This window comes from Jaculus jaculus, chromosome 1 (assembly GCF_020740685.1).
Source record: "Jaculus jaculus isolate mJacJac1 chromosome 1, mJacJac1.mat.Y.cur, whole genome shotgun sequence".
NCBI lineage: Eukaryota > Metazoa > Chordata > Mammalia > Rodentia > Dipodidae > Jaculus > Jaculus jaculus.
This window is the reverse complement of record NC_059102.1, coordinates 310,605,143-310,749,321: the sequence shown is the minus strand read 5'-3', so window position 1 is coordinate 310,749,321 and position 144,179 is coordinate 310,605,143. Positions and strand designations below refer to the sequence as shown.

The following is a 144,179-nucleotide window of genomic DNA, read 5'->3' as shown; positions in this document are numbered from 1 at the left end:
TTGGGTAGAAAAGCACTGATTTCAAGCCATAGCTCCCCCGCCCCTCGGCCGATGAACTTCAGGGCTTGGTCTCAGTTTCCTCCGATGAGCCAGTTGGACTAGATTGTCTCCAAGATCACTTCTAAAAGTACCTTCTAAGCCTCCTATGGATAATATCCAAGAGTACACAGAGGCTGCTGAAAACCAAAAGGAAAATTCCGAATCCTCACAGAAATATTGGCTAAAAAAATGAACAGGCAATTTATAGAAGAAATCCTCCAAAAGTGACAGTCATATGAAGAGATACTAACTCTCATTAGAAACCAAGGAAATGAGGCTAGAGAAATAGCTCAAAGAAATGGTTCAGTAGTAAAAGATGCCTGCTTGCAAGACCTGATGCCCTGAGTTTGATTCTCCAGTACCCACAAAAAGCCACCTGCACAAAGTGTTGCATGCATCTGGAGATTGTTTGCAGTGGCAAAAGGTCCTGGTGTGTCATGCCCCTCTCTTTCTCTGCTTAAAAATACATAAATAAAAAAGATTTTTAAAGAAAAAAAACAGGCTGTAAGAATGGCTTAGCAGTTAAAGAGCTTGCCTGCAAAGCCTAACAACCCTGGGTCAATTCCCCAATGCCCATGTGAAGCCAGATGCACAAAGTAGTGCCTGCATCTGAAGTTTGTTTGCAGTGGCTAGAGGCCCTTGTGTGCTCATTCAGTATGTGTGTGAGTGTTTGTGTCTGCTTGCAAATAAATAAATAATAAAAATGTAGTTTAAAAATGCACATCAAAATGAGAAGTATCGACAGTCCTACTAAATCCACACACAAAAAAAAAATTGATACCTGGGGCTGGTAAGCACTTGCCTGTGAAGCCTAAGGACCCTGGTTCGAGGCTCCATTCCCCAGGACCCACGTAAGCCAGATGCACCAGGTGGTGCATACATCTGGAGTTCATTTGCAGCAGCTGAAGGCCCTGGTGCATCCATATTCTCGCTCTCTCTCTCTCTCTCTCTTTTTCTCTCTCTCTCTCCCTCTCTCTCTCTCCCTCTTTCCCTCTCTATTGCTGTCAAATAAATAAAAATATACAAAAAAAATCTAAAAAAAAAATGATGCCTGGATAATGTCAGGTGTTGACAGGAATGCTAGTTTACAGGAAACTTCACACCAAATGCAATGTGACATCGTGGAATGAGGCTGGGGCATGGATAAAGGAGAAGGGCAGAGTTACTACTGTTCTCACTAGATGGATAAGAAAATTTAGGCTTACAAAAATTTGTAGCTGCCTTGTTCCACTTGACTAGGACCTGGCAGAACTGAGATGTTTGGTGACCCAGATCTTCCTGATACCACGTTTCATATGTTCTCTACTGACTTACTCTCCCTCTCTGTACTGAGATTTCTTCTCAACAAAATTGGTAAAATGTTTTCCCAAATTTTATTTCACAAGATCCTACTCTTGGCAATTTCTTGTTCCTAACTGCTGTCCTTCTCTAAGGTTCAAGTTTAGAACCTGTGAATTTTATAGTGTCTAAAGCTAATGTTCGAAAATGAAGCCAGACAAATTGTCTATTACTAAGACTTTAAAGGGATTACAAGTTCTTTGCAAGAAGCCAGATGGTGGGGATCATGTACTGTTCATCGGCACTGGTAATGCAGTTCTGATATCACTGAGGGCACCAAGGAACCGCTGAGAACATGGGGGAAATGCAGGGCAACGCTAAGTGTTTGACAAGAGTCCAGTGATGGTTCTTTAAGCACACCAATTATTTAGGCCAAGAGGTTAACAATTAAGAATCAATTTAGGGTCTAATTGCATGCCACTCATTTTAGTGAGGCTGGACTCATTCCCAATCAGCAGTCATTAAAACTAGGCCTGTCCCTTTGATCTGGCCTCTCTCAGAAACTGTTGCTGGCTTATAACTCTTTATTTGCTCCTACAGAAATGGGTGAAGGGTGGAACATGGCAGGAGATCCTTACCACACTTTCTAAAGTATGCTGCACTGAGAGCCAGCCTGCAAATCTCCACACTGAAGACCGAACCCCAAGAGTCTCTATTAAGAAGCTTCTTGGAGATTACCACCAGCTCAGTGAAAATCTCCTTACACTAATCTAGTCTTAACCCCTCGTCCCAGCCCAACAGAACAGAAGAAGAAATTCACCACAGAATTCAGTGCTATTGATCTAGACATTTGCTCGAGGGCTGTGTGGGCCTTGAACACATTGTAATCTCTGTCATGTTCATTTTCTTTCAATTAAAAATGTGGGTTGAACTCCGTTCATAATTTTTTAAATTGAAAGAGTCATTGTATAAAGAAGCAATATAATTACTATAATCCTTGGTACAAAGTAGGTCCTCAAAACTGGTGGCTGTGAGGAGATAATGGACCTCCTTAGCAGCCCCCATCCAAGGACCCTCCTTTCGGATGGGCCTCAGGAGTCAGGCTTGCTTTGAACCACCCGCTTGGGAGATTCAAGCCAGCGCACCATTTCATGCCTCGAACTAAACGTTCAGACCAGAGCTGTCACGTCCCCCTGCTTCCCAGCTTCGTGCCTGTGAATACGGTGTTCAGTGAAAAGAACACTTCAAGTGGAGAATTCTGACTTCTCCAAGTCCCAACAGGTATTCTGTACCATTTTAGTCAAAAATAAAAGAATATTTTAACATTGTTTGGGGTTTGAAGTGATAAATATGCTAATTATCCTAATCTGGTCATTGAACATTATATATGCATTGAAATACCACACTGTATCCCATGAATTTATACATTGTTATATGTTAATTGAAGACTTTTAACATATGAACATGCTGTAATTTGGACATATTCCCATCTCATTATCCCCTTTTGTCCCCTCTCCCCCAGCCCCATTCCTCTGAGGACCCTCCTCTTTCAAGGTAGCCCTTCCTGGTTTGTTGTCTCATTTCTTTGATCCTCTTCCATCCTCCATGTCAAAATGCTGATGGGCTCAGAACAGTGTAGGTCTTGTGGGGGTAGCAACAACCTCTGTGAGAACGTGATTATGCCAGTAGTTCATGTTGGGAAGCCGGTGCCCCGCGGTATGTCTTCCCGCCCTGTGGCTCTTACGTCCTCCTCCCCGGTCTTCTGCAATGTTCCATGAGCAACGGACAACGTGATAGAAATCTGCTCTCGTGTTGATCTCTTGACAGACAGCCTCCGGTTTCCTGCTTTGATGACTGTCCCATCTCCTCAGTGTCTACCATCGTCTCCATAGAGAATGGTCCCCGGCCAGCAGTGGGAGCAGCCCTCATACTCAACCTTTATGTCCTTGGCCATGTTCCCTAGGCCCTGGCAGTGTCGTACAGATGACCAGTCCAGTGCTAGGCACAAGGCTTTCTCCTCCTCTTGTCATTTTGATGAATCTTGGGTCTCCCTGGTATTCCTCTCCGTCTATAAAAAGAAGGCTCTTTAGCCAACAGTGAAAATATCATCAATCAATGGGCATAAACATCCAATTGGATTGTAATAGTTCCAGCTAAGGTTTATGACCTTCCAAGCCATGGGCTTTTGACTCTGTTCTCAGTAGCAGGCATGAATTCTCTCCCCCTGAGCAGGCCTCATATTCCATTACAGAGCAGTTGATTACTCCAAAACTTACGTGTCACTGTGGCACCAGTAGGTATATCTTGCATGGCTGGTTGATTTTATAGTTTTAAGGATCCACTGCTTGTTCACACTGTTGATGACTTTTATTCCCCAACAGCTCACAAAGCGCTTCCCCGCACCGTGGCAACTAGCCAGCAGGCAGATGGCTTCCATCTTCCAACTGGATGTCTCAGTGTCCTGCAACCACAGCCTGTGGTGTCCTCAGCAATCGACTAGCTCTGGTAGGTAGCAAATAAATTAACAAATAAACTTAAAAGAATTTAAAAAAAAAAAAAAGAATGGTAGCTCTTATTACTTCTGTGACTTTAAAAAAAATATCTCTCTTAAATGGGAAAGTGTGGGGGTGGGGAGGGAGGGAATTACCATGGGATATATTTTATAATCATGGAAAATGTTAATAAAAATTTTAAAAAAAAAAGAACAAACAAACAGAAAAAAAAATCTCTCTCTTAGTTACTAATGAGGAAATAGGTTTCTGTAGTGCTTATTCATACTGTCTTTGGTTTGTCTATTTCTCTCCCCTCCCCCTCTGTCTTTCACCTGTTCCCCTTAAACCTTTCCAGCCCTGTGGTCTGTCTTTCCATTTGCCTATCTACCATCCTCTCCCCTAATCCCTCCCCACGCCCCCTCTCTCCAAGCCTCATACTAGCTTTCTCACTGGGAATGATGCTTACTACAACTTACACACAATCTAATTCCGAGAGAGGATCTGCCTGTAAGAGGAAACATGTAAGCATTTGTCTTTCTGAGCCTGGGTACCTCACTTACTATAAAAACTGTTGCGGGGCCTAGAGAGATGGCTTAGCAGTTAAGGCACTTGCCTGTGGAGCCAAAGGACCCCAGTTCGATTCCCCAAGACCCACATAAGCCAGATACACAAGGTAGCCCATGCGTCTGCAGTTTCTTTGCAGTGGGGGAAAGCCCTGGTGTCCCCATTCTCTCTGTCTGTCTGCCTGCCTGCCTCTTTTGCTCTCTCAAATAAATAAATACATATATTTTTAAAAATAATTTACTTTTTTTTTTTAATTTTTCAATGGCACCTTATAGCCCATGTGGAGAGTCATGTAAAGTCATGTATAGCATTATAAGATACATTCTATACTGTACCTAAGAATACTGATAAGATTTTTAAACTACTAGTAGAAAAAAAGAACTTTCAGCTGGGCGTGGTGGCGCACACCTTTAATCCCAGCACTCGGGAGGCAGAGGTAGGAGGATCGCCATGAGTTCGAGGCCACCCTGAGACTACATGGTGAATCCAGATCAGCCTGGGCTAGAGTGAAACCCTACCTCAAAAAACCAAAAAAAAAAAAAAAAAAAGAAAAGAAAAGAACTTTCAGCTTGGATTAGCAGGAAAGGACTTCACCACAAAGGAGACATCTGAGCTATACTTCCAAGGCTGGAGGTCAGGGTAAGAACTTTCCAAACACAGACAAGCACGTGTAAAGTTCCAAGGCAGGGGAGGGGGTAGTACACTCAAGGGCTTGGAATTAGACAGCATTTTAACACAGGCAAAAACAACAGTGCTGCAAGCCGGGCGTGGTGGTGCATGCCTTTAATCCTAGCACCCAGGAGGCAGAGATAGGTGGATCGCTGAGTTCGAGGCCATCCTGAGACTTCATAGTGAATTTCAGGTCAGCCTGTGCTACAGTGAGACCCTAACCTTGGAAAAAAAAAAAAATAGTGGTGGAAAATAAAATGGAGAGACAGAAAATGAGCAGATCATTTAGGGCCTATAGATTTGGGTCTCTATCCTCAATGTTATAGAAAGTTATTGAAGAGCTTTAAACCAAGGTGTTATATGTGGCCAAGTATGAATTATTTTCGGCACCCTAACTGTACCTGCATTTCAGGAAACAAAATGGAAGAAGAAGATGTATGGAGACCATTGAGGGATCTTTCAAGAACACAGCTGAAGGGGTTGTGGTTTGGAGGGAGCAGTGAGGAAAGAGAGAAGTGGCAGATCAGAGAGGCTCTGAGGAGATAAAGAAAAGGAAGCGTGTAGGATGAGAGAGTGAGAGAGGAGGAAGGAACTAAAATATAGGTGTTCTATGTGGTCTGTTCCTAGAGGAAACAGAGTGACCAGAATTGGTTGTAGTTTTTTGTTATTTTGATTTTTGGGTGTCTGCGTGTGGCATGGATGCCATGGCCCCAGTGTGGAGGTCAAAGGACAACTCTGAGGTGTCTGTGCTCTGCCTTTGAGAGGAGTAGGGTCTCCTGCTACTGCAAATGAGCTGCAAGACTGCAAAGGAATGCCAGAGTAGCTGGCTCAGTAGCTTCAGATTCTCTGGGTTCTGCTGCCCACCGTTTTCGTTGCTCTGGAACCACAGCTGCATGGGCCCCTTTGTATCAGGCTTCACCCGGATGCTGGGGAATTGAACCCTGGGCCAGCAGGCTTTGCAGGTAAGTGCCTTTAACCACTGAGCCATGTTTCAGGTAGCCAGAATTGGGTTTTATTATAGACTTACAGGGACATGAGCTAGGGAAGCGGCTGTGTGCTCTGGAGCTGATAACTTTGACATACGCATAAGTCATTGCTCCATGCCACATAACCTGCAGAAAAGAGAAGGAGAAAAATAGGCCCAGGACAGCCTGGAGAACGCCACATTTAGGTGAGTTAAGGAGGATACACACGTGACTAAGAATAAGGAGGAAGGAAAACAGGAAATCTTTTTTCTATACATTGACAGGTTATCTGTCATCAGCTTGGCTTTAAATAAGAAAGGCTGAAATCAGACAAACTGCAATAGACAAAGGGAGAGATAAAGACAAGACTAAAATATTCCATGTACACAATTATTAACCCTTGTATTACCAAGTACTGCCTTTATTAAAAACTATATTTAGAGTTAGGAGATGGCTCAGCGGTTAAAGACACTTGATTTCAAAGCCTGATGGTCTGGGTTTAATTCCGTAGTACCCATGCAAAAGCAAATGTACAAAATGGTACATGCATTTGGAGTTGGTTTGCAATGGCAAGAAGCCCTGGTGCACCTATTCTCTTTCTCTCTCTCTCTCTCTCTCTCTCTCTCTCTCTTCACAAAAAATAAATAAAAATATTTTAAACTATATTTGCTTGTCAAAATAGGTTGTCTTATTCATTGGCAAAATTCCTGCCATGCCATTCTCCCCTTTACACAAACTATGTCTCTGCCGATTGACTTTGTGCTTCACTTTATGACAATGGGTGTGCACAGGTGCGATATACATCACGGTCAAGCAGAAAGCTTAACTACAACCATACCGATGGACTTCATTTCTCTGGATGCCTTCCCTTCACCATGAGAATGGCAAATGTCTTCAAATGCAGTTCTAGAATGAGAAGGCACAATGGCAGAACCGCAAAGCCACTGCCAACACAGCCCCTAGGTGAACAAGAAATAATTACGTGTGAGTTTTAACCACTGAACTTTGGTAACGGTTTGTTACAACGGCAAAAGTTGAAATACGCGCCCACAGTGATGTTTCCTTAAAACTAAAGCCAGATATTTAAGCCTCCAGTAGAAAGACAAAGTGCTCTTGACAGAGACCAGTTGTGCATTTGTCACTGATAATTTTTAGACATCATCTCATTTTAATGCTTACGGCAGCTATTTTCACCATTTTAGATGCACCAACTGAGGCTCGTGTGCAGTGAAAACTGTCTTCCAAAATGCTGCAAATCATGGAGATGGAACAAAACCTTAACCAATTCCAAAGCCCACGTGCTCTTTGATATTGAAAAGATTAAGGTTTTTAGAAACCAGTCCTAGGTCTTCCATGTAGGAAGAGAAGAGCAGAGCCGGTGAGGACAGAGCTCCTCCCAGGGCAGCGCCGACCCTGGGCAGTGTGGCTCAGTGGGGCGGATTGTTTGTGCCTCTGGGTCTGAAATCGCATGTGGCCCTGAGGTCCACCTTCAACAAACTACGGCTGCTGAGAAAATGGAGGTGACACTTTGAAACCCGGTGCTTGTCACAGGAAAGATTGAAAGCCAAAGTCTCATTTGGCTTCAATCTCTGTAGCCTGCCCCCAGGTGACTTTTGTCATCTGCTCACTATTATCATCACTTGGATTTCTTATCTAAACCTTGGAGGCGGGAGACACAACTGCCTTCTGAAGGGAAGTTTCAACTTTGTACATGGTTAAGTAACGAGGGTACAAGGCAGAATAACACTTAGCATGTCCAACTGCCCATTGAGCATTAATTAAGTGCTTTGCTCAGAATTTCTTGTTGTAGAACCCCTCTTTAAAATTAGGTAAGCGGAGCCGGGCATGGTGGCGCATGCCTCTAATCCCAGTACTCGGGAGGCAGAGGTAGGAGGATCGCCATGAGTTCAGGGCCACCCTGAGATGACAGAGCTAATTCCAGGTCAGCCTGGACCAAAGTGAGACCCTACCTCGAAAAACCAAAACCTAAAAAATAAAATTAGGTAAGTGGGTCCCACCCTCTCCATCCAGGTGGCAGAGGCTCAGCACCCTCACGGCGACCCTCGGATCCCCTTCAAGCAACAAGCAGGCCATGGCCCGCTGCCCACCCAGGGCTCCGGCTCCAGCTGCAGCTGCGTAAATTCACATCGAAACACAGACAAGAACAGAAAATGTTATTGGAACAGTGGGAATCAGCAATTTTGCACAGAAGCTTTGAGAGACGTCTTTACTGCAATCTGCCTGAAGTTGGGACAAAATTGGAACAGCAAGATGGGTTTGGAGCTTTGAAAGTGTCAACGCTGCCAGTGAACTCTCCTCTCCTCTGACCTTAGAGGTGACTGAAGCCCAAGAAGCCCTTGCAGAAAATCCAGGGCACGTCAACAAATGTTGTGAAGATGGCTGGCTGAGCAAGATGACACAGCAATCCTTCTGAACCCAGTGAACTAATGAGTGAAAAGGTCTAAGGAGGAGTGAGCACGGCTCAATGCACCACACCACCCAGATCCCAACAGTAAATTCTGAGCTGTCTTAAGTTAGTTTGTTCTTAAGTTACAGAAGACTTAAGATAACTGGTAGACTACCACGGAAAAGGAATGATTCTCAACAGAGCTACTGGAAAGAGATCCCTGCCAGCTTCCTAATGGTTACAGATGAACACAGTAACACCTTGGACAAGGTATTTAGACTAGGCATGTTTAGCTTTGGTATTCGGAATTCATGAATTATCTATGGTAAGCAGTGGTTATAAGAATTGTAAATTTTGGGCTGGAGAGATGGTTTAGTGGTTAAGCGCTTGCCTGTGAAGCCTAAGGACCTCGGTTCAAGGCTTGATTCCCCAGGACCCACATAAGCCAGATGCACAAGGTAGTGCATGCATCTGGAGTTTGTTTGCAGTGGCTGGAGACCTTAATGCACCCATTGTCTCTCTGTCTATCTGCCTCTTTCTCTGTCTGCCTGCCACTCTCAATTAAATAAATAAACAATCAAGAAAATGTTTTTTAAAAAAAGAATTGTAGGGCTGGAGAGATGGCTTAGCAGTTAAGCGCTTGCCTGTGAAGCCTAAGGACTCCGATTCAAGGCTTGATTCCCCAGGTCCCACGTTAGCCAGAAGGGGGCGCATGCGTATGGAGTTCGTTTGCAGAGGCTGGAAGCCCTGGCATGCCCATTCTCTCTCTCCCTCTATCTGTCTTTCTCTCTGTGTCTGTCACTCTCAAATAAATAAATAAATAATTTTTAAAAAAAGAATTGTAAATTTCAGGGCTGGAGAAATGGCTTAGCGGTTAAGGCACTTGTCTGCAAAGCCAAGTGACCCAGGTTCAATTCCCCAGGACCTACGTAAGCCAGATGTACAAGGCAGCACACACATCTGGAGTTCATTTGCAGTGGCTGGAGGCCCTGGCATGCCCATTCTCTCTCTCTCTCTCCTCTCCCAATATATATAAAATAAGGAGAAATAAACTATTTTAAAAAATTGTAAATTTCAGTATAACATTATGATCATAAGCCTTACATGTAACATGCTATGTCCACTCAAATTCAGTCAAAAGACCGAATGTTCTTCTGTGGAGGTGACCTGGAGTGGAGGCGAGTGTCTCTGCACACTGCCCCGTGAAGGGCAGTGCTTCCTTACGTTTACAATGTACTGCACTGCCTGCCGCTATTTTTATAGAGAGAAGCAACCACTATGCAGCAAAGTGGGAAACAAAGAAAACATGCGATCTCTTGAAAAAAAAGAATGGTAAGTCTAGGTTTAAATTCTGCTCTGCCTTTTACCAACTCTGTGACCTTGGGAACTTGAATCCTTCTGTCTGAAAACGAGCTCCCTTGTCATGAAATGTGAACAGCAGCCTCAGTGAGTTGTTGGGGCCAAATGAGTGGGACTTCTTGCTCCCCCATTGTGGATGGTGAGCTGCAAAGGGACCCCAGAGCCAGGATGAGAGCCCTGAGAGCAGCATCCGCCCTCACGGCCTGCACCCCCTTTCACGTCTCACATAATGTTAGACAGTCATCATCGACACCAGCTGTACCAGCGTAGAAGGTGAATGCCCACTCGCTGTCCCTTCTATGCACTCACTACCTCTAATGCCACAACCTTGGAGCTGAATGCACTTGCTTTAGGGATCAGCAAACTGAGAGGGCAAGTGGCTGGCCGCAGACCAGAGCAGGGTCTCGGACCCCAGGCCGCTGCCTTCCCCGCTCGCCACACTCCTTCTGCTCTCAGCTGCCAAGCCATGAAGCCCTCTCGGCTGCCTTCAGTGAGACTCTGGGGGGAAAACACTCTCTGATAGGGCTGCACAAACTCTCACAAAGGTGCTGATTGTAAAACAGACCACAGCTATGAGTCACTGCCTTGGGAAGGAAAGAAGGTCTGGATTAGTGAAGACACTGTCCACATTCATTCACTGAAAAGCTCAATTTTGTTGCCATGGGAATTGTTTCCCCAAGTTGACTATAAGTTGGAACAACACACGCATATATGAAAAAAAAGAAGCAGGCAATTTTACAGGAACCAGAATGCTGATATTAAGATTTACAGGGCTGGAGAGATGGCTTAGCGGTTAAGCGCTTGCCTGTGAAGCCTAAGGACCCTGGTTCGAGGCTCGGTTCCCCAGGTCCCACGTTAGCCAGATGCACAAGGGGGCACACGCGTCTGGAGTTCGTTTGCAGAGGCTGGAAGCCCTGACGCGCCCATTCTCTCTCTCTCCCTCTATCTGTCTTTCTCTCTGTGTCTGTCGCTCTCAAATAAATAAATTAATTAATTTTAAAAAAGATTTACATAAAATGTGAAAGACCCAGAATAACTCAAATGCTTTTGAAAAAAGTACAGTTGGAGAACATATCTAATTGAAGATTTATCATAAAACTATAGTGGTGAAGTGCAATACTCACCTGACCATAAAGAGAAATGTTTATATTGATGAAACAAAAGCAAAATTACAAAAATAACCCGTATGTATATAGACAATTGATTTTTAAAAGTACCAAACAATTCAAAACAAAAGCAAATATATGCTTTTCAAAAAATATTATACTAGAATTATGCATGTCCACATGCATAAAAACTAACAGAGGGGCTGGGGAAATGGCTTGGCAGTTAAGATGCACCTGCTGGTAAAACCTGTCAGCCTGAGTTCAGTTCCCCAGCCACCTACATAAAGTCTGATGCAAAAAATGGCACAAATATGCATCTGGAGTTCATTCACAGTGGCTATAGGCCCTGGCATGCCCACTGTCTCTCTGTCTGTCTCTCTTCTCTCCCTCTCCCCCCCCCCTCTCTCTCTCTCTGTCACTCTCAAATAAATAAATAAAATTAAACAAAAAAAATTTAGTTATTGAAAGAAAATTCTGGCTCCTGAGCTCACAGGTATAACCATAGATTTATTTTCTTTTTATTTCTCACAATTCCCCCAAATTCTATTTCTCAGTTCCCTGTGCCCTTCCCCCAATTCCTTAGAGTCTCCTGACCACCTCCATTTTAACTCTCCCTAGCCTCAAAACCTCAGAGTTCCCAGAAGCCACCAAGGTGCTGAGAAGAAGTGACAGAGGAGTGCTCAGCACTGAAACATCTCTATCACATCTTCCAAGGCTCAGAGTCCATTGCAGAAGAAGTGGCAGAAAGAATGTAAGAGCCAAAGGAAGGGTGGGACTCCTTACAATGTGCTCCCCCAGACACAAAATGGCCTGGATATCCATGACCTCACAGTGCCTGACACTACCTACACAAGACCCTCATAATAGGAGGAAAAGATCATGACATCAAAATAAAAGAGAGACTGATTGAGAGAGGGAGAATGGAGATTCAAAGGGGAAAGTGGGGGTAGGGAGGGTATTACCATGGGATATTTTTTACAATTATGGAAGTTGTCAATAAAATAAATCAATTATAACAAAAATAAAACCTCAGAGTTCCCTCTGAGCCCACCTAAGAAAAAAAGAAATGGCACAAATGTCTGGCATTTGTTTACAGCAGTAGGAATTTCTGATGCATACACACACACACACACACATATACACACACATTCAAATAAATAAATATTATTTAAAACTAGTAGAGGGGCTGGAGAGAAGGCTTAGTAGTTAAAGGTGCTTACTTACAAAGCCTGAAAGCCTGCCAGCCTGGGTTCAATTTGCCAGTACCCACGTAAAGCCAGATGGACAAAGTGGTGCATGTATCTGGAGTTCTTTTGCAGTGGTAAGAAACCCTGGCATGCTTATATTCATTCTCTCTTTTTCTCTTTCTACCCCTGGATTCAAATAAGTAACATTTGAAAACTAATAGAGAGGACTGGAGAGATGGCTTAGCAGTAAGGCACTTGCCAGCAAAGCCAAAAGACCAAGGTTCGTTTCTCCAGTATCCATGTAAATCCAGGTGCACAAGGTGGCACATACATCTGGAGTTCATTTGCAATGGCTAGAGGCCCTAGCATGCCCATTCTCTCTCTCTCACTCTCTACCTCTTTCTCACTCTCTCTAAAATAAATAAGTAAAATATTTTTAAACTAATAAGGAATGCTATTTACATTATATAGAAAAGTTAACTCAAAATTAATGACATTCCTAAATATAAAAGCTAAAAGTATAAAAGCTTTTGAAAAATATAAAATGCAGGAGATGATTCCTTGTAATTTTCAGTGGGCAAAACGTTTATTTACATAAAACATTTAAAGCATGGTTCAAGGGCTGGAGAGATGGCTTTGTGGTTAAGGCACTTGCATGTAAAGCCTAAGGACCCAGGTTCAATTCCCCAGTACCCAGATGCACAATGTGGTGCATGTGTCTGTAGTTCATTTGCAGTGGCTAGAGGTCCTGGTACACCCATTCTCTCTCACTTGCTCCCATTCTCTCTCTCTCTCTCTCAAATAAATAAATGAAAACCAAAAAAAAAAATTTTTTAAGTCAGGCATAGTAGCACATGCCCTTAATCTCAGCACTCAGGAGGCAGAGGTAGGAGGATTGCAGTGAGTGTTCAAGGCTAGCCTGGGACTACATAGTGAATTCCAAGTCAGCCTGGGCTAGAGTAAGACCCTACCTCAAAAAAAAAAAAAAAAAAAAAAAAAAATATATATATATATATATATATATATATATATATATATATATATATATATATAACATGGTTCAAAAAAAGGAAAAACTCATATAGTAGACTTTCATCAAAACTAAACACTTGAGGGCTCAAGAAATTGCTCAGTGGTTAAGGTGCTTGCCTGCAAAGCCTAATGGCTCTGGTTCAATTCCCCAGTATACCCACAAAACGTCAGATGCACAAAGTGGCACATATGTCTCTCTCCCCTTGCAAATAAATGAACAAATAAAAATATTTTTAAAAAATATTTTTAAAGTATTTTAAACACTTGAGCTTCAAAAGATACTAGTAGTAAAGTTAAAAGATGGTCACAGGGAAAATAATATATATTATTTGCAGACCACATGTCTAAGAAGAGACATATTAAGAAAATATTAAGAACTACAACTTGGGCTGGAGAGATGGCTTAGCGGTTAAGCACTTGCCTGTGAAGCTTAGGACCCCAGTTCAAAGCTCAATTCCCCAGGACCCACATTAGCCAGATACACAAGGGGACGCACGTGTCTGGAGCTCTTTTGCAGTGGCTGGAAGCCCTGGTGCACCCATTCTGTCTCTGTGTCTTTCTCTCTGCCTCTTTCACTCTCTGTCTGTCGCTCTTAAATAAATAAATAAATAAAAATTTAAAAAAAAGAACTGCAACTAAAAAGACAGATAAACTTGAAAAGATGCACTTAAAAATATTTAAAGAAGTTGGGTACAGTGGCACATGCCTTTTGTCCCGGCACTCAGGAGGCAGAGGTAGGAGGATTGCAATGAGTTCAAGGGCAGCCTGAGACGACATAGTGAATTCCAGGTCAGCCTGGCCTAGAGCGAGACCCTACCTTGAAAAAAAGAAGGAAGAGGAGGAGGAGACTTGAAGAGCCAAGAAGATCCGTGAATGACAACTGGTACACGAAAGCATTAGCAAGTGCAAACACAGAGCATGGTAGGATACCGACCGCCCACACCTCCTGGCATCGAAACAACAGGCGATCGTGAGGGTTGGTGAGGAGGTCTGAAACTGGAAGCTTCGTGAATGACTGGTAGGAATATAAAACAATGCAGCCATGTTAGGAAATAATTAGATCGTTTCTTTAAAGGCTACAAGTACATTTGCCATACAACTCAGCACACCTATGCCTAGTTACTCACTCAAGAGAAATTAAAGCCTATGTTCATGCAAAAAAAAAAAAAAAGGATATGCACAATGTTCGTACCAGCATTACTCATGGTAGCCAGAGTGGAAACCATCTCAATGCGAGTTAACAGACATAAAAAGAACAAAGTGCTGACAACATGCTTCATGGAAGAAACTCAGAATATTATAAGTAAAAGAAGGCAGGCACGAAAGATTGCATATTGTATGATCCATTTATATAAAATACCCAGAAAGGGCAGAACGATAGGAAGAGAATGCAGATCCCAGCTTCTGTGCATCTGACTCTGAGGTACACCCAGGCTGGCACAGGGATCTTTTGGGGGTGATGGAAATATTCTAAAGCTGGAATTTGGTGACTGTGCAGCTTTGTAAATTTACCAAACTCATTGAGTCACATACCTGGGACATGGAGTCTATGGTTTGGAAATGACAGCTCAACAAATCTGTTTTTAAATAGTCTGAACTGAGTCCTCTACGAAATGTCACAAGCTAAGAGGAGGAGGAAGCTCTAGGAAGCTTCTTTTGCCAGCCTTCTTGCTTTCAGTTCTGTGCCAACGGCCAAGTTCCTTTTTCAGCCTGTAAGGCAGCTTGTGCCCAACTCCTAGTGACTCTTAGTAGCAACCAGCTCAGTCCTCCCACAGCAAAGCTCACCTTGCAGAAACACTGTAAGTGTTATAAATACTTTAGGACCTTGGGGAGCTCTGTCCATTCGCTGTGAGGTCACTAGTGACCTAGACAAGGAAACTTCTCTTCCTAAGTGCTGAGTGCCAGTGAGCAAGTGGGCTTGAGTGGGTGGCAGGCATTCTGGCATAATAAACTGTCTCTCTCATGGTATGGTTTGTATCTTAAGACATCTATGCTCTCAAAAAGGCTAATTCTTAGACTGTATTACAGCCCTGGTGCAGTAATTCAAACTTCAGCCCCTCCACCAGGTGGTAGGCTAGGAAACCTCACCAGGGTAGCGGCAAATGCTCAAACTTGGCTGAACAATACAACCCACTGGTGATCTTTTTTAAAAATCCTATACCTGGGCACCACCCACCCACAGAGATGTGGATGTAACAGACTCAGAATGCGGCCTGGGCCAATGTGTATCTTGTTGCTCCTGTCCTTGTTTTTACACACTCTCCTGGTGATTCTACTATGAATTCAGGGCCAAGACTCACCAGAGAAACAGTCAAAGCCAGGTCACACACTAGTGACTCTCCCAAAGCCTGAAGACAATCTCTTCCTCACAGGGCAAGAGTAGCAAGAGACAAGAAGAAGCCAGAACTGGCTGTCTTGTCCTTCGCAGTATGGTTGCCACCAGACATCTCAGTGCCGCCGAATGAGTTTACACAGAGTCTGATCTATACTTCCTTAATCATTAACACACTGGGTGGAAGAGTTAGGAAAAAGTTTGTAGTCGGTATCCTAGGGTGTTTTTTGTTTTTTGTTTTTCATATCAGGGAACCAGTTAGCAGTAGAACAATAGTGATGATGCAATGGTAAAGATTAAGGGAAATAATCAAGCAGGGATCTCAGACATTGGGGATCTTGACGATTTAGGGCAAAGCTCCCTGCTGGTTTCCATGGACAAGAAAATGTTTGTGGGTAATTTTCTGAGCCTTGTGGGATGGATAAAGCTTGAATTGGGAAACTTAGCTGAATATAAACCAGGCACTCTCTTATTTCAGGAATTCTTTGTTTTGGGTTTTTTTGGTTTTTTTTTTTTTTGAGAAAATAAAAACTTCATTTAAGTTGAGTGTGCTGGTGCATGCCTCTGATTCCAGCACTCAGGAGGCAAAGGTAGGAGTATCACCATGAGACAGAGGCCACCCTGAGACTACATAGTGAATTCCAGGTCATCCTGGGATAGAGGGTGACCCTTCCTCAAAAAAAAAAAAAAAAAACTTAATTTATTTTAAAATTAGATAAAATAAAAACACAAATATAGACTTCATAAAATTCATATAAGTGAACAACAAATTTAGTGGAATATATATATATATATATATGTGTGTGTGTACACATACATAAAGGTAATTATTTAAATTACTACTAAAATATATAGTCCTCTATGAAGCCTGAGTGAACATAAAGACAAACACTAAGAAATACCAAAAGAATTGAAAAAAAATCATAAGCAATTTTGGTAGCAATTAAATTGCAGGAATTTTAAATTTTATACTGATGGATGTTTTTCTAATAAAATGCAAGTTCTCAAACTCAACACAAATGAAAGTAGAAATCTCTTTTCCCAACTCCTGAAGAAGAGAAAGAAGACTAGAGGACAACATTGCCAATGGCACTGGGGCCACAGGGCTCCACAGCTGGTCCTCTAACCATTAGTCAAATAAGGTCAGTTGTGGGGCTAGAGAGATGGCTTAGCAGTTAAGGCATTTGCCTACAAAGCCAAAGGATCCTGGTTCAATTCTCCAGGACGCACATAAGCCAGATGCACAAGGGGCCACTTGCGTCTAGAGTTCGTTTGCAGTGGCTGAAGTTCCCTGGCATGCCCACTCCTTCTCTCTCTCTCTCTCTCAATCTCAATCTCTCTCTCTCCCCCTCTTTCTTTCTCTCAAATAAATAAATAAAATTAAAGGGCTGGAGAGATGGCTTAGCGGTTAAGCGCTTGCCTGTGAAGCCTAAGGACCCCGGTTCGAGGCTCGGTTCCCCAGGTCCCACGTTAGCCAGATGCACAAGGGGGCGCACGCATCTGGAGTTCATTTGCAGAGGCTGGAGGCCCTGGCGCACCCATTCTCTCTCTCTCTATCTATTTGTCTTTCTCTCTGTGTCTGTCGCTCTCTAATAAATATTTTTAAAAAAAATTTAAAAAAAAAAAAAAGCCAGGCATGGTGGTGCACGCCTTTAATGCCAGCTCTCAGGAGGCAGAGGTAGGAGGATTGCCATGAATTTGAGGCCACCCTGAGACTACATAGTGAATTATAGCTCAGCCTGGGCTAGAGTGAGACCATAGCTCAAAAAACCAAAATAAATAAATAAATAAATAAATAAATAAATAAATAAATAAATAAAAGAGGATTTCTTTTCTTTAGAAAAGAGTATTAAATAGGTGAGCATGAGGAGGGAAGCACAGATGGGGATTCCTGGAGGAAAGGCTTTGCCAGAGGCCGTGAGGAAGGCTGAGTGCGGACCGCAGGAGGACCTGGCAGTGAGTCTATGCTCTGCTCATCAGGGCCCGGCCCTGGGATGCTGTGGTGAGCTAGAAAGGCAAAGACTGGAAGACGCTCACACGAAGTTCACAGACACAACAAAACTAAGAAGGTAAGTGGTCAAGTCTGCCTGCTTTGACTGGATCACAGGTTTCAAAATGCCTGGTTGGGGGTGCAGAGGTGGCTTAGCAGTTATGGCACTTGCCTGCTGTGGTGATTTGATCCAGGTGTCCCCCATAAACTTACGTGTTCTGACTGCTAGGTTCCCAGCTGATGGAGATTGGGTATTAACACCTCCAGGAGGCAGTGTATTGTTGGGGAGAGGGTTATGGGTGTTATAGCCAGCTGCCTCTTGCCAATGTCTGGCACACTCTCCTGTTGCTGTTGTCCACTTGACATTGGTGAGGAAGTGATGTCCACTCTCTGCTCATGCCATCATTTTCCTCTGCCATCATGGAGCTTCCCTGTCTGTAAGCCAAAATAAACCCTTCTTTCCCAAAGCTGCTCTTGGTTGGGTGTTTTCTGCTAGCAATGCGAACCTGACTGCAACGCCTGTGAAGCCTAAGATCTCATGGTTGAATCTCCAGGTACCACGTGACCAGACGCACAGGGACACAAGCACACAATGTTGCACATGTGCACCAAAGGGTTCACACATCTGGAGTTTGTTTGCAGCAGCTGAAAGCCCTGTGGCACCAGAGTGGGTTTTAACTCCAGGAAGTAGAGCATGAGAGTGGAGCGCACGCAGAAGACAAGCTCCCTGCTGCCAGAAATGGGAGCTGCTGCTGGAGCGATGAGCAACACACAGGAAAACAGAGGAACTGGAACGTGTGACTCCCTCAAACTTTGAAACCCAATGAATCAATTCCTCAATAATTTGGGCTTTTTGCAACACTATGATAAATCTCCACAAAGATTTTTAGAAAACAAAAGGAAGGAAGAAAATAAAGAAAGGTGGAGGGGTAGAGGGAGCAGAAAGAAGGAAGAAGAAATAAAAGGAGAGAGAGCTACAGTCATATAAGAATGTCATGCAGGGTGACTCAGTCCAAATGTGAACACAACCTATCACATCAAAGTCACCCTGGATGCTTCCTAACAAGGTCAGTGCTCTGAGTGGAACCTGGGACTCTGTACTGTCCTGAGTCCCTCAGAGGACCCTTAGGCACTCTGGATTGGAGAACCATGGTGCAGGCACCACCTATCTTGTCTGTGTGCTCAGAACCCTGCCCCTGTGACTATGCCCTGGCTTCTACAGCAAACAAGATAGCAGCGTGCTCAGATGGGTCCTGAGGAGAAGTGAAGACATAGGTCATTGGAGAGAGAGAAAATGACATGCTCAGTGACATGTGTTCAGAAGTGTGGCAGATGCCGCTCCAAAGGCCCATTCAGGTTCTCTGTAGCATCTAGGAAAATTAAGTCCACAGAGCAGTCAGGTGCCTCATCAGTGAAACCCTCAAAGGTTGCTGGAAGGACAATTGGACAGGAACTATATATATTCCCCAGCTGTCTTTTATTTGCTGATTTTTAAAACTGGACATCAGGCTGGAGAGATGGCGTAGTATTTAAGGTAGTATTTAAGGTCCTTGCCTGCAGAGCTCAAGGACCCAGGTTCAGTTCCCCAGTTCCCATGTAAGCCTGCTGCACAAGGTGGTGCATGTGTCTGGAGTTCGTTTGCAGTGGCTAGAGGCCTTGGCATGCCCATTCTCTCTCTCTCTCTCTCTCAAAATAAAATAAATAAATTTAAAACCAGATAATTTAGGAGTCCTCAAATATTAACCTAATTAGATATTAGAAATTGAATGTCTCTCCCAGCCTCAATGAGCAGTGACTTAAAGTACCTCATCTTCCTTATTCCACAGGACATCCTTGGCCTACACAACTTTGCACATGTACTTGTTTCTGAAATATATGCACATACACACACACACACCACCTTCTTTATTCTTGTAAATTTATATACATCCTTCAATTTCCTGCTTAAATGTCACCTCTACTTTAAAATGTCCTCAGACCCCACCAACATGGCCCCACCTCACCTCTCTGCCCACAATAGCCTATGGAACCTGAACAAACTTCACAATCCAATCTTTGCATTGTGACATCTGAATTTACCATGAGTTCCCCACAGAGAAGTAATTATTAATCTTTGTAACTCCAGCACTTAACATCTTGCCTAGGACCCAGCAAGAACTACATAATTTGTTAATACATCCCATACATAAAACATACAAGTATGAAATTGATATTTAAAGTGTTAGAACTCTTCTCTTAAAATCAAGTGTAAGCTGGGTGTGGTGGCACATGCCTTTAATCCCAGCACTTGGGAAGCAGAAGTAGGAGGATCACAGACAGCTTAAGATAAGTCTGAGACTACAGAGTGAGTGAGAGCCAGGTTAGCCTAGGCTAGAGTGAGAGTCTACCCTAAAAATATCCCCAGAAAAGTAAGTTTAAATCATAGAAAAACAATTACACTAGATTAGTTTTCTCTTCTAATATAAATCAGAATTACTCAACCTGAACTCCCACCTCACTCATTAACTTGACTCTCATTGTCAGAATTCACCTCACAAAAGGAATGTTTGTCAAGGGCATTAACAAGACTATCTCTGACTTTAGAGCAATTTGAGTCAGTGCAACATATGCTAATGTAAGTAATATGCTTCTCCAAAAAGAATGCTCTGTAGAACACAGTATCTCTGATGGAACAGAGCTCTCCTCCCAAGCAAATAGCCACCAGACCATCGCTTGGTGTTTATATTTTTATCATGGTCTCACACAAGGAACAAGACATATTTTATGTCATAGTACAGCCCAAGCTTAACATGTTGCCCCAAATTTCCCACTTCATGGGCTGGAGAGATGGCTTAGCGGTTAAGCGCTTGCCTGTGAAGCCTAAGGACCCCGGTTCGAGGCTCGGTTCCCCAGGTCCCAGGTTAGCCAGATGCACAAGGGGGCACACGCGTCTGGAGTTCGTTTGCAGAGGCTGGAAGCCCTGGCGCGCCCATTCTCTCTCTCTCCCTCTATCTGTCTTTCTCTCTGTGTCTGTCGCTCTCAAATAAATAAATAAATAAAATTTTTTTTTAAATTTCCCACTTCATGAAGTACTGCACACCCCTTTTTCTTGCCATCTCCTATGCCCCAAATCATCTTCTCATTCAAACCATTAATGGTCACTTTTCAAATTCCTACATAACTAATAGCTATTGTTTGTTGAGTGGCTCTATGTGTCAGAGAGGCTATGAGAGGTTTTATGTATATCCTGATATCCTAAATTCTAATCTATGATCAAATACTATAAACATTCTCATACACAAGTAACTTAATAAGTGATAGAATCAGGTCTGATTCCAAGGTCCATGTTCTTAACCTCAGAGTAACATGCCTTTTATTAGCTCATTAAATATTCATCTAATGGCTATGGGTTGGAAATTTTTATTTCACTTTACAGATGAGGACATCAAAGCCTGGAAAAAAATCACAAGACATCTCATACTGATCCCATATGATTTAAGCCTCTGCAGTAATGTGTGTTTCTGTGGCCCTGTACTGACCCAACCAACACAGGACAAATGCAAAGCTGAGAGGTGGAGAACAATGGCTTCAAGACAGTCAAGCTGGCCTCAAACTCACTCTGCCTCCCCAATGCTAAGATGACATCCAATGTCTGGGCCATGACTTTTTAAACAACTCACATGCCAAAAGTTTTTCATCCAAATTTTGAGGGCAGCCATCTTAGGGTAAGTGAAGTTGCAAATACCAAAGGAGAGAGATACTCTGAAAAGATGTCCCCATATTACAGACTCAAGCATTAACTAGCACTTTAGTTAATGTGCACATTTTCTTTCATGTTTGTGATTGCTTGTTTGGTGTGGGTGTGGGTGTGCTCTCACGTGTGAGTGCAGCACAAGTGAAGATCAGAGGACAACTTTCAAATCTATCCTCTCGCCCCACCTCATTTGAGGCAGGGTCTCTTCTTGTTCTCCACAGCTTCTTTTGAAAGCTACAGGAAAATTCTCGCATCTCTGCCTCTTTTTACCACAGGTACACTGGGATTACAGAAAGTCACTGCAGCTTCCTGGGTTTTTACAAGGGGTCTGTGGGTCACTGAGCCATCTCCCCAACACTGTGAAGCATAATCACTTCATATTGTCATAGGAAGTGACTTGCAGAATAGGAAAGGATTTGCTTCTCCTCTTACTCAAAGGACAGACTCTCGCTTTGTTTATTAGCACAAGAGAAATCCATTCTGGATGTTGGTCTGTAATTAATAAATCATCAGCTCTTGCCCTTGGACTAACACAGCAGCCTGCAGACAAAGTATCACTTCTCAGCAAAGTTGGGCCTAAAATTCCCAAGACATCCTGACAAGTTACATGCCTTTGACCTTGGGCCTCTCCTATTCCAACCCCATGATCAGTAAGGTCTTAGTGGCTTCTCTCCTGGGACAAGGTCAGTGGCTCAGCTAAGACAGCACATTTCCATCCCTGATGGCCCATGGACTTTTAAAGTTGGGGTGAATACAGTACATTTTATATCATGGATGGTCATGAGTTTATGGGGCCGGGGGGTGCGGGAGGAATGTGGTGGCTGGAGTTAGATGTCTACCAGACACTCATGAGTTATGAATGCTAAGTTCTCAGCTGATGGAAATTTGGGAAATAGAGCCTCTGAAAAGAGGCAGGTTGTTGGGGGTGGGCTTATGTGTATTATAACCAGCTTTCCTTTGCCAGTGTTTGGCACACTCTTTTGTTACTGTTGTCCAACTGATGTTGGCCAGGATGTGATGTCCACCCTCTGCTCTTGCCATAATTTTCCCTGCCATCGTGGAGCTTCCCTTGAGTCTATAAGCCAAAATAAGCCCTTTCCTCCAACAAGCTGATTTTTGGTTGGTGCTTTATGTCAGCAACAAGGACATAACTACAATAAGGAATTGTTTTTGAATGTGCATATAATTCTTTTTTCTACTTTGTCACATTTGCTCACCAAAATATAGACTTAAATATATAGAAGGAGCCTGAAATCTACAGTCAGGTGAACTGGGTTGTCTTGGTTACTGTGTGTGGCTTTGGAAAAATGAACGTACATTTTCTGGCCTCTTTCCTTTCATCCACACAGCACATTAACAGCAATGTCTTCTTCACAAGGATGTGGTGATGATTAAGTGGAGAAACATGTATTTGTCACATGAATTAACAAACTATAAAGTACTTCAGGAACATGATTTCCAAGTCTGCTCACTCTCACTCTCTACACTGACCAGGACCTTCTCAACCCATCATCCAATAACACTATAGAAAGTTTAATCATTGATTTAGAGATATAATTTCTTTTCTGGGGGAGCCACTCCTCAAAATCTTGGCTAGAATCTTCAGAGTTGATCATTTTTCCTTGCATATTGAGTCATCTGATATTATATGATGACTTGTTTTGGGGGTACACCATGAGTTGGAATTCCCAAGTCTGTGGACCTTCAATTCTAAATCTGAATTCTAATTCTCAGCCCCAGATTCCATATAAAATTTCTGAACCTCAACTGATTATAGTACAAAGGTATTTCTGACCTGAGTGCTCCTTACTTTTTGCATTACTGGGAACTAAACCCGAGCCTTCATACATGCTAGGTAAGTGCTAGGCCACCAATCTATACCTCTCATAAACTGTCCTTTGAAAAAGATTTGCATCTTATTTTCTATTCAAGAAATCAAGATCCATCTCCACCTCCAGGAATGCAGTAGGTAAAGCCATCAGATACAGGTTAAAAGAGGACAGGAAATAAAGAGGAACATACTAGGAAGGAAAAATGTGTAGAAGTGAGGACTAAAAGAACAGAGAATTAAGGAAAGTCACTAGAGTACACACAGAAAAAAAATTAAAAAAAAACATTCTTTCTAAAATAGCAGGTGAAAATTTCGTGAAAACATATGGATCCACTCATTTGCAGGGAAAATCATTCTGAATTACTCCCCTAAGTGTAGTGTAGGGAGGTGTCAGTGTAAATACGTCAGAAACTGAGTAAAAAGGGATTAAAGGGAGGGTATGCGAAAAATTAATGGCAAGTTATCAGAAGGGTGTTATCCATAGCTGAGACCATCTAATCTTTGAGCTTTGCATTGTGAACATGGGCACCCACTGCCCAGGCAGGGAAGAAACCAGCCCCTTGTAGCACCCACTCAAACATACAGCAAGGGTGAGCTTCTCTCTCTACCCCACCCTTCCCCAAGGCTGGAGGGGCCTTGCATTTAATGAAGAGGTGGCATTCACCTGGGTTCACAGCTGTCGCTGGATAGAGGGAGGAGCATGGCTATGAAAGATGAGGAGAAGCAGCTGGAAAAGATAGGCTATCTTCAGCAGAGAAAACCAAGGGAAGTTAAATTTATTGCTGACTATCTGCCTCGTGTAGGATTTGACAAAGAAACCAATTAGTTTCTCCCTTTTTTATGCCAAAAGAGCAAGTTCACTCTGCTCAAACTGGTAAGAAACTAAGAATTCTAACTCGCTTTAACACGTGCTCAAATTGTAAGGCTTGATATTGAAATACAAATAAAGATAGCCCACAAAGCATTTTCCATTGATCCTTCTCATTGAGCTCTGCTGCATCTTGCCTAACAAGCAAACCCTCCACATGTGGCCAGAGAGGAAAATACTCTCAGAGGCCAGCAGAGGCCAATGAGGCCCAAGCAGGATAGAAGCCAGAGAAACTCCACACTACAGATTGAATTGCACAAGCTGGACAGACAGGCACCACCGAACTAGGTCCCGCATCCTGGCTTGTTTCCTAATGTGGCTCTATCTGTGAGTTAAGGGAAAACCTGGAAATGTTACAATCACCAAACATGAAGACATTCCCAGGGGATCCAGGATTCCAGTCCCAAGACTTTCCCTTTTCTCTTGCCACCCACACCTTATGGACACATTCTGACCATTGCCTCAGTGGAAAGTAACTTTATTCAATGCCTCAAGAATAACCATAGATGCTCCCAGAGAGCTGCAGGTTGCTCTCTAGAGCATGTGTGGGGAGCTGAGGATTGGCCTCAGACTCTGCCACAAGCACTGACACTTCTCAAAACTAACTTTTCTCCAAATCTAGCTATTGGTCTTGCTCAAAGAGACAAAGGTGCTTGGGAGGCTTGGCCTGAAGACCAAGAAGAAAACACTCAGGGACCTCATAGGTATTGACAGTTGTCAATCTACTGCTTTTGTAAAGTAGCATCTACTACAACGCCTAAGCAGAATACCATGTGACAAGGAAAATAAATATAAAAATAGTTGACACAGATTGGAGTCAGGAATGTAGCTCAGTGGTCAAACACATGCATAGCGTGCACACGGCCCTGAATTACATGCCCAGCACTACCAAAAAGGGAAAACTAGAAAACACAGACCTTGACTTCTAAAACTAAGGCCAGATAGATGGCATTCATTTCCCTAGGAGATGCATATGAAGTGTCATACTCACGAAAGCAGAGAAGTTTGGAATCATGCCTGGTTGAAGGGATCAAGAAAAACTGCCCAGAGGAAACACCATCTGGAATGGCCTTTGAAACACAGGTAGAATTTGGACATGAAAAACCCAAAGCAAGGGCAGGAGGGATGGCTTAGCAGTTAAGGCATTTGCCTACAAAGCCAAAAGACCTTGGTTCGATTCCCTAGGACCCATGTTAGCCAGGTGCACAACGGGGCACATGCGTCTGGAGTTCGTTTGCAGTGGCTGGAGGCCCTGGTGTGCCCATCCCCTCCTCCCCCTCTCTCTCTCTGTCAAATAAATAAATAAAGTTAAAAGCAAAAACAAAAGCAAATGTGTTGAGGTAGAAGGCCTGGCCTAAGCAATGAAGCTGAAGGTAACACAGGAAGCAAGAATTTGCTCAGTCTGCCTACAAAACACACGTGTGTGCTGGGGAGGGAATGTGAAAGGAGCCTCTTTTGGCTTTCAGTAAAAACTAGAATTTATAAGGCATCAATGAAGGGCACTTGAGGGCTTCTGAGCTGGGGTTGGTATGGAGAGGGCTCAGGACTACGCGGGCAAGGGTGACTAGAAGAGAATGCGACCAGAGCAAGACCAATCAGAACGGAACTATAACTAGATAGGGAAAAGGAATTGCCATGGTTTATTGTCTGTAATTATGAAAGTTGTCAATAAAAATTAATTAATTAAAGATATATATGTATATATAACTAGATAAATAAAAATAAAGAACTGGGGTGTCAGGGAGGCATGAAAAGAGAGGGGTGGACAAGATCCCAGCCCTGGGGGTGCAGAGTCAAGCAGAGCCCTGGCGCTCACTTGCCAGCCAGCCTACGGTCTTGGTGAGCTCCAGTCCAATTGGTGACCCTGTCTCAAAACAGGACGACACTACCTGGGACAATTACACCCAAAATTATCTTGTGGCTACCACAGATAAATGCACATGTAAGCTCACCCGCACTTACATATGCACCGCACACACGAACGTGTACACACTCATACATACACATTTTTTTTTAATTTTTATTTATTTATTTGAGAGTGACAGACACAGAGAGAAAGACAGATAGAGGGAGAGAGAGAGAATGAGCGCGCCAGGGCTTCCAGCCTCTGCAAACGAACTCCAGACGCGTGCGCCCCCTTGTGTATCTGGCTAACGTGGGACCTGGGGAACCGAGCCTCAAACCGGGGTCCTTAGGCTTCACAGGCAAGCGCTTAACCGCTAAGCCATCTCTCCAGCCCATACACATGTTTTTAAAGGCAGGCTCTGGAGTCAGTCTGAATTCATAGCTCTGCTCCTTGCTAGACACGTGACTTTGGACAAGCTGTGCTGCAGTTACCTTCATGTTGCTGAAATAAAGAACCCAGCCAAAGGTCTAGAGAGATGGCTTAGTGGTTAAGGAGCTTGCTTGCAAAGTCAAAGGACTCAGGTTCAATTCCCCAGTACCCATGTAAAGCCAGATGCACTAGGTGCACATCTAGAGTGCTTTTGCAATGGCTAGAGGCCCTGGCATGCCTATTTTCTCTCTCTTTCTATATATGTATACATAGCTATATCTGCCTTTTATCTCACTCAGATAGATAAATATATATACTTTTTTAAAAAGAATCCAACCAAAAGAAGCTGATGGGAGAAAGGTTTTTTTATTTATTTTAAAATTTTTAATTTTTATTTGTTTATTTGAGAGGGGGGGAGAGAGGCAGAGAAAAAGAGAGAGAATGGGCACACCAGGGCCTCCAATTCCAAACGCATGTGCCTCCTTCAGCATCTGGCTTATGTGGGTCCTGGAGAATCAAACCTGGGTCCTTTGGCTTTTCAGGCAAGTGCCTTAACCACTGAGCCATCTCTCCAGCCCAGGATAGTTTTCTATTTTGGCATACAGACTCAAGGGGAAGTTCTATGATGGCAGGAGAAAGCATGACATGAGCAAAGGCTGGCATCATCCCCAGCGGCTGGAAAACAGAAGCAGGGGAGTGAGGCGCGCTGGCAAGAGGAAGCCGCTACAGCACCAGTTAGCCCGCCCCCAACAACGCAGCTCCTCCAGCAAGCTCCACCTCCCAAGTCGCCATCAGCTGGGAACCAATCATTCAGAGCACATGAGTTCATGGGGACATCCGATTCAAACCCCCAAAAGCTATGTTCCTCAAGCTTTGTCTCTATACAACGTGGTTGCTACGTTGTTGAGAGGTTTTACCATGAGGATGAATCCAGAATTTGACACGTAGAACGTCCTCTTCCTGCACTAGCATCCACACTTCCTAATGTCCATGAGCACCCAAGTCTGTAGGACACAAGTCTGAACTTCTTTTTTTCTTTGTTCTTATTTTTGGGGGTGGGGGATTCAAGGTAGAGTTCCACTCTAGCCCAGGCTGACCTGGAATTCACTACAGTCTCAAGGTGGCCTCGAACTCGAATGGCAATCCTCCTACCTCTGCCTCCCAAGGGCTGGGATTAAAGGTGAGCGCCACCACGCTTCTTGACATAGCATAGAAGGTCCCTCATTACCTCCCTCCTGTCCTCTTCTCTGTCCTCCACTCCCCACTCCTCGACCCTCAATGTGCTCATACTGTCCAGCTGCCTTCCAAAGTGCTGGTCTGTCCTCACAAGCTTTGAACAAGCCAGCACCAATGCCTTTGTACATTTCTTTTCTCTGCATAGAATACTCTCCCCCCCCCCACAATACACACTCAAAGGAGTAATTCCTATTTGCTTTCAAAGCCTTAGCTTGTGTCGCCTCCCTGTGATGCCTTTCTTGGCTGGAGAGTCAGGTGACTTTCTCCCCTACAACAAGACACACTTCCCTGATTAGTCCTTCCCACATCAGAACAACGGATTTGCTTCTCTTTCATCTCTCTCCAGGAAGCTTTCACAGGCAAGAACTGTGTCCTGGGCTGGAGAGATGGCTCAACAGTTAAGGTACTTGCCTGCAATGTCCAACAACTTGAGATCGATTACTCAGTACCCACGTAAAGCCAGAGGCAGTGGCTAGAAGCCCTGGTGCACCCATTCTCTCTCTTTTGCTCTCGCTCTCTCCTTACAAATAAAATATTTTTAAGAATCCTGTGTCTGATTCATTACTCCCTTCCATTCATCCATTAGCATAAAACATAGCATATACCATGGGTACTTACAGTTTTAATACATAAATGGCCACTTCTACATTTTCTAATTTATATTATTTATTTGAGAAAGAAAGAAAGCGAGTATAGGCATACCAGGTCATGAATGTTTGCCACTGCAAACTCTAGATGCATGTACCATTTTGCATTTCTGGCTTTATGGGAATTGAGCCTGGCAGGCTTTGCAAGCAAGGCCTTTAATCACTGAGCCACCTCCCCACCCCACCCCCACCACTTCCTAATAGGCTCTTTGATTGTGGGCCTGAGTAGTCTTCCCCTCTAGCAGGGAGCTAACTGTCTTCAGGGTTTATTCGAGCATATTGGCAGCTGAGCTTGAAGTTAAGACTTTTGGATGAAAAGCTCTCCTCCAAAAATGACGGAAAGTAACTGGAAATAGAGCAGCAACCCAGAGATCTGTGACTTAGTGAATGCTGCCACCTATGGGTCAAAAGTGAAAGTGTCTCTGGTCTACGCCCCAAATTCAGAGCGACTTAGTGCATTTCCCAAGGACTTGGCATGGCTAGCAGAATTGTTAACTGGACTGTTATTGCCGTTATTACTAATGCTTCAACAATGAGGATTTTTTTTTCTATTCATGACACAATTATACAGACCTGTAGCTTAGGTTGCTGCGGAAATGGAGGTTCAGGGAGTGTAGAATAGGAAATCAGCTCTGGCAGAAAGAATAGAGGGAGAGAAAAGAGGTGGATAGGCCACCCTGACAGGGGAAATGGGCGGAGAAAGGAAGATAACACCAACAGCCTGGGCGCCTCCCACACACTAAACCCTGTAAGAATAGGATTTTTGTTTTGCTTTGTTTTGAGAGAGAGAGAAAATTGACACACCAGGGCCTCAGCCCCTGCAACCAAACTCCAGACACTTGCACCACCTAGTGTGCACATGTGACCTTGAGCTTGTGTCTGTCATCTTTGTGCGTCTGGCTTTTGTGGGATCTGGAGTGAGATCAAACATGGGTCCTTAGACTTCACAGGCAAGTGCCTTAACCACTATGCCACCTCTCCAGCCTCAGAATAGCATTTTTGTTTCCATGATTTTGATGCGAAGAAAGAGCCAGGCTGGTTTGAACTCAGATCTTTCTGTCCTGTGTCTTATCCATTCCCACTCTACCAGCCTAAAACTACCTGTTCTGTTCTCACTTCTCAAATTAAGATGGAATCTGAGTCCATAAGTGTGTTTTGATCACAGTTTCCTGCTGGGTTTTAGGTAAAGCTTGAACCCAATGCCTTTGGTTTAAATTGTAAGTAGAGAACAGGATGGCTGCTCTGGAAAACTCAGTGCCACAGGTTTCCTTTATCCACTGGGATTCCTTCATCATTTACCACTCCCCTCTAAAGCCCTACGCCTAGCCATAGGCTCAGGGACAGTTTCAAACTGTACTGCCCACCCAACAAGCCACTGCCACTTGTGGTCATGAACTCTTGAAACGTGGCCATCCAAACCGATGTGTACCATGCATGTCAAACAACACACTCATGCCTCGGGCTTCATACATAAATACAAACATAAACTCTTTCCTTAATGATTTTTATATTGGCAACCCATTGATGTGACACTAATTTTGGATATATCAGGTTAAGTAAAGTAAAATGTTAACATTAATTTCATCTGTTTCTCCTTTTACTTTTTTTTAAATGTTTTATTTATTTATTTATTTGAGAGCAACAGACACAGAGAGAAAGACAGATAGAGGGAGAGAGAGAGAATGGGCACGCCAGGGCTTCCAGCCTCTGCAAATGAACTCCAGACGCGTGCACCCCCTTGTGCATCTGGCTAACGTGGGACCTGGGGAACCGAGCCTCAAACCGGGGTCCTTAGGCTTCACAGGCAAGCGCTTAACCGCTAAGCCATCTCTCCAGCCCCTCCTTTTACTTTTAATGAGAAAGTTTTCAATTATGCACATGGAGAGCACAAGTGCTCTGATTTGAAGTCCTGCACACATGCTTGTGTACGTGAAGGCGCTTCATAGAGTAATTAGCACAGGATCTCGGGCATGAAATAGAAATCTATTTCCTCCGCAGCTGATAGGCAGAAAATGCCACCTGAGGCTCAATTAAGACAACTATAATTATTAACTAGGAGTTTCATGTCGTGAAAAAACTAATGAAGCTTGATTTTTCTCTGGCTATGTCTCTTGTGGGTGAGTGACTTGTTTGTTAATTATCTCAAAGTTTTCATCCTGCAGATCCCATTAACCAGAGTGTAATTTATATACTAGAAGTATTTGGCCTACCAGGCTCAATAAAGAACATCACATTTCCTACAATAAAGAAAATGGAGCTGTTACTCCTCCCTCAGAAATGTGTGCCAAAGAAAGGTTTCTCAGTGGTTAAAGCACTTTCCTGCAAAGCCTAATGACCCGGGTTTGAGTCCCCAGTACCCATGAAAAGCCAGATGCACAAAGTGGTACGTGCATCTGGAGTTTGTTTGCAGGGACTGGAGGACCTGGGTGTGCCCATTGTCTCTGTCTCTGTCCTCTTCTTTTCCCTTCTCTTTTCTTTTCTCTCTCCCTGAAAATAAATAAATATTTTTTTAAAAAAAAAAAAAAAGAAAGGTTGTGGAATCTTCTCACCCTTACCTAGTTAGATGTCTTTCAATGAAGTGAAAAATACCATTATGAGTCAAAAACTGGTCACATCCTAGGATTAAACCACTGCAGACGCAAGGATTTTCCAGACTAACTAGAGATATTTTTTTGGCTCATCATAAGCAACCTTGGGAAAGTGCTGTCTGAAGGGATCTACAGGCCAACAGATTCTTAAACACAAGATAAATTCAAAGTTCCTAAGTAGGGTTTAAGAGGACAGGTTTGTTCAGTGGTTCCCAGAGCCGATAGCCCATGAGTCAGACAGCATGGAGTCACTTCTTCTGGACACCCTCGGGACAATGATGACCTGAACTAGAATACATTTGGCAAGGACCGATGCTGAAGGAATAGTCCCTGCCTGCCCAAGAATTTCAAATGGAGCTCTACTGCCCCTCTTGGAGTCTTTTAACATAAGAATACACTCCACACTTTTTATATTTCCAAGTACTATAAATGAAATGAAACTGTTATGTCACGTCCCCAATGTTGACATTACAGACAGGAGAAAGATAAACTCACTAATTTGTGAAGCTCACCTTCAGAACCCCCACTCTCTGCAGAAGGACACACACCAAACTATTGTAACTAAAGTGAAAAAACAACTTTGGTCTGACGTCCCCCAGGAACCCATTTGAACAGTGCACAATGCAAACTCAACAGTTATCTCCTGCCAGCTCTTTTCAATTTTCTTAGCTATGTGTGATATTTTCCATGGATGGGACCAGAGATGTTTTGTTGCAAATGACTGTCAGATGTTTAAACAATTTTGTTGCTGAAACATGATAATTTCCAGAAGCCCCCTTTCTGTACGTGGTATCTTTTGGTAAGACCCACCACAAAGAAAATGAGTTGTACAAGAAGAATGGCAGAAGATCTGGAAATTAACCAGAAAAACTTGACCATGACATACCTCAAACAAAACAACATGAAAAATCATTAATAGGAAACAGGCCAGTTTTCAAGGGTCATGGAGAGAATACACACTGGATTCCCAGCAACTGGCTAAGTTTCAAAGTCAGTAACCTCCAACTTGTCAGGGAGGATTTCAGCTAATGCTGCGAAAGACATGTGCTGAAAGCTTTCTAGGTGCCCTTAAATTCCTGGATTTCTAGTCATGATATCTTACCACACATGTGCAACATGGAAAAGTCTGGTAAAGTTTAAATAGGTCCTGCTGTAAGTAAACCCAACAATAAAATCTCCACTTATAAAATCAATACACTAGGAGTCAATTATTTGTATTTTAAAAATGATTGACTTTTAAATATTTTATTAAAATTTCCCTCATTGACATATTAAGTTAAGTTAGATGAAAATACCAATATTTGACTGTTTAACATCCTTCACAAAAAACAAATTTGGAAATTACATTTGGTTCACTAATATATATGCTAGAAAAAATTATTTTTACTTTATTTTATTTTATTTTTATTTATTTGCAAGCGGGGAGACAGAGAGAGAGAGAGAGCGCCAGGGCCTCCAGCAGCTGCAAATGAACTCCAGATCATGCACCATCTTTTGCATCTGGCTTATGTGGGTTCTGAACAATCAAACCATGGTCCGTAGTCTTTGCAGGCAAGCATCCTAACCACAAAGCCATCTCTCCAACCCCTCACTTTTACATATGTACATTTCAAAGCAGCTTTGAATTTTAAAATTAAACCATGTTGCCAAATCTTTTGCAAAAATAAGAGCACAAGGAAGGAAGGAAAAGAAAGGTGGGCTAATTTTAATAGTCAGAATCATCACATCCATTTCAGCACTTCAGAAGTAAAAGTTGGAGGACCATAAGTTCAAGGCCAGCTTGAACTACAGAATGAGATACTATCTCAAAACACTCCTCTCTATGTTCCTCACCACCCCTATCCCACTGGGACTGACTGAGGCCTTCATGACCCCACAATGAATACCATAACCCCACTGAGGATGGTCCCCAGGGTAACAGGAGCAGGGGCAAGGGGATAAAAAAATATGGCCTATTATTTTATATTGATTTATTTTATATAAAAATAAATTTAAAGTGTGGGGGGAGGGAGGGAATTACTATGGGATTTTTTTTATAATCATGGAAAATGCTAATAAAAATTTAAAAATAAATAAATAAATTTAATTATATATATATATAATTAAATGTAAAACTTTTAAGGGCTGGATAGATGGTTCAGCAGTTAAGGTATTGCCTGCAAAGCCTAATGACTCTGGTTCAATTCCCCAGTGCCTACATGAATCCAGGCACACAAAGTGGCACACACATCTGGAATGTATTTGCTATGGCTAGGAGGCCCTGATGTGCCCATTCTCTCTCTCTCTCCCTCCCTCTCTCTTCTGTCTGTCTTTGCTTGCAAATAAATAAAACTAGTGCTGGAGAGATTGCTCAATGGTTAAGGTGCTTGCCTGCAAAGCCTAACAACCCAAGTTTGATTCCACAAGACCCTCATAATAGGTGGAAAAGATGATGACATCAAAATACAAAAGAGACTAATGGAGAGAGGTAGGGGTATGATGGAGTATAGATTTGTGAAGAGGAAAGTAGGGAAGAGGAGGGAATTATGGTTTATTGTCTGCAACTATGCAAGCTGTCAATAAAAAGGAAAATAAATAAATAAATAAAAATATTTGAAAAAGGCCAGGCATGGTGGCACATGCCATTAATCCCAGCACTAAAGAGACAGAGGTAGGTGGATCACTATGAGTTCTAGGCCACCCTGAAACTACATAATGAATTCCAGGTCAGCCTGGGCTAGAGCCAGACCCAACCCCCAAAAAACTTGAAAAAAGCAATTTAACCCCTTCCCCCAAAAGAAAATTTATAAATTCAAATAAAGACTGCTTGTGGAAGAAGTCCCCCTAGAAAGCTACATATCTAATTCCACATGTAACTTCCACATTGATCAGAATCAGTGTTGTTCATACTTTAAACCATCTTCAGAGGCAAATAAGAAAGTCAGTACATTTCTGAATTTTATTTTATTTTTATTTATTTGACAGAGAGAGAGAGAGAGAGAGGGAGAGAAAGAATAGGTGTACCTGGGCTTCCTGCCTCTGCAAATCAACTCCTGATGCATGTGCCACTTTGTACTTCTAGCTACATGTGGGTACTGGAGTGTCAAACTTGGGCCTACGGGCTTTGCAAGCAAGTGCCTTCAACTGCGGAGCACATCTCTCCAGCTCCCCAATACATTTCTTAATAGTCATTTTTATTTTTTATTTTATTTTTTGTGATCCTTTTTAATTTTTTTTATTATTGACAAATTCCATACTTATATACAATAAACCATGATAATTTTCTCCCCTTCCCAGTTTTCCCTTCACAACTTAACTCTCCATCATACCCCTTCCCTATCTCAATCAGTCTCCTTTTTATTTTGATGTCATCATCTTTTCCTCCTATTATACTGGTCTTGTGTAGGTAGTGCCAGGCACTGCGAGATCATGGATAACCTTTGGCTCTGATATTCTTTCTGCTACAACTTCCACAATAGACCCTGAGCCTCAGAAGGTGTGATAGAGATGTTTCAGTGCTGAGCACTCCTCTGTCACTTCTTCTCAGCACCATGGTGCCTTTGAGTCATCCCAGAAGTCACTGCCATCTGAGAAGAGAAGCTTCTTTAACTAAAAATGAGAGTAGCATTAATATATGGGTATGAACATTAAGAAAAGTGCTTACTGGGCAGTTTGGTGAGCATAATATATGCATTTGGCCAGACACCAGCAGGCATTACACCCCTAGGGATCATGACTTCCCCAGTCATAGGTTTTCAGTATCAAGTATTCCCTTCCATGGAGAAGGCTTCCAGTCCAAATTAGAGAGCAGTTGGTTTCCCCCATAACAGACATGCCACTATTGCACCTGTTGACTCATTTGGCCTGGCTGGCCAAACTTAAGGCTTGCAGTGTCCACTTTTGTTTATCTCTACTGAAGACTTTTCTCTCTTCCACTGAACTGCACGCAGCATAGCTTTTTCCAGCTTTCTGTCAGCTAGGCTGCAGGGACAAAGTTTGAAGCTCAGCTCCAGCTTGATTTCTCAGTGACCTTGAAGCCCACCATGTGGAGTATTCAGAAATAGGGTCTTACTATCTATTCCTGGTGGGAAACTAGGAGCTTTGGCGATTGCTTGTAATATTCCATCCCTGAAATTTTTCTAGTGACAACCTATGGCTTCTGAATGAACCATTATCCAAAGAAGTAGGTTTCCACAGGACTTATTCATACCCTCTTTGATTGTTATTAACCCCTCCCACACACACACACTCTCTCTCTATCTTTACTCAGACTCTTCCCCTGACTCACTTAGGCCTTTCCATCCCTAGTAATTTATTTTTCTACTTATGGATATACAATGCCATCCCCTTTATTTTAAATTCAAAAATAGTATCAGCCAGCTTATTAATTTACTTATTTCCCAAAGTCAATTCCAAATGCTTTTTATTTGCTAAAATACATATAGACATATATAAATGAGAAACTTGAGGAAAGGAACTCTGTCTACACTGAGGATATCCAAGAATGCTAGAATAGTTATTCTCACATTTGCCCCTTTTGTCTACTTCTTAGCCACCTCCTCCCTCAGTGCCTTCCACCTGACCACTCAGGAATGAGGTACTGAGAATGTCCCTCACAGCGGCCAACCCCAGTCTCATTGAGAACAACTGCAGCACCTTTTAACATGCCCAAAACAGAAAGTAGGTAAACTGCACCTACTTTTCAGAATATGACATCATCTCTATATGACTAAAAACACACTGTGTGCACACAAGTAACAAACTATAAATGTCTGACAATTTTTAAAGCAGAGAAGGTGTTTTCTCATGCAAAAGGTCAAAGGCAGTGACTAAGAAAAGAAGGTTTCAGAGTTTAGTAACTCAAAAAGAAGATAGCTGGGTGTGGTGGTGCACGCCTTTAATCCCAGCACTTGCGAGACAGAGGTAGGAGGATCGCCGTGAGTTCAAGGCCACCCTGAGACTACATAGTGAATTCCAGGTGAGCCTGGGCTAGAGTGAGACCTTACCTTGAAAAACCAAAAGAAAAAAAAAAGAGGAGGAGGAGATGAAGAAAGAAGACAGGCCTGAGAGATAGCTTTGTGATTAAGGCACTTGCCTACAAAGCCTAACAACAACCTGGGTTCAATTCCCCAGTGCCCATGCAAAGGCAGAAGATGCACAAGGTGGCGCATGTGTCTGGAGTTCATTTGCAGTGGCTAGAAGCCCTGGTGCATCCATTCTGTCTCTCTTCTCTCTTCTGTCTCTCCCTCTCTGCTTGCAAGTAAATAACTTAATAAAATATTTTTAAAAGAGAAATAAAGAAAATGCAGGGGCTGGAGAGATTGCTTAGTGGTTAGAGGTGCTTGCTGGTAAACCCTGATGGTCCTGGTTCAATTCCCCAACACCTGTGTATAGTCAGATGCACAAAGAGAGTCATGACATTTGGAGTTCGTCTGCAGTGGCAGGAGGCCCTGACATGTCCATACCAACTCTCTCTGTGTCTGCCTTTTCTGTATCTCTCTCTCAAATAATAAATAAATAAATTTGCTAAAGAGATGGCTTAGCGGTTAAGGCACTTGCTTGCAAAACGTAAGGGCCGTGGCATGCACATTCTCTCTCAATTAAATAAATAAAGTATTTAATAAATAAATAAAAATATTAAAATATATTTTAAAAATAAAAGTAGGGCTGGAGAAATGGCTTAGTGGTTAAGGCACTTGCCTGCACAGCCAAAGGACCCAGATTTGTCCCCAGGACCCACATAAGCCAGATGCACAAGGTGGTGCATGCGTCTGGACTTCATTTGCAGTGGCTGGAGGACCTGGCATGCCCCATTCTCTCAATTTCTCTCTCTCTCTCTCTCTCTCTCTGTGTGTGTGTGTGTGTGTGTGTGTGTGTGTGTGTGTGTGTCAAATAAATAAATAGAAATATTTTTAAAAAAGAAAACTGGGTTTTTACTTTAAGCATGACAAAGGTACGTGAGGGTAAGGAGGGGAAGTGAGATTCCCCTTGCTGACAGGACCAGGCCATGGGGTTAGGCCATCTCTACTCCTGGGTTAGGAAAGGGTTCCTGAAGGAGCCGGGCTTTGTATCTGCGGTTGCCACAGCAACGGGCCACCACCTCTTACTCCACAGTATGCCCTGAGATTTTGTCTCCAACCCACCCCAGTTGGAGAGCGGGCTTGGGGAGCCCATTCCTCTCCAACGTGTTCTTCGTGACTCACCAATCAGGCACTGCTGGAGCTGAGCGATCACGTGTCCAGGGAGGGTGAGGTTGGAGGGGCAGCGACCAATGGAAGTGGGGTCTCTTTCCCGCACACTAGGCCATGGGCGTTGATGACTAACTAGTCAGAAGACCTGGGACTGGGAAGCAAGGCAGCTTCAGGGGATCCCTAGGATATGAGAGTCCCCAGTCCTGCACTGGGATGTGGAAGTGCTCATGGAGCTGCTTCTGGGTTCCTACAGGTTAGCCTGGGCTTCTGAAAATTACCTGCCAACATCTGGTCAACGTGCTCTGGAAGGTGACAACTCCTGGCTTTGGTCCTTGCGATGGAAAAAAAAAAAAAAATCAAAAGCCACATCATGTGAGAGCAATTGTGTGGGTTCGGAACACTTGAATGCATGCATGAAGTAAGGTTTGGAATGGAGAAGAAACTACCTTCAGGGAAAGGTAAAGAAAGAAAAAGGAACGTGGGCTGGGAGATGACTCAGCAGTTACAAGCCTTGCGGCACAAGCCGGAGCTCAGTTAAGCACCCAGATAAAATAAATACAGAGAGATGGACTGTGTCTCAAACAAGGCGGGGGGCGAGGATGGACTTCCTGAGGCTGTCCTCTAGCACACACACGCACACACACGCGCGCGTGCAAACACGAAAGTGCACACAGTGAGGTGCTGTTCTGCCAGCCCCGCTCTGCAGGTTGAGTGGCAACAGAATCAGAGTTTCAGGAAGAGCGAACAAAAGGAATGAAAGAGGATGTGAGGGCCAGCTGGCTGCGACATCCGTCACCAGTCACCCCTCTGATCGCCAGGGTTGATTGGCTGCTCTGGCTGGCTGGGCGGGTGTCCCCTTCCTCCCGCCACGTGCGTCCCTCCCCAAACTGCGCTCTGGGGTCGAAGAGGACGGCCTTCCCGGAGGACCGGTCTTGAGTCAAGGGTATACGGAGTAGCTGCACTCCCCTGCTGGCACCTCCAAACAAGCTCTCGGAAGGAATGAAAGAGGGCTGGAGAGATGGCTGAGCGGTTAAGCGCTTGCCTGTGAATCCTAAGGACCCCAGTTCCAGGCTCGATTCCCCAGGAACCCACGTTAGCCAGATGCACAAGGGGGCGCACGCGGCTGGAGTTCGTTTGCAGTGGCTGGAGGCCCTGGCGCGCCCATTCTCTCTCTGTGTCTCTCTCTTCCCCCCACACCCCCCCTCTGTCGGTCACTCTCATTTGAATAAATAAAAGTAAAAAATTTTTAAAGGAAAAGGGTGAAGTGAGAAACATTTGCAATGTTTGAAAGAAGCTGGGTTGATGAAGATGTTAGAATGACTTGCCTTTTCTGGCTCACTATCAGGGAAAGCCGGGGCTGACTTAAATTAGCCCTCGCCCTGGAAATACCCGATGGATGCAGTCAGCCTGACAGCCCTGTGGCTGAATCCACTCATAGGGTCAGAAGCCTGTGGGGTGAGCAAAGATACAAGGATTCCTGAGTGAGCAGGAAGGAATTCACTCCGCCCAGCGCATGAGCTTCTTTCCACAGAAAGTTTCAGATGAAGTTACAGAAATTGGTCAGTTCCCTGTCAGAATTATCTTTAAAGTTGCTTGTTTCTTTCTTCTTTCACCAAATGCAGACAGACATGAAATTGTACGTCTAAACTGTGAAGATGTTGTTCTTTTTCTAAAAGGACTGACAGTGGTTTTTTTTTTTTTTCTAGGCCTATAATGAATGACATCTTTGCATTTTTCAACTACTGAGGCCCATCCCCTCTCCTCTGATATGTGCCCCAGTGAGTCTCCTTCTCATGATGGCTCTGCCCTATTTGCCCAAAGTTCTCTGCCACAGCCGCATCATTGTGCTTCTTTTATTTCATTTTCCATACCTGGAGTCCTTTCTTAGAACCTCATTGATAAAAGGAAAGGACTTCCTCTCCTATTATTGACATGTACCGACAGTTTTACTAAATCACTTCCCTGAGCAGCTCTGCCCGGTCACTTCCCAATGCATCCCTCAGGAGCTTCTCTTGTTTCATCTTTGGGATCTTCACAGCTGGGATCTGTCTTCATTACAAGCCTGGCATCTTGTCCTCAGAAAAACTCGGAGATGGTGTGGTGGAGACGGGGCAATGGGGGCAGAAAAGAGCTCTCAAATTTTCTCACGCTTTAATGTGGCCATTACTTGGCTTTGGCTGTTTCTTGACTCCTCTTTCCACATACCTGCCCCCAACTTACCGATTCTGAAGGTGGCGTATCTGCTAGGCCTTCAAGCCCTTGAAGGGGGCCAGCAAGATCATGTTCAGACCTCAGATCCACTGGCCATAAGATGTCAGAACCAGGCCCACGACATTCACAGCTTGATGTGTGTTGATCCTGATGCGATTTTCTATCTGTCTAATTGATTGTCTGCAGGCGAACACTTAGGGACAAAGAATCACCCCTTGCCCAACTTCTACTCTTCCACTGAGTTTGTTTAAAGGCTACATTCGCTCCTGACACTCTCCTTTATTCCTGACTCATGGCAGTCTGTATTTGGAAAACAGGCACTGGGCAGAGAACAAAAAGTGTGAGAAGGTACTCAAAAGTACTGGTCAGGGACTGGAGAGATGGCTTACTGGTTAAGGCACTTGCCTGCAAAGCCAAAGGACCCAGGTTCAATTCCCCAGGGCCCACGTTATGCCAGATGCACAAGGTGGAACGTGCATCTAGAGTTCATTTGCAGCGGCTAGAGGCCCTAGCATACCCATTCTCTCTCTATCTGCCCCCCCTCTCAAATGAATAAGTAAATAAAAATTATAATGTTTTTTAAAAAGCAGTAGTCAGAGGAATGAGTCTGCAGGGCAGATTGCTCTAGAAATAGTAGGATACACAGATGAAGACCCAGGGTTCACACACAGATATAAACTAGGCACTGTAAGTAGAAAACATATCTGAGGCAGACAGACCACGCTCATGGTCACAGACAAAACTGTCAGCTTAAATTCCTAGTTCTGAGCCTGGTGTGATAGCACACGCCTTTAATCCCAGCACTCAGGAAGCCACCCTGAGACTACATAGTGAATTCCAGGCAGGTCAGCCTGAGCCTGGACCAGAATGAGACCCTACCTCAAAAAAGAAAAAAAAAAAGATCCCAGCTCTGACACTTGCGTTCAGGTGATCCTACTCAACTCAGCTTCCCTGTGCAGAAAAGGGGCATAATAATGCTACTGAATTCATAGAATTACTACAAGAATTCAATGAGTTAATAGTATAAACTGCTTAGACTAGAATCTGGCTCTTAAAGGTGCTAAATAGATACTGACAACTGTTATTCTATAGTCATCAGTCCAAACCCACCACGGGGGGGGGGGGGCACCTTGTAAGTGGTGCTCCTTCTCTGGCTGTGGGGAATGGAGCAACCCTTTTTCATTCTAAGTTGAATCTTTCTTACTATAGACTAAAGTTAATGTTCAAGATAGGAATCAGGCAAACAAGCTTTTACTCAAAATTTAGTAAGAGCCTCAGAATCCTGTTTTATTTCTAATGCAAATGAGGTGAGTGTAAAACATCCCCTGATGACAGTGGAGCGTCTCCACTACAGCACTCGTTTGAGTGGAACTGAATGCCCTGTGGAGGAAAAGCTATGTGAAGTCCTCCTCTGCCCACACCGTGCCCCCATGTCTCCTCCTAACTCCCAGTCTCCTACAATAAACTGCTTCGGTGCCACTAAAGAGGGCAAAGAAATCAGTGACCAGCTTGAGATCCACCATGAAGTTAAGCAGGGCTGTGGGCACAAGTCAAATGAGACTGACTTTCAAAGATGCTGAAATAGGGCTGGGAGAGATGGCTTAGCGGTTAAGCGCTTGCCTGTGAAGCCTAAGGACCCTGGTTCGAGGCTCAGTTCCCCAGGACCCACCATAGCCAGATGCACAAGGGGGTGCACGCGTCTGGAGCTTGTTTGCTGCAGTGGCTGGAGGCCCTGGCGCGCCCACTCTGCTCACGCTCGCTCTCTCTCTCTCTCTCCCTCTTTCTCTCTGTTGCTCTCAAATAAATAAATAAAAATTTTAAAAAGATGTTGAAATAATAAATACATAGGGAAGCAAGAGAAGGTAGGGCGTTGGTGGAGAGTGATGAAGTGGCCACCAGGTGGCACAGGATGGCGACACAGAAGACTGGCTTTCTCCCCGTCTTCCCGGGACTGTTTCTGCTGTCCTCACTCGCCATCTTAATGCCAAAAAAAAAAAGCTGTCCTGCATGATAGAAGGGAAAAACTGATGTCATCAAAACAGAAGAAAGACTAGTTGGGGGGGGGAGAGGAATTCAGTGGAAGGTCAAGGAAGGGAACTGTGATCATGGCATATTGTCTATATGTATGGGGGATGGAATAAAAAGTTTAAAACAGAAGATAAAAATAAAGCTGTTGAGAGACTTCCGGTCAATATGGCGGCCTTCTAACCACGCTTCAGCTGCTGGGAAGACAGTGAGACCTGAGCAGGTAAACCACCCCGAGCGCTCAGCCAAGGCCCAGCTGAAACCCCAGAGGAACTGGGGACGCAGGTAAGAGTGCTGCTTCCACGGTGAGCCTGTCAGGCAGCACCAAGGTGACGGAGACAGACGCTGAGGACACTCGACACCTACCAAAGCCGAGATCCAGAGGCTCCTGAGAGCTCAACACTGAAGCCGACTTAAAACATACCCAGGGCTGGAGAGATGGCTTAGCGGTTAAGCGCTTGCCTGTGAAGCCTAAGGACCCTGGCTCGAGGCTCAATTCCCCAGGACCCACATTAGCCAGATGCACAGGGGGTGCACGCATCTGGAGTTCGTTTGCAGTGGCTGGAAGCCCTGGCGTGCCCATTCATTCTCTCTCCCTCCCTCCCTCTTTCTCTGTCTGTTGCTCTCAAATAAATAAATAAACATAGCAAAAAAAATTTTAAAAACCACCCACCACTGCTCAGGGAAATTTAAGGAAGAGGTGGGGAGAAAGATTGCAAGAGCCACAGGGAGAGAGGGTATGCCCAGGCTTTGCCCCCCACCCACGATGACTGCTGCTTTCACAACGCATAACCCACAGCCCCATGGGGAACACCAGCAACCCCACTGAGGTGGGTCCTCACCGGAATGGGGGCAGGGAGGAGGGGAATGATGGTACCAACACAGGATGTGTCCATACAAAGTATATTCCTAATAAATATATATATACTGTTTTTGCAACGTGTGCCCTTTCTTCTGCCACAGCCCACAATCTGTGGTCCTTTCTCTTTCCCCGGCCCATCTTTCAAGTCTTCCTATTTCTTCCTGTAATAACTGTGGATCCCCTTCTCTACCTCATTGCTGCTCCTGTATTCCACACTCCCCCTTCTGAAAATGGACCCCTCCTGTGGATCTCTAAGCCACAGGCTGAATGGGATTGGAGTGAGGATCATGACAGGGTTCCAGTGGTTTGGGCATTTCACCAAGTTGAGGTCCAAAAGGGTTGAGTAAAAGAAGGCTATTCTATTATTTATGTAACCTTCACATTAGTCTTGAGCAGTGCCAGGAAAGTTTTTATACTGTATGATCTTCTACAGAAGAAACAGATTGAGTCACTAAAGTTGGGAGAACCATGCCTCACTGGATTTGCCTAGAGAGGAATGACCCACAACAAGTGACCTAAGAATCAAGAGACCTGGGTTCCAGTCCCTGGCACCTCTGTATCTTTGAAATATGGATAATATCCACCTTGTGAGGTTGACAAGATATGTAAAATATCTAACTTAATAACTGTTAGTTTTCCCTTTTTCCTCATATGTAAAATGAAGGGAAATAGACTAGATCTTTGTGCCTCTGCCACTGTCAGTACTCTAGGCTCTGTGTCTTACTATCATGATCATTCTGCTCCATTACCATACAAATATGGTGAATAATGAAGTTTCTCTTACTTTGAATATGGAACAATAGCCATCAAAAAGTACAAGTAGATTGTGTTATAATTCTGGGAGCATTCTCCACTTCTCCTTCTCCAAAGCTTTCAAAGAAACAGAATAGGTTCCTGTCCTCTGCAAAAGGACACAGATGAGCAGGAAGTGGCCTCAGTCTTGGGCATGAGGACTTCAGAGTGGAAAGGCTTAGTGACCTCCCAAACCAGAGTTCCAGCAGAGACTCATAATGTGATGTTTTCTTCTCCCATGAGTAACTTCCTGTCAGTGCCCTACTATCTCCTCTCAGGACCCCTTAGATACTGAACATATCTTTGTCCAGAATGTTCTAGGTAGAAACTAATGACTATATGAGTTAGCTTTTCTTTTCTTTTTTTTTTTTTTTGGTTTTCAAGGTAAGGTCTCACTGTAGCCCAGGCTGACCTGGAATTCACTATGGAGTCTCAGGGTGGCCTCGAACTCACGGTGATCCTCCTACCTCTGCCTCCCGAGTGCTGGGATTAAAGGCGTGCACTACCACGCCCGGCTGAGTTAGCTTTTCTTACAAACTTTCTTTCCTGATTCCAAAGCTCCAAACTTAGAAGAGATGTTGCATACTGGCTCTGGTAACTGATTGAAGTTGTATGCAAAAAAAAAAAAATATATATATATAGTGAGAATCCATTTTCCTTTTTTTTTTCTTTTTTCAAAAAATATTTATTTATTTATTTATTTAAGAGAGAAACAGACAGATAGAGAATGAGTGTTCCAGGGCCTCTACACACTGGAAACAAACTCCAAACACAAGTACCACCTTGTGCATCTGGCTTATGTGGATCCTAGGAATTGAACCTGGGACCTTAGGCTGTGCAGGCAAGCACCTTTACCACTAAGCCATCTCTCCAGCCCCATTTTCAATATATATAAATATCTCACATAGACTTGAGTTTGCAGGCTTAACAAACAAGAGGCACTGAAATAAATGCAATCAATATATACTAATAATTAGATGAATACATATCCACACCAAAAATGAAAATACCTATGAAACTGGTAGACATTGTAAAGACGATGACCACCGACATTGACAACATGCAGAACTCTTGCACGATTGTGGGGATAGTGTCTGATGGAGTCTTAGGGAGGAAAATTTGGCAGTGGCCATCAATAATCACTGTTCTTTTGACTCAGCATTACCACCAATCTAAGGAGACATACTTTGGATATATTATGAAAGCTTGCCAAGATAACCTAGGGGAACTAATAAAAAACTAAACACTGTAAAATCAACAAAATGAAAAGAATGTATCTATATTTTTCAATAGTACCTCTGAATATTAATGGTCTCAATTGCCCAATTAAAGACATAGAATAGCAGAACAGATGAGAAAGCAGGACAGTCCCCACTGCGCCCAGTGTACGAGCCAGTGAACTACCACATTCGGCAGAGTTCACAGGATGAGGGCACCATAATGGTGGCAAACAAGCCTAATATTTTAAAGTACATTTTATTGATCATTTATTTGCGAACACAGACAGAGAGAGAATGGGAGTGCCAGGACCACTAGCCACTACAAGTGAACTCCAGATACATGCACCAGTCTGAACTCACCTCTGGAGGAAGGAAATCATTGTATGAGAGAGTGCTATAGACTCAGTTTTCAAAATAATTTTCAAAACAGAGATGGAGCCAACCAATTCAGGCTTGTTTCAAAACTAGAAAGGCATGGCACAGATAGAACCACAGTGGGGGCTGGAAACACTGCTCAGTGGTCTGCGAAGTCTAATGACCTGGATTTGATTTCCCCGTACCCACGTCAAGCCAGATGCACAAAGCGGCACATGCATCTGGAGTTGGTTTACAGTGGCTAGAGGCCCCGGAGTGTCCAGTCTCATTCTCTCTTCCTCTCTCGTTCTCTCTCTCCTTAAAAACAAATATTTTTAAAACCATAATGAATATATAAAGTGCATAGTATAAATGAATGTATAAGCACTCACGGATGAGAAGCGAGGTAAGGATGAAGGGTTGTAATCTTTTTTTAAGCTTAGAGATCATTTTAAACATATAGAAAATTTACAAAAATATAGAAAATTCCTATATATCCTCTATGAACATACATATGTACACATCTACACCAGTTATCAGTATGGGGAATCATAGATTCCTATTTTCTTTAGTAGATGCAGGGGTTGAACTCACAGACCTATTAAGCTACTTCATTAGCCTTACTATTTACATATGGCATCATATTCTTAGCATATCTTTTCCCCCATTTTTTTAGAAATGTGTGTGTGCACGCACATGCCACCATGTACATGCAGAGGTCAGAAGACAGCCTCGGTGTGAGTCCTCAATGCTAATCTTGCTGGAGGCTGGGTCTCCTTGCTTTGTGGCTGCTGTGAACACCATGGGGTTCTCTTGTGTCTGCCTCCCATCTCACGGAAGGAGCATGCGGCATCAGAGGTGCTCACTTCAATGACTGGCTTCCCATGGGTTACGAGTGTCTAAACTCAGCCAAGCGCTTTACTCACTGACTCATCCTCCCAGCCCAACATTTTTTCTTTTAGGAGACAAGATACCACTATGCAGCCCACACTAACTTTGAACTCATAATCTTCCTGCCAGCCTCTCAAGCGCTAGGATTTCAGGCATGCACCACTATGCCTAGCTTTACTTCTTTTTTAAAAAAATTATTTATTGATTTTGAGTGACAGAATGAGAGAGAGAGAAACAGGTAGAGAGAAGGAGACTGGGCGCACCAGAGCCTCCAGGCACCGCAAACGAACTCCAGACACATGCACCACCTTGTGCATCTGGCTTATGTGGGTCCTGGGGAATTGAATCTGGGTCCTTTGGCTTTTGCAGACAAGCACCTTGACCACTAAGCCATCTCTCCAGCCATTTACTTCTTTTAATTTTATTTTTGTTTTTATTATTTTTTTCTTTTCACAATTTTTTTAAATTATTTTTGTTCATTTTTTTATTTATTAAGAGTGACACAGAGAAAGAAAGAGGCAGAGAGAGAGAGAGAGAGAGAGAGAGAGAGAGAGAGAGAGAGAGAGAGAGAGAGAATGGGCAGGCCAGGGCCTCCAGCCACTGCAAATGAGCTCCAGATGCATGCACCCCCTTGTGCATCTGGCTAATGTGGGTCCTGGGGAATCGAGCCTCGAACCGGGGTCCTTAGGCTTCTCAGGCAAGTGCTTAACCGCTAAGCCATCTCTCCAGCCATCTTTTCACAATTTTTATTAACATTTTCCATGATTATAAAAAATATCCATGGTTCATGGAAAATGTTAATAAAAATTTAAAAATTAAAAAAATGTATCCCATGGTAATACCCTCCCCCCCCGTACTTTCCCCTTTGAAATTCTATTCTCCATCATATTACCGCCCCATCTCAATCATTGTCCATTTACTTCTTAATAAATGAATTTCCATGGTTTCTCTGTATATTAGCATTTCCCCCAAGAAATTCGGATCCCTTTGAGTGTGGAAGAGTGTCTAAACACCAAGACCTGGGTCCTCCTAAGTGTGTCGCTTTACTTTACCTCAATTCCCAGGCAGTCCTACAGGGAAGGCTGTCCTCATTCTTGGCAAAGGGGGGAGGGGAGAGGCACGTCTGTCAATATGACTGATGAGTGAACGACGAATGTGTATTCCTCGTGGACAGCTTTGGCCCAGGAGTAAGAAGAGTAAAGCTAAGTCAGTCATTGTTGCAGTCAGGTTTGCACTGCAGGCACCAAAGACCCGACCAAAAGCAGCTTTGGGGACAAAAGGGTTTATTTTGGCTTACAGACTCAAGGGGAAGCTCCATGATGGCAAGGGAAAACGATGACATGAGCAGAAAGTGGACATCACCTCTTGGCCAACATCATAGGGACAACAGGAGAGTGTGCCAAACACTGGCAAGAGAAAGCTGGCTATAAAACCCATAACCCTGCCAACAATATACTGCCTTCAGGAGGCTTTAATTCCCAAATTGCCATGAGCTGGGGACCTAGCATTCAGAACACCTAAGTTTATGGAGGACACCTGGATCAAACCAACACAGTCACGCTCAGGTGGATTTCCCTCCAGGTTCATTAGTCAAAAGTTTTCCCACCTCCCGGAGCTGCTAAGGAAGAAGCAGTGATCCTCCACGAAACAGTCCCTTTGTTTCTCCTCTCACCTCTTCTCTTGGAAGCCTGAGGATCTTCTTCCAGTAGTAATAGCAATTCTTACATCACTAAACTCTCTTTTTATTAAATTACTTAGGCCGCTCATCATCTTCCTGTTATTTTATTTATTTACAATCAGAGAGAAAGAACAAAATGAGCACACCAGGGCCTCCTGCCGCTGCAAACAAGCTCCAGATGTATGTGCCACTTTGTGCATCTGGCCCTACATGGGTACTGGAGAATTGAACCCAGACTATCAGGCTTTGCAAGCACCTTTAACTGCTGAACCATCTGGCTCTAATTTTATTGTCTCTGTGTGTGTGTGTGTGTGTGTGTGTGTGTGTGTAGTGTATGCACGTATATTTGTTCAGATGTGTGCCCCATGCACACGCAAACGGAGGCCAGGAGAGAACCGTGGGGTCTTCCTCCATCATATCATTTTTCTGCCTTATATCCATGGAACAGGCTCTCACTGAACCTGGACCTGCCCATTCTCAGCAGGCTGGATGAGCAGCAAGCCCCAGGGAGTCTTCTATCTCTACTTCCCTCGGCCCTGGGGTTACAGGTATGGTGGCCAGGCCTGGCTTTTTATGTGGGTGCTGGGAATCACACCCAGGTCCTCATGCTTGCACAGCCAGTGTTCTTACCCTTGAGCCACCTCCCTAGCCCCTGGCTTGTTTTTATCGCCCTTTTCTAAGCCAGACATCCCCAGAGTCACGCTCGCATGCTTATCTCCAGTCCCTCATCTTCATTTCTTTCCTCACGCCATCAGTCCATTACCTTCCCCTCACTCCTGAAACTACTCATTAGTGTCATTTTTTTTTCCTAATCTTATTTCACTTTCCACAGCACTTACCGATTGATTCTCCTTCCTCCTCGAGGGCTCTCACGACACCACCCCAATGTCTCCATGTCGCCTGGGCTTCACTGGAAACCCCTCCTTGTTCTCTTTCAAATGCTCAAAAGCCCAACGACACAGACCTCTCTCTTGACGTCGTTTTGTCCTCACTGTATATCGCTTCAAATACCATCTATGGTTTTTCTTTCCAAATGTGTATCTCAAGCTCAGATCGAACAGGCAAGCTGCTGTATCTCACCAGGAAGTCTCTCATCAACATCTTCAAATGAGACCGAATGTCACAATCCGGCTAGTCACTTACCAAACCCTTTTCACCTTGGGAACCCAGTGAAGCGTTCCTGGGCTTCCTGTGCGTGTAGATGCGCCTCTCCTCTCCAGCTAGGTGGGAGCGTAACATAGCGCTTGGACTCAAGAAAATGCATACAGCAGCCCCGACTGGATACCCCATGGATAGTTTTATAAACGGAAAAATGAAAGGCTGTATTTGGCTGTATATATTTTGAGGTTATTTATTCAACAGCGATCAGTGCGTACAGACTTCTGTAGGTGTCCAAATTGGAACTTGACTCTTCTATTCAAATTCCCTCCCCAAACTGGGTGCACATCTTTAATCCCAGCATTCGGGAGGCAGAGGTAGGAGGATCTCTGTGAGTTTGAGGCCAACCTGAGACTACATAGTGAATTTCCAGGTCAGACTGGGCTAGGGCAAGACCCTACTTTGAAAAAAAAAAAATCTTGGTCTGGAGAGATGGCTTAGCGGTTAAATGCTTGCCTGTGAAGCCTAAGGACCCCGGTTCGAGGCTCGGTTCCCCAGGTCCCACGTTAGCCAGATGCACAAGGGGGCACACGTGTCTGGAGTTCGTTTGCAGTGGCTGGAAGCCCTGGAGCGCCCATTCTCTCTCTCTCCCTCTATCTGTCTCTCTCTCTATGTCTGTCGCTCTCAAATAAATAAATAAAAAATGAACAAAAAAAATTTAAAAAAATCTTTCCCCACACTATTTTTTTCTATTTTAGTATCTGATTCCTTTCTCCATTCTGTGATACAAAGGTTGCCATTCTCACCAGGCATGGGGGTGCATGCCTTTAATCCCAAGCACTTGGGAGGCAGAGGTAGGAGGATTACTGTGAGTTTGAGGCCAGCCTGGGCTACAGTGAAACCATACCTCAAAAACAACAACTACTACAAAAATGTCTTCATTCTCTTCTTTGCTTCACCCCACACAGCAAGTCCATACAAAAGGATTTTTGGTTCTACCTCTATATCATTCTGGTTTTTCTAAAATAATGAGCAAACTCAACTCTAATTAAGTTGCAATAAACATTTATGCCAGACACATGAGCCTTGCGGCTGGCGGTGACAAAACTCGGCTAGGCAGACCTTGGCTGCATTTGGCCAATCTTGACTCTACACTGCTCATTAGGCTTTGGATCCCAAGCCCTGCATCTTATTCGAGACTCGTGCTGAAAGAACAATGGTTTTCTGAAACATGCTCCTCTTACGGGGGATGACAGAGCGTAAGAGATGACAGGAATGTCACAGGCTTCAGCCACAGGTTAACATCCCAGTTACTGCTATGATTTTAATGTGTGTCCCAAGATTCATGCATTGGAAACGCAATCCTAAATGTGACTTGACTGTGATGGGGGAGGCAAGGCCTAATGAGAAGGGTTTAAGTCAGACTTGCCCCAGTAAAAAAAGAGTGCACATGAATGGGCCCACTTACTTTTTCCTGCCCTCTGTCTTCTGCCATGTGATGTCAGCAAGGACTTGCTTTATGCCAGGCATCTTGATCTTTGACTTTCCAGCCTCTAGATCTATGAGAATTACATTTCTATTTGTTATAAGTTACCCGGTCTTAGATATTATCATAGCTGCACAAAATAGACTAAAACATTAATAACTTATAATTAGCTTATTGTTTTTATTGACAACTTCCCCTATTAAAATATAAGGTCTAAAGCCGGGTGTAGTGGCACACGCCTTTAATCCCAGCACTCAGGATGCTGCGGTAGGAGGAGCTCTGTGAGTTTGAGGCCACCCTGAGACTACATAGTGAATTCCAGGTCAGCTAGAGTGAAACCCTACCTCAAAAAAAAAAAAAAAAATGTGTGTGTGTGTGTGTGTAAGTTCTGGGGCTGAAGAGATGGCTTAGTAGTTAAGGCACTTGCCTGTGAGGCCTAAGGACCCAAGTTCAGTTCCCCAGGACCCACATAAACTAGATGCACAAGGTGCCGCATGTGTCTGGAGTTTGTTTGCTGTGGCTAGAGGCCCTAGCACACCCATTCTCTCTATATATGTCTCTTTCTCTCCCTCTCCCTCTCTCAAATGAAATCAATAAAATAAAATAAAAAATTAAAATAAAATATAAGTTCTGAGCACCAATTGGGCATTTAACAAATGTTAAGTATGGTAAGAGAGAGGATTCTGAAAAGGTAGTTCACAACGAGGCAAACATGAAGTGCCAGTTTTGAGAGTTTGAACTTCATCCTATGGACACTGGTTACAAGTCATTAAAGAAGAGCTCTTTGCAAGATAACTGGGGGAGCCCTGACGGTGATTTTTGAAGGGCCATTTCTGCAGTGTCCAAAGCAGAGGCAGCATAAAGTCCAGTCTACAGCAAAGGGCCCTAGGAAGGGACCTACTTTAAAATGTCATCAATATAAGTTGGTAATAAGAGCCACTACTTATTAACTGCCTCCAATAGGCCCAAACACATTATCTTGACGACAGCCAAGCAAGACAAGTGATGATATTTTAATTTGAGGCTGGAAATGTAGCTCAGCCGATATAGGACTTGCCTCTCATGCACAAATCCAATGCAAAGCACAACATAAACCGGGCATGGTGACAAACTCCTATATCTGCCCTATGACCAGAGTTCAAGGTTGTTTTTGGCTACATAGAGAGTTCAAAGCCAGACTGAGAGCCTGTTTTTAAAAAAAAAAAAAAAATTCCACCCCGTAGGCCTGTCCTCTCCTCCCTCCCTCATGGCCCCTTTTTAGCTTCCTGGCCTCTACTATGCTGATGCTGCCTACATAAGTCCTGCATAATAGGAGGAAAAAAGTATGACATTGAAATAGAAGAGAAACTACTTAGAAAGAAGGAGGGAATCAATGGAGGAGGATTTAGGAAGAGAGAGGGTAAGAGGAGATTGTGATCATGGTATATTTTCTGTGTGTGCATACGTTGTCAATTAAAAGTCGTTAAGGGCTGGAGAGATGTCTTAGGGGTTAAGGCATTTGCCTGCAAAGAAAGCCTAATGACTCATGTTCAATTCTTCAGGTCCTACAAAAGCCACAAGCACAAGGTGACACAAGCCCAACGTCACACGTGCACATAAGGGAGCACCTGAATCTGCAGCTTGATTGCAGTGGCTGGAGGCCCTTGTGTTCCAATTCTCACCCCACACCTTCTCTCCCATTAAAAAAAAAAAAAAAAAAAGACAATCTGTTGGGCTTGCTTTAAAAAAAACTTCTTTTTAAGTTTTTAAAAGTCCATTCTGGGGGCTAGAGAGATAGTTCAGTGGTTAAAGGTGTTTGCTTGCAAAGCCTAAAGGGCCAGGTTTGATTTCCCAGTACATATGTAAAGCCAGATGCACAAAGTAGTGCATGTGCCTAGAGTTCATTTGCAGTGGCAGAAAGCCCTGGTGTACCCATACTCACTGTCTATCTACCTCTCTGTCTCTCTCTCTCTCAAATAAATAAATAAAAGTATTGTTAAAGGCTACATCCCCAACTTAAAAAGGTCCAATTTTGCATAAAAATGCAAAACAAAGTTTAGAGAACATGTGCAATTTCCCCTAAAGTCACAGCTAAATAAACGGCTCTGTGGGAAGTCCATGGCAGGACCGTCTGATTCCCAAGTCCAAGGAGTGAAGGACATGGAATGATGCCCAGTTTCTCGCTGAATAATTTCTTAGATGATGCCCTTTGCAGAAAAACATAAAGGTTTGATTGAAAAGGTGATGGATCTGACTGCAGGCCACCTGTGGGTGAAGCCTATAATAAGGCAAATGTTTCTGTGTAAACAAAGGAATGCAGCCAGCCTTGGCACTTCACACCTTACATCCCAGCACTTGGGAGACTGAGGGCGGTGGAGTTCTATGAGTTTGGGGCCAAGCTGAGCTACAGAGTGAGTCCATGTCAGCCTGAGCTAGAGTGAGGCCCTGCCCACAAAGAAAAAAGCAGAAAAGGGAAAGAAAGAGAGACTCTGGTTAACTTGATTAACAGAATGCCTAAAGGAAGGCTTAGAATCCATCAGGGCTTAGAATTGGTTGTGAACTGGAGGCTTTCTAAAAATCTAGTAAATTCCAAGGATAGGCACGAAGTTCAGTGGTAAAGTGCTCACATAGCATGCACAGGGCCCTGTGTTGGATGCCCAACATGGCAAAACAAATAATAAACACAAGACACTACAGCTCAGACTGTCTGTGGGGCAACACTGGACTCCCGCCAGCCATCTCTAGGGAAGCTGAGGCAAGAGGACTATCATCGGCTGGAGGCCTGTCAGGGATACAAGAGTGGATTTCAGAGTGAGACTCCATCTTAAAAGAACACACACACCATCAAGCTAATTCCAGAAGGCTGATATCTGTACTTCCAGCATGCTGACTTTGATGGGAAAATGAGAAGGGTGAATAGAAGACTTTCCTGGGAGTTAACATTAAGCACAGCAAGGAAGAGCAGACCAAAAATCCAGAGATAAACCTTGCCTCAAATGAGGTGGAAGAGTAGAAAACTGACTGGAAAGTTGTCCTCGAATCCTGACCTCCACATGTGTACCATGGCAAGCACACACACAAATAACTTTAAAAAAAATAGTAATTTCCTACTCTATGCCAGGCATTTAAAAGGACTGGGAGCACAGTAATAAATATATAGAATGTATCTCCACTAACATATTTGGATAGAATTGTATAACAAACAAATATAGCAATTAAATTCAAAAATATATGGTAGACTCAGCAAGGTGGCATAGCTTAGAACAGCACTTGGGAGTAGAGGCAGGAGGATCAGGAGTTCAAGGCCAGCCTGAGCTACGTAATGAGTCTGAGCTACATAATGAGCCTGAGGCCAACCTGACCTAGTGAGACCCTATCTCCAAAAAAAAAAAAATATAAAATAGTAAAAAATAAAATAAGGAGCCGGGTGTGGTGGCACACGCCTTTTATCTCAGCACTCAGGAGACAGAGGTAGGAGGATCGCCATGAGTTCAAGGCCACCCTGAGACTACAGAGTTAATTCCAGGTCAGACTGGACCAGAGCGAGACCCTACCTCAAAAAACCAAAAAAAGAGAAAAAAAGAATAAATAAAAATTTAAAAATAAGGAAGAGATAAAGAACAGTCAGGGCTAGAGAGATGGCTTAGTGATTCAGGTGTTTGCCTGCAAAGCCAAAGGACCGAGGTTCAATTCCCCAGGACCCATATAAGCCAGATGCACAAGGTAGTACACACATCTGGAGCTCATTTACAATGTCTGAAGGCCCTGGTGCACCCATTCTCATCCTCCCTCTCAAATACATCAAATAAAAAATAAATTTAAAAAAAAACATTTTTAAAAACTACTCAGAAAACACTCAGAGAAATCTGGTTCCTTGCATGAGACCTCCAGCCATTTCCATTGCGCTGTTCTTTTTTGTTGTTGTTGTTTGAGGGCCAGAGTCCTAGAAGCAGGCATCTTATTGTCAAAGTCAAACGTGCCCCTTAACTATGAAGCTCAAGGAGAAGGAAAACTACCCTTGGAGAAGAATCTAATATATCTCAGGCTGTGATTACAGGTGTGTATCACCAAGACTCGGTTTTAGTCAGTGCTGAGATCAAATCCAGGGCTTAGGGCAAGCTAGGCAAACACTCTACCAACTGAGCCACATCCCTAGTCCTGGCTCTTTAACCTCAGTACTATAATAGGTTCTACCTCCAAAGAGCATAATGAGAACAAGGGATTTTCCTCAAAGAGAAGGGAAGTTGGACTCTAGACAACTAAAATAGTCAGAGGAGTAAATGAGTCATGAAGGGAGAGTCAGTGAAGTGACTCACAGAAGAGAGGAATGCAAAGAAAAGGCAGAAAATAGTGCTTGAGAGAGTCTTGAAGCTATTTTAATAGGCAGGGGGAGAAAGGGGAGCCAGCAAAAGAGAGCACAAAGAGGAGACTCAGGAGAGAGCCAGGCTTGAGACGCCAAGGAAAGAGTATGCAAGGCAAATGGTGACCTTCAAGAGAGCAGCTGGAGAGGAGGGTTAGGAGCAGAAGCCAGGTTGTAAATGGAGAAGGAATTAGCGTGAGGAAAGCAGGGCCTCCGTGACTTCCCAGCCAAGCGCAGCACATCGTAAGTCATGTTACCTACTGTAATGAAGCCTACAAAATCTCTCAATGTGAGACAAAATGGGTGCAAGACACCGCATCACTTCATCTTCACCTCATTTGATCTTCACAACAGTCTTGTAGTAAAAGCCTTATTATATTTGGAAATGGTGGAAATTATATCCAATAGCTAGAGTTAGAGAAAATCATCTCTTGTCCAAGAACACATATTATTAATAGAAATCAAGAGATTTAAAGAAGTGTATATCCTGTAACCCAGAAATTCCTCTTTAAAGGAGTTTCGCCAAATCATCATAAATCTGCACGTGGATTTACCTACAAGGCTGTAATCGGTCATGAGAAAGAACTGAGCACAAGCTAACTCCAAGAGATTTGTATACAGTTATGTGCAACCACTGCCAAATAATGTCACACAACGAACTGGCCAAGAAGTGAGGGGAAGCAGTTTACAACTTTAGAAGTGGACAGAGCAGACAAAATAGTATAGATAGTAACACTCCATCCTGTGTGTACGCATGTACATATGTCATTTCTTGTTTGTTTTTTCTCCTGTATTTCCCAAAGTTTCAATAGGAAAATCTTGCTTTCGTAAGGAGATTTTGAAAAGAAGATCCTGGGGCTGGAGAGATTGCACAGCGGTTAAAGACATTTGCTTGCAAAGCCTGACAGTCAGAGTTCATTAGCAGTGGCAAGATGCCCTGGAGCACCCATTCCTCTCCCACTCTTCCTCTCTCACTGCTTGCCACTAAACAAATAAAAATATTTGTAAAAGAGAAAATGGGGAGTTGGAGAGATTGCTGAGCAGTTAAGGCGCTTGCCTGAGAAGTCTAAGAACGCTGGTTCGAATCTCCAGGTCCCAGGCATAGCCAGATGCAAAAGTGACTGAAGCATGCAATGTTGCACATGCGCACAAGGTGGCGCACGCGTCTGGAGTTCATTCACAGCTGCTTGAAAGGCCCTGGCAGGCCCATTCTCTGTCTCTGCCTCTTTCTCCCTAACTCTCTCTCTCCCTCTCAATAGTAGTAGTAGTAGTAATAATAATAATAATAATAATGAGAAGGAGGAGGAGGAAGAGGAGGAAGAAGAAGAGGAAGAGGAGGAGGAGGAAGAAGAGGAAGAAGAAGGGTCCCACTTTAGCCCAGGCTGATCTGGCGCACAGTCTGTAGCCCCAGGCTGGCCTCAAACTCAGTGATCTGCCTACTGAGTGCTGGGATTAAAGGCATGTGCCAACACACCTGGCTTCTATAGTGAATTTGAGACCACCTGGGCTACTTGAGAGGGAAGACAGGAAGGGAAAGAAAAGGAAGAGAAGGGAGTGATGGAAGGAAGTCTGAAGTTCCCAGATAAAGTCTCACGTGTGTTTAAGATTTGACAAGTGTGACTGACTGTGACTTGTGACTGTAGAGCTCTGGACTGTTGCAGGTCCAGAACTAGACTCTCTTGGGCTACCTTTAAGCCCTCGCAATGCCCATTTGTCGCCTACCTTAGTTTGACCTAAATCCTTGGGACTATTATGTAAAGCCTTTTGGATAGTACAGACTGGTTTCCACCAAACCAAAGCCTAAGAACGGTATCAGGTAACATCTGAGCCCTATAATGGACTTTCCCACCTACTTGATTTTCTACCAACGTATTTTTAAAGTGCCTTGATATATGACTTTCTTTTGTGCATTAACTATAAAAACCTCATGGGCTGGGGAGATGGCCCAGTGGTTAAGGCGCTTGCCTGCAAAATCTAACGACCCCAGGACCCATGTAAAGACAGATACACAAAGCAGAGCATGAATCTGGAGTTGCTTTGCAGCGGCTGAAAGCCCTGGGGCACCCTTTCTCTGTCTCTCCTCTATCCCTGTGCTTGAAAAATAAATAAAAATATTGTTTAAAAAACTTCACGAGGAGCTGGGGTAGTGGCACATGCTTTTAATCCCAACACTCAGGAGGCAGAGATGGGAGTGATAACTGTGAGTTCAAGACCACCCTGAGACTGCAGAGTGAATTCCAGGTCAGCCTGGGCTAGAGTGAGACCCTACTTTGAAAAACAAAAATAAAACTAAAACAATTAACAAAGGACTGGAGAGCTGGCTTAGCGGTTAAGGCGTTTGCCTACAAAGCCAAAGGATCCCTGTTTGATTCTCCAGGACCCACAGAAGCCAGATGCGGGGGACGGGGGGGGGGGGGGGGGGGCGGGGGGGAGACGGACATCCATCTCGAGTTTTGTCTGCAGTGACTACAGGCCCTGGCGTGCCCATTCTCTCATTCATTTTCTCTCTCAGTCTCAGTCTCTCAGCTGCTTGCTACCTTCCAGCGCGGACTGAAGACCCGTTGTCAGGAAGCCTCCAGGCCTTCAGTGCCAGATTGGGACTGCTGCTGAGGCATCTGGCCACGTGGACTGAGCAGCTATGGGGTTCCTTGATTCTCTGGCCTTCAACTGTTATTGCACTACCAAAAGCTAATCCAATAAATTCCCTTTATAATTTAAAAAAGTGAATATTTTTTTAAAAAAAAAACTTCATGAAACCGTTAGCACGTTGGAACGTGCTATCTGGGGTCGACTGCATCCGTGTTTCCAGGCTCATAGACATTCACATTTGGCTCCAGAATAAAACTCTTGTTCCCTTGTGTTTTGCCGGGGAGGGAAGATCTTTAAAAGGTTTGTACCGTCTGGCCCACGTTAGCAGGTGTGGCAACCCTTGGTAGGATACCAAACATCCAGAGCAAACGTGGCTTTTAAGACATGCAAAGAAGTGGTCACTGCAATGCTTTCTGCGATGAACGAAAGCCAAGTTCACAGAAGCGCGCCAACTTCTACTTCACTCCGCAGGTGCCAAAGGTCTCCGGGCCTCGAGCGCAATCGTGGCCGGTGCTCATAGTGAAAGGTCTGCGGGTCCCTGAGGCGGTGGGTGCCGCTCACCACTGCGACAGGGATGGAGCGGGCAGGGTCTGCTGGGGAAAGGACAGGGCTGGGCAGCAGTGAGCGCGGGCACGGGGCGCCCCACTTCCGCGCACGCGCCTTGCGAGACTGCAGTCCTGGCCGACCACAGCGCCAGAACTGAGCTACGGTGGCTCTGCTGGGCACGAATTATTAAGGTGCCACTGCTCCGCCAGTTTGACCCTAGAAGAAAGTGCTGGCTGGAATCACTGAAGATGGTGGTCACGAAAGCACCTGAGGAAGGGAGTAGACATGGACTGGGGAATGGGAAGGTACATCAACAGGCCACCAGGAGCAGGTGAGAAACTTGGTCCCGCATCCCAATCCGCCAAAATTTGCAAACCTAGGAGGAGGTGCCTGCAGCCTCAGCCCCGCCCATGGGGCGTGGCCTCGCGCTGCCCCGGGCGGGGGCGGGGGCGGGGCCTGCTCCGGGAGAGCCCGAGCCGCACCCAAGGCAGTGCCGCAGATCTTCGGTGTCGCGCGCGTGCAACGGAGATCCAGGTAAGGGCTAACACCTGCGAGCTGCAAGGAGCATTGGCCCTCCGGGGCATGAAGTGCTTGCACCCGCGCACAGACTGTATCTCAGCTGCCTGGAGCAGAGTTCAGCCTCTCTCTAACCTCTCTGCCTCAGCAGTGGAGTTGATCTTCGCGTTTCTCTCCACTTTGCCCTGTGCCCACCCAGCATTGTCTCCCGGGTGGAGTGGGTTTGGAGCTGACGTCCAGCCTCGCTCAGGTTGATTGTCAAGGTCAACCCTTCCTCAGTTCCTTCTTTTCCTCTCTTCCTCTGGCTGTGCAGTGCTGGGGCTCCCTCTTTCGGTGTTCAGGAGCCCACCTGACTTTACCAACTGCAGCGCGGGCACCGAGGATGGGCGCGGGGTGGGGGAGGGGGTGACCTGCAGAGGGAGTGGCTGTGCAGGCCTATCGGAACACTGGTTTCATAGGTGGCCTGCCAGCGCTGCGCCAGCTGCGGATATGTTGTGGCTAGGTTCCTTTGGGGAGGGTCTCAGGGGGATTGTTTGTTTTCCTTTTGCTTTATGGCACCTGTACAGGGTCATTTCTTACCTCTGCCTTCTCCATCAGGAGACCCCTGGGGTGGGGGAGAGGGTGGAGGGTTCAACTCTTCTTTAGATTTCAGGACATTTCCCTTTGTATCTGGTGTCCTCCAAGGAGTCCCAGAGCCACAGCTGCAGGGCGGTGGACAGGGCTGGAGTCTCCTTAGTGAGTCACTCCCAGAAGTTGTGGCTTCTGTTAATACATGCTTTCGTTGGGAGGCAGGAATTTCCAAGTAGCCTAGGATACAAGCAAGTGTGGGAAAAGCGATAAAGGAGACAGACGGGTTGGAAAGGAGCACTGGTGATTAGGACTTGGATCCCTTAACTTGGGAAAGGAGGGAAGCCAGGCTCCCAGAGGGACGGAAGTTCCCAGAGGGAAGGATGCTTCCGGCTCTGCAGATGGGAACTGCAGAGCTAGGTGTGGTCTTGCAGAATTGCTGCAGATCTTCAGGTGGGAGCTGGAGCAAAGCCTCCCCTTGGGAAATTTGTAGGTCATCTGCAGCCTGAGCTTTCAGGGACGCACTCAAAAGATTATTGGTGGGAGGTACAGGCACGTTTCATTTCAGCAAATTCAGAGACTATATTATCTGAAAGGATCAAGAATGTTTATCCTCATAGGAGCTAAGTTTAACTAAGGAGTAAAATAAAACTAACATCTAAAATCCAAATAAATACTGTCACCCTGGGAAGACACTCTGTTAAGCTTTCTCCTGACACAATGTTACAGAAATAGAAAACTTTGTCAAGTGATTCTTTTTTTTTTTTTTTCTCTCCTTCAACCAGTGTTACTATATATAAAATGACTGGTACTGTGGTAGCCAACTACAGAAACTGCACTCCAGGGGCTTCCTTAAAGAACAAGACCATGCTGGGCATGGTGGCACGCAGCTGTAATCCAACAAGGTGGTGAAACCATGGGCAGCCTGGGCAATTGATTGAGACCCCATTGCTGGAGAAGGGCAGCCTTCTACTTCATTTAACTTCCCTCCTGCTTGTCTAGACTAAGGAGAAAAACCCTGAAAGGGTCCTCTCTCACTGGGAGGCTAGCACAGAGAAGGAACACATGGGAGAAGGGCTTTATCCATTATCCGGAGAAATGTTGAAAAGCCCTCGCTCCACTCAGGAATGAGAGATATGTCAAATCAATCTGTCAAAAGTGACTTAGTGCCTGTGGCACATGTGTTTAGACATATGCCCAATATTTAAGTATTCTGAAGCTGTATTCCAAGCCCCATTGTGTAGCAGTTGTGTAAGAACCATTGACCATTTTCAAACAATCTTTGTTTAGAGGAATATACTGCTATCTCAGGATGTACCATCCTTCTGAGCAAGAAGAATGCAGCCATTGTCTTCCAGTGGGTTCTTGCTATGGGTGATAAACTCCCCAGCATCTACTTACCTGTCTGTAGTGGAAAACGCTATAATGACAGGAATATTGTGTTGTTTTCCAAATGCATTTTTTAAAACCTTTAGGAAGCCTAAAGAAGGATAGGTCCTTATAATACACTCTTCCAGACACAAAATGGCCTGAATATCCATGACCTCGCAGTGCCTGGCACTACCTACACAAGACCAGTATAATAGAGGAAATCATGATGACGGCAAAATAAAAGAGAGACTGATTGAGAGGGGGAGGGGATGGGATAGAGAGCTGTGTTGCAAATGGGAATGTGGGGAGAGGGAAATTACCATGGTTTATTGTCTATAATTATGGAAGTTGTCAAAAAAAAAAATAAACCTTTAGGGATTTCATTGGTCCCCTTGTTACCCTCTGAGTTCTTTCTAGATATGACCTGCTCACTCAGCAAAATGTGGCTTCTAAGATATTGGTTCTGTTGTCCACCTTTTTTGTTTCTTGAGACAGTCTGAGTCACCTTCAATTTACAAGTCTCCTGCTTTAGCCTCTCAAATGCTGGGATTACAAGCATGTTCCAGCACCGGGCTTTGTTTTTCATTAGTGTTATTTTATTTCACCAGCTTAAGAACTGCAAATAGTTGCACCATAGCCTCCTTATAAGTACCAGCAGCCATGGGAGATCACGCGCCCCCATTTTAGACAAAAGCCCGCAACTTAGACAGTGCATCCTCTTTCTGGTACCCTCCCAGGAACGCAGCATCTGCTAAGAATTAACTGCAGGCTGCCTGCATTTCTTGTGAAGGAAAATCCAAGTGGTATCAATGTGACTCACTCAAGATTTTTTTATTCTTCTGGAAGTCATAGCTTATTTTCCTCATGGCTCTCTAGGCTTCTGTATAATGTCATTTAAGGGATGGGCTTGTGGGAATCATGGTAAAATAATGAAGTGTCTATTTCTATACTGCTTTGACATTTGCAAATCTATATACCTGAAAGATTGGAGAAAGTATTTATCATCCTGTAATCTCAACTTTGTATAATGCAGTGCTGACTCTCGTGAAAATGAAAATGTTCCTTTCTGGATCTTTCCCAAGATTTCAGTTTTCCCTTTCAATTAGAAACATCACAGACAGTCTATAACATCAGTTAGTAACCAGCCTGGAGTTAATTATTAGCTCTGTCTTCTTGTTAACACACTTTATACTCAGGAGAGGGTCTAGGGAAGTGGAGATATTTCAAAAGAGGTCAGATGTTGTTAGACTTGCTCTTCAGCTTCATGCGGTGGCACGGCACAGACTCTGGAGCCAGGCCGCCTCGGGGTGTGGCAGTCCCGGCCTGGCTCTGGGCTAGCTGTGTGATCATGGGCAGGTTATCTAAGCTCCCGGATGCTGTTCCTCACCTGAACACTGGAGGTCAAAATACATCATAGTGGGGCTGGAGAGATGGCTTAGCGGTTAAGCGCTCGCCTATGAAGCCTATGGACCCCGGTTCGAGGCTCGGTTCCCCAGGTCCCACGTTAGCCAGATGCACAAGGGGGCGCACGCGTCTGGAGTTCGTTTGCAGTGGCTGGAAGCCCTGGCGCGCCCATTCTCTCTCTCTCCCTCTATCTATCTTTCTCTCTGTGTCTGTTGCTCTCAAATAAATAAATAAAAAATGAACAAAAAAAAAAATACATCATAGTGGCGTTGTGAGCATTTAAATGAGTTAATATAGTGAACTACGTAAAACAGGGCCTGACCCATACTAAGTAATATTCATGCTAATAATAATTATTAGAAAGAACTGCTTTTACCTCCTGCTCTTCTTCCAGCCTTGGTTGTGACCCTCCAGACACACTGGTCCCCTTTCTCTTCCATAGAGAAGTTGCCCCTTTCGAGGCAGCAAGCCTCAGCACTTGGCTGTTTCCTTGCCTGTGTTCTCTCTGGTGCGTCTGTGTGATGGCCACCAGGGCTTTCATCCCAGTCTGTCCTGGTCTGTGGTCCTCTTTTTCTGTCCTCTGTACTCACAACCTGACTGCATTCTGGAGGGTGGAGAGCTTTCTCAGTCTTTGAGGTAGGGTCTCACTTTAGCCCAGGCTGACCTGACCTGGAATTCACCATGTAGTCTCAGGGTGGCCTCCAACTCAGGCGATCCTCCTACCTCTGCCTCCTGAGTGCTGGGATTAACAGGGTTCGCCACCACGCCCAGCTCTGTGTAGCGTTTGTAAGAGAACGGATGCAGGAAGAATCATCCTGAGAAAATACTTGAGGGTGTTAAGCATGGATTTGGAGACAAGCATAGACCAGGGAAAATGCCGTGTCCTGCACTGAATTTACCAAATCAGCTTCATTTAAAGAATTTGTGATGTCTTTTCTTTTTCCTGCCTATATCCTGTGGCTTCTTTCTCTGCTATGCCCTCCAGTTGCTCCTTCATACTGTTAATGCCTGTTGTGCAATGTGCCTGGAACCACCTCCCCTGGGAGGCCGAACTCTAGGCAGTCTGGGGAGGCCCAAGGCTTCTAAATTAGGTGCAAAGGAACTCTGGCCCAGGGAGCTTTAAGAGACTCTTAGAGATATGCCTGTCATCAAACTCCAGGGCAACCTGGGGTTTGTTTAGTCTTCTTACAAATGTAAATTTCTGAGAATTGCCACTTTCCCCAGGGGAGATTCAGTGCCCAAGTATGTGTATTCAGTGCCTTGTCACTCAGAAGTCAGACTCCAAAAGAGAACCATGAGATGATTTGCTTATCTGGCCTTGACTGGCTCAACAGCGCAAGCTTGTCCCACATAACCAAGAGCCATTCACTTGATCCCCAGCATCCTTCTGACCCTTCCCTCCACCACCACCAGCCAGTGCAGTCAGATATGTAACAGTTGTTTTCAGAGAGGACAATTCACCAAAGTGTCGGAATTAAAATGTCATCTGAAACTTGGGTATTTTCTATGGCTGTGGCGATTATTTAACTATAGAGCTGAATGTATTTGGATTAAAAGGGTAGATTGTCCATTTTCCTAACATGATTTACTTCCAGATAAACTGCCAATACATTGATGGAGTCCTGCTGCTGCTGTAGCCCTCACTTGAAGTAATAAACAATTAAGCTTCTCCTATTGACCTGAGTATGCAGTTCCATTTGGGAACAGTACTTCTCATCAACTGCATTTTTATTCCTTCTCTTACATATCTTTGAGGGGCGGGGGCATGTGCGTACAGTATTACATGTATGTGAAGATGCGCGTGTCTGTGCACACACATGCAGTGGCCAGAGCAAGGCCTCCAGTGTCCTCTCTCGCTCTTCTGCTTCATTTCCCGGAGACAAGTGTCTCACTAGGGCTGTCGAGATGGCTCAGTGGTTAAAGCATTTGCCTGTGAATCCTAAGGACTCATGTTCGACTCTCCAGGTCGCAGATAAGCCAGATGCACAGTGATGCAAGTGCACAAAGTCACACATGCGTACAAGGGGTGCACGTGTCTAGAGTTGGATTGTGGTGGCTAGAGGCCCTGACTCACCAATATTCTCTATCTATCATTAAAAAAAAAAAAAAAAAAAGCTGGGCGTGGTGGTGCACGCCTTTAATCCCAGCACTTAGGGGGCAGAGTAGGAGGATTGCCATGAGTTCAAGGACATGCTGAGACTCCATAGTGAATTCCAGGTCAGCCTGAGCTAGAGTGAGACCCTACCTTGACAAACCAAAAGAAGAAAAAAGAAAAAGAAAAAAAAAAAGGCCAGACTGTTGGGCTTGCCTCAAAAAAAAAAAAAAGTGTCTATGGGGCCGAAGACATGGCTTAGCGGTTAAGGCGTTTGCCTGCAAAGCCAAAAGATCCTGGTTTGACTCTCCTGGACCCACATAAGCCAGATGTACAAGGGAGCACATGCATCTGAGTTCATTTGCAGTGGCTGGAGGCCCTGGTGTGCCCATTCATTCTCTCTCTCTCTCTCTCTCTCTCTCTCTCTGCCTCTTTCTCTCTCTCAAATAATAAATAAATTATATATATATATATTTTTTAAGTGTCTCATTAAGCTTGAAGCTCCCCATTTGTTGTTGACTAGGGAGCCCCATAGATCCTCCTGTCTCCACTCAGCACTGGAGTCACAGGCATGTGCAGCCATACCCAATTTTTTACATGGGTGCTGGAGAATGAACTCAGGTCCTTTTGCTTGCATAATAAGCACTCTTACCCACTGAACTAGCTCCCCAGTTTCTTAAATGTCTTTTTGTGTTTGTGGGCAGGGGAGGAGGGGAGGGTCTCACTCTAGTCCAAGCTGTCCTGGAACTCACTATGTAGTCTCAGGCTGGTCTCAAACTCATGATGATTCTCCTACCTCTGCCTCCCAAGTGCTGGGATTAAAGATGTGCACCAGCATGCCTGGCTCTTAAATATCTTTTGTTAAAATTTTTTGTTTTAATTTTTAATTTACTTATTTGAGAGAGGGGGGAATGAGAGAGAGAGAGAGAGAGAAAATGGGCATGCCAGGGCCTCCAGCTGCTGAAAACAAACTCCAGACACATGTGCCACCTTGTACATCTGGCTTACATGGGTCCTGAGGAATCAAACTTGGGTCTTTTGACTTTGCAAGCAAGTGCCTTAACTGCTAAGCCATCTCTTCAGCCCTTAAATGTCTTTTAAATGTAGTGGTAACCAGATGTGGTGCTTCTCAACTTTAATCCCAGCATTCGGGAAGTAGAGGCAGGAGGATTGTGAGTTTAAGGCCAGCATAGGCTTCATACAAAACACTTTCAAGAAAGCGGGGGAAGGTAGGAAACACTGATACTTGAAGATCCGACAGAAAGATTTTGCGTGCTATGTACAGTGGATGAGAGCTCCATTATGAACACATGAGCCTAGAGGAACTCCACGGCTCTCCATCATGGATACAGATCGGTTTTCTGTTGCTTCCCCCTAGTTTCTTATATTTCTTCAATGAGCTTTTCATGACCGCAGGAGTCTCACCTGCCCTGGAGGACAATTTTGAGACCTATGCTTTTGTGGCAACATCCCAAGCTGGAATGAGCTGGGAAACTGCTGACAGAGCTGTAAGTGAGCAAAATGAACCCTCAGCCCCACCAGAGTTTCCAGAACCATCTGGTATGTGGGACTTAGGGACTCATCTCACATGATCCGGCCAACCCTTCATTGTGTGCTACCCTCATTCAAATGTTGGGTTTTGCCATGTAAATTAAGATTGGACTAATGGCAAGGACAGCCCACAAAGGATTGTGATGTCACGTCAAGGAATGATGGCTTCAAGTTGACCTGAGAATGCTTTAACCATGGTGCCTTTCCCGGGCACACTGACATAAGACACCAGCTAAAAACCCCTGTGATACACTTTGAGGAGTGTACAGTGTCGTAAGTGGAAGGAGAAGTCACCATTATTCATCTGGATTTTATTTACTTGAGGGTGGAGGGTCTGATTGTCACTTGAGAAACAAAGCACTGTAACTGATTGACTCAGAAGTGATAAATGATTTGGGGCAAATACCCAGATTCATAAAACCTGCCTTTTGTGCCACTTATGCAATGCTCACTGTGCCCTGGGGCATTGTGTCAGGCAGCGAAGAAGGACTTGAGTACACAGTGAAAGAGACCGTCACCCTCGGGGTGTCCACTGAGTAGTGTAGTTCAGGAAGTTTTCTGAGCAAGCTTTGGTGTAACTGGAAGAACTCTGTCCCAGTGAGATAAGGCCACGGGTGGCAGAAGCAGCAATTAGGGGCAAGGTTGGGCAAAGCCAGAGCACTGGAAGAATGACATTGCCAGGAGAATCTGTCAGTCTATTTCCTAGGGAGGAGCACCCAAGCCACAATTCATTTGAAAGCCCTTGTTGCTACGTCAGGTCGTGGAATGGAACATATTTTTCCAGTGGGTAGGCCAACAGTGCCATATTCTGAACCAATTTGGTCACTCTTTTTTTGAAAAAAACAATTGTTTACTTATAAGCATAGAGAGGGGAAAACAGAATGGTTGTGCCATGGCCTCTTGCCATTGCAAACTCCAACAGAAGCGTGTGCCACTTTCTGCATCTGGCTTTATGTGGGTCCTGGGGAGTCGAAACCAGGCTATCAGGCTTCACAAGCAAGTGCATTCAGCCACTGAGCCATCTCTCCAGCCCTAGAGTTGGTCACTGTTAAAGTGGAACTCTGCAGTGGTACCTCTAACTTACCTGCAGCCCTCTACCCAGCTGTTGCCTTGAGTATTCTTCTGTCCCACCCCAGCCCAAGAGACCTTGAGATCCTGCTGGCTACCAGCATACTCCTGATCTCCTAATCTCCCCCTGGAAACCCACCATGGTCCGGGACTTTTCTGGAAAGTAGCAGATATATTCACCAAGGCCACGTCCATGGAAACCTACCTCTTCTATGGTATGTAATGGCTAAAAACTGAATGTTTCCTCTCTAGGATGAGGAATGAGGCAAGGATGCCTGCTCTTGCCTCTTCTGTTCAGCACTATATTAGTTCCAGCTAGTGCCCTCCATCAAGAAGGCAATAATAACAATAATTTGCATTCCTGTTGGAAAGGAAACATTTCCTCTATCTTCCTCTGTGGCTGAGCCTACCCTATGTATAAAGTATTCCAAAGATTCTGCGGCCTGAGGACACGCAGTAGGTGCCCAGCATGTGCAAGGCCCTGGTTTCAGTCCTCAGCATCCACAGAAATGTGACTGAAACGCACAGGTCCTCCTTGGAGCCCTGGCCTCACCGGCTCCATTCCTCTCCCTTTGCTCCTGGAGTAGAAGCCCGGAGCGGGACTGCACCGCCCGGGGAGTGCTACCTCTGCAGTGGTTTGGCCTTATGGCTGCAGGGACTGGAAGAAGAGGTGGTTCTACCCTGTGCATGAGGAGCAAGCCCAGCAGGGTGAGTAGGAGCAAGGATCTTGGACACCGGTGTCAGTCTTCCTCAGCTCTGCCTGTGCGACAAGGGAGACTTTGGCAAATTACCACATTCCTCTTTGTTCCAGTTTCCTCCTGTATAAGGAGGGAATAATAAGGAGTCCCTGTCATGGGATTGTTATAGTGATAAGAGTGTTAATATGTGTAAAGGCTGTTCAAGTGCGGCATGTGCTGGGTTCTGTAGTTAAGTATTCAACATGTAATGGTGAAATTACTTCCTGTAGTATGAGTTCAGCCAGACAGAATGAAAAAAAAAATTCCTTGAGAAGTTCACTGGCAGCCCTATTCATCCTTAACTTTCACCTAACTCCTGGTACTGTTCATTCAGAACCTGATCCGTGGTGCTGAAAGTCACGGTCCGCAAGAGTCACCTAGCACAATGAGCATCACTCCTGTAGGTAAGCCCTTGAGCGCGGCTCATCTGACTAGTGGAAAGTCTGGTCTAGTGATCTGGACCTTGAGGAGGAACCCAGAGGTCAGGCTCACAGAAGAAACTGAGTCACCTTGCCCACTTGTTTTTTTTCTTGAGCCACGGTAAAACTCTAAGAAGACACCAGTGTCATGGTGGGCACATGCTCAGTGTGCCATTGTGAAGGCTTTAGCTGCGACTCCCTCTGCAGACTGGCTGTCCTGTTTGGGGACACTGCAGGGGAAAGAGTGCATCAGGAGCCTCCCCAGACAGTTGGCATAGAGATCACCAAGACATGACTGGGCTTCTGGCTCCAGATCAGAGAAGATCGACACTGCCTACAGCCTACAGTGTTTTCTTTCTTTCTTTCTTTCTTTCTTTCTTTTTATTTTGTTTTTTGATATTTTTCTCAATTTTTATTAATGTTTTCCATGATTATAAAAAATATCCCATGGTAATACCCTCTCTCCCTTTCCCCCTTGAAATTCCATTCTCTATCATATCCCCTCCTGATCTGTCTTTTATTTTGGTATCATGATCTTTTTTTTTTAATTTTTTTGTTTATTTTTTATTTATTTGAGAGCAACAGAGAGAGAGAGAGAGAGGCAGAGAGCGAGAGAGAGAATGGGTGCGCCAGGGCTTCCTGCCACTGCAAAAGAACTCCAGATGTGTGTGTCCCCTTGTGCATCTGGCTAACGTGGGTCCTGGAGAATCAAACCGGGGTCCTTAGGCTTCACAGGCAAGTGCTTAACAGCTAAGCCATCTCTCCAGCCCAATCTTTTCCTCCTCTTGTGATGGTCTTCTGCAGGTAGTGTCAGGCACTCTGAGGTCATGGATATCCAGGCCATTATATGTCTGGAGAGAACATGTTGTAAGGAGTCCTACCCTTCCTTTGACTCTTATATTCTTTCCGCCACCTCTTCCGCATTAGTCCCTGAGCCTTGGAAGGTGTGATCGAGATGTTACTCAGTACTCCAGTAACTTCTTTCCAGCACTATGATACCTTCTGAGTCGTTCCAAGGTCACTGCCATCTGAAAAGAGAAGATTCTCTACCCAAAGTGAGAGTAGCATTAATGTAAGGGAATGAATATTAAGAGAAGTGCTTACTGGGCAGTTTGATAAGCATGGTATATACATTTTTCCAGACATCAGCAGATGTTACACCCCTAGGGCTCATTACTACCCTTGTTTTAAGTTTTCAGTATCAGGGATGCATTCCCTCCCATGGAGCGGGCCTCAGTCCAGTTGGAGGGCAGTTGGTTTCCACCATGATAGACATGCCACTATTGCACCCATTTGCTCATTTGGCCTGGCTGGCCAATTATAAGGCTTGCAGTGGCCACTGTTGTGTATCTTCACTGGTGATTTCTCTTTCTCCCATTGAACTGTATGTAGAATGGCTTCTTCCAGCTTTCTGTCAGCTGATCTACATGGAGGAGGTTATCAGCTCAGTTCCAGCAGGATTTCTCAGTGGCCTTGCAGCCCAAGTATGTGGAGTCTTCAGCAATAGGGTCTTACCATCAATTCCTGGTGGGAAACCAAGGGCCTCGGTAATGGCCTATAATGTTTTGGGGGCATCAGGGCCCTCCCTGGCCAACAACTCACTGGAGGTATCCCATCCCTGGCACTGAAAAATTTCTAGCAATGATCTATGGCTCCTGAGTGTTCCATTGTCCGAAACCAGAGGATTCCATATGATTTATTTGCATCCTCTTAGATTTTGATTAGCCCTCCCTCCACCTTTCCTTTATTCAATCTCTTCCCCTGACCTCACTTTGGGCCTTTTCACCCCCATTAATCTATTCTTCTACTTACATATATATAATACCAACCTATTAAGTACCCTCCTCCCTTCCTTTCTCTTCCCTTTATATTTCTTTTTTTAGCTTACTGGCCTCTGCTACTGAGTTTTTTCCTTCTCACACAGAAGCCCAATCATCTGTAGCTAGGATTCACATATGAGAGAGAATATGTGGTGCTTGGCTTTCTGGACCTGCCTTACTACCTCACTTAGTATAATCCTTTCCAGATCCATCTATTTTCCTACAAATATCTGTTTTTTGGTTTTTGGGGTTTTTTTGTTTGTTTGTTTTGTTTTTCGAGGTAGGGTTTCATTCTAGCTCAGGCTGAATTCATGATGGAGTCTCAGGGTGGCCTCGAACTCAAGGTAATCCTCTTACCTCTGCCTCCCGAGTGCTGGGATTAAAGGCGTGCGCCACCACGCCCGGCTGTTTTTTGATTTTTTAAGGTAGGGTTTCTCTCTATCCCAGGCTGACCTAGAATTCACTATGTAGTTTCAGGGTGGCCTCAAACTTGGCGATCCTCCTACCTCTGCCTCCCGAGTTCTGGGATTAAAGGTATGCACCACCACACCTGGCTTAAAACGGTGGTTCTTAGATGTGGTCCTTGGCCAGAACTGTCAGTGTCTCCTGGAAGGTACATTCACAGCCCCTCCATTGCCCTGCTCAATCAGAAGTTCTGGAAGTGAGGCATGTCTTAACACAAGCTCCAGATGGGCTGGTTGCGCCTGCAGTTTGAGAACCACTGATCTAGAAGACAGCAGGAGCACTCTACTTCTGGACTCAGGCAAGTTACAATTAAAAGATATAAATTAGAGGCTTGTCAGGCATGGTGGCACACGCCTTTAATCCCAGCACTTGGGAGGCAGAGGTAGGAGGATCACCAAGAGTTTGAGGCCACCTTGAGACTACCTGGTGAATTCTACATCAGCCTGAGCTAGAGTGAGACCCTACCTCAAAGAACCAAATATAAATAAATAAATAATAAATAAAATTGGAGGCTTGCATTTTCTGTGCCTTGTCCTCAGAGAACTATTTCCATTGTCCAGTATGCCATGGACCGTAGGCAACTGACCACCAGTGCAAGGCTGAGGAGCACAGCCTCTGTGTGACATGTCCAGCACCATGAAGAAGACAAAGACTAGGGCACATTTCTCAAGTTCTTGAACCTTATCTTGCTCGTTCCATAAAGGGCTGCTGGTGGCCCAGGGTGGGTATGTAATCAGCAGCCTGGGTATGGTCCACCTGAGAGCTCCTGCCAGAGAAGGGTTATGCGTCAGATAGCAGCGCCCCGGCCCAGCCCTGGAAACTATCAGCCAGCTCTGGACTTACACCACCCAGGGTGTGGCTTCTGTGCACTGAGCCGTCTTCCCCTTCCTGGTGCACCCTGACCCAGGGCCCCTCTGTAAAACCTGAGAACGTCCTTCTCTTTTTCAGGGTATCTCAGAAAGTATGGATTTAGCCAATTAAAGTGTTTTTGAACATTGACTAAATCAAGCTGAGTCTGCCCTTACAGGACAAAGTTTAATATCATACTTCCTCTTGGATTATGTTTTTAGCAGCTGTGATACAGATGTCATCTGTGTTCTGGACTCATTTTTCTTTGCTTTTTTTTTTTTTTTTTTTTTTTTTTTTTGGTTTTTCGAGGTAGGGTCTCACTCTAGCCCAGGCTGACCTGGAATTCACTATGGAGTCTCATGGTGGTCTCGAACTCACAGTGATCCTCCTACCTCTGCCTCCCGAGGGCTGGGATTAAAGGCGTGCACCACCACACCTGGCTTGGATTCATTTTTCTAAGGTAATTCACAGTGCAGCTTCTCCATGATTTCAGAAATACTTTGTTGTTGTTTTGTTTTTGTTTGTTTAGTTTAGTTTTATTTTGTTTTTTGAGGTAGGGTCTCCCTCTAGCCCAGGCTGACCTGGAATTCACTATGTAGTCTCTGGGTGGCCTTGAACTCACAGCAATCCTCCGACCTCTGCCTCCCAAGTGCTGGAATTAAAGGTGTACGCCACCACGCCCATCTCAAAAGATACGCTGGGAGGAAAGAAAAGCAAGTGTAAATAGGTTAGGTGCGTACTCTATGCCAGGCACTGTACGATGGTGTCGGTTGTGGGGGAGGAGGATCATTCCCGGAAGCCACCGGAAGTTGCTGCTCACATCATTGGCTCACAGTCATCTGTACGCACCCTGAGTCTGCACACTGTGCTCACCATGGGAGATGCCAGATGACATGGCCCTGTCTTGCGGAGTTCATAGCTGTCGCAACATCAGTGGAGCTCACTGAGGCCAGGTAGCGTATGTGAAGCAGGACTCCTCACTTGGTGGGAGCATAATGAAGTGTCAAGGAGGGCTGAAGAGACAGCTTAGCGGTTAAGGCGTTTGCCTGCAAAGCCAAAGGACCCTGGTTCAACTCTCCAGGACCCACATAGTCCAGATGCACAAGGGGATGCATGCATCTGGAGCTTGTATGCAGTGGCTGGAGGCCCTGGTGCATGCATCCATTCTCTCTATCTCTCTCTGCCTTTCTTTCTTTCTCTGAAATAAAAAAAATAAAATATATTTTTTTAAAAAAAAAGAAGTGTCAAGGAGATACTTCCACCCTTATGGAAGACAGCTTACCAGGCTTGGTGCACACACACACGCACACATACACCATAGATTACACCATCCTTTGCAAACCACTGCAGCCCCCCGCATTAATTCTCTGCCTTGCAGAAGTACCTCTTGATGCTGGCTCCCCCAGCCCCATCCAGGTTCGTCCGCCTCACAGAGCCGTAGGAGAATGGCTCCCAGCAGGCGTGAGCACGAGCGGGGAGCACTGGTGCTCAGAAGATGGGCTCTGCAGCCGTGTTCACCGTGACTGCGGCTCGTGCAGCAGTTACTTTATGAATGTTTCTTGGCAGCAACAGACAGGCGCATTTTGTCTCGCCAGCTGGCTACTCATATCAGAAGAGCAGAGGTCACTAACTAAGCCCCTGCCCTCTCCTGCCACGCTCACTGCTGTTTACTCGCTGAGGTATTTTGGTCAAGACTTCTCAGACCTGCTCCGATCGTAGATTTGCCCTCATCCCCCTGAACTGGCAAATTCTGACCCAAAGCAGATGCGCTTCACGTAGTTATCCTTAAATCAGCAGCTTGTGACAGTAGCAGCGACGGCCTCACTGGATGGCCTGTTTGGCCCCAATGTGTTTGACTCCAGGAATGCCCGCAGGCTGCAATCTCAGTCACGTTGACTTATTTGCAAAGAAGTGTTCAGAGTCCACACTTTGTTTCTGCTGTGGCAAATGGCTACTCCGCTGATTTCGTAATCTTGGGAAGAGAAGGAAGGGAAGGAAACTGGGAGGGCAGCCAGGTCGCGTTCTGTGCAGCTGGGGAGGCAGGGCCCCTGCCTGGAGGTGCCCCGTGCTGAGTCAGCCATGCCCAGCATGTGTCCACCACTCCCAAGGGCCAGTGGGAAGGACTGGCTGATCACAGAACAGGAAAGCTGGTGAGAGTTAAATTGTCATGATCAGAGAAGGGACAGGTTTAAGAGTCGTAGGCCCTAAATGTTATTTTTCCAAAATAAGAGGAGCTTACTTTTTGAAGACCTGAGTGGCTTGCCCAATCCCACATTCCATTTTGAAAAAGTTACTATAACCCACTCTTAGTTCAGCCATCAACTTTTGAGCAGAACTGAAAGGAGACACTGGTGCCAAATACATCAGAATTTCAATCCTATCTCTGATCTTTTCTTTTTTCAACTTTATGGGTGCATCGGGTAAGCTCTCAGGAGGGATACTCCCATCTTGTTGGTTTGTTTGCAAGGATGACTAGAAGCACTCTGCATCAGGGTGACCCCATGGGCTGGTTGCCAGGGAAGACAGATGCTAGATGCCCATCAGGGATAGGCATTTCTGAAACTGAAGGCTTGGAGCAGCCGTGCATGTGGTAGGGAGACAGTTTAGAAATCACCTGACATGTTGCAGTTTCTCCTGTTAACCTGTCTGCTGTTCAAAGCTCATGGAGGATTGTTAGGTTTGGAGACCAGGGTAACTCCAAAGTAACCCCAATACTGGAAAGGTGGAGATAGGAGAATACCCGGGGATCACTGGCTTGCCAGCCTAGCCTAATTGGTGAGCTCCAGGCCATGAGAGACGGTGTCTCAAAGGCAGTGAATGGTGTTCCTGAGGATGACATCCAAGTGTTTCCCCTACCCCACCAGCATATACACGTACATGCACCATTTAAAAGTAACCAGCTCACAAGGGCTAATGGGCAGCACCGTTAGGCTGTGAGATAGTTAAGGCTTCTTCTGCCTGCTAAGTTCCATTCTCTTTAAAGCCTACTGCTAATGTATTCTGGGGCAGGACACAACCTTAAATCCTGAAAACAAAATGAGTTGGGATTAGCTTTTTCTTTAAAAAAAAAAAATTATTTATTTGCAAGCAGAGACAGAAGAGAAACAGACTGAATGGGTGCACAAGGGCATCCACCCGCCGCAAATAAACTCCAGATGCATGTGCCACTGTGCATCTGGCTTTATGTAGGTACTGGGGAATTAAACTTGGATCATTAGGCTTTGCAGGCAAGCGCCTTGACCACTGAGCCATCTCTCCAGCCCAGAATTAGCTTTTTCTCCAAGTCATTTTATTATGAAAACTTCGGCACAGAAAGAAAAATTGAAAGAATTGTATGTTGAAATGTTACATAACTACCACCTTAAATCTGCAATTGACATTTTGCTCCATTGGCTCCTATTGCCAACATTTTTATGCATTTCAGAATAAGTGGCAGACATCAGAACTTTCCAAAGGCTTGTTTTAAAATAATGATTTGGGCCAGAGGGATGTCTTAGTGGTTAAGGCATTTGCCTGCAAAGCCAAAGGACCCAGGTTCCATTCCTCAGGACCCACATTAGCCAGATGCACAAGAGGGCGCATGAGTCTGGAGTTCATTTGCAGTGACTGAAGGCCCTGGCATGCACACTCGCTTGCTCTCTCCCTCTTTCTCTGTCAAATAAATAAAATATTTTAAAAATGTATAGACATGAAACAATGATTTGATAAGTGGCTGGGTTTGCAGGAGCTGACCTGACTGTGTCTCAGGGTAGACTCAGGACCATGCTGTGCTTTCAGATTACTCACACAAGCCTCCTCCTGCTAATATGTGAGATGTCTAAAGTTGTGCCACTATATGGCCAGAGTCAGGATGGAAGGGAGCCTGCATGGGTCCTAAGCTCACAGGAACCCCTCCACAAGGTAGAAAGCTTTGAGTCATTGCTGTAGATGCTGACTATCTTCTGTTTCTTCCTCCTCCTCACTTCTCCTACTTATATACCCTTTAGCACCATGTCATGTTAAATACTTTTATTAAATGTGATATTGGCCTGGAGAGATGGCTTAGTGGGTAAAGACACTTGGTTACAAAGCCTGCCAGTCAAGATTCAATTCCCAGGTACCCATGTAAAGCCAGACAAAGTGGCACATTCATCTGGGGTTTGTTTGCAGTAGCAAGAGGCCCTGGTATACCTATACTCACTTGCTCTCTTTCTGTTTCTCAAATATAATAAAAGTATTTTAGCCAGGCGTGGTGGTACATGCCTTTAATCCCTGCACTTGGGAGACAGAGGTATGAGGATCGCCATGAGTTCAAGGCCACCCTGAGAATTCAGAGTGAATTCCAGGTCAACCTAAAGTGAAATCCTACCTCAAAAAAAAAAAAAAAAAAAAAGTGGAAAAAAAAAGTATTCTAACTGTGATTTTTAGTGGCTATAATGACTACTGCAATAATAAAGATACATCTTGTAAATAGAATGTTGAACCAAAGAAAATATAGAGCCAGCCATAGTGGCACACACCTATATAGTTCCTAGGACTTGGGGAGGCAACTGCAAGAGAATTGCTGTAAGTTGAAGGCCATGCTGGGCTACATAATGAGAGCCTATATTAAAAATCAAAAAGATAGATAAATAAATAAATAATAACTAAAAAGTGAGAGTGGGCGTGGTGGTGCACGCCTTTAATCCCAGCACTCAGAAGGCAGAGGTAGGAGGGCTGCTGTGAGTTCAAGGCCACCCTGAGACTGCCTAGTGAATTCCAGGTCAGCCTGGACTAGAGTGAAACCCTACCTTGAAAAACCATTTTAAAAAAAAAAAGAAGAGGAAGAAGAAAAGGGAAATATACATGATCGCATGTTTTTGTGTGACCATATTGCATACTTGAATAATTTTTAATTATGTTACCTAATACACAGTATTTCTTTTTATTGACTTCATATGTGTGGGAAGTGGTGCCAGGGTCTCTTGCCACTGCAACTGGAACATCACTGTGCCACTTTTATGTATGGCTTTAAATGGGTGGCTGGGGAATTGAGCCTGGGCCAGCAAGCTTTGCAAGCAAGCAGCTTTTAACTGCTGAGCCATTTCCCCAGCCCCTACAATAATATTTCTGATGACCTCCTAGGAACCTCTCTCTCTGATCCGCAAGCATGCACCTGCTGCTTACCAGGCACTGTGCTCCTGAGGCTGCGCACAGCGCCATGCCCACGGTTTTGGGGCACCTTGCCCATGTGGCTGCTTTCTTCCACAGAGCCAAGATGGCCGTCCTCTCTAAGGAATACGGTTTTGTGCTGCTGACGGGTGCTGCCAGCTTTGTGATGGTGCTTCACCTAGCCATCAACGTTAACAAGGCCCGCAAGAAGTACAAGGTGGAGGTATGTGGCATCACAAGCTGGTGCTTGTATCACCTTGCCCAAAGCCACAGGCTTTTCCCAGGACTGGTTTGCAGCCATAGGGGGGAAGGCAAAAAACCAGTGGTGGGAGGTCGCAGTTCTGGCGTGGGAAAGAAGCAGGAAACACGGGGACTGCTGGAGAAGTTTCCACCTTGTTTGAGTTTGGCTTTTCTGTCGAGAAACCAGGTCAGATGAGAGTCAGACAGCCGGCCTTCGGCTGGAGTTATGTGCTGGGGCAGTGCTATTGGGTGAAGAGGCTGGTGAGCCACTTTTAAAATGACGTCTGAAGACGACCTCCCTGTTCTAAGTAGAGCCGGGATGCTAAGTGTTCCCCAGCTGAGCTAATAGTTGTAGGAAGGCGATCTGTTAAAGACTTCCTTTGGTGCTGGCTGAACTGGAAGGGTAACTTCTAAAGCTGTCCCTGGTGAGCAATTATGTGTCTATTTCTGTTTAGCATCTTATAATTAGACTTCCTCCCTGAAGCTTCTTTTCAAGATCTCATATCTAGCTTCTTTTCATTATAATGGACACTTCCAATAAAATTTTCATACCTTCACTTATCTGTTCCTCATTAAGGGAAATCGTAAAAGAACGTAGTGTATTTGATGACTCTTGGGAATGAGCTATTTCTGTATGGTGTCTCTGTAATGCATCTGAAATCGACCACTGATGTACACCATCAGTGAAAAGCACTGAGCTTGGCAGAAGCCACTCCTACCTCTTGGGCAGCCCCAGTGCAGACACAAGTTCCTGCTACGGAATACTTCCTCCACGAAGTGTTGAGCCTGCTTCCGTGTCTTGAAACCCTTGTCACTGGGAATAGCTAAGCAGAGATCAGGGGATTATCTGTCAAGAGTGCAGTAGAAGATGTTTAGAATGTAGCATTTTTAATTCTCAACACAGAATGTTTTGCTTGATCAGCATGTACTTTGTTTTAACAGTACCCTGTCATGTACAGCACAGATCCTGAAAACGGGCACATCTTCAACTGCATTCAGCGAGCCCACCAGAACACGTGAGTGTTGTTCGTGCTGGGCAGCAAAGACATCTGCAGTGGGGACATTTTCTGTTCAACACTTCAGCTGTCAGCCTCTGCATGTGCTCAGCGATAGAATGATGACAATCATGGCACCTCATTAAGAGTGCCCCTAAAAGTTAGTTAGCTGGGCAGGTAGCTTAGTCAATAAAGCGCTTGCCTTACAAGCACTAGGACCTGAGTTTGATCCTCGGTACCCACATAAAACTGCGGGGTGTGGTAGCACACGCCTGTAATCCCAGCTCTGGGAGGGTGGAGACAGGAGGATCACAGGGCTTGCTGGCCAGCCAGTGTGGCCTAATTAAGGAGCTCCAGGCCAAGTGGAGACCCTCTTGTAAATAAAAGTAGACACTGCTCCTGAGGATGACCACTGAGGTTGTCCTCTGGCCTCCACCCAAATATACGCACATACGTGTGTACGGTCAGCACATGAATATGGAGAGATGTCTCAGACATGGCTTTGATGCTATATTACCTTCTACAGTATTGGCAGTAGGTCCCATCTAAACTGACAGCACTCACTGCTTTTCTCATCATTGAAACCAAATACCTGACAGAGAACTTAGGAGCGGAAGTAATTTTTTTGGGTTCTGTTGGCTCACGGGTCAGAGGAAGCAGTCTATCAGGACAGGGAAGGTATGTCCATGGGCTCCCGTTGGTGGTGACAGGAGCTTGTAACTGGTCACATCACTGCAGTACACAGGAAGCAGAATCCTCTCACTACTTCAATCCTGAAGGTTCACCCCTAGTGGCCTATGTCGGCCAGTCAGGCCCCACATCCAGAAGGTTCCACAACCTCCCAAAACAGCACCACCAGCTGGGGGACCAAATGTTCAAACACATGAGCTGGTGGGGAGCATTTCAAATGCAGCCCATAACACAGATGTTGACCCTCTATGCCTAGAAAGTGAGGAAGTTTTCTGTAAGGAAACCTGCTAAGTCCACTGAGACCGCCCTTGTGAGTTTGCAGGACATGAGCTCCTCTCACTCAGCAGGGTAGCCTCTAGTCCAGTGCAGAGCAAAAGTGGCAGGGGTGGGCTGGAGAGATGGTTTAGTGGTTGAGGCACTTGCCTATGAAGCCTAAAGAACCAGGTTCAATTTCCCAGTACCCAGGTAAGCCAGATGCATGAGGTAACACATGCATCTGGAGTTCATTTACAGTGGCTAGAGGTCCTGGCGAACCCATTCCTCCTCTCTCTCTCCCTCTTTTTCTCTCTCTAAAATAAATAAATAAGTAAATGCATAAAATATTTTTTTAAAGTGGCAGGGGAGGTGGGGGAGATGGCTCAGCAGTTAAAAGAAGCTTTTTGAAAAAAACATTTTTATTATTTATTTATTTGACGAGAAAAAGAGAGAGAGAATGAACACACCAGGGCCTCCAGCCACTGCAGACAAACTCCAAACACATGCACCCCCCTTGTACCTCTGGCTAACATGAGTCCTGGGGAATCAAACCTGGGTCCTTTGGCTTTGCAGGCAAGCACCTTAACCCGTAAGCCATCCCTCCAGCCCTAAAGAAGCTTTTTTGCAAAGCCTGCCAGCCCAGGTTCCATTCACCAGTGTCATCATAAAGCTGGATACAAAGTGGCCGGCGAAGCAGTGATCCCAAAGCGCCCACAACAATGGGAGGCAGAACCGGGAGAGGCAAGGCTCCAGCCAGCTACATCTTTGCAGTCTGGCAGTCAGTTTGCAGCCGCAAAAGGCCTTATCTCAAAGAAAGTGGGGCACAGACACCTTAAAGCTGTCTTCTGACCTCCACACCCATATAGTGGCGCATGCACCCATACACACACACACACACACACATTTTTCAAAAGTGTGTGTGTGTCAGGGGCTGGTCACCTCCCTTCAGTGTATATTTGTACTCTTGGGCCTCTAAGCTATGAGCAAGGATGTATAGGCATCTTAGTGCTATGTACACATACTCACATATGGGCACTTTTTAAAAAGTCACTCTCTGTCTATTCCAGGTTGGAAGTGTACCCTCCCTTCTTATTTTTTCTAGCTGTTGGAGGTGTTTACCACCCGGTAAGTTGTCCAGCGGCTATTCATCTGTTTAGATTTAATTCACTGGGCTACTGTCAGAGCAGCGTGAAAGAAGTGAACAATGAATGAGCACCCTCAGTGTTTAGGCATCGTGCACTTAAAAGGATTTTAAGTAAGTCTGTGTTACAATGTGCTTTTAAAAAGATGGCTTTCAGGCTGAAGAGATGGCTTATCCATTAAGGTGCTTGCCTTTGAAGCCTAAGGACCCAGGCTCAACTCCCCAGAACCCACATAAGCCAGATGCACAAGGTGACGTATGTGCACAGGTGGCTGGAGTTTGTTTGCAGTGGCTAAGGCCCGTGGCAGGTCAATTCTCTCCCTTTCTCTCTCTCTCTGTCTCTTAAATTAAAAAATTAAAAAGAAGGTGGCTTTCCCCCATGTTTTATAGCCAATGAAGTTATGGTTTAACTTTCATGAGTCAACTAGCTATAGAGTAGAAGAATTGGACTTTGAACTCAGTTCTGTGATTCTAGAATGCCCTACCCTAGCATGTTTGCAGTAATAATTCACTCATGCAACAAACATTAACTCACCACCTAAGTAGTGAACAACACAGACAGACACCTAATTCCACAGAACTTCCCTTTCAGCTAGACTTGCCGGTAGCACTGTAAGTAGGTTGTGTGGTGTGTTAGCTGAGGCAAACGAATGGAAGTGGCAAGGGAGAGTGAGGCTGGATGATTTTGAATAGTGTCGTCAGCTCTTGCTGAGGAGACAGTTCAGCAAATCTCTCAGGAGGCGTGGGAACAGGAGTTACAGTTGTCTGCAGCATCCAACAACCTGCCTGGTCTGTAGTCGGAAGGCCGTGGAGCGGGAGAGGAGCGGGAGTGAGGTGCAGCGGCAGTGGGAGCCTGGGCCACGTGGGCTTCCGTGGACAGACAGCCCTATGGGCTGTAGATTGGATACTCACTTTCACTTCTCTGTGCCTGACAAGGTACCATTCAGGTGTTGCCTTGAACAGAAAGTCTTCCCCTTTCAGGAGTCAGATGAGCCCTAGAATTGAGTCTGACAGGAGTTCTGGTCTCCACACTCCTGGTTCCAAGGAGTCCACACAGCCCTCTGGTCTACACCTGAATGGCCTAGTGCTTTTCTTGTTTTCTTCTTTCTTTTTTTTTGTTTATTTTTATTTCTCTGTGTGTGTGCAAGTGGAGGACAGAGGACAACCTTGAGTGTCAATCCCTCACTTACCATCTACCTTGATTGAGACAGGATCTCTCACCGGACTACAGCTCACTAGGCAGGCTAGACTGGCTTGCCATTGAGCTCCAGAGATCCACCTATCTCCACCCCCCAGCACCCCCCAACACACACCAGCAGTGGAATTACAAGCACATCCTATCATGCCCAACATGCTTACGTGGATAGTCGGAGGCAAACTCAAGTCCTCATGCCTATAAGGCAGGCATTTTCCCAACTGTGCTGTATCCCTAGCTCCCTTCTGTCTTTCTTTTTTTTTAAATATTTTATTTTTATTTACTTATTTATTTGACAGAGAAAGAGGGAGAGAGAGAGAAAGAATGGGTGTGCCAGAGCCTCCAGCCCCTGCAAACAAACTCCATACACATGCACCCCCTTGTGCATCTAGCTAACGTGGGTCCTGGGGAATTGAACCAGGGTCCTTTGGCTTTGCAGGCAAACACCTTAACCACTAAGCCATCCCTCCAGCCCCCTTCTGTCTTTCTTAATAAGCTTCCAGAATGGATGGCCACAGTTCAAATGTTGATGTTTCTTTAAAAAAAAATACAGAACTTCAACACTTTGAACTGTGGCCATCCATCATGGAAGCAAGTAAGAGGACCCAGGTTTGAACCCTCAGTATCCTTGTAACTGCCAGGCATATGCTCCTGTAATACCAGATATTGAGGAAGGTAGACAGATGGATCTTTGGGTCAAGCTGCCTAGCTAGACCAGTGATTTATGGGTCCAGTGAGACACCCTGGCTCAATAAATGAGGTGGAAAGTAATTGGGGAAGACCCCAATATCAACATTGGGCTGCTACATGCATACATACTACACAAGCACAAACATGCAAAAGAAAGAGGAAAGAGGGGCTGCAGAGTTGGTTTACTGGTCAAGGCGTTTGCCTGCAAAGCCAAATGATCCCAGTTCAATTCCCCAGAACCCATGTAAGCCAGATGCATAAAGGGATGCACGCATCTGGAATTCTTTTGCAGTGGCTGGAGGCCCTGGTGCACCCATTCTCTCTCTCTCTCTCTCTCTCTCGTTATCCCTCCCTCTCTCCCTCCCTCTTTCTCTCTCTCTCAAATAAATAAGTAAAAAATTTTTAAAAAAGGAGGGCCAGGCATGGTGGTGCACGCCTCCCAGAACTTGGGAGGCAGAGGTAGGAGGGTTGCCATGAGTTTGAGGCCACCTTGAGACAATATAGTGAATTCCAGGTCCACCTGGGCTAGAGTGAGACCCTACCTTGAAAAAAATATGGAGGAGGAGGAAGGCTGAAAGAATGGCTTAGTGGTTAAGGCATTTGCCAGTGAAGCCTAAGGACCCAAGTTCAACTCTCCAAGTCCCATATAAGCCAGACGCACAAGGTGATAGAAGTGCACAAGGTCGCACGTGCACAAGGTGGCACAAGCATCTGGAGTTCAACTACAGTGGTTGAAGCCTTGGTGTGCCAATTCTCTCTTTGTCTGTCTCTCTCTGTCTCTTGCTCTTGTTTTCTCACATTAAAAAAAAAAAAAAAAAAAAAAAAGCCAGTCTGTTGGGCTTGCCTCAAAAGCAAAAACAAAGAAAGAAAGAAACATGTGTTAGGGAAGAGGTTTCTTTTTTAAAAATTTTTACTTTTTTATTTATTTGAGGGGGGGGAGGGCAGGTAGAGAGAAGGGGCATACCAGGGTCTCCAGCCGCTGCAAATGAACTCCAGACACATGTGCAACCTGTGCATTTGGCTTATGGGGAACTGAACATGGGTCCTTTGGCTTTGCAGGCAAGCACCGTAACCACGAAGCCAACTCTCTAGCCCGGGAAGAGGTTTCTTTGTGATGCCTTATTCCTAGCTACTCTGAAGAGCCTGGTCTCTGATTGACATTCACCTGAGGGGTCCCCATGAGACCCTGTTCCTGCTATGTTTCCTGGATCCCACTCTTTTGTTGTTGTTTGTTTTTTGTTTTTTGTTTTTTTTTTTGAGGCAGGGTCTCATGCTAGCTCAGGCTAACCTGGAATTTACTATGTAGTCTCAAGGTGGCCTTGAACTCTGAGAGATCCTCCTACCTCTACGTCATGAGTACTGGGATTAAAGGTGTGTGCTACCACGCTGGGCTAAGATTTATTTTTATGTATTAGGGACAGAAGGAGAAAGGGAGAGAGAGACAGAGATAGTGAGAATGGGTGCACCAAGGCCTCTAGCTACTGCAAACAAATTCCAGATGCATGCGCCACTATGTGTATCTGACTTACGTGGGACCTGGAGAATCGAACCTGTGTCCTTAGGCAAGTGCCTTAACTGCTAAGCCATCTCTCCAACCCCCTGGCCCCACTCTTTATGCTTAGTCCTTACAAGTACTCTGCAGACAGCCCCTGGCTGTTCTGAGGTTACTGTTAGTGATGTAGTAGGAGCCAATCAATGGTGGCTCAGGCACCAGGGTTTAGACTCGTGTTGGCTGTCCTCCTGATGATACTTTTTACCCACAAGCACCTCCAACAAAAACCCTCACCCACCACCAGTGCTCATACTACCAAATTGGAAAGGGACTTGGGGAGGGACCTGCAGGCATTACCCTGTGTGGTTTCCCTTCACTTTACTAGCCAAATGAGTCATCCCAGGATAGCACCCGAAGGAAAGGACTTTTCATTTTACATAGGACTTTACCCTCTCCTGTAAAAAAGGCATTGGGAATAGGAGATTTCCCTTCCAGACTGTATGTTCAGGAGCTCACAACATGATACACTTTCCCCACTTTTCCTAGTGGTACCCCACCCTTGTGTGTAGGCCAAGGCACCACCTGCTTCCAGCCCCTTTCACAGGTGAATGTCACACAGCAACTGGTGTTCAGTCACCCCATATTCAGGGGACATTTCAGACAAAGGGCTTCCCCACTAGTCCTGAGTTCAGGTCAGTGTCCTCTGTGCCTTACCCTGACAACTGCAGGCACACCTGTCCTTCTCCAGAGCTCCAGCACAAGCTCCCCAGGTAGGCCAGGGCAAGACAGGCTATTCCTTACAGTTCAAAAGAGAAGCACGGGGCTTTGATTCTCCTGAGACAGCCTGGCATGGTGGTGCTCACCTTTAATCCCAGCACCGAGGTAGGAGGACTGCCATGAGTTCGAGGCCACCCTGAGACAACATCGTGATTTCCAGGTCAGTCTGGGCTAGAACAAGACCCTACATGGAGAAAACCAAACAAAACACAACAAAAACAAGAACAAAAAAGGGCTCAGATGATTTTTCTGAGACCAATAACTACATTCTACCTAACTTTGGTGGGAAGTATCTTAACAAATCCATGAAATTACTAACTTTTGGCTATGAGTAGTCAGCTATAGATGTGAGTAGATATGAGCTCGTTTCCTCGGTGCAAATACTGACGTCATCCTTTTACCTTAGCGCATAGCTTCTGGCTTGGGCCTGGCCTGGATCGTTGGCCGAGTTCTTTATGCTTACGGCTACTACACAGGAGGTAAGTGCGGGGACGTCTGTGAAGGAATCACATCTTAAATTCTGTGCTGCCACGTTTCAACCCTTGCAGAGCAGGGAGGGTGGTTTCATAGATTCAAGTGAAAGGTCTAATCACTACTCTTTTTACTAACCTTTGAATGGTAACAAAACATATTTGGCACATGCACACACCTCTGTGTGTGTGTGTGTGTGTGTGGTGTGGCGGTGTATGTACGTATGTCTACATGGTGTGTGCCAGTGTGCTGTGTGTGTGTGTGTGTGTGTGTGGTGTGGCGGTGTATGTACGTATGTCTACATGGTGTGTGCCAGTGTGCTGTGTGTGTGTGTGTGTGTGTGTGTGGTGTGGCGGTGTGTGTACGTATGTCTACATGGTGTGTGCCAGTGTGCTGTGTGCTGTGTGTGTGTGTGTGTGTGTGTGGTGGTGTGTGCCAGTGTGCTGTGTGTGTGTGTGGTGTGTACGTATGTCTACGTGGTGTGTGCCAGTGTGCTGTGTGCTCACGTGTGTGTCCTTGGGCTGTCTCATACACCACCTAGGAGGGCGAGGTCACCTGCCTGGCACGGTGGCTGGGATGTCAGGTGTTCCACTCCATCCCTCTTCTGCCAGAGTTTTGTTTGTTTGTTTGTTTTTTACTGTTTCTGGAGGTTGTGGGGTGTCGCAGTCAAGTTCGCATTGCTGGCAGAAATCAGACCAAGAGCAGCTTGTGGGGGGGGGGGTTTATTTTGGCTTATAGACTCCCACCACCCCCATCACTACACCGCCTCCAGGAGGCTTTAATTCCCAAATCTCCATCAGCTGGGAGCCTAGCATTCAGAACACCTAAGTTTATGGGGGACACCTCAATTAAACCACCACCTGGGGTTCTGGCAATTCTTAGGCCTCCGCTCCCCTGCGGGACCAGAGTTACAAGCACATGTGGCCACACCCGGTAGTTTCCCTTGGTATCTGGTGACTTGAACTTGAGTAGCCTCAGGTCCCCTCGGACCTGCATGCTTCCACCAGAAACATCCCTACCCAGCGAGCCATCTCCCCAGCCACAAACCATACATTTTAAGTGAACATTTCCATGTGCCAACTGCTGATTTGTGAACTTGGCATGTGCTATGTAACCTTAAAGCAATTCTGTGTGCAGATAACAGTGCATGATACAGATGAGGAAACAGGCTGAGATTAAGCAGCTATAAACCTGTAGGGGTCACACCCAGGTAGCCTGGCTACGACACCTGACCACTAAGTAGTGTACTAATGAATGGCATTGTTGAGAGGGGACGAGTAAGCGGCATTTGGGGCTGTTCTTACCTGACAAGGGGAAATACTTCTAGAGATCCTACAGCTAAGTTACACGGTTTTCTTTTCTTCTTCTTTTTTTTTTTTCATTTTTATTTATTTATTTTTGAGAGTGACAGAGAAAGAAGCAGATAGGGAGAGAGAGAGAGAGAATGGGTGTGCCAGGGCTTCCAGCCACTGCAAACGAACTCCAGACACATGCGCCCCCTTGTGCATCTGGCTAACGTGGGACCGGAGGAACCGAGCCTTGAACCGGGGTCCTTAGGCTTCACAGGCAAGCGCTTAACCACTAAGCCATCTCTCCAGCCCATGGTGTTTTTTATTGTTGTTGTTTGTTTTTTGTTTTGTTTTGTTGGTTTTTCGAGGTAGGGTCTCACTCTGGCCCAGGCGTGTGCCACAATGCCCAGCTTTATTATAGAGTTTCCTAAGGTCTAAGCCATGCTATTGTAACATGTTGGCTTGCATGCCACATCTGACATACTGGATGCTGGAAAATAATGGTTTGTGGATGATCTGGTAACCTCCTGCTTCTTCTTTTTCAGACCCTAGCAAGAGGTATCGAGGAGCTGTGGGATCTCTCGCTCTCTTTGCTCTGATGGGCACAACTGTGTGCTCTGCTTTCCAGCATCTTGGCTGGGTTAAAACTGGCCTGGGCAGTGGGTCCAAATGCAGCCACTGAAAAATTGTAGGGGTTTAAACTCTCATTCATTTTGAATGACTTACCTTTATTTCCTGTTACATTTTTTTCTAAATACAATAAAAACTTATCTGGCATCAGCCTCATACCTAAACCTAGAGACTCTATTACTCATTTTTGTGTCTATCTGAAATAAACAGGCTGGTCCTAGTAGATAAGAGCAGAGCCACTAGAAATGAGTATCTCTCCTTACCTTCCAGTGACATCTCCAGTCTGCGAACCTGAGAAAGTCTGATTGTGGTAACATGTTCATAACTATGCCACAGTTAAGGAATTGAAACTAAGGAATTGAGTTTTTTAGCTCTAGTGAAAAGGCAATATCGCTTTCAGAACAACAGTGTATTAAAAAAAAAAAACCTGAAGACTGCTTGTATTGCTTTTTAAGCAATAGACTAAGAAGACAAAGCTAGTTCATATACAAGATCTGAGTGCACAGGTACAAATGAGGGAAGATATACAAGGCTTTAATTGATTTAGAGGATGATGAAAATAGGCAAAATAAGATAGTTGTTCCAAAAACTACAGTGGCCATAAAGTATGCTAACAGAAATAAAGTGTCCAGACTTGTGCTATCTAATATTGAAGCCACTGGCCATCGCTGGATTTTCAGATTAATAAAGTTTAAATAAAATAAAACTTGCCACTTCTTCCTTTGTACCGGCCACATCTCAAATGCTCAACAGCCTCTGAACATGAACCCTGACCTGACTCTAAAATCTATGCATCTTTCAACCACCCTACTGGGTTGCTCAAGCTTCAAAGATGAGGCATTGAAGGTTTGCCATGGAGGATGGTCAGCCTTGGCCAAGTGACTGTGGAGCCCTTGAGGCATTTGATGGGAAGGTGGAATTAGGTTAGCATTCATTCCAGGGTCAGGTCATGAGAAATTTCCATTAATGTAGGGGGGGAAAAAAGGACTGTTTTTCATAAAGCTTTAATTTTCCTTCCCTTTTTTCCCCCCTGGTTTTTCGAGGTAGGGTCTCGCTTTAGCCCAGACTGACCTGAAATTCACTATGTAGTCTCAGGATGTCCTCAAACTCACAGTGATACTTCTACCTGGGATTAAAGGTGTGTGCCACCACACCTGGCTAATTTTCCTCCCTTTTTACATTAAATGTTCCTTTATGGAATGATAGTGCTGAGAAGAGGCTTTTGTCTTCACGAGAAAAGGTGACAGCAGTGAACACCTGTCCTAGAGTTCTGTTACTGTTGTGTAAGAAATGCAGCTAATGGGCTGGAGAGATGGCTTAGTGGTTAAAGGCACTTGCCAAAGCCACAGACCTCGGTTCAATTCTTCAGGACCAATGTAAGCCAGATGCACAAGGGGGCACATGCATCTGAAATTTGAGTGGCTAGAGACCCTGGAGCACCCATTCTTTCTTTCTCCCTCTATCCCTGCTTTATATATATATATGTTGTCTCATGTCTTTATTTTATCTGTTTATTTGAGAGAAAAGGGGGAGAGGCAGAGAGAAAGAATGGGCACGCCAGGGCCTCCAGCCACTGCAAACGAACTCTAGACACATGTGCCCCCTTGTGCATCTGGTTTATGTAGGTCCTGGGGAATAAAACCCAGGTCCTTGAGCTTCACAGACAAACACCTGAATCACTAAGCCACTTCCCCAGCCCATATAAAAAAAAAAAAAATTTTTTTTTTAAGGGATGCATTTGCTAGAAACCAAACTCAAACTTTCTTTAAAAAGAAAGAAAAGAAATGCAGCTGATGGGAAGATTTGCAGAGGTTCTCTTGCTCTCATCGCAAACTCCAGGATCAGTGAGGCAGGACAGGGAAGACCAAAATGTCAACAGCGGGTGCTTTTCAAAGGACTGTTGTTAGCCAGGTATGGTGGCACATGTCTGTAATCCCAATACTCTGGATGTGGAAACAGGATCAGGAGTTCAAGACCGACTTTGGCTACATAGTTTCAGGCCAGCCTGAACTACATGAAACAAACAGCTGGGAGACAGCTTGGTGGGTTAGTGCTTACTCAAAAGCATGAGGACCTGAGTTCCAATCTCCAGCACCTATGTAACAAAGCTAGGTGTGATGGTATGCACCTCTAATGCCAGCACTCGGGTGGTTGAGATAGGAGTATGTCTGGGGCTGGCTGGCTAATTTGTCTAGCTGAATCCCCGAGTTCTGGGTTCAGTGAGACCCTGTCGCAATAAGGTGGAGAGCATTGACGAAGGTACGCAGTGACACAGGCTCACACGTTCACAGTCACCTACACACACACACACGCGCGCGCGCGCAAGAAAAATTTAGCAGTCAGCTGACCGGTATCTTTTGGCTGCATCCAAACAGAAGCTGTGGGCAGGCAAGGAGAAGCTCTTCCAGTGCTGGGCTTTGGGGCTTTGCTCGCCCCTGGTGTCTGACAGCAGCGTGCACCCGCAGCGCAGAAGTGAGAGCGGCAGCCCGTGGCGCCCTCTAGTGTTAGTCTTCCTGCTATGAGCACCTTCAGGCATCCTCCAGGATTTCTCTGCCCTTGGAGGCGGCTGGCATTGTCGTTTCCAAGCACACCTGGGTACTGAATTTCTATAGCCAAGTAGTCTTTAGTCTCCCTTCCCTTGCAATTTCTTTTTTTTTTAATTTATTTATTTGAGAGCGACAGACACAGAGAGAAAGACAGACAGAGGGAGAGAGAGAGAATGGGCGCGCCAAGGCTTCCAGCCTCTGCAAACGAACTCCAGACGCGTGCGCTCCCTTGTGCATCTGGCTAACGTGGGACCTGGGGAACCGAGCCTCGAACCAGGGTCCTTAGGCTTCACAGGCAAGCGCCTAACCGCTAAGCCATCTCTCCAGTCCCAATGTCTTATTTTTATGAGAGAGAAAATTGGTGTGCCAGGGCCTCCAGCCATCGCAGTCAAACTGCAGCCGTGTGGGCCACCTTGTGTGCATGTGCAACTTTATGCTATCTTGCGTCACTTTGTGCGTCTGGCTTACGTGGGCCCTGGAGAGTTGAACATGGGTCCTTAGGCTTCGCAGACAAGCACCTTAACCGCTAAGCCATCTCTCCAGCCCTTCTCTTGCTATTTCTGTCTATAACTTCCACCGCCCTCTTCCTGCCCTGGCTCTTCCCAAACAAGAACCTGCCGCCCATTTAGTAGCTCCTTCTGCCCACTGTCAGCTGTTGCCACCCTGCTGCCTCGCTGCCTCGGCTACTGCTCCCTCCCCATTACCAACTCAGCCCACACCACAGGACGTAGGCAAGAAAAGACCACGTTTCACTTGGCTTAACTCTACAGTACAAGAGAGCAGCTCAACAGTCTCCCAAACAAATTCCTAAGTGTATGTGAGCAACCTGATTATATTGCCCAAGAAAGGGTGTTTGGACCAATCACAGTCTTTTCTCTAGCACCAGTGACAACTATAGAAACTTCTGTTTACAGTCCTGGTCAGTACTGGTCACACCAGCCCCTCTTGTTAAGCCACCAGGGGACGTACCCCTCCTCGGGTCTAGGTGGAAATGGTTGCAGGGTCACTTAGAGTTCACTGAGGCCTAAGATAGCAAAAAACTCTGGTACAAACTTTCAAAGGGCCCTGCTTGAGTCCATGCCTCCGGGACACGAGGTGGTCAGCTGCCATCACTGCACAGGTCATCTGCGCACCGAGAGCAGTACTCACCCGGGCAGTCTGGCCGGCTGCTTGACTGACGGTCCTTTTGCAGCCAGGGCCGCAAGATGGCATCCAACAGCTGCCAGTAAGGAGTCAAATCGCTCATTACCCAGTGGCTTTGCTCATTTATAGGAAAATGAACATCGGGAGTTAGAGTGCTTACAATAAGAGCTAGAGTGATGGCTTAAGAGGTTGAGGTACTTGCCTGCAAGGCCAAAGGACCCAGGTTCAATTTCCCAGGACTCACGTAAGCCAGATACACAAGATGGCACATGCATCTGGAGTTTTTGTGCAGTGGCTGGAGGCCCCGGCGTGTTCGTTATCTTTCTCTCTATCTGCCTCTTTCTCCCAAATAAATTAATTAAAATACTTTTAAAAGAGTGCTTACAATAAGAACAAAGATTCCACAACCTTCTAAAACAGTGCCAATGAGCTGGGGACCAAATGTTCAAACACATGACTCTGTGGGTAGCATTTCATATTCAAACCATAACAGGTGGGGGTACGTTGCAGGTACCTTCTTGTTGGTAGGAATAAACACCTGATAAGCAGCTTGTGGGAGGAAAGGCTTTGTTTCAGCTTTCAATTTTAAGGGGAAGGTTCAACATGATGGAGAAAGCATGATAGACTTGAGCTGGAAGCCTGGGTCACATTGCTTATCAGTGGGAAGAAAGTCACCTGTGTACTGGTCTTGGAGCTGGGCTCTTTTACCCCAAAGCCTGTGTGAGCAGCAACACACCTCCTCCAGCAAGGATCCACTTCCAAAAGGGCCCACAACTTTCCAAATTTGCTACCAGCTAGGGACCAAGTATTCAAAATGCAAGAGACTCTGGGAGACATTTTACTTTCAAATCACCACAGAATACTAATAATACTTGCAAAAGGAAGGGAGGAGGATACTTAATAGGTTGATATTGTATATGTGTAATTACAATGATTTTAATGGGGAGGTAATATGATGGAGAATGGAATTTCAAATGGGAAAGTGTGGGGGTGGGGAGGGAGGGAATTACCATGGGATATATTTTATAATCATGGAAAATGTAAATAAAAATTTTAAAAATAAATAATAATACTTCCATATAATTACTGAGGGTCAAACGATGAGGCAAACACACTACCTAGTAACATGGCTCAGGCTCCATCCAGTACAAGGTAGGAGGCAAGGGAGCCACCTGCTGGTGAAACCCAGCTCCAGTCCACTTCCTTTTTCATCCCTAAGATGGTTGCTGTCTGCCTTAATTAGAATAGAGCAAGTAGTGTCTCAATCCCTCTTTCTCTCTCTCTCTCTCTCTCTCTCTCTCTTTCCCTCTCTCTTGATTTGGTTATTCTAGGTAGGGTCTCAGTCTAGCCCAGGCTGGCCTGGAATTCACTATGTAGTCTCAGGGTGGCCTCGAACTCAAGTTGATCCTCCTACCTCTGCCTCCCGAGTGCTGGGATTAAAGGTGTGCGCCACCAAGCCCAGCAGTTTCTTCTCTCTTAAACCAACACTGTCCAAAAAATTTTTCTGACATGGGAATATGCTATGTGTCCAATAAAGTAATTCATACCTATGTGTGGCTATAGCAACTCACAATGTGAATTTCCATTCATTTTAATTACATTAATTATGTGGCTAGCACTTTCTGTACTTGGATTATTACTTACTGCAGTGGTTGTTGACTTCACTTGCCCATTAAATTCATATGGGACCTTTTGAGATTCCAGATAACCAGATCCATTAAATTAGCATCTAAGTGTTTTTAAGAGCTTCCTCTAATAAAGAGCTAAAATGAGAGCATCTCTCTGAAAGCACTACCTGGCAAACCATTGTGCTTGATACTCACCTAAGGATGCCATGAAAATACAGACTCCGTCCACAGGTCTGAGGTGGCTAGGACCTACCCAGCTTAGGGTTTGCTTCTACTCAAGATTACTAACGGGCTGGAGAGATGGCTTAGTGGTTAAAGCACTCGCCTGCAAAGCCAAAAGACCTAGGTTCGACTTCCCAGGACCCACATAAAGCCAGATGCACAAGGTGGCACATGCATCTGGAGTATGCTTATAGTGGCTAGAGGTACTAGTGTTCCCATTCTCTGTGCTTGCAAATAAATTTTTTTAAATATATTTTTAAAAGAAACAATACTAAATGCTGTAAGGGGAAAACACCAACTCACATTCAAGGAAGAATATCACCAATGATCCCTAAGCTTTGGGAAAAAAAATATCACCAGTGATCCCTAAGCTTCGGGGAAAAAAAAATGGAATGATATATTCCAAACTCTGAAAATAACTCACAAGCTTCGGGGGAAAAAAATGGAATGATATATTCCAAACTCTGAAAATAACTCACAACAAAGGCTGCTATCTCCAGCAAAATCACTTTTCGAAATTGATGGATAAAGTAGCAAGCCTCATATTGCTGGGATGAACCTCAGACCAGAAATAGTTTATGGGAGGAAGAAGAGATTTATTTGAAGCTTACAGATCCAGGGGAAGTTCCATGATGGCAAAAAAGAGAAAAGCCACCACCAAAAGCAAGAGCAAAAATGGGCAGCCAAGCAGCAGGGAGCCCCAGGAAGAACCCAGGCACTCTGCATACCTTAGACTGGAATTCAGATCTGCCTGAGGGCTGGACCGAGACCATACACACCATGACACCTCCTCCTGTAGGTGGCTACAAGTCTAAATTACAAACTTTGATAAACTCCTTTATCTATTAGGAGACATCCATTCAAACTACCACAATGGAGAAATAAGGATATTATTCCAAGCCAAACACCCACCCACCCCTAATAACCCCACCAAGGAGGACCCTCAGTAGAATGCAGGCAGGGAAGAGGGGATATAAGAATACAGCATTTTGGTCAGGCATGGTGGTGCACGCCTTTAATCTCAGCACTTGGGAGGCAGAGGTAGGAGGATTGCCATGAGTTCACGGCTACCCTGAGACTACAAAGTGATTTCCAGGTCAGACTAAGCTAAAGACCCTACCTCAAAAAAAGGGAAAAAAAAAAAGAATATAACATTTTTATTAAAAAGTCAATTAATAAGGTGGGCATGGTGGTATACACCTTCAATCCGAGCACTCCCGGGGCAGAGGTAGGAGGATCACCATGAGTTCAAGGACATCCTGGGACTATAGAGTGAGTGCAAAGTAGTCTGGGCTAGAATGAGACCCTACCTTGAAACCCAACCCCACAAAAAAGAAGGTAAATTAAAAAAGAAAAAGAAAAACACAAACAAGGCAGCAATTTAAGTCAACCAACCCAGCTCTACAGAACATTTTGAAAGGAATATTTTACAGGGAAAAAGAAGAAAGACAGCACCATCTGTGAGAACACAGGATACTCTTCAAGAAGGAGACAAAGCAAAGGGAAAGAATCAACTATGCCTAGCACAATGACCCAGCAAATTCTCAGCGGAAAATGCCAGCAGTCCATCCAACCAGAACATCACCCGACAAAATAATAGGGGTCAGTGAGCATCACTTAAATGTAAATGGCCTCGACTCACTAACAAAAATCCAAACTAAATAACTGGATTAGAAAACATTGACTCTCGGCTGGACAAATGGCTCAGTGGTTAAAGTACTTGCCTACAAAGCCAAAAACCCAGGTTTGATTCCCCAGTACCCATGTAAAACCAGTTGCACAAAACAGCACATTCATCTGGAGGTCATTTGCAGTAGCTAGGGGCTCTGGTATGCCCACTGTGTCTGTCTCTCTATGCCTGTCTATCTCTGCAAATAAATAAATATTCTTAAACGCAAATGAAAGTGATAATACAACCTACCAGGTCCTCTGAGATATAGCCAAGGCAGTCCTAAGAGAAGAGTTTGTAGCAGCAAATTCCCATATCAAGAAATAGAGGGATGGCTTCGCAGTTAAAGCACTTGTCTGCAAAGCCAAAGGACCCAGGTTCGATTCCCCAAGACACATGTTAGCCAGATGCACAAGGGGCACACAAGTCTGGAGTTCGTTTGCAGTGGTTGGAGGCCTTGGTGCGTCCATTTTCTCTCTCTCTCTCTCAATCTCTCTCTCTGTCTCCCTCTCTCTTGGTCAAATAAGGAAAGAAAAAAGAAAAAGAAAGAAATAGGGATTGAAGCCAGACGTGGTGGTATATGCCTTTAAGCCCAGCACTCTGGAGGCAGAAGTAGGATCACTGTGAGTCTGGAATTACAGAGGGAGTTCCAGGGCAGCTTGGGCTAAAGTAAGACCCTACCTCAAAACAAAATGAAACAAAAAAAAAATTTAGGGATGGAAAGAGCTATGCAGCCTGCTGGGACAGAAAAGTCATCAATGGTCTGAATGAGCAATAGACCTGCAAGCTTTATGGCTGGCTAGTCAAGGTAAGCCTACCAACTGGTACAATGGTGGCATGTTTGTTATGGGAGAAACCAAGTTCTCTTTGATTGAACTTGAGGCACACTCTACAGGAGGGAATTCCTGTGCGGTACTAAAATCCTAATAAAAACTTATGATTTGGGGACTTCCGGTTAAGATGGTGGCATAGGAACCACACCAGAGCATCCTAGGGGAGAAAAAAAAACAAAACAGCAAAATACACTCCTGTACTAAAAAGTGAAGGTTTATAATAAATTATCAACCACAGCAGAGAAGTAGGAGAGACCCAGAGTGTCTAGAGACCACAGAAGCAGGCGGCGGCGGCTTCAGCAGCAGGGGAACTAGGTTCCCACAGCCGCCGCTGCCAGGCTTGGCCTGAGCTGCAGGAAAAGCCAGGTGAAGAGATTTTCCACTCACACCAGCCTACTCAAAAACTCAAGAAAGGTGAAAGCGAAGAAAACAGGAACCAGCAGAGTGGCTCATGAGGAAGAGGACCATGAGGACCACCAAATTGTCCTGTGCATACTTATGTTTATGCTCATGTATTAATAGTACTCTCACTTTTGGTTAGAGAAGCCTCTCTTGTCAAATGGCAGAGACCATTGGAGTGACTCAGAACTCACCAAAGTGCTGAAATCAGTGGCATGTACAGCCATTAGACATTTCTATTACAGCCTCCAAGGCTCAGGGACCATTGCAGAAGAGGTGGCAGAAAGAATGTAAGAACCGAGCTGCAGAGATAACTCAGTGGTTAAGGCGCTTGCTTGCAAAGCCTAATGACCTGGGTTCAATTCCTCAGTACCTATGTCAAGCCAGATGCACAAAATGGTATATGCATCTGGAGTTCATTTACAGTGGCTAGAGGCCCTGGTATGCCCATTATCTCTTTCTCTCTCTCTTCTCTCAGTCTCTCTATAAGAAAATAAATAAATACTCTTTTTAAAAAATGTAAGAACCAAAGGAAGAAGAGTACCTACAATAGTGTCTTCCAGACACCAAGTGGCCTTGATATTCATGCCTTGACAGTAGCTGATGCTACCTACACAAGACCTGAATGACAGAAGGAGAAAAAATGACATCAATAGAGAAGAGATTCAGTGGAGGGGGGCTAGCAGGGGGGAAGGGAGGGTGCTGTGTGCTTCCCAAACAAGCATGAAGACCTCAGTTCAGATTCCCAGCACCTATGCAAAACATTGGGCATTGTGGTGCACACCTATAATCTCAGCACTGGAGAAGTGGAGAATGGGAAAGAATCCCTGGGGTTCACTGGTGAGCCAGTCTAACCAAATTGGTGGACTCTCAGTTCAGTGAGAAACTCTGCCTCTGAGAATAAAATGTAGAGTGACTGAGGAAGACCCCCAGTGTTAACCTCTGATCTCCAAATACACACCTGCCCACCCACATATAAACATGTAAAAAACTATTAAAAAAAAAATAGAAGGGGCTGGAGAGATGGCTTAGCAGCTAAAGGCAAAGCCCACGGACCCAGGTTCAATTCCCCAGGACCCACATAAGCCAGATTAACAAGATGGTGCATGCATCTGGAGTTCTATTGCAGTGACTGAAGGCCCTGGCACACACCCATTCTATCTATGCTTGCCCCTCCCTCCCTTGCTCTCTCAAATTAAAAAAAAAAAACCAATGGAAGCAAGTAAACGATGGAGGAAGGGCAACCCTAGGGTAGATACACACACAAACTCAACAATAGTAACGAGAAAAGAGAGGGATACCTCCTGCTTCTTCTCAACAGTAAATTAAAAGCAGTTGGGGGGGGGGACTCCTACTGGAGAGATTTCTCAGTGGTTAAGGTGCTTGTCTGCAAAGCCTAACAATCTGGGTTCAGTTCCCCAGGACCCATGTAAAACTAGATGCACAAAAAGGCACATGAGCCTGGAACTCATTTGCAGCAGCTGGAGGCCCTGGCATGCCCATTCCATCTGTCACTCTCCTCAACTTGCCCTATGTATTTACAAAGATGTGATGTTTTGATTTAGGTGTCCCTCATTAACTTAAGTGTTTTGAACGCTAGGTTCCCCAATGTGGCAATCTGGGAATCGGAGCCTCCTAGAGGCAGTTGCTATTGTTTGTTGTCCACCTGAGGCTGGCTAGGCTGTTCAGCCTCTGCTTATGCCAGTTTTCCCTGCCATCATGGAGCTTCCCCTCAAGTCTTTGTAAGCCAAAATAAACCCTTTCCTCCCACAAGCTGCTTTTGGTTGGGTCCTTAGTGCCAACAATGTAAAGCCGAGTGCAACAATAAATTGGTTAATGAGAAGTGTGGTTGTTAATGTTAGAAACCTGATTCTGTGGCTTTGGCATTTTGGAACTGATTTGCGGGAGGAATGTAGAAGGTCTTGAAACCTTAGCCCAAGAGACACCTTATGCAGTTCTGTTAAGTATAGCTTGACGGACTGTTCTAGTCCGTCGAAAGACCTGAATGTACTAGAACTATGGTCTATGAGATTTGTGCTTATGAGGGGAAGAACTTTGTAAGGACTGGGCTAGAAGCAGTTGGTGTGAGAGGCTTGCTATGTTCTTCTTGCCTGTGTCCTGAGAAGTTGGGCAGGGCTGTGATGCACAGATATGGACTGGTATGAACAGATGGAATTGGCACAGACAGAAATGAAATCTTTGGGCTAAAACTGGTGCCCATTCAGCTACAATTGTTTGAGAGATTACAGTCATTGAGACTGGGCCAGCTGATCTGCTTTGGGACAGTAGGAAGAGTGCTGAAGGAGCATCCTGTTCTCCAAAGTCTGCTTTACTCCTCCCTGGATTAACAAGTTGGCAGCCCAACTTGGAGTAAAAAAAAAAAAATTCAAGAGGGTCACTGCATTTGTAACACGGTTTTGTTTTTCGGAAATGACTATGGGCATGTGTGTGGGAAGCCATGCTGGCTTCGTCAGGCTTTGCCATGTCAGCTTGTTTACTGCTTTTGTATCCTAATTGTCTGCGCATGAGCACATGATGTTATTCTAATATGGTTGCTCACCCATCCCGATTGGGTGATGCAAAATCATCTGATGAGACTTAAGCCAATCAGACGACGCTATACAATCACAGGACCATAAGTATATAAGCTTGGCGCTCCGTAGGGTCGGGGTCCTTCTCTCTTTCAGTTTGGAGCTCCCAATAAAGTGTGCTTGAGAAGAATCCTGTTGTTGTCGTTCTTCCTGCTGGCGGGAGGGGCGCAACACATGTGACGCAGGTTTGCTGGAAGTCCCTGTGTAGAGAGGCCCAGTGGGAGCCATGAGGATAAACCATGCACTGCAGTGGAGACCTAATGGAGATGCCAGGACTATGAGATGGCTGCCAAGAAGAGCTGCCAGCACAAGATGGAGTACCTCTGGAGCTAGGAGCACCCTCGCTGGAAGGGTGGAAGCTGAGAGGGTGGGAGAGGGAGGAAAGAAGGAAGTCCAGAGACTCATCAGTGGTTAGAACCATCAAACTTGGAGACTTGTCACTGGTTAGAGTTGTCAGAGTTGGAGTTACAGAATTTACTGTTTGCCATGTTCGTTTAAATCTTGCATTGGTTCAATCTTTCTTTGCTATGCCAAGGGTCATCTTTTGCACTGTGAATATCTATTCTGTGCCATTATGGATTTTTTTTTTTTTTTTTTTTTTTTTTTTTTTTGGTATTACAGCTCAGTTAAACGATCTTGGACTATGGGAATATTTGAACAGCACTGACAAAAAAAAAAAAAAAACAAAACTATGGCAAGCTGAGAAATGGTGTGGTTTGATTCAGGTGATCCCCATAAATTTAGGTGTTCTAAATGCTAGGTTTCCAGCTGGTGGAGGTTTGGAAATTAACAGCTCCTGGAGGCAGTGTATTATTGGGGGCAGGCTTATGGGTATTATAGTCAGTTTCCCCATGCCAGTGTTTGGCACACTCTCCTCTCCTGTTCCTGTTGTCCACCTATGTTGGCCAGGGGGTGATGTCCACCCTCTGCTCATGTCATCATTTTCCCCTGCCATTATTAAGCTTCCCCAAGCCAAAATAAATCTTTTATCTCACCAGCTGCTCTTGGTTAGGTGATTTCTGCCAGCAATGTGAACCTGACTGCAACAGATGGCTTGGTGGTGAAAGCACTTGCCTGCAAAGCAAAGAACTCAGGTTTGATTCCCCAAGACCCATGTAAGCCAGATACACAAGGTGGCACATGCATCTGGAGTTCGTTTGCAGTAGCTAGAGGCCGTGGCACACCCATTCTTTCTGTGTGCCTCTCTCTCAAATAAAACATTACAAAAAAAAGAACCCACTGTAGGGACCTTTAAAGTTTGATTATATATATTACATTTTATATTATGGAAGTTACCAGTTTATAGGCGTCAGGAGCAGAATATGGTTTGATTCAGTTGTCCCCCATAAATTCAAGTTTTCTTAAGCTGGTGGCAATTTTGGAATTGGAGCCATCTGGTAGCAGTACATTGCTGGGGGCAGGCTCGTAAGTGTATCAGCCAGCTTCCTCTTGCTAGTGTTTGGCACACTCTCCTGCTGCTGTTGTCCACCTGATGTTGGCCAGGAGATGATGTCCTCCCTGTGCTCCTGCCATCATTTTCTCTGCCATCATGGAGCTTCCCATTGAGTCTGTAAGCCAAGAGAAACCTTTTCCTCCCATAGACTGCTTTTGGCCGGGGGCTCTCTGCCAGCAACGAAAAGCTGACCACAACGAAAGACAAGATCCCTCTGCCTTTTTCTCATCTTGTCCTACCACAGCCTAAAATATGTAACATAATTCAAAATAAGAAAGCAAAAGGATTAAGTATATTTTGTTTTAATCTCACTATATCATCGAAGCATACAAATTATTAATGAATTCCAAAGAGTCCTCTTCTATGGTGACAGCACGCTGCAATTCAAGGACCAGAGCCAGTGATCTCTCAGGAAGAGTGAAATCAAAGTTCTGCACAAAACTAGGGCTGGAGAGATGGCTTAGTGGTTAAGGCACTTGCCTGCAAAGCCAAAGGACCCAGGTTCAATTCTCTAGGACCCCCCACATAAGCCAAATGCACAAGGTCGCACTCGTATCTAGCTGGAAGCTCTGGCGCACCCATTCTGTCTTTCTGCCTCATGTTTGGTTTTGTTGTTGTTGTTTCTCTCTCTCAAATAAGTAAATATGAAGTAGGTGCTTAAAAAAAAAGTTCTGCACAAAACTAGCCCCATATAAGTGAGTTCCAGGTTAGCCTGGGCTAGAGTGAGAGCCTACCTTGAAAACAAACCAACAAAAAGTTAACGAGATAGCTCCTCACTGGTCTAGGGGTATGAGTGCTGATTAGGATGTGTGAAAAATGTCAACCAGCAGATAGCATCTCTACTGATTCTATGAGGAGCCTACACAAGAATAATTTCTTTAAAATAAGCTAGAAAGTTAACATTGCTAGTGGGTCAGATGCATAGAGGAAATATAATCCTGGCCTGCCTATTATTTGGAGCAGTGCATTGTTGGCATTTAAAGATTTCACAGAAACGTGCTTGGAGGACAAGCAACTTTCTCTGGTTAGTGTCTAAAGGCACTTATGCACAATTTCAGTAAGAAAGGTGCCTGGAAGATGGACGACACTGCCCCATTCTCTCATCCAGAGCGAGCAGCAGTCTGGATTGACGATGCTCTGTCATGACAGCCGGTTCTCAGTATCCCACGTTGTCGTGTGGGCAGGCTTCCCAGCGGGTTTTCAAAAGGCAGAGTCCACGTCACCCATCTCCACGCACACTGTCTTAAGCTGTGAGTAATATTCAATCGTCACACGGCCATTCTCTCTGCCAAATCCTGAAGGGAAGAGAAGGGGTCAGAAAGAACTGTCACTTAGACATACTGCTTCAAAGATGACTGGGGTCAGAAGAGAACAGAACTCTAACACTTGGGGATAAGTCCTCAGTCCACATATTTCTGTGGAGCTAGAGACAGGACGTATAGCCCAGGAGTCTTTTAGGCAGAGGACAGGAAAACACATTACATGGTACTCATATTATCAATATGATTCACATGGCTACTCTTTTCGGTAAACATCTAAAAAATGTGCAGACTTTTTTTTTTTAGTATATTTTATTTATTCATTTATTTGAGAGAGAGAGAGAGAGAATGGGCACACTAGGGCCTCCAGCCACTGCAAACAAACTCCAGACGCATGCACCCCCTTGTGCATCTGGCTTATATGGGCCCTGGAGAATCAAACTGGGATCCTTTGGCTTTGCAGGAAAATGCCTTAACTGCTAAGCCATTTCTCCAGCCACAGACTTTTTTAAGAAAAGGTTTTAAGTGTTAAATCAGCCTGTTAGTGACAATCAACCCAAAGGCCCTGAAAAGTTGTGTCCATTTAAAACTTCACTTAATTTTTTTTTTTTTAATTAGAGGCAGAGAGAGAAAAAAAAAATGGGCATGCCAGGGCTTCCAACCACTGCAAACGAACTCCAGACACATGTGCCACAATCTGCATCTGGCTTACATGGGACCTAGAGAATCAAACCTGGGTCCTTAGGCTCACAGGCAAGCACCTTAACCACTCAGCCATCTCTCCAGCCCAAAACTTCACTTATATAAAAGGGTATCAACCTTCTCTCACACCTGCCCACTCATGTGAAAAGGCCTTCAGGTTCCTTTCAGAGTACCAGTCACTGCCCAGAGCCTAATGGACAGCTACAGTATTAATAAGACAGCATTGTTAACCTGTAATTCGAAGGTCACATGCAAGCCAGAGGTTTTGCCCACCCACCAGCACAGCCAATGTCTGGGGTGCTTGTTTTGGGAGGCATGGTAAGTTGGCCCTGGTGTTCTGCCCATCTGCCTGATTAGTCCAGGGAAACAGAAGAGCAGTGCAAACACCTACTGTCCTGGGACACAGAGCCACCACTGCTGGCTCTTTCCTCAAATCCTTGGTGGAATTTGAATCACCCCTTTCTATTTAGGGTGTATTCTCTCACTCTAGGACACTGTGGTTGATAAGAAATAAATCTTGTACAAATAATTTTTTAAAAATATCTGTAGAAGGATGAAAATAGATTCTTCTCTCTCTCCATGCACAAGAATTAAGTCCAAATGGATTAAAGACCTTAACATCAGACCTGAAACTCTGAAACTGCTAGAGGAAAAAGTAAGGGAAACCCTTCAACATGTTGGTCTTGGCAAAGACTTTCTGAATACAACCCCAATTGCTCAGGCAATAAAACCACAGATTAACCACTGGGACCTCATGAAATTACAAAGATTTTGCACTACAAAGGACACAGTGAAAAAAGCAAAGAGGCAACCTACAGAATGGGAAAAAAATCTTCGCCAGCTATATATCTGATAGAGGATTAATATCTAGGATATACAAAGAACTCAAAAAGTTAAATAATAAGGAATCAAACAAGCCAATCAAAAAATGGGCTATGGAACTAAATAGAGCATTCTCAAAGGAAGAAATACGAATGACATATAAGCATCTAAAAAAATGTTCTACATCACTAGTCATCAGGGAAATGCAGATTAAAACTACATTGAGATTCCATCTCACTCCTGTCAGATTGGCCACCAGCATGAAAACAAATGATTATAAATGTTGGCGGGGATGTGGAAAAAGAGGAACCCTTCTACACTGCTGGTGGGAATGCAATCTGGTCCAGCCATTGTGGAAATCAGTGTGGAGGTTCCTAAAACAGCTAAAGATTGATCTACCATATGACCCAGCTATAGCACTCCTAGGCATAGATCCTATGGACTCATCTCATTTCCTTAGAAGTACATGCTCAACCATGTTTATTGCTGCTCAATTTATAATAGCGGGGAAATGGAACCAGCCTAGATGTCCCTCAACAGATGAGTGGATAATGAAGATGTGGCACATTTATAAAATGGAGTTCTACTCAGCAGTAAAGAAAAATAAAGTTATGAAATTTGCAGAAAAATGAATGGATCTGGAAAGGATTATACTAAGTGAGGTAACCCAGGCCCAGAAATCCAAGTGCCACATGTTCTCCCTCATATGTGTATCCTATGTACAGATGATTGGGCTTCTGCGTGAGAAGGAAAATACTTAATAGCAGAAGCTAGTATGTTAAAAAGGAGATATAAAGGGAAGAGGAAGGAAGGGAGGAGGGAACTTAATAGGTTGGTATTGTATATATGTAACTACAATGATTGAGATGGGGAGGTTATATGATGGAGAATGGAATTTCAAAGGGGAAAGTGCGGGGGGGGGTATTACCATGGGATATTTTTTATAATCATGGAAAATGTTAATAAAAATTATGAAAAGAAAAATAAATAAATAAATAAAATGTACCCTTAAAAAAAAAAAAAGAGCAGCCAGGCTTGGAGGTGCACGCCTTTAATTCCAGCACTCAGTTGGCAGATGTAGGAGGATCACTGTGAGTTCGAGGCCATCCTGAGACTACATAGGGAGTCAGCCTGGGCTAATGTGAGACCTTACCGCAAAAAAAAAAAAAAAAAAAAAGAGAGGGAGAGAGAGAGACAGCAGCGAGCTGGAGAGATGGCTTAGCACTTAAGGCACTTGCCTGCAAAGCCTAAGGACCTGAGTTTGATTCCCCAGTGTCCATGTAATGCCAGCTGTACAAGGTGACACATACATCTGGAGTTTGTTTGCAGTAACTGGAGTACCTATCCTCTCTCTCTCTCTCTCTCTCTCTTTCTCTCTCTTACTTCTATCTCTGCTTGTAAGCAAGTAAATAAATAAATAAAAGGAAAGCATCCTATGCTTGGCCTTTTTGGTGCACCCTCTATGAGGCTACACACAAAGGTCCTGGCAAGACCCAGCAGGTCTTGTGTTCTGATTGAAGTCTGCCAAGCCCACAGCTGGCCTGGCACATTAGATCAGGTGCTTGGAGCAGATCTAGCCATCTTTCTCTTATTCTACATTGTCGGGCCCAGCCCTAAGGGACTGGAAAACTAAGGCCTGCCAAAAGCTAAGCCTTAAATTCCAAACAAATTACTCCCTGAAAGTTAGGTATCAAAATTTAGATATTGCCAGGCATGGTGCCACACACCTTTAACCCCAGCACTTGGGAGGGAGAGGTAAGAGGATCACTGTGAGTTTGAGGCCAGCCTGGGACTACAAAGAGAGTTCTGGGACAGCCTAGACTAGAGACCTTGCATCAAAAAACAAAACAGTTCACCATGAGTTCAAGGCCACCCTGAGACTACATAGTGAATTCCAGGTCAGCATGGGCTAGAGTGAGACCCTACCTTGAAAAACCAAAATTAAATAAATAAGTAAATAAATAAAAGATAGCAGGACAATAGTGTAATATAATATAACAAGTAGTAAAATAAAATATAATATTTTAAATATAATGATTGCATTAGCTTTCCAGTGCTGCCACAAAAATTATCCTAAGCCAAGTGGTTTAAAAGAACGTCTTCTTGGAGTGCTCAGCACTGCAATATCTCTATCACACCTTCCAAGGCTCAGGGTCTATTGCGGAAGAGGTGGCGGAAAGAATGTAAGAGCCAAAAGAAGGGTAGGACTCCTTACAATGTGCTCCCCCAGACACAAAAAGGCCTGGATATCCATGACCTCACAGTGCCTGACACTAACTACACAAGACCATCATGATAAGAGGACAAGATGATGACATCAAAATAAGACAGACTGATTGAGATGGGGAGGGGATATGATGGAGAATGGTGTTTCAAAGGGGAAAGTGGGGGGAGGGAGGGCATTACCATGGGATATTGTTTATAATCATGGAAGTTCTTAATAAAAAAAATGAAAAAAAAAACCAGTGGGCATGCTGGTGCACACCTTTAATCCCAGCACTTGGGAGGCAGAGGTAGGAGAATCGCTGTGAGTTCAAGGCCAGCCTTAGACTACATAGTGAATTCCAGGCCCAGACTGGGCTAGAGAGTAAGACCCTACCTTGGAAAAAAAAAAAAAAAAAAAAAGGCGTGGTGACACACACCTTTAATCCCAGCACTAGGAAGGCACAGGTAGGAGCATCACTGTGAGTTCAAGGCTACCTTGAGACTACATAGTAAATTCCAGGTCAGCCTGGGTGTAAAACCCTACCTTAAAAAACCACCACAACAACAACAAAGTGAGGTATTAATAAAATGACACCTGGGTTTCCACTTGCACCTGTGCCTGGGTAAACAGCTCCTCCATGAACCTCATCGGGACAAAGATGACTAGTGGATCATGATTAGGTAATGTCAAGATAATACTAAATATCAGATAAGACTGTCATCACTCACCACTGCGTTAGGGTTCATCAAGACAGATACATTAGCAAGGACTGGAAAGATGGCTCAGCAGTTAAAGGCACTTGCTTGCAAAGCATGCTGACCTGGGTTTGATTTCTCAGTACCACACAAAGGCAGATGCACAAAGTGGTGCATGCACCTGGAGTCTGTTCACAGCAGCAGGAGGCCCTAAGGCACCCATACTCTCTCTGTGTGCTTGCCTTATTCTGTCTGTCTCTGTCTTAAACAAATAAAAATAATTTTAAAAATATATTTCTCAGGCTGGAGGGATGGCTTAGCAGTTAAGGCATTTGCCTGCAAAGCCAAAGGACCCAGGTTCAATTCCCCAGGACTCACACTAGCCAGATGCACAAGGGGGCACACACGTCTGGAGTTTGTTTGCAGTAGCTGGAGGCCCTGGCGTGCTCAGTGCTCATTCTTCCTTTCCCCCTCTCTTTCTCTGGCAAATAAATAAATAATAATAAAATATTTAATATATGTACATATATTTTTTTCTCTGCCAAAGCCTAGAAGTCAGACTCTCAGAACTATGCCTCTACAAAGTCCAAACCACTTTTCAGCCTAAATGAAGAACAGTGTGGGAAACGGATATATCTTTTTTTTTTTTTTTTTTTTTTTGGTTTTTCGAGGTAGGGTCTCATTCTAGCCCGGGCTGACCTGAAATTCACTATAGAGTCTCAGGGTGGCCTCAAACTCATGGCAATCTTCCTACCCTCCTACCTCTGCCTCCTGAGTGCTGGGATTAAAGGCGTGCGCCACCACGCCCGGCTCCAGATGTATCTTTATAGGCATCAAACCCCAAAGAAAGAACCACTAACGAATGGCTATGTTCTTGCTGCCTCAAACCCCTGACACAGCCAGACCTTCACATCTGTCACAGGTGTGGTCGATGAAAAGAGTGAGCGATGGCTTAGGGAAGCATTCTGTAGATATCCAGAGCAGTGACGATGACTGGAATTGTATCAATGGTAAATTAAGATATTTTAGTAAGTTTTACCCAACAGAGTAAAAAAGTAATATAGGCTGTCTATAATATGAATGTAAAGATATCTTCCCTGACCATAGAGATGGACACACTTGACAAAGAACTTCTGGAAGGTGTTTTTGGTGTCTGCAATCAGAGACTGTAAAGAATGAGTAATTTTACCCACAAGAGAACCCTTCTTGAGATGGGGAATAGCTGTCCACAGGCCATGCTACACACCACGGACGCAGAGGCTTTGCCTCCGCTCCTATAGACTGACCAGTGGGGCCTGAGGGCCAGGAGTCTGTATTTCCCAAGGTGATGCTAACATTCAGACAGGCATAGGAATTAGGAACACTGGTGTATGAAGAGCAGTTAGGACAGTGTCCCTAGAAATCCATTTTGCTTTCAAACGTCCCCACACCTCACCTGACTTCTTATATCCACCAAAAGGCAACTCCACCGGGCTGACATTGTAGTTGTTAATGTAGCACGTTCCAGCCTGAAGCTCAGCTGCCACCCTGTGAGCCCGCTGGATGTCTCTATGAGAAAAACAGAAACAGTACTGGATATTTTAGTCAATCTCACTTTCTTCTGCTATGCCTTTACAGGAAAATTCAGACTGCTAGTTCCAAAGGTCATAAAATCTAGCCAAATTTTTGTTTTTGTTCAAAATGTTCTAGAACTTCCATCATCTAAGCAAATCAAGTACAGATTTAGGATTTAGTCTCACCCCCAATCAACCAACAAAATAAATAGCAATAAAGGGAAAGTCTTCAACAAGTGGTGCAGGAACAACTATATACCTCATACAAAAGCTCACTCAAATGGATCCCAGGCTTAAGATGCCAAACTTATAAAGATGTGGAGAAATTTGAGTCTTTATACATACTTGGTGGGAGTGTAAAATGGTGCTGCCCCCTTGGAAAACAAACAGGTTCTTTCTCAAAAAGTTACCATGTGACTCAGTATTTCTACTCCTAGGTATATACCCAACAGAAACGAAAATGTATCACCATCTACAACAAGGTCTCAATCAGCTCAGGGTGGCGTTATCCAGTCGTCACTAACTAACGCAGAAGCAGCCACTTGTGCACAGTGGGTGAGCACCGCATGTCCACATGATGAGACACTCAGCATGCAATTAAAGTAGTAAGATATTCATACATGCTCCACCACAGACGAGCTTTGAAAACATGACAGAAGAAAGACCACTTGCAGGCCTTGTAGTTCTAGATATTTGGGAGGCTGACGCAGGACTGCACGTTCAAGGGCTGTAGACCTAATTCAAGGCTGGCTTTGGCAACTTAGAGAGACCCTATTTCAAAATAAAAAGTAAAAAAAAAAAAAAGGAAGATACCATTCAGTGGAAACAAGAACATTTAACCCACCCGTGCCCCAAGTCAGAAAAGCAGAGTACTGATCTCTCCCCAGAGCTCAGAGGGGAGCTTGTCCTTCAAGGCCCTTCCAAGAACAAAGACCTGAGCACAAAGCCACATAACACCTGACTGGTCTATCAGAAACAGCAAAGACCAAGTATAACAAAGCCTTTGAAGACTGCCTGTCTACCGCCAATGACTAATCAAAATGTTTATATAACCGATGAATCTGCAGTCATTTTCTATTTTGTTTGTTTTCTGCAGATAGGGTATACAGCCCAGGCTGGCCTTGAACTCATGATCCTCCCGCCTCAGCCTTCTTAATGCTGATATGTCAAGAATGAGCCACCCCCACTCGGCTTGCTTTCAAAGGCATTTGGCTCTAAAAATCACTTCTTACCTCTAGTATAGTGGCTAAAATTTGCTTTACAAAGTATTAATCATAACAACACTTACAATTTAACGTCCGTAACAGGGACCTCTGGTCATTCAGGGCAAACTCCAAAGTGCCATTTTGGCACCATCTGGAGTCAGATGCACTACCACTGTGCCATCTTCTGTGCCTCATATTCTCAATCACACTGCTGCCCAGTCTGAACCACTGAACAAACAAGCCACACACACAGAAGACCAGGGCAGTGCCAGCTGCTTACAAATCTCAACTGTTAAGCCTGCTTCTCTGAGTTTAATCTCGAAAAGCATTAACTTTTTCTTTTACTTCACTTCAAACTTTTTTTTAAATATTTTTTAACATTTTATTTATCTATTTATTTATTTAAAACAGAGAAAGGGAGAGTTAGAATGGGTGTGCCAGGGCCTCCAGCCACTACAAAGGAACTCCAGACACATGTGCCACCTTGTGTGTCTGGCTTATGTGGGTCCTGGGGAATCAAACCTGGGTCCTTAGGCTTCTCAGGTGAACGCTTTAACCGCTAAGCCATCTCTCCAGCCCCAAACTCTTTTTTTAAACCTTTCTCCATACTTCCCACTGAATGCTGGCATTATTGACATGAACCACCATGCCCATCATATGTAGTGCTGAGAATCAAACCCAGTCTCCTGCAAACAAACAATGGCAACTGAGCTATACCCCCAGCCTCCATGGTAGTTTTTGTGTGTGTGTGACCTTTGAGTTTGACGATTTTGGTATATTCCGTGTGAATCAGTTCAATCGATGGAGTGCGGGCACTGGTCCTAAGTGTCACAGCTCAAAGCCAGTTCAACCCCTTGGCTCTGGGATCTGTCTTCACCTGCCCCACCCCCACACCTATGAGAAGGGCCTCAGACCCACTTCAAGGACTTGTGAACACTAAACCTGTGGGTCAGTGAGCAGCACTGAGCTTAACAAATGTTGACACTGGTCGTTGTGAGATTCCATCTGGACAGAAAGGTGAGTTTGAAGAGGGGAGCAGACAGCAAGCCCACGTGGCCTGAGATCTCTCTGAAACCCTATGTAATCATTAAGCTAGGGGAAGTCTCTTAGCCCACTCTGCCAAGCTACCTCGTTCCCAAGAACCGTCCAACCACCTTGTGAAACCCTGCCTCATTCTACTGCGCCCATACACCGCACCCATACACTGCACCTATTCTGCACCCATACACTGGCCCTGGGCACTCGCTTCAGCTCCGTGCACTGCATTAGAGCTGCCGCTAAAATGAAAGACATCCGCTACACTGGCGAGGGAGCCCGGGTGCCTTTAAGAAGCCCAGAGAAAACTGGGTCTAGCCCCACTCCAGTGAAAAGGCCCGTCGCGGTGCGGTTCTACCAGCTTGGGTTCAAATCCCAGCACCATGTGGGTTTTGGATAAATTCCATTATCTGAGCCTATGGAAACCTCCCAAGCACCCGAGGTGCCACCATCAGGCCTGGCCAGGGCAAGGATGCTGTGCGGTTCCTCCCTGCACGCAGCGAAGAAAGGAAAGCCTGGGGGCCATATCCGGGGTAGATATCCCCGCAGGGGGAAGGCGCCCCTACAGCAGGCCCTCCACGCCCCACCCCACTTTCTTCTTACACCCCTTCCCCTCTCTGCCAGCACCTTGCTAAACTCCTTCCTCTCCATGCTCCGCCCACCGGGAAGCCCACCTTCGTGCCTGCGCCCTGGGAGGTGGCTCTAATCTCGGATGCCTCAAACTCTTCGTTGCTACTGGCCCAAACCCTCAGCAGGCTCGTCCAGATGTGGACACCCGCCCAAATTCTTTGAAGGCCTCCCTAGCACCCGCACAGCCACTTGCTGACCTGCCTTGTCTGCTCTCTTGGGCCTGAACTCAAAAGGCAAGCCTACCTCTCTTCCTCCTACCTCCTGCTGCCAAGATTTGTAGCTTACTTGTCCTGTTGTTTTCTCTCCAACTTTGACAAAATGGTCCTTAAGCTTAAAAAAAAAAATACTGCTCAGTAAGGACTTCTGATAGTGTTCATACGCATATATTAATGCTACTCTCACTTTTTGGGGAACCTTCTCTTTTCAGATGGTGGTGAATTCTGTGATGATTCAAAAGGCATCATGGTGCTGAGAAAAAATGACAGAGGAGTGTTCAGCACTGAAACAGCTCTATCACCCCGGCTCAGGGTCCACTGAGGAAGAGGTGGCAGAAAGAATGTAAGAGGCAAAAGAAGGGTAGGACTGCTTACAATGTACTCTTCCAGACACAAAACAGCCTGGATGATCCATAACCTCGAAATGCCGGTACTACCTACACAAAACTTTCATAATAGGAGGAAAAGATGACATCAAAATAAGAGGCTAGGGCTGGAGAGATGGCTTAGTGGGTAAGTGCTTGCCTGTGAAGCCTAAGGACCCCGGTTCAAGGCTCAATTCCCCAAGACCCACATTAGCCAGATGCACAAGGGGGGGCGCATGTGTCTGGAGTTTGTTTGCGGTGGCTGGAGGTCCTGGGGCGCCCATTCATTCTCTCTCTGTCTCTCTCCCTCCCTCCCTCCTTCTCTCCCTTCCTCCTTCCCTCTTTTTCTGTCAACTAAATAAATAAAAATAAAATACTTTTACAAAAGGGGGGAGGAGGAAGAGTAGAAGGAGCTGTTGCTGAGGGCTCTGGTGAGAACAAACTCCAGGCATGTCTAAGGAGACACTGCAGCCCTTCTAAGCTGCTTCCAGATGTTCTGACTGATGTACCTGGTAAAGACACCGGCTGCCAGTCCAAAAGTGGTATCATTGGCCCGTTCCAGAACCTCAGCTTCAGTGTCGAATGACAAAATGGACATAACTGGCCCGAAGATCTCTTCTTTCACACAGGTCATATCATCGCTGCAATTGGCTGCAAGCATTCGTATAAACCGACGTCAGTGAGGGCAGTGTTACCTCACACACCAGAACTATCTCATTTCCAGTAAATAATGCAACACACAGCTTGAGAGAAATTCAATAGGACACTGCCAACTGTGGCAACTTAATAATATGTATTAAGGAGTCACAGCCTTTTTGTAATTTTAAATCCACATTTTAGGATTTATAAGAAAATATCTAAGGTATTCATCACAGAATTACTTGTAATAGTAAAAAGAGGAAGAACTAAAAACACCCAAAATTGAGGAAATGATCACACAAATTATACAGTAACGATAAGCTTTTATGAAGTGTCTAAAGTAATGTTCAAAGAAAAAAGCAAGTAAGTGCTCATGACAAAACAGCCACTTCCCTGTTGCCATGTCATTCAAATTTCCATTAAAATGTTGCATATATAACTGCTTTCTTTATGCTTTTCCACAATTTCTTTTTTTCTTTTTCTTTTTTTTTTTTGTTTTGGTTTTTCGAGGTAGGGTCTCACTCTGGCTCAGGCTGACCTGGAATTAACTATGTAGTCTCAGGGTGGCCTCAAACTCATGGTGATCCTCCTACCTCTGCCTCCCGAGTGCTGGGATTAAAGGCATGCACCAACACACCTGGCCACAATTTCTTTTTTTAAATATTTTATATATATATATACACACACACACACACACACACACACACACGATGTTGTTTTGAGGTAGGGTCTCACTCTAGCCCAGGCTGACCTGAAATTCACTATGTAGTCTCAGGGTGGCCTCGAACTCATAGTGAGCATCCTATCTCTGCCTCCCAAGTGCTGGGATTAAAGGTATATGCCACCATGCCCAACTATATATTTTTTAATTTATTTATAAGAAAGAGAAAGAGAGAGGTAGATAGAGAATGGGCATGCAGGGCCTCCAGCCACTGCAAACAAACTTCAGACACACACTTGTGCATCTGGCTTATGTGGTACTAGGGAATGGAACCTGGGTCTTCAGGCTTTGTAGGCAAGCATCTTAACCACTAAACATCTCTCCAGCCCTTTCCCCACAATTTCTTTATGATTCTTCTGAGATAGAATTAGAAACTATTATAAAAATTCCAATATAAGAGCCAGGCATGGTGGTGCACCGCCTTTTTAATCCCAGCACTTGGGAGGCAGAGGTGGGAAGATTGCTGTGAGTTTGAGGCTACCCTGAGAATAGAATTACAGGTCAGCCTGAGGTAGAGAGAAACCCCCACCCTGAAAAAAAGGGGGGGGCAAGTTCTTAAAGGGATTAAATTCATCCTTGATGTTCTAATTGGCACATTTGGAGAAGCTGCTACACTCTGGTGTCCAATACTGACACCAGTGATTTTGAAAGGAAGGAAGGATTTATTTTCCCATTATATCTGAAGAACAGTTTACCTTGATTTTGGCTATCACTGTACAGAATGAAAATGGCTGGCTGCAGACTGTTTTATACAAGTAAATGACTCAGAGGCAGAAAAAAATAGCCCTGGAATCCTGCTATACACACTTGGTTTTTAGGAACCAAAGTCTAAAAAATGAATCATTTGCATATTTACAAAAATGACCATTCTAAAATCTTTCTAAGAGACGGGTTACATGCTGCCCTTACATAGCACACTGGTCACCTGTGAGCAGTTTTACTATACAGACGCTCTATATTCAAAGGAAAAGCATTCTTTGTTATTAAGGAATTAAATCTTGACTTATTTTTTAAACAAGCAGGCACTTCACTTTGTTTCTTCTATTTTTTTATGCTCTTTACTTCCAGAATAACAGGTGCTATCTCAGGTAAACCAATGCACATGACTGCCTTAAAGGAGGGCCCTGCGTGGTTTAAAAGTAACGAAGGGCTTCCACTTAAGCCTCGGAAGGGAGCACATCTGCTTTGCCGCTTTTGGCTTTATACATATTTTGTAAATACTCATTTCTATTTAATATTTAACTCAAATCACTTAAAAGCAAACAAGAAGACATACTTAAAACACAAGGTCTCATGTAATATCCATCTTTTAATTTGGGATCTTCAGGTACGTAGAGATCTCCACCACATAACACTTTGGCACCCTGAGAAAAAAGAAAAAGAAGGTATCTTCTGTACTAAACACAAGGCCCCTCCTAGAAATACCCTCTCACTCATCTCATAAAAGTGACCCAAATTAAACTCACTGGATCACACAGAGAGAGAGGCATGAAACTCAGGCTGGAGGGATGGCTCAACAGTTAAGGTCCTTGCCAGCAAAACCTAATGACCCACGTTTAATTCCCCAGTACCCATGAAAAGCCAGTTGAACAATGTGATGCATGTATCTGGAGGCCCTGGTGCACCTATTCTCTCTCTTTCCCTCTCCTTCTCATATGTACATATATATATATATATACATACATACATATACATACACACACACTTTTTTTAAATTTTTTGAGGTAGGGTCTTACTCTAGCCAAGGCTGACCTAGAATAATTCAGTCTGTAGTCTCAGGATGACCTCAAACTCACAGTGATCGTCCTACCTCTGCCTCCTGAGTGCTGGGATTAAAGGCATGCACCACCACACCTAGCCACATAAAATATTTTTAAGCAAACAACATGAGAGCTAGAGAGAGGGTTTAGCAATTAGGCTTGACTTCCAAAGCCAAAGGACCCAGGTTCAATTCCCTAGGACCCATGTAAGCCAGATGCAAAAGGTGGCACAGGCATCTAGGGGTTTGTTTGAAGCGGCTACAGGCCTTGCTGGCATGCTTGTGTTCATATCCCCTCCCCCCCCACGTGTGTGTGTGTGTGTGTGTGTGTGTGTGTGTGTGTGTGTGTGTGTTTGATTGCCCAGGACCCACGTAAGCCAGATGCACAAGGTGGCACATGCATCTGGAGTTTGTGGCAGCTAGAGGCCCTGGCATGCCTATCCTCTCTTCTCCTCTCTCTTTCTCTATGTCTCAAATAAATTTTAAAAAATATTTTTTAAAAAAATGTTAAAGACATGAAACTCAGTAGATCACACACAAAAGGCAGAAATGGAACTTCTTAGGAAGAGGAATAGAGTCAGCAAGTGTGTGAGGGGACAAGAGAGGGTAACAGTGGGTGAATATAATCAAAATAAATTATGCACATGTATGAAAACTATTTAAGTTAATTAACAAAAAGGGGCAGGACTAGAGAGATGGCTTAGCAGTTAAGGGCTTGCATGTGAAGCCTAACTAAGGACCCCAGTTCGAGGCTCAATTCTCCAGGACCCACATTAGCCAGATGCACAAGGGGGGGCGCATGTGTCTGGAGTTCATCTACAGTGGCTGGAGGCCCTGGCACGCCCATTCTCTCTCTCTCTGTCTCTCTCTCTGCCTCCCTCTCTCTGACTGTCACTCTCAAGGAAATAAATAAAAATAAACAAAAAAGTGGGGGCGAAGAAGACGGTCCATTGATAAAGTACTGGCTGCACGGGCATGAAGACCTGAGGGCCCCAGCGCCATGTAAAGGCTGGGCACGGTGGTGAGCGCCTGCAATCCCAGCACTCGGGATGGAGAGACAGGGACCCCAGGGCCTTGCTGGCTATTAGTGCAGCTGAACAGGTGAGCTCTGGGTTCAGCAAGAAGGTCTGTCTCAAAAAACAAGGTGGATTTCCGGGCGTGGTGTCACACACCTTTAATCCCAGCACTAGGAGGCAGAGGTAGGAGAATCACCATGAGTTTGAGGCCACCTTGAGACTACATAGTGAATTCCAGGTCAGCCTGAGCTAGAGTGAAACCCTACCTCGGAAAACCAAAAAATAAAAATAAAAATAAGGTGAAAAGTGACTGAGGAAGATATCCAACACTGACCTCTGGCCTCTACATGCACACATTTACACAAACACACAAACTTACATATATACACATATGTACACAATACACAAACCAAAATACAAACCCATATGCACTCTTAAAAGGTCAATGTAAATAAATAAATAACAAGGTTTAAAAGAAAGGTACTGTAAGCAGGGTGTGGTGGCTCACGCCTTTAATCTCAGCACTTGGGATGCAGAGGTAGGAGGATTACTGTGAGTTCGAGGCCACCCTGAGATGACATAGTGAATTCCAGGTCAGCCTGGACCAGAGTGAGACCTTACCTAAAAAAAAAAATAATAATAATAAGGTAAATGCAGCCCAAGCAAATGAAGACAGGCGTTACTCTCCCAAAGCAGGACACGGCTCAGGGACACCAACAGCTGATGGGTATGGATGGAGAAAGCCACAGGATAAGACAACCCCTCACCCTGCCCAGCACCCACTTACTGCTCACCTGTTCCTTTGCTAGTTTAACAAAGCCAAGGACTCGCTCCAGATGTGGGCGGTTGATGAGTGGACCCATTCTGGTATCTTCCAGAAGGGGGTCTCCAAGTTTTATCTTTTGGGTTTTTTTCACAACTTCTTCTGTAAACTTATCAAGAATCTCCCTTTGCACAAATACTCTTGTTCCATTACAGCAAACCTTAAGGACAGGCACAAGACAAATTCTTTTAGGGAATGAGAAAAGAAAAAGGAAGAAAAATCATCTAAGAACATCAAAAAGAGGCAAGACAGGACTGGAGAGATGGCTCATCAGTTAAAGTGTTTACCTGCAAAGCCTAGGGACCCAAGTTCAATTCCCCACTACCCATGTAAATCTAGATGCACAAAGAGGCACATGTACCTGGAGTTTGTTTGCAGCTGCTGGAGGTTCTCATGCACCCATTCTCTCTGTCTGTCTCTCTTCTATCTCTCTGTGCTTGAAAATTAATAGGTAAATATTTTTTAAAAATAATGAGGCAGGGGCTGAAGGGATAGCTTAGCGGTTAAGGCACTTGCCTGCAAAGCTTATGGACCCAGACTTGATTCCCCAGGACCCACGTAAGCCAGATGCACAAGGTGGCACATGTGCATATAGTTCATTTGCAGTGACTGGAGGCTCTGGCATGCCCATTCTCCCTCTATCTTCCCCCCCAAAATGAAATTTTAATTATTTACTTATTTGAGAAAGAAGCAGAGAGAGAGAAAAAAAAAAAAAATGGGCCAGGGCTTCTAGCCCTGCAAACTCCAGGTGCATGTACCAATTTGTACATCTGGCTTGCATAGGTCTTGGGGAATTGAACTTGGATCCTTTGGCTTTGCAGGCAAGTGCCTTAACTGCTAAGCGATCTCTCCAGACCTTAAGTAATTTTTTTTTTAAGTTTAAAAAAAAGAGGCAGCTCAAAGGAAGAAATACGAATGGCATCTAAAAAAATGTTCTACGTCACTAGTCATCAGGGAAATGCAGATTAAAACTACATTGAGATTCCATCTCACTCCTGTCAGATTGGCCACCAGCATGAAAACAAATGATCATAAATGTTGGCAGAGATGTGGAAAAACAGGAACCCTTCTACACTGCTGGTGGGAATGCAATCTGGTCCAGCCATTGTGGAAAACAGTGTGGAGGTTCCTAAAACAGCTAAAGATTGATCTACCATATGACCCAGCTATAGCACTCCTAGGCATAGATCCAAAGGACTCATCTCATTTCCTTAGAAGTACGTGCTCAACCATGTTTATTGCTGCTCAATTTATAATAGCTGGGAAATGGAACCAGCCTATATGTCCCTCAACAGATGAGTGGATAATGAAGATATGGCACATTTATACAATGGAGTTCTACTCAGTGGTAAAGAAAAATGAAGTTATGAAATTTGCAGAAAAATGGATGGACCTGGAAAGTATTATACTAAGTGAGGTAACCCAGGCCCAGAAAGCCAAGCGCCACATGTTCTCTCTCATATGTGGATCCTAGCTACAGATGACTGGGCTTCTGCGTGAGAATGAAAATACTTAGTAGCAGAGGCCAGTAAGTTAAAAAGGAGACATAAAGGGTAGAGAAAGGAAGGGAGGAGGATACTTAATAGGTTGATATTGTATATATATAATTACAATGATTGTAATGGGGAGGTAATATGATGGAGAATGGAATTTCAAATGGGAAAGTATGGGGGTGGGGAGGGAGGGAATTACCATGGGATATATTTTATAATCATGGAAAATGTTAATAAAAATTAAAGAAAAAAGAAAAATTAAGAAAAATAAAAAAAAGAGGCAGGATAGCCACATGTGGTGGTGCATGCCTTTAATTCCAGCAGTAGGGAGGCAGAGGCAGGAGGATCTCTGTGAGTTCAAGGCCAACCTGAGACTACATAGTGAATTCCAGGTCAGCCTGAGCTAGAGCAAGACCCTACCTCAAAAAAAAGAGGGAAGATACAATTGTAATAGTGGATATATATATACCACATGCATAATCTGCCCGTTAAGATAAAGAGTAATTTTTACTTTAAGTTTTCTTTTTTTTAAGTAAGATGTTTACTTTTTTTTAAATTTTATTTATTTGAGAACGACAGATGGACAGACACAGAATGGGCGCGCCAGGACCTCCAGCCACTACAAACGAACTCCAGACGCATGTGCCCCCTTGTGCATCTGGCTTAAATGGGTCCTGGGGAATCGAGCCTCAAACCAGGGTCCTTAGACTTCACAGGCAAGTGCTTAACCGCTAAACCATCTCTCCAGACCACTTAAAAGTTTTCTTAAGACCCAGGACCTTTCTTACTCCTCATTACCAGCTCGGCTCGTTCTCTAGCACTGAGGTATAGCCCCAATCCCTTTGGCTCTTGTCCCAGGAAAAATAAAATTGTTTTCTCTTACTATGAGGACATTAGCCAAACAAATGGTGACATTTTAGTAAGGGCTACAGGGAGGCAGACGTAGGAGAATCGCCATGAGTTCACGGCCATCCTGAGACTACATAGTGACTTCTAGGTCAGCCTAAGCTAGAGTGAAACCCTACCTCAAAAAAATAAAAATAAAAAATAAACTATATATATATATATATATATATACACACACACACACACATACACACACATACATACATACATATGCAGATAGAGAGAATGACGAGGTAAATGTATTAACAGGAGGATGTCCAAGGGTACACAGGCGCACAAGCATTCCTTGTGCTATCTGTGTCACTTTCCTGTAGGTCTGGAAGTGTTTCTAAATAGAAAGCTGCCGAAACTACTACTAGATGCAGAGGAGGAGAGTCCTCAGCCTCTGCAGCATACCTGGCCTTGCGTGAGGAAGTTGGCCATCAGCGCCCCCTTCACAGCATTCTCCATATTACAGTCTGAGAAGATGATGAGAGGCGACTTGCCCCCAAGTTCCAAGGTCACGGGTTTGATTCCTTTAGCCGACATCTCCATGATCTTACAAAACAAAACAAGCCAGGCACAAAGTTAACAAAAGTCTGGCTGCATGTTAACTTAACAAAACCGGAGCCTATAAGGTCATCCTGAACTACACACAGCCTAAAGCATGCTGTCATCAATACTCAAGGACCTTCCTCTACTTAAAATATTCCAGAAAAGGGCTGGAGAGATGGCTTAGCGGTTAAGCGCTTGCCTGTGAAGCCTAAGGACCCCGGTTCGAGGCTCGGTTCCCCAGGTCCCACGTTAGCCAGATGCACAAGGGGGCGCACGTGTCTGGAGTTCGTTTGCAGAGGCTGGAAGCCCTGGCGCGCCCATTCTCTCTCTCTCCCTCTATCTATCTTTCTCTCTGTGTCTGTCGCTCTCAAATAAATAAATAAAAAATTTAAAAAAAAAATATTCCAGAAAAAATAAACAGGATTCCAGAATCATACTTTAAAACTCTGAAGAGGGGATCTACTTAAAACATACTGGCAATTCACAAGACTCTCACCACCAGGAATTCTTTCATGTTACCATATTTAGAGCTATCAGAGCTCAAACACAAATTCAGGTCAAAATAACAAATTTGGGGCTGGAAAGATGGCTTAGTGGTTAAGGTGCTTGCTTACAAAGCCTAAGGACCCAAGTTTGAGTCCCCAGTACCCACATAAGCTAGATACACAAGGTGGCATGTATCTGGAGTTTGTTTGCAGTAGCTGGAGGCCCTAGTGTGCCCATTCTCCGCCCCCCTTTCTCTCTCAAATAAATAAATATTTACAAAAATAATGAATCTGAAATAACCTGAAAAAAGTCCTTCCTTCTATGCATGATTTAAGTGACCAAACAAGAGAAAGGTCAGCCTAGCGCAGGTTCCTGACCACTCAGACACAGTGTCTCGTCAGGCAGGGGAGGAGGACTTCTAACCCACTGACCCACTGCTGTCCCCTCCAACCTCACACACAGAAAACATCAGACCAGCACAATTTCCTGCCCCGTTCCCATTACAAGCAAGGAAAACTCCAAAGAGAAGTCTCCAAAATGCACACTGGCTTTGCCAGACCTACAGCCATTTGTACTAACCAACACTGATTTCATCTGTACCTTTGTGCCAGTGGGCACACTGCCAGTGAAGGAGACCTTGGCCACATCGCGATGCTGGCACAGAAACTGGCCTGTGGCAGCCCCGCCCTGCACCACATTGAAGAGCCCAGGGGGCATGCCAGCCTGGGTGTAGATCTCAGCCAGGAGCAAAGCCGACACAGGCGTGAAGGGAGAAGGCTTAAAGATCATGGCGTTCCCTGCAGAAACCCAACACACAAGTGAGCCCCGTGGACAGGACCAGAGAATGCCAGCTGGTTTCTGCTCCCCAAAATCTAGGCCAAAAAGGTTATTAATAATAAACACAGCTTATTCTGCCCACCTTGGTTTCTCTTACTAAACAGACCCCAAATCATATACACGCACATCCAAGCCTTTGCACACCTATCATCTCATTTAACACATGTAAGAGTCATGTTTGTAAGAATGGCCAGTCTGCTGTCTCTCTCTCTCTCTCTCTCTCTCTCTCTTTTTTAGTGTTTCAAGGTATAGTCTCACTCTAGCCCAGGCTGACCTGGAGTTCACTATGTAGTCTCAGGGTGCCTTGAACTCACAGTGATCCGGCTACCTCTGCCTCCCGAGTGCTGGGATTGAAGGCGTGTGCCACCACGCACAGCCAGTCTCATTTAATAGAAATTAAAATTGAAGACCAGAAACATTCATTTGATGGGAGTCCCCATCTAGTGGCTTAACTCTGACTCTGACACCATTTTACCCTCTATCATACCGACCCTCAAAAACCAGGCATGGTGGCACACGCCATTAATCCCAGCACTCGGGAGGCAGTAAGAGGACCACCATGAGTTTGAGGCCACCCTGAGACTACAGAGTGAACTCCAGGTCAGCCTGGGCTAGAGACCCCACCTCAAAAAAACGGGGGGGGGAGGCTGGAGAGATGGCTTAGTGATTAAGGCATTTGCCTGCAAAGCCAAAAGACCTCAGTTCAATTTCCCAAGACCCACATAAGTCAGAAGGGTGGTGCATGCATCTAGAGTTTGTTTGCAGTAGCTGGAGGTCCTGGAGCACCCATTCACTCCCTGACCCCCCCCCCACCTTGCTCTCTCAAATAAATAAAAAGAAAAATAAAAAAATAAAAAAGAATGTGCAATGTCAATAGGACAAAAGCCCATGTTTTCATATGGTATCTTAACCATGGTCGTTTTTCAGTATTGTGCCTTTTTCTAAGATATGGCAAGTCTCTTCCTCCTATAGATTATTCTTTTTCAGCCATTCTGTCAAAGCTACTCCAATGGGAAGGAGTTTTATTTATCATTCCTTTTAAGACACCAATGAATGCCAAGCATGATGTCTTGCCAAAAACCAACACCACTGGAGAACTGAGTGTATCAGCCACTTCCTAGGCCAAGTCTCACTCCTACAGCTGTATGTTCTTATCTGGGAAGGACACATGTATCCAGGTGTGGGGGGGAAACACGTTTACTCTACCTCTAGGGAAGCTGAGGCAGAAGGATAGCAACTAGAGGCCTACCTCAACTACTGCAGGCAAGATCCAGTGGGAAAAAATAGACAAATGAAAATATACAACCAAAACAGCAAGGTTCTTGGAGGACAAGATGAGACAAAAATAAGCCCATGGCCTCTGAGATTTGACTGTCCCAGAGCCAGTCCTTCTGCCTTGAAGAGTGTAGAAAGGTGAGGCTCAGGGAAGGAGGAGAGAGGACAGCTTCCAGGAGAGAAGTCATCAGCGCCTACCGCAGGCCAAAGCCGGGGCCGACTTCCAGCACGCAATCTGGAAGGGGTAGTTCCATGCTCCGATGCCCACACAGACCCCAAGTGGTTCTCTTCTGGTATAACCAAAGGATCCTCCTGAGAGCTGGATGTGTTCACCTAGGGGGTGAAACAGAGGACAAAGAAGAATGCAGGTCTGTGCACCCCACAACTTCACCAGCATAGATTCATGCTAATTAATTCAATTCCCTAAGAATTTCTTGAGGCAGCTGGGCATGGTGGCACACACCTTTAATCCTAGCACTCAGGAGGTGGAGGTAGGAGGATTGCCATGAGTTTGAGGCCACCTGAGACTAGAGTGAATTCCAGGTCAGCCTGGACTACAGTGAGACCCTACCTTGAATCCCCCCCCCAAAAAAAAGAATGTCTTGAGGTCTACTGGGTAACTGGAAATGAGAAGACAGCAACAGAGGAAAACACTAAGGACCCTGAAAAACCTTGGACTTTTGGCTCACCACACACAGCCCTAGCAACCATCCAATCTAGGTGGCAATAAACTTTATGGTTGGTCTTTTGCTAAACAGATAGTACTGATAAATATAAGCTGTGGACTCTTGCAAGCTGGTGTTTTCAAGCAATTTGGTCTCAAGCTCAGGGACTGGACTCTGTGCCTTACTGTCTCAATAAATCCTTAAAACAATCCAGGAAATTAGGTATTATTTTCTCCAACTTGGACAAGGAAAGATAAGGTTAATTCCCCAATCAAGTAGAGAACAGTGAACTCAAAACTTTAACCCATCCCTGGCCCACCTCCCAAATCTCTGCCCTTCACCATTACACTCTGCTCTCGTCAGCAGATGGCCAACGTCCGCTTACCTGCCATGGATGCAGCCAGGCCTGCATAGTACTCGAGGCACTGCCAGCAAGTGTCAACATCCAAGCGGGCCTCAAACACTGACTTGCCATTATTGATGGTCTCCGTGGTGGCAATCTCCTCCTTCCGTTCCTTTGAGCAATACAGAAGACAAGATTTAGCCGGGTGTGGTGGCACACGCCTTTAACTCCAGCACTCAGGAGGCTGAGGTAGGAGGATCACTGTGAGTTCAAGGCCACCCTGAGACTACACAGTGAATTCCGGGTCAGCCTGGGCTAGAATGAAACCCTACCTTGGGGAAAAAAAAGAAAGAAAGAAAGAAAAGAAAAGATTTAAAGTCTATTATGATGCCTTAACATAATGGATGCATAGACAGAATTTTTTTCTGACACAGGGTTTCACATAGCCTAGCTAACCTTAAATTCTTGATCCTTTAAATAAAAATTAAAGAAATAGCAATGTTGCATTTCGCAGATAAAACTTGCTGCTACAGAGCAGACTTGGTCCTTTCAAAGTGACAAATATTTAAGACCCCATGACCCTGCAGGGCATGGTGGTGTATGCCTTTAACCCAGCACTTGGAAAGCATAGGTAGGAGGACTGCTGTGAGTTTGAGGCCAGCCTGAGACTACATAGTGAATTCTAGTACAGTCTGGGCTAGAGTAACAACCTATCTCACAAAAAAAAAAAAAAAAAAAAAAAAAAAAGCTATTTAAGATCATGACCTCAATTTCAGAATCAGTTAGAAAAAGAATGTTTTGGGCTGGAATTGTTGCTAAGTGGTAAAGTGCTTCCCTAGCATGCAAAAAGTCATGGATTCAATCACCCACACCACATAAACCAGGAATGGTGACCCTGGAGTGCCCATTCTCTCTCTGCCTCTTTTTCGCTCTCAAATAAATAAACATCTTAAAGAAAAAGAAAGGCCGGAGAGATGGCTTAGTGATTAAGACACTCACCTGCACAGCCTGAGAACCCAGGTTTAATTCCCCCCCAGATCCCACATAAGCCAGATGCATATGGTGGCACATGCATCTGGAGTTCATTTGGAGTGGCTAGAGACCCTGGTGCACCCATTCTCTCTCTAATAATAAAATAAAACCAAAGAAAAAGAAATGTTATGGGTATGTGTATAAATAAGAACACATACCTGCATGTATAAGAAAGTATGATTCTTTAGAAAATCATATGGAAATGTGAAAACAGTATCAGCTATTTCAGAGCAAAAATACTAGATGTTACTTAGAATAAGAGACCATTTGGTAATGATAAGTGGACCAGTCTGTTCTGGCTTTGTTTTGGGGGAGGATGTGGGAGACAGGTCTCGCTACGTCGTCAGGCTAGCTTTACACTCACTGTCCTGCCGCAGCATCTCTAGTGCTGGCGTTACAGACAAGTACCACCATGGGCAAGAGCCACATTTTAAAACATATTTTATTTTTAGTTATTTGAAAGCAGAGAGAGGTAGAGAAGAGAGAGAGAGAGAACGGGCACACCAGGGCCTCCAGCCCCTACAAATGAATTCCAGATGCACACGCCTCCCTGTACATCTGGCTTTATGTGGGCAGTTAGGTGAGCATAATATATGCACTTCGCCAGACACCAGCAGGTGTTATTCCTCTAGGCCTCATGACCTCCCCCATCATAGGCTTTTTTTCTAGGTTTTCTAGGTTTTAAATAAAGCATGTATTCCTTCCTGTGGAGTGGGCCTACAGTCCAATTAGAGAGCAGTTGGTTTCCCCCAAAATAGACATGCTACTATTGCACCTGTTGGTTCATTTGGCCTGACTGTCAAACTTATGGCTTGCAGTATCCGCTGTTGTTTATCTTCACTGATGACTTCACTCTCCCATAGGGCTGCATGCAGCATAGCTTTTTCCAGCTTCCATGTATAGCTTTCTTAAGAAAAAAGATGGGCTGGAGAGATAGCTTAGAGGTTAAAGTGTTTGTCTGAGAAGCCTAAGGAACAAAGTTCAATTCCAGAACCCATGTAAGCCAGATGCACAAGGTGGTGCATGTGTCTGGAGTTCATTTGCAGTGACTGGAGGCCCTGGTGTGCCCATCCTCTCTAGCTGCCTCTTCTCTGTAATAAATACTAAGTAAATAAAAGATTTTTTTTTAAAAGTTATAAAACTTTTTATAGTCTTAGAAAATACAGAAGAATATACTCCAAGATGTGAATCATGGATAGCTTTGAGTTTGTGGGATGGAAGATTTTAACACACACCCTTATGATCCTGGCAGCCTCCAAAAGGATCCGGCAGCGCTCCATGCCAGACTTCTTTCTCCACACGTTAAAGGCGGCCTTTGCATCTTGAACAGCCAAATTTACCTCCTTTTCTCCTGAACATGTGAAAGTAGCTATCACCCGGCCTGTGAAGAAGGGGAAAGTTAGTCTTATTGCTTGTTTTTGAGATAGGGTTTCACTTAGTCCAGCCTAACCTGGAATTCACTATGTAGTCCCAGGATGGCCTTGAACTCATGGTGATCCTCCTACTTCTGCCTCCCCGAGTGCTGGGATTAAAGGCACATTTAAGTTATAACATATTAACATTCTCTTAGGGATCCCTTTCCTATTATTTTTATGTATGGTCTCATGTAGTTAACTATTCTGTGTAGTCACTGATCCCTTTCAAGTCTAATAAGAATTGCAGGGCTAGAGAGATGGCTTTGTGGTTAAGGCACTTGCCTGGGAAACCAAGGCGCCCAGGTTCAATTCCCTAGGACCCATGTAAGCCAAATGCACAAGGTGGCACATGCATTTGGAGTTCATCTGCAGCAGCTGAAGACCCTAGTGTGTCCATTTTCTCTCTCAAATAAATTAAATAAATAAATAAAAAGAAAATTCCTTAAAAAAAAAAAAAAAAGAAGAGTTGCAGCAAACAGCCACATCACAAAATGACTGAGCTCATCTGCCATCCTAAATTCACCATAGACAAGTGAGTTTTACAGCTTGGTTTACTAACATTAACCTCTTGCACTCTAATTTTTAAATCCCTTATCGATGTTCTAAGTGAGATCTATGATACTTACAATACTTGACAAATGCTGGGTATGGTGGTGCACGCCTTCAATCCCAGGAATGGGGAGGCAGAGGCAGGAGGATCGCTGTGAGTTCAAGGCCACCCTGAGACTACAGAGTGAGTTCCAGGTCAGCCTGGGCTAGAGTGAGACCCTACTTTGAAAAACCAAATACTACTACTTCTACTACTACTAATAATAATAATTGACGAATAAAACTAATCAGCAGTAATATTAGAAAAGTATATCCCTAAAAGAAATATTTTCTCTAGTAAAATATCCAGGCTTTTGTTGTTTGTGTGTAGCGTGCGTGCATATGTGCACATATGCATATGTGCAGGCGCAGGAGGAGGCCAGAGGGCACCTGGGAGCGCCGTCACTCGGGAACACTGCCCACCTCTTTTTGAGACAGCATTTGTCATTGGTCTGGAGCTCACCAGTTACGCTCGGGTGGTTTGCAAGTGAACTCCAAGGACCCACCTATCTCTGCGACCCCAGGGCTGGGAATCCAGGTGCATGCCACCACACTCAGCAGTTATTTTGGTTCTGGGGATTATAAACTCAGGTCCTCATGCTTGCAAAAAGCAAGTGCTTCACTAACTGAGGTTCTTCCAGGCCCTTCAGTCTCTTCTAAATACAACTTCATCCCCTATCTCTATTTGAGGGCAAAATATAAAAAGATACACTTTTTTCTAGACACATATCTCAATGACTGTATCCCAAACCAACTCTACCAACAAGTTCCTCGGCAGGCTGGGCACGATGCTGCAGGCCTTTAAGCATTCGGGAGGCAGAGGTAGAAGAATCTCGTAAATTCGAGACTAGCCTGAGACTACATAGTGCATTTCCAGGTGAGCAGGGGCTAGAGCAAGACCCTACCCCGGGAAAAAATAAATAAATAAAAGAAGTTCTTCAGCAGTTCCTTTTCACAAGAATTCCTAGGTCATGGCCTTCTCCACAGTGTTTTCACAGACCTGCAATTTTTGTTACAAACTGGAATGGCCAATTAGTAAGGGTCAGGCCAGCATCAAACACAGTCAAATTAAAGAACATGTGTATTTCCTTTCTTTTCAATCAATCCAGGAAGAGAGGAGGGGAGAAAAGGAAGCTATTTCCTCATATGAAAAGGGCAGCTGTCTCTGCTGTTCCTTTTTGTTGACAAGTCACTGCTCTAAGATGTATAATCTATCCTAAATTCCTCCAGTCCCTTGAAATTCAGTTTGTTTTCCAGGGCTGGGGGTAGAACCCAAAGCCCCAATATATAAGACAATGAACTGTATCCTTTACCCTATAATCTAGTTTTATTGTTATGGCTACACGTGCCCTTTCTTCATATATAAGATTCATTGATTGAATTTTTTGTTTGTTTTTGTTTTTAGTAGGAGGGTCTTGCTCTAACCCAGGCTGGCCACGAATTCACTATGTAGGCGATCCTCCTCTCTCTGCTGAGATTCAAAGCATGCAACCACCATGCCCGGCTGGTGGAAAATTTTTATGCATGCAATACATGCGCTTCTTATTTGCACAAGGCATTTATCTTTCTGGGCCCAAAAATATTCCATGAAAATCAGCAAAACGCAAAAGTAAAACCAAAAAAGGCCAAGAAAACCCTCGGTTTTGGCGAGGCACTTGCAAGAGGAGAAAGTTGTGGAGAGCTAACGAGGAGCGCAGGGACAAGAGTGAACACCCAGGCGCACGGCGGAAGGCGACCCCGCAGGGTTAACTTCCAAATCTCACGGGGCCCCACTTCTCCCGTCACCGTCACCGTCCCCGTCACCGCCCCCGGCCCCGCCGCGCCGCGGGGGTCCCGGCTCGCCCGGCCCACACGCGCGTCCTCGCGGCCTCCCCCCACGGCAGCCGGTCCCAGCTCTCTCCCCGCGGGGAGCCCGCCGCCCGGCCGGGACGCTCACCCGTGGCCGGCTCGTACGCCTGCTCGGTGCCCGAGGCGTCGGCGGGCTCCACGCGGGTCCCGCCGCGGTAGTTGAGCGGCTGCGACACGGCGAAGGTGCCGGTGCTCATGGCGGCGGCGGCGGCGGCGGCGGCGGGCGGAGCGCGCAGCAGCGGGGACAGCGCGGCGAGCGCGGCGCGGAGGAGCATGCGGGCGCGGCGGCCACAACGACGCGGGCGCGTCCGGGCGGGAGCGGGGCTCCGGGAGGACGGGGCGGGGCCGCGGGAGGACGGGGCGGGGCTCCGGGAGGACGGGGGCGGGGCTCCGGGAGGACGGGGCGGGGCCGCGGGAGGGGCGGGGCGCGGCGAGCTGAGCGGCTGCGGAACCCGAGGGCCCGCCTTCCAGGCCCGAAGGTTAAGGGCGATCGGGGCCAAGTCGGGGGGCATCCTGGGCCTAGCAGGGGTGCTGCAGCAGCACCCCAGGGCTTTCCACCCTAGAGCTCTTCGTGACTGCAGGAAGCAGCGTGAGACTTGCTTATTTTGGGGCAGTATTTGCACAGTTTGGGTGGGTGGAGTAGGTAGGGATCCCAGAGTCTCTGGCGCGCGAAGCAAGCGCTCTACCGTAGGACTCCATGTCAGCCGTGCATAATGCTTTAAAAGCGTTTGCGGCGCGCATCGCTGCCGCCGGTCATCCTAGGATCTCATTATTGCCTGAAGAAAATGGAAGATTTGGTCGGAAGGTGCCAACCAGAACACTAGGTGAGACCTGTACTGTGGAGGAAAAGGTTCAGCTCAGGGCAGGCTGGGGCTGAGAGATCTGGAGAGAAGGGGACAGTCCCAAGTCGGGCTTGATGGCTGGAGGGCCCGAGGCCACCCAGAGCTGCTCAGGGAAGTGATGTCTCAAAACAGACGGACACACACGGATTCCCGCTAGAACAGCTGGAGGGGTCTCCATGCTGGGTTTCTCTGCGTTCTCTGGGGGCTAGTGCTTCCTAACTATATTAAAGCAGGCTGCTTGTCAGAGTCCGGCTTCCCCCTTACCCAGCCAGGCTGCGTGGGTGGGAGGGAAGCATAAAACCGTTTCTTGGTTTGCATGGCTTTTCGGCTTGCCTCTGCTTTATAGTTTGGGCATACATGATTTTCCTCTGGTTTCTAAATCTACCATGTGTGTATTTTTCTTACACTCCAGATCTACCACGTGGGTGCTCTCACCAACCCTTGGCTTGCTAACTGTGTAATTTCTTTAAACTGGGGGTAACCATGAGTGTAACTCTTCGTCCCTCATCTCTCCTCCTAATCTCTTGGTTCTCTGCTTTGCTATCTGCCCTCGTTCTTCCTTGAGCCTCACCATTTGTCTTCTTTAAAAACTCGTGGTGAATGCCATGCAAGTTTCTCCTAAGTCTCCCTACACAAGCTCCTAGATTCCTATTTCCCACGTGTTTATGACTCTTCTAACTTCGCTTCCTAGATCCCAATGTTCTGTAAATAAACCCCACAATTTGTGGTTTCTCCCTTAAATAAACCCCACAATTTGCGATTTACTCCTCAATAAACTTAATTCATAATTTAGCCTTCTTGAGTCCATCTTTATTAATTTTTTTTTGGCTTTTTCAGGTAGGGTCTCACTGTAGCCCAGGCTGACCTAGAAATCACTATGTAGTCTCAGGGTAGCCTCAAACTCACAGTGATCCTCCTACCTCTGCCTCCCTGGGATTAAAGGCCTGTGCCACCATGCCTGACTTTAATTCTTTATTAAAGGTAGGTCAGAACCTAAAACTTGGAGTTTATAACTTTTGAGAGGCCCCTCTGACCCCAAAATCCTGCATCAGTATGGCTAGGGGTGTAGCTTAATGGTAATCAGGTAGAATCTATATGGCCCAAGATTTATCTCCAGCACTGAAAAAAGAAGCGGGAAAAGATGACTCCTAACAAGGAAGAAGTGCAGGCAAAAGGAGCAGACTGCCCGTGTATTAATGCTACTCTCACTTTTGGTTAGAGAAGCTTCTCTTTTCAGATGGTGGTGACCTCTGGGGTGACTCAAAGGGCAACATAACGCTGAGACATCTCTATCACACCTTCCGGAGCTCAGAGTCCATTGCAGAACAGGTGCAGGAAGAATGTAAGAACCAGCTGTGGTGGTACACGTCTTTAATCCCAGCATGTCAGCCTGGGCTAGGACAAAACCTTACTCAAAAAAACAAACAAAACAAAACAGAACAGAACAGAACAGAACAAAGAAAGAATGTAAGAGCCAAAGGAAGGGTAGGACTGCTTACAATGCACAAAATGGCCTGAATATCTATGACCTTGCAATGGCTGGTACTACCTACACAAGATCCTCATAATAGGAGGAAAAGATGATGACATCAAAATAAAAGAGATTAATTGGGAGGGGGAGGGGATATGATGAAGAATGGATTTGTGAAGGGGAAAGTGGGAGATGGGAGGGAATTATCGTGATTTATTGTCTGTAGTTATGGAAGTTGTCAATTAAAAAAATTTTTAAATTAAAAAAATTTTAGCCAAGTGTGGTGGTGCATGCCTTTAATCCCAGCACTTGGGAGAGACAGAGGTAGGAGGATCACCTTGAGTTCAAGGCCACCCTAAGACTACCAAATGGATTTCAGGTCAGCCTGGGCTACAGCAAGACCCTACCTCACAAATCCGAAAGTAATAATAATAATAATAAAATAAAGTTTTAAAGTAAAAAAAAAAAAGAAGACTCGCCTGATACAGCTGTATGCATCTATAAAGTCTGCAGTTAATTTATTTTTATTAATTTATTTTTGAGAGAGAGAGGGAGAGAAATGAGCAGATAGAGAGAGAGATAATGGGCAGGCCAGGGCCTCCAGCCTCAGCAAATGAACTCCAGATGTCAGCAACCCCTTGTGCATCTGGCTTATGTGGGTCCTGGAGAATTGAGCCTGTGTCCCTTGGCTTTGTGGGCAAGTGACTTAACCACTAAGCCATCTATCTCGCCAGCTCAAAGTCAGCACTTAAGAAGCTGAGGCAGAAACCATACGTTCAAGCCCAGCCTAAGCTATATAGCAAGACTCTGTCTCAAAAGAAAGAGACACATATTAATCTGCTAAAGATGAAAAGTATATCATCTGATATGCAAAATATATTAACAGATTAGATAATGCAGAAGAAAGTATTCATGGGTTTGAAGACATTACAATGAACTCTCTCAGATGAAGCACACAGAGAAAAACAACAGCATTAGTGGACTGTGGAGTCAAATCAAGTGAACTAACAGATGTAACTGATGTCTCAAAAGGCAGAGCAATGGGGGCTGCAGAGATGACCTAGTGGTTAAGGTGTTTGCCTGCAAAGCCAAAGGACCCAAGTTCAATTCCCCAGGGCCCACATAAGCCAAATGCAAAGGTGGCACATGCATCTGAAGTTCTTTCACAGTGTCTGGAGGCCCTGGTGCAACCATTCTATCTATCTACCGATATGCCCCTTTCTCTCCCTCTCTCTCTCTCTCTCTCAAATAAATAAAAATATTTTTTAAAGAGTACTGGGAAGATAGATGAATAAAAAATAATATTTGAGCCAAGTGTGGTAGCACATGAAAGCCTTTAATCCTTGCACTCAGAGGGTTAGTTGGGAGGAGTGATGAGTTTGAGGCCAGGCTGCAACTACGTAGTGAATTTCAGGTCAGCCTGGGCTACATTAAGACCCTACCTCTATCCCAGGCTGATGAGGAATTCACTATGTAGTGTCAGGGTGGCCTCAGACTCATGGAGATCCTCCTACCGCTGCCTCCTAAGTGCTGGAATTAAAGGCATGCACCACCATGCCAGGCCCAAATATTTGTTTTTTGACAAGAAATTTGGCCTTTTCTTTCCTTTTTAAAAAATATTTATTTATTTGAGAGAGAGAGAGAATGGGCATGCCAAGGCCTCTAGCCACTGCAAATGAACTCCAGATACATGCACCACCTTGTACATCTGGCTTACATGAGTTCTGGGGATCAAACCTGGGTACTTAGGCCTCATACCCAAGTGCCTTAACTGCGAAGCCATGTCTATAGCCCAAATATTTGTATTCTTACCTTGTGAATATTACTTTCTTTTAAACTGTTTTTGTCTTCTTTTTTAAGGAAGAAGAAAGAAAGAAAGAGAATGGGCGTGCCAGGGCCTCCAGCCACTGCAAATGAACTCCAGAGGCATGGCACCACTTTGTGCATCTGGCTTTGTATGGGCACTGGGGAATTGAACCTGGGTCCTTTGCCTTCACAAGCAAGCACCTTAACTGCTAAGCCATCTCTTCAGCCCCAAACTGTTATTTATTAATTATTATTATTATTTATTTTATTTGCTAGAGGTTTATCATCTTGTTTGTCCTTTCAAAGAACCAACTCCTTGTTTCATTGATTATTTGGATTGGGGGGGTGTTTCTATTTCATTAATTTCTGCCCTAATCTTTATTATTTCTTCCCATCTACTGATTTTTGGTTTGCCTTGTTCTTCTTTTTCCAAGGCCTTAAGGTGAAGCATTAAGTTGTTTACTTGCAACCTTTCTAATTTCTTAATATAGGCACTTAATGCTATAATTTTCCTTCTTAGGACTGCTTTCATTGTGTCCCAAAGGTTTTGGTATGTTGGGTTCTTATTATTATTTGATTCTATGAATTTTTTGATTTCCTTCTTGATTTCATCATTGACCCATTCATCATTTAGTAGTGTATTGTTTAGTTTCCCTGATTTTGTGTATGCTCTATAGCTTTTCTTGCTACTGATTTGTAGTTTAATCCTACTGTGATCAGATAGAGGGCAAGAAATTATTCCAATTTTCCTGTCTTTGTTAAAATTTGCTTTGTGTCCTGATATGTGGTCTATTTTTAGAGTGTTCCATGTGCTGTTAAAAAGAATGTGTATTCTGCAGCTTTTGGGTGAAATGTTCTGTAGATATGTTAGGTCCATTTGTTCTATGACCTCATTTAATTCAGATGTCTCTGTTTATCTTTTGCCAGAATGATCTATCAATTGATGAGAGTGAGGTATTGAAGTCACCCACTACCCCTGTGTTTGGTGTTACCTGTGACCTTAGTTCTGATAGTGTTTGATGAAATTGGGATCCCCTATGTTAGGTGCATATATGTTTAGGATTGTAATGTCCTCCAGTTAGAGTGTTCCTTTAATCAATATAAAGTGACCTTCCTTATCTTTTCTAACTAATGTTGGTCTGAAGTTTACCCTGTCAGATATTAGGATAGGGACCCCTGCTTGATTTCTAGGCCCATTTGATTGAAACACCATTTTCCAACCTTTCACCCAAAGATAGTGTACATCTTTTGTGAAAAGGTGAGTTTCTTGGAAGCAACAAATTGAAGGATCTTGCTTTTTAGCCCAGTCTGAAAACCTGTGTCTTTTTGTGATCCTCCTACCTCTACCTCCCAAATGCTGGGATAAAGGCATGTGCCACCATGCCTGGCTAAACCTGTGTCTTTTGGTTGGGGCATTGAGGCCATTGATATTAAGAGTTATTATTGAGGGCTAGAAGGATTGCTTAGTGGTTAAGGCATTTGTCTTCAAAGCCAAAGGACCTAGGTTCAATTCCCCAGGACCCACCTTAGCCAGATGCATAAGGGGGCACACTCATCTGGAGTTCATTTGCAGTGGCTGGAGGCCCTGGCTTGCCCCTTCTCTCTCTCTCTCTGTCTCTCTCTCTCCCTCTTTCTCTGTCAAATAAATAAATTTAAAAGTGTTATTATTGAAAGATGTGTATTCATTTTTGCCATTTTTCTTGTAATGTAGTTCTTCCAGTTTTACCTTTGCTTTCTTGTATTAACTAGTATTTGAGTATGGTTTGTTTTTTCCAGGTTCCTTATATGTATGCTTTTCTTTGTCTTCAGCATGGAGGATCCTTTCAAGTATTATCTGTAGAACTGGTTTTGTCTTCAAATATTCTTTTAGCCTGATTTTGTTATGGAAAGTCCTTATTTCTCCATCTATTTGAATAGATACCTTTGCAGGATAAAGTAATGTTACTTGACAGTTGTTATCTTTCAGACTTGGAATACATCATGCCAATCCCTTCTTTTAAAGTTTGTGTTGAGTAATCTGCTGTGATTCTGATGGGCTTGCCTTTGTATGTGACTTGATTTTTCTTTCTAACTGCTTTCAATATATTTTCTTTCCTTTGTGTGTTTTGTAGTTTAATTATAGTATGACAGAGAGAGGTTCTTTCCTGATTTTGTCTGTTTGGCATTCTGCAAGCTTCCTGTATCTGTACTGACATTACTTTCCCTAGTTGGGGGAATTTTTTGTTTAATGATTTTGTTGAAAATACCTTTTATGCCTTTGGAGTAAATTTCTTCTCCTTCTACTATGCCCTGAATTGTTATGTTTGATCTCTTCACAGTGTCCCAAATGTCTTGAAATTCCTGTCCATGCCTTCCTACTAGTTTGTCCTTTTTGTTGGGCTGTATTAGATCTTCCACCTGGTCTTCTAGTTTAGATATTCTGTTCTCTCCTTCATCCACTCTACTGGTGAGACTTTCTACACAGTTTCTAGTTGGCTTACACTTTCAGTTCTAGTATTTCTGACTGGTATTTTTTTCATTATTTCTATTTCCTTATTCATATTTTGTATTGACCTACTGTGGCAGACAGCTTCAGGTTCACTGAGATGAACTTTCAGACCAGGCACAGTTATGGAGGAAGGATTTATTGAAGCTTACAGATCCAGGGGAAGTTCCACAAATGGCAGAACAAGCTGGCGTGCCTTCACAGGACCAAGCAGAGAGAGAAGCACAAGCCAAAAGCCAAAAGCCACACAGCACAGCACACTTCAGGAACTCCAGCTAGGCACACTTTGCATATCTTTAGATTGAAATCTGAAACCCATCACCAAAATTTAAGATCCACCCAGTGACATTGCCTCCAGCCAGGTAGTCAGCAGATGCAAACTACAAACAATAAATAACTGAATATATTGGGGGCCATCTATTCTATTCAAACCACCACACCTACTTATTTCATTAAGTTGGTTTCCTATTTTCTCTTGGGATTCCTTCAGGAGTTGGTATTCTTCTTTTATTCCTTTGATTTTTTTCTTCAATTTCTTTGAACATAAATATAATCTTTTTTTTTTTAAATCTTTCTCAGGCATTTCATCTAAAGCAGTCTCACTGGAGGTCATTTCTGATGGATTTATAATTTTTGGTAGGACTGTATAGTCTTAATTTTTTTCTTGTATTATAATGTAGAAATTTTTGTATCTTGCATTAATTTGATGCTTGGGTTTTCTAATTACCTGCAGTGTTCTTAGCCATATAATTCTGACTTTATATATCTTTTTTTAAAATTATTTATTTATTTATTTGAGAGCAACAGACACAGAGAGAAAGACAGATAGAGGAAGAGAGAGAATGGGCGCGCCATTCTCCAGATGCGTGCGCCCCCTTGTGCATCTGGCTAACGTGGGGCCTGGGGAACCGAGCCTTGAACCAGGGTCTTTAGGCTTCACAGGCAAGCGCTTAACCGCTAAGCCATCTCTCCAGCCCAGACTTTATATATCTTCAATAAAAGAGTTTAAGGCATCAGGTATAGCTTTTATACTCCAAGAGAAATGGCAGAAGTGACCCTAGGTGTTGAGTTTACCTGCTATTCAAGTATTATAGTAGACTGTATGAAGCAAATTACTGGCAAATTCTAAAATTCAACTAAGCAATATAGACATTCAATCAAAACCAGTACAAAGTATTTATATAAGCATGGGGATTAAACTAAATGATAATCTAGTAAAGCCAAAGTCCCTAAGGGTGTGTGTCACCCCACACACTAAACCCTGTCAACTGGGAGGTGGTGATTTCTAGTCTGAAACAGGTTCCAAGTCTGGGCCAGTCAGTCCCTGCCCCAATAGACTTAAGAAAAAGACAGAGGCCCCCAAATCAGGAAATGTCAGAGGCAACAATAGTCAATGCCAAAGTACAGCTTATTTGAGAAGAGTAAAGCCAATCAAGAATATATCATTCAAATGTGTAACCTTTCCTGACGTGGAAAGAGAGGTTACCCTTCCAGTGCAGGCCTATGTATCTGGCTTTGTGTAAGTAGGCCCTGTTACCTTTTCAGATACCTCTTTGTTACCTTCATGGATTGGGGCTGCTAGTGCTTTGGCGGGTTTCTAGCCAGTTTCCTCCTTTCTGGAAGATCTTGGTCTCTCCTGCTTCTCTGCTGTAGTTGATAATAACTTATATACCTTCACTTCCCTCCTTAGGCTGTTTTGGTGTGGCTAGTATGCCACCATCTTACCCAGAAGTCTTAAACTGTTATTTAAAAAAATTATTTTTTTTTTGAGGTAGGGTCTCACTCTGGCCCACGTCACTCTGACCTGGAATTAACTATGTAATCTCAGGGTAGCCTTGAACTCATAGCAATCCGCCTACCTCTGCCTCCCACGTGGTGGGATTAAAGGCGTGCACCACCACATCTGGCCTTAATTTATTCTTTTTTTGAGTAGGAATACCAAGTGAATTTATTGACATATAGTTAAATAGTTTCACTGCCAATATCACATTTAACAATTCCATTTGAAAATTTAGAATGTATACAAACAAGCATGTTCTTGCACAAATTTTGGTTTAAAAATTCAAACATTTAACCAAAAATGCTCACAAACTGATGGTAACAAAGGCTTCTAATTCAGGTATCAAGAAGATTAAGGAGGGACATGAATATCAGTATAGCACTGGCTAAAATGAGTTCACAGACAACAGGACTACTGTTCAAGACCATGGCCCAAATATAAAGAATTATGAAAGCTGGGAGTGGTGGTGCACGCCTTTAATCCCAGCACTTGGGAGGCAGAGGTAGGAGGATCGCCGTGAGTTCGAGGCCACCCTAAGATTACATAGTAAATTCTAGGTCAGCCTGAGCTAAAGTGAAACCCTAACTCGAAAAAAAAAAAATTATGAAACTTCATTTCACTGAAAAAATGATCACAAATTGCCAGTGAACAACAAGGTTTTCCAAATTACCTCATATAATTACTTGAATTTATAATAGGTCTCTGAGAATAATTATAAAATTAAAAATGGCATATAATACCACCTGAATATATGCTAGTTACAACGTTTAACAAACATATCAGCAGTGCCAACATAATTCTTTAAACGTCTTCTAACTTGGATAAGTAATGTGATACTTGATGATGTGTGAATGGACTTAACAATTCAAGGGGCAGTTTCACAGTGGTGGAAGACACATTGCAGATCAGAAACTAAACATCACATCTTTTCACATCAGTTAGGAAGTAGCAGCAAGTGTGGGCTGACTGGATAAAACCCTGACGGCAGGATAAAAAAATGTCAAGGTCCTCTTGCAATAAAACACCTCTTGTAGTAATGCTCCAGTAGCTGAGGCCTAACTATGAGGCATAATCAAAAACACATACGGCATTTTACAATCATGGAAAATGTTTTAAAAAACTGAGAAAAAATAAAATAAGATTAATAAATAAATAAATAAACACATAAGGCAATGAGGGACATTTTATGTTCAAACCACCACAAATATAAATAGTTTTGGATCATAAAACCACCCCAACAAACCTTTTAATCCACTTTTCCCTGTCCCTTGTAAGGAATCCCATCATCTTCACAATTCATTCCCTTTTAAGTTTAATGATCATTGCCATCACTATCATCTATGATGAAATGTGGATGGAACAGATACTATATAAATCTTGTGTAGTTAATAAAAAAAGGAATAAACTTGATATTTTAGATTACTTGAACTAGGTAGAAGATTTTCATAGTATCAGGAAACTTCCTGTCAAATCTTTATCAAACATACACACAAATTGGTTTCCTTGGTGATTCTAAATCTTGTCAAGTTGACAAGATTTAATAGGTAACACAGTGAACTTTCAGGTGTCTTGTGAATATTTTATAGTAGCAAACTTTTCTTTTTTTCTCAATTTTTATTAACATTTTCCATGATTATAAAAAGTATCCCATGGTAATACCCTCCCCCTCCTTTCCCCTTTGAAATTCCATTCCCCATCATATCCCCTCCCCATTTTCTTTATTCTTTATGTTCAAAGGGCCTCTCAACTACATGTATATTCTACTGTGAATTGAGATGAGTTACTCACATTCCTGAAATTCCCAAAATTTATCATGCAAGAGTTTCCAATAACTATTTTATAAATTTTACTAAGGTTTGATTTATAGAATAAATTATGCATTTGCAGGTGTTATCTGATGTACAATTTGCACTAATTTACCCACAAGTTTTCTCACTTATATTACCACAACAATATCACTTAAAATGTACTTCATGAGTATAAGTTTGAGTTACATACTGGTAGGATTTCAAACTTCTATGGGCGATCTCAAGTAAAATTATATGTGATTTTCAGTGAAAAATCCTTACATTGTTTATACTCATAGGGCTCTAAGTTATATGAATTGTCAAATGTTGATGGAGCTGTGACTTGGGTACTTTCCCACATGCATAAAATCCCCACATGGACTTCTCCGATGCACAGTGAGTTGTGACATGGGGAGGAAAGCTTCCCCATGTTACACTCTTAAGTTTCTCACCTTTATGACTTCTCTAATTCAATAGTGGGCCTTGTGCCCAAAAACGTTCCACATTAAGAAGATTTCTAAACATGTATCATTTTTCTGATCAATAGACTTAATAGGAAAATGTTCAGGACACTCATATGGCTTCTCACATGCATGAATTGTCTAATAAATAGTGAGTTTTTATTTTTTGAGATTTATTTTTATTTATTTATTTATTAGAGAGAGAGAGAAAGAACGGGCACACCAGGGCCTCTAGCCACTGCAAACGGACACCAGAAGCATGTGCCACCTTGTATATCTGGCTTACGTGGGACCTGGAGAATCAAACCTGGATCCTTAGTCTTTGTAGGCATGCACCTTAACTGCTAAGCCATCTTTTCAGCCCTTAAACTGTTTTTTTTTTAAATTTATTATTATTTATTTATTTGAGGGTGACAGACAGAGAATGGTTACACCAGGGTCTCTAGCCACTGCAAACAAACTCCAGATGTATGCGCCACCTTGTGCATCTGGCTTACATGGGTACTGGGGAATGGAGCCTCAAATTGGGGTCCTTAGGCTTCACAAGCAAGAGTTTAACTGCTAAGCCATCTCTCCAGCCTAAACTGTTATTTTTAAGGGAGTTTAGATGTTATATACTGACAATGTGAGTCTGAAACAAGGAAATTTTGTTTTGAAAAATAACAGGATGGGGCAACAGTTAGCTAAGAGCTTGATGGGTCTACCTTTGGGTCCTTTGTTTTTTTGGTTTTTTGTTTTTTGGGTTTTTTTTTTTGTCCTTTGCAAACTGGTATTCTTCTTCTTCTTGTAATACCAGATAAAACCAGCAGGTGGCAGCCAACTATTGCTTACATCCTGTTTTAGTTCAGCTACTCTCCCTAGAAGTACTAGTGCAGTAAGATTGTGTCTGCCTTCCAAGTAACCATAGCAACAGATTTACCAAATTTTTTGCCATGACGTAAGAAGATGCTTCACATTTTCATACAATGATGCCAGCTTCTCGCCTCCTTCTGCACATTAGCTAAGCCAATGACAATACTTGAGGGTTTGATTCCTTTTTTTTTTTTAGTATTTTATTTAATTATATTTTATTTATATATTTGAGAGAGGGAAAGAGGCAGAGAGAGAGAGAAGGGGCGCACCAGGGCTGCCAGACGCATGTGCCACCTTGTGCATCTGGCTTATGTGGTTCCTGGGGAATCAAAATGAGGTCCTTTAGCTTTGCAGGCAAGCACCTTAACCACTAACCCATCTCTCCAGCCCCTATGTACTTATTTATGAGAGAGGAAGAGGCAGATAGAGAAATAATGGGCGCACCAGGCCCTGTAGCTACTGCAAACGAACTCCAGACCCATGCACCACCTTGTGCATCTGACTTTACATGGGAACTGGGGAATTGAACCAGGGTTATAAGGCTTTGCAGGTAAGTGCCTTAACCACTGAGCAACCTCTCCCACCTTGCATGTTTGAGTTCTATCTCGTGCTGCATGGCCAAACTGAATTGCAAGTACAACTAAGAGAGACAAAACATTTTTTAAATTTTGAGAAAGAGAAAGAAAATGAGTGCACCAGGGCCATCAACTGCTGTAAACTAACCCCAGACATATATGCCACCTTGTACATCTGGTTTACGTGGGTCCTGGGAAATTGAGCCTGGGTTCTTTGGCTTCACAGGCAAACACCTTAACCACTAAGCCATCTCTCCATCCTGGCATAGCAAATTCTGACAGACAGTGGCCTATCTCTATTACAGATATGGATTGGAATTCTCCAGAGGAAAAGATTCAGAAGAGAGAGGATATCATTGTGCTTACCAAGCAGGGAAAAGCTGATGTTGGAGTCCTGAGTTCAAATTATTAGGACAGCAAAGTAGAAATGTGGGCAGCATTTTTATGTCAGAATCTTTAAAATTCCTGCTTCTTAGAGACACCTCAGTCTTTGCTCTTATGGCCTTCAGTTGATTATGAGGCCAGAAACATGTGAGGTCATCTCTTTTACTCAGTGTATTGATTGTAAATGTTTATCATAGTCAATAAATAACTTGTACAGCAACATCTACATTGATGTTTGATCTTTTTTACTTTTGAGACAAGTTCTCATGTATCCAAGGATGACCTTGAATTCCTTATCCTCCTCCCTTCTTCTCCCAGGTGCTAAGGTACAGGTGTCTACCACTATAGCTGGATGATGTGGTGCTGGGGATTGAACCTAGGACTTCGTGCATGCTAGGCAAGCACTCTGCCAAGTGAGCTACATCCTCAGTCCCTGATACTTGACCACACAACTACTATGAGTCTAGTCGAGCTGATACATAGTTAGCCAGCACCAATATCCAAGTGTTAACTTATTTTTTAGAATAGCAAGCAAGAGAAAGGGCAGGATAGTATGAGGGAAAAGTATGAGATTTATTTAAGGGGGCGCTAAGGTTTCATATACTGACAATGTGAGTCTTAACAAAAGAAAAAAAAATTTAAATACAGGATGGGACACTGGGTAGCTTGTCAGCCCTGCCTCTTGTCCCTCAGGTAGAAGGGACAGGAGAATGGCTGTTTTTGTGGTCAACAGGGCTGTGAATGACCACCATTTCTGATCGTGAATTTGAAGCTAGCCTGGTTCAGACATCTCAAAAGAAGGAAAGGCAAAGAGGAGCAAAGAGAGTAGGGGAGAGAATGCAGGAGTGCTCTGTGATGCACCTGAGGATCAGCAGTCTCGGCGCAGAGCAGGGCTACAGTGGATGCACAAGACAGACTTCAAGGACGAGCCAGGTGGAGAGGGTGGGGCCGTGTACAGAAGGGCCGAGGGGTAGCCAGCTGTGGTGAGAGACCTTCCCGGGTTCACCTGCTCTATTTTCTGTGTTTATGGTTTGTAGCTCTGTCAAGCAAACTTCTATTGGTTTTGTTGTGTGTAAGTGTGTTTTTAGTACTTTTAAATATTTTTTATTTAAGCCGAGCGTGGTGGCACACACCTTTAATCCCAATACTTGGGAGGCAGAGGTAGGAGGATTGCTGTGAGTTTGAGGCCACCCTGGGACTACATAGTGAATTCCAGGTCAGCCTGGGCTAGATTGAGATGCTGCTACTTAAAAAAAAAAAAAGAAAGAAAGAAAGAAAGAAAGAAAGAAAGAAAGAAAGAAAGAAAGAAAGAAAGAAAGAAAGAAAGAGAGAAAGGAAGGAAGGAAGAAAGAAAGAAAAGTATTTATTTGCAAGTAGAGAGAGAGAGAGAGAGAAGAGAGTCAGGGAGAATGGGCAGACCAGGGCCTCCTACCACTACAAAGGAACTCCAGATGCATGTGCCACGTCGTGCATCTGGCTTTATTTGGGTACTGGAGAACTCAAGTTGTTAGGCTTTTCAGGCACTGAGCCATCTCTTCAGCCCACTCTATTTGGTTTTTATTTATTTTATTTTATTTTTTCAAGGTAAGGTCTTGCTCTAGCCCAGGCTGACCTGGAATTTACTATGTAATCTTCTGGTGGCCCCAAACTCACCATGATCTGCCTACCTCTGCCGCCCAAGTGCTGGGTTTAAAGATGTACACCACCATTCCAGGCCCAACTCTGTTGTGTTTTTAATGGAAGGATACTGTCAGTTACTGGAGAAGCAGCAGGAAAGTCTAGGAATGGAAAATTTTAGGGACCCTGCAGTGCATCTAATAGGTCTGTCTTCATGTTCATTCACAGAAAGCCTCTGTTGGCCCTTTTAGAGCAACCATTCTACAATCTTCTCAGTGTCTAGTCTTTACTACCTGCCTCCACCTGTACAGTGGGTATCAACACACTTCATTTCCCTAGGAACCATATAGGGCTAACCTATCTTTAGTAGGCACATGCATATAAGCAGTATATTGAGTCATTAAAAAAAAAAAATTAGACTTCCAGTTAAGATGGTGGCATAGGAACCATGCCAAAGCAGCCTAGGGGAGAAAAAGGCAAAAAAAACAAAATACACTCTTCTACTAAAAAGTGAGGTATATACCAAATTACCAATGGCAGCAGAGAAGTAGGAGAGATCCAGCATACTCAGAGCATCTAGAGCCGTGGCTAGGCAGGCAGAAGCTGCTCCAGCAGTGTTGGCACCAGGTCTGCAGGAAAAGCCAAGTAAGGGGATTTTCTCTACCCATACCAGAGTGCCTCACAAACTCAAGAAATGTGAAGGGAGGACCACAGCAACCAACAGAGGACCAGATCACAAGGTAGAGGAACATGTGAACCAGCAGGAGAACTAGAGCCATTATCCACAGCCTCTCCTCCTCCACCACCACCAGCACAAGTGCCAGCAAGCACCAGAGACCTAGGAAGAGAGATCACAGCACCGGTGACCACAGCACCAACCCAGCCAGCCTACTTGAACCCACCACGCACCAAAGAGGGACCCAAGCAGGAGCACAGCATAACTGAGACCAAAATCATCCCAAAAGGTAATTGGGAGTACACCAGGTCAGTACCACCAAATAAGCCTGGTATATAGGCTTGAATTGGAAGTGCTTATTGTACCTTCCATATCAGGATAAATTATATGTTAAATCTGATGGATGGTTGGATTTGCCATTCTTAAATAAGCTATATTTTGGGTTTGTTATTTGTTGCTTCCTGATTTATAGTGCCTTTGTTTCCTCTTCTGTTGTTCATTAGGGAAGGGTCTCACTTGGTCACAAGCTGACTTGGAACCCTCAACAGACCAGAAATCTTAACCTCCTACTTGACAGGATTAAGGGTATAGGGCAACACACACCCTAAGGATTTGAAACTTTGTTGGATCTGGTTGTCATAATACCTACTCTTGCATAAATACTCTGTGCTGTTTTCCATTGAATGCGTACATTGTTTAGTTAAATTTTAGAATCTGCCTGTATTTTGTTCCACTCAGTCTACTTGAATACTCTCATAGCAGACAGACCCAGCATCTAGGGTCACTTTTGTAGATACTCTCAGAGTCTTTTTTTTTTTTTAAACTCTGAGAGTCTTAAGAGCCACACCTAGCACATTAAGCTCCTACCCTGAAGATATATAACATCAGATTGATTGACACATCTAATAATACTACATCTAACTAGAAAATCCAAGCATTAAATTAATCCAATATACAAAAATATGTACATTATAACACAAGAAACACCAAAAATCAAGACAATATAAATCCACCAAAAAGTATTAATGCATCAGAAATGACCTCCAGTGAGAATGAGTTAGAGGAAATGCCTGAGAAAGATTTCAAAAGAATGATTATAAATATGCTCAAAGAAGTCAAAGAAAAAATCAAAGGAATCAAGGAAGACACAGGAAACCAATTTAATGAAATAAAGATGTCAATACAAGATCTAAATAAGGAAATAGAAATAATAAAGAAAAACCAGTCAGAGTTATTAGCAATGAAGAACACAGTCAATAAGATAAAAAACTCTAGAAAATCTCACCAGTAGAATGGATGAAGGAGAGGACAGAATATCTAAACTAGAAGGCCAGGTGGCAGATCTAATGGAGCCCAAAAAAGAGAAAACAAAAACAAACTAATAGGAAAGTGTGAATGTAAATTTCAAGACATTCGGGACACTATGAAAAGATCAAACATAAGAATTCAGGGTATAGTAGAAGGAGAAGAATTTCACTCCAAAGGCATAGTAGGCATTTTCAGCAAAATCATAGAAGAAAACTTCCCCCAAATTGGGAAGGAGATGCCAATGCAGATACAGGAATCCTTTAGAACACCAACCAGACAAAACCTGGAAAGAACTTCTCACCATATTATAATAAAACTACCAAATGCAAACCAAAGAAAATATATTGAAAGCAGTTAGGGAGAAAAATCACATTACATACAAAGGCAAGCCTATCAGGATCACAGCAGATTACTCAATACAAACTTTAAAAGCCAGAAGGGCTTGGAGTGATATATTCCAAGTTCTGAAAGAAAACAACTGTCAACCAAGGTTACTTTATCCTACAAAGCTATCCATTCACATAGATGGAGAAATAAGGACATTCCACAACAGAACCAGCTCTACAGAAAATACCTGGAACAAAAAAGATTTAAAGAAAACTAGAAAAAGCAGACTAATATGACAAAAAAGGGATGGAAAGATGAGACAACATATTCAATATCTATTACTTTTGTTGTAGTTGTTTTGAGGTAATATCTCACTCTAGCCCAGGCTGGCCTGGAATTCACTATGTATTCTCAGGCTGGCCTCAAATTCATAGGTATCCTCCTACTTCTGCTTCCTGCATGCTGGGATTAAAGGCATGCACCACCACACCTGGCTGTATTGCTCTACTAAATTTAAAAAAAAAAACAAAAAAAAAAAAAACCTTGATCTTAGCCAAAAGGCCAAGAAGTGATCTATTGCATGTTTTAAGTCTTTGCTAAAAAGGTGCTCTTTTTGGTATTGAGAACTTGAAGTTGTGTGCTTTTTTTTTTTCCACCATAAAGAGAAATACCTCTGCACAGGGTAGCATCAAATGACAAATATAAGAGAAGTTAACAAACTGCAGGAGCTACAGGTTGTTTCCACACTTCAGTATTTGTGTCCTACCCAATAGTCACTTCTCCCTTTGCCCAGGACCCTTGCCCGAGTTTTGCAGCAATGTCTGACCTCTGAGCAGTGTAAATCATGTGAGCTGAGCCTTTCAGGGTTGTCTTGCCCTCCGCCAGCATTATAGTATTAGGGGAATTGATGGATTTAGGGTTAGATCTATGGCTGAGATATAGCCAAGGAGTAGTGGAAATATTGTGCATCTTCTGTGAAAACATTTTGCTTTTATGAAAGCCCGGGGTGGGGGCATACATAGTCCAGTCGTAGAGCATTTGCCTAGAATGGCTGAGGACCTGGATTCAATCCTTTGAAATACTCACACATGCACCCAAATAAAACAGCAACAGGCTTCATTTTTTTTTTTTTCATCATTCTCAAACACAATTACTAGGGCTAAGATCTCTCTGATTGGAACCTTGGTTACATAATCACCTTTTGGGGAAGAAAGGACAATGTGACTAATAGTCCTCCAGAACCACAAGTAGTGGGTGTAAACCGCTAAGGCTTGAATATAAAATATCCCCACAATTTGTTGGGGTCTTTGTTGTCAGCCGATGGACTTTCGGTAAATGACTGGCTCCTGAAGGTTCTGACTTAATCACTAGTTTAGTCCCTCGATGAAGTCATAGGATGATGGTATTGTTGGGAGAGTGGAAAGTGGAAGGAGGCTGAAGGAAGTAGCCCACTGGAGGCACGCCCTGAAAATATATATCTTGTTCCTTATCCTTTCTCACTGCTTCTTGGTCACCATGATGTTAGTAGCCTAGCTCTTCCATATGTTTTCACCATGATGGCCTAGAAATGATGTCCATGAACTGAAAGTATGAGTCAACATAAATCTTCCCTCCTTGTAAGGTGTTCTCTTGAGTACTTGTTATAATACAAAAGCCTGCGTAATACAGATCCTTAAAGGAGTCTTCTGTGAAAAGGGTTAGGCAGCTAATGACTGCAAATGTAGACTACAGACACACTGACATTTTCTCATACAGTAATTATTCTGAGTATTTACCTTTTGTAGTTATGTGTTTATTTGCCTGTTAATTTGACATTTGTTTCCCCAACCATATTAGACTGCCATGGAAATGTGGTCACAGTATCTCCTGGCATGCAATGGGTACTTTTTCTAAATGGGTATGGCCTCATCATGTGGCTATAAGCTCCTGACACATGGTAAGCACTTTTTTTTTTAATTTTTTTATTTATTTATTTATTTGAGAGCGACAGACACAGAGAGAAAGACAGATAGAGGGAGAGAGAGAGAATGGGCATGCCAGGGCTTCCAGCCTCTGAAAACAAACTCCAGATGCGTGCGCCCCCTTGTGCATCTGGCTAACGTGGGACCTGGGGAACCGAGCCTCGAACCGGGGTCCTTAGGCTTCACAGGCAAGCGCTTAACCGCTAAGCCATCTCTCCAGCCCCGGTAAGCACTTTTTTATTCATCTTTTTCATGTATGTAGGTAGCCAAAGAAAGGCAAATGAAATATGCATCCCATGCTTTCCAAAGACCTGAGGCATGGCAGGTTTTCTTCCAAGTTGCTACAATCCTGAAAGGGGCATTAGTTGGACCATAAGTACTTTTTTGAAATGGGTATGGCCTCCTCATGCATGTTAGGTAAGTGCTCTGCCAACAAGCTATATTACCAACACTTTTTTTTGTTGTTGTTTTTCTTTTTCTTTTTTGGTTTTTCAAGATAGAGTCTCACTCTGGTCCAGGCTGATCTGGAATTCACTATGGAGTCTCAGAGTGGTCTTGAACTCACGGCAGTCCTCCTACCTCTGCCTCCCAAGTGCTGGGATTAAAGGTGTGCGGCACCACACCTGGCTCTAACACTTTTTTTAACTTCCTATTTTGAGACATGTTTTCACCAAACTGATAATGCTGATCATCCATAGCCCAGGCAGGCCTTGAAATTAAATAGTTGGAATTACAGGTCTGGACCACCAGCCTCAGGTCTTTAAGCACTTGAACACCAAATGGATTCCCCTCCCAAGCTGTCCAAAGCTTGCTTTTTTTTTTTTTCTTTTTTTCAAAGTAGGATCACATTCTAGCCCAGGCTGACCTTTAACTCTCAGTGATCCTCCTCCCTATGCCTTTCAATTGCTGAGATTAAATGCACCACCATGCCCACTTGGGTTGGCCTTTTGTTGTTGTTGTTGTTTTAAGGTAGGGTCTCACTTTGGTCCAGGCTGACCTGGAATTCACTATGTAGTCTCAGGGGGCCCTCGAATTCACAGGAATCCTACTTGTGCTTCCCAAGTGCTAGGATTAAAGGCATGCACAACAGCTTGCTACCAGAGTCATCTTAAAATGTAAATCTGATCACTGTGAGATAGAGGCCAGCCTGAAACTGCATAGTGAGACTAGCCTAGGCTAGAGCGAGACCCTACCTCAAGAAGCAAAAAAAAAAAAAAAAAAATCTGACCATGTGGTTTCTCCACATGTGGTCAATGACTTCTCAGATTTCAAATTAAACCTTTCATTTTAACATGAATTGTTCCCATTACATGCCACTTCTGTGTCCCATGTCCCCCCCATGCACAAGCCATTCCAAGCTACCTCCTGCTTCCTGCCTCCTAACTTCAGGTATGTTACTTTCCTCTCAAATGCTTTTAGCATTTTCTGCTAGCCAACTCCAATAAGTCCTTCAGTATTTGGTTTTTGTCACCTGCTCAAGTAACCTTTTCTAGATCTGCGTAAAGAAGTTTCTTTTCTCCTAAAACTGTCTTCCATTGCTTACTTTTTGCTGGTTCATTCAAATAGTGACACGTCTCTATCCT

General features: G+C 44.3%; 2 protein-coding genes and 1 pseudogene across 2 annotated transcripts; 1 reads left to right on the top strand and 2 right to left on the bottom strand.

The window, feature by feature from the left end:
• The first annotated feature begins 57,307 nt into the window (after positions 1-57,307).
• Positions 57,308-84,877, top strand: Mgst3 (microsomal glutathione S-transferase 3). The gene is made up of 6 exons (XM_004651949.2): positions 57,308-57,393; positions 74,948-75,071; positions 76,031-76,104; positions 78,096-78,153; positions 82,730-82,802; positions 84,629-84,877. The coding sequence occupies exons 2-6, from the start codon at positions 74,955-74,957 to the stop codon at positions 84,763-84,765; spliced, it is 459 nt and encodes a 152-aa protein (XP_004652006.1). The 5' UTR covers positions 57,308-57,393; positions 74,948-74,954; the 3' UTR covers positions 84,766-84,877.
• A 12,951-nt stretch (positions 84,878-97,828) lies between these two features.
• Positions 97,829-124,539, bottom strand: Aldh9a1 (aldehyde dehydrogenase 9 family member A1). The gene is made up of 11 exons (XM_045156470.1): positions 124,353-124,539; positions 121,649-121,794; positions 119,424-119,553; positions 118,572-118,706; positions 116,862-117,058; positions 115,638-115,778; positions 112,814-113,002; positions 110,521-110,608; positions 108,394-108,535; positions 104,317-104,429; positions 97,829-98,492 (listed from the first exon to the last, which is right to left on the bottom strand). The coding sequence occupies exons 1-11, from the start codon at positions 124,537-124,539 to the stop codon at positions 98,398-98,400; spliced, it is 1,563 nt and encodes a 520-aa protein (XP_045012405.1). The 3' UTR covers positions 97,829-98,397.
• Positions 124,540-142,850: 18,311 nt separating this feature from the next.
• Positions 142,851-143,008, bottom strand: LOC123457805 (annotated as a pseudogene).
• Between the last annotated feature and the right edge of the window lie 1,171 nt (positions 143,009-144,179).

Excerpts from the sequence above, each read along its gene's own strand:
- Mgst3 (XM_004651949.2), top strand. The coding sequence starts at position 74,955 with ATGGCCGTCCTCTCTAAGGAATACGGTTTTGTGCTGCTGACGGGTGCT. Across the intron at positions 76,105-78,095 it reads CAGCGAGCCCACCAGAACAC|GTTGGAAGTGTACCCTCCCT; the intron begins GTGAGTGTTGTT and ends TGTCTATTCCAG. Across the intron at positions 78,154-82,729 it reads TTGGAGGTGTTTACCACCCG|CGCATAGCTTCTGGCTTGGG; the intron begins GTAAGTTGTCCA and ends CTTTTACCTTAG.
- Aldh9a1 (XM_045156470.1), bottom strand. The coding sequence starts at position 124,539 with ATGCTCCTCCGCGCCGCGCTCGCCGCGCTGTCCCCGCTGCTGCGCGCT. Across the intron at positions 117,059-118,571 it reads GGCCCCGGCTTTGGCCTGCG|GGAACGCCATGATCTTTAAG; the intron begins GTAGGCGCTGAT and ends GGGTTTCTGCAG. Across the intron at positions 113,003-115,637 it reads ACTTCCTCACGCAAGGCCAG|GTTTGCTGTAATGGAACAAG; the intron begins GTATGCTGCAGA and ends CCTGTCCTTAAG.